At 41.7% G+C, this 137,741-nt stretch overlaps 3 protein-coding genes across 3 annotated transcripts in view; all 3 read right to left on the bottom strand.

Moving 5' to 3' along the window:
- Nucleotides 1-7,622, bottom strand: part of LOC125457990 (transmembrane 4 L6 family member 5-like) — a 13,308-nt gene extending 5,686 nt beyond the window's left edge. Inside the window, exon 1 of the mRNA XM_048542825.2 lies at nt 7,261-7,622. Coding sequence (XP_048398782.1) covers nt 7,261-7,443 — 183 coding nt within the window. The 5' untranslated portion in view covers nt 7,444-7,622. The remainder of the gene's footprint in view (nt 1-7,260) is intronic.
- A 9,448-nt stretch (nt 7,623-17,070) lies between these two features.
- ubxn7 (UBX domain protein 7) lies at nt 17,071-108,033 on the bottom strand. Its single transcript, XM_048542721.2, has 11 exons — nt 107,914-108,033; nt 96,241-96,385; nt 60,780-60,847; nt 60,037-60,102; nt 58,443-58,555; nt 46,339-46,485; nt 40,074-40,164; nt 34,814-34,941; nt 33,014-33,413; nt 22,390-22,469; nt 17,071-19,954 (listed from the first exon to the last, which is right to left on the bottom strand). Exons 1-11 carry the CDS (start codon nt 107,990-107,992, stop codon nt 19,793-19,795), a joined length of 1,479 nt encoding a protein of 492 aa, XP_048398678.1. The 5' UTR covers nt 107,993-108,033; the 3' UTR covers nt 17,071-19,792.
- Nucleotides 108,034-115,580: 7,547 nt separating this feature from the next.
- Nucleotides 115,581-132,880, bottom strand: rnf168 (ring finger protein 168). The gene is made up of 6 exons (XM_048542881.1): nt 132,399-132,880; nt 132,104-132,180; nt 127,799-127,975; nt 123,485-123,621; nt 119,660-119,732; nt 115,581-117,533 (listed from the first exon to the last, which is right to left on the bottom strand). Exons 1-6 carry the CDS (start codon nt 132,727-132,729, stop codon nt 116,412-116,414), a joined length of 1,917 nt encoding a protein of 638 aa, XP_048398838.1. The 5' UTR covers nt 132,730-132,880; the 3' UTR covers nt 115,581-116,411.
- Between the last annotated feature and the right edge of the window lie 4,861 nt (nt 132,881-137,741).

The raw sequence follows: 137,741 nt of genomic DNA, 5'->3' as shown, positions 1-137,741 counted from the left end.
TCAGGTTGGTCAAAGAGATTGACAGACGATGAATGTTTTTTTGTAAAGCTGAGTTAGCTGCTGTTTAACTCTACCACACGGAATCTTCACCTGCACTGCTGACATCAAGAGATCTTGTGGCATAGTGGTCATTCTTGTTCAAACTGGGACTAGGTCAGATTGGCATGTCTCCTCAGTACAGATGAGTTACACTGAAGGGTCTGGTCCTGTGCAGTATGACTCTGTGAATTTAAATCCCATCATTGGATTTGTTGACTGGGAAATGTGTGTTTGTAATACAACCAAACAGCTTGATTACTAGTAAGTAAATCCTTCTAGTACTGTTGGCATACAGTGAGAGTGAGAGAATCACCTTGTCAGCTATCCTCCAGAAGGTATAGCAAACACAGCCATAGTAAACATGGTCCATACCACATCAAATCCCCCACACTTGGAGCTGTCTTTGCTTCACCTATATGATGGTCAGAAGCCAATCAGACCAGTGATCCCAGCTACTTCCATGGCCCAACCTTTGGAAACAAGGATAAATAAAAGGACAGAGACTTCTGATGGTGAAATCCATAATTTTACTTGGAGCTGGAGGAGGACTAATGAGCCTGTATGAATGGTAACCAGGTACATTCCTAACTTCCATTTGTTTCCTTCGATGAGTGTCTCAGATTTCCACACAAGTACATTGGAACCCTTTGGGATAAATCTCAACCAATCCAGGAGATTTATTTGATCAGCCAATTTCAGAATTCCATCTCATCCACATTGAAGTCCGAGATACTACATTGACGGCCTTCATATTTGGGGAAGGCGGGGTGTGGGGGGAGCAGCTTTACACATCTTTGTAACAGTTAAAGGAAATGATCATTCAGATACCTTGAGTATAGTCCACATGGGATTGTGGGCATCACTGGCTTTCCAGAGTTTATTGCTGGTCCCTAGTTGCCCTTCAGAAGGTGGAACTGAGATGCCTTTTGCTGGTGCTTGGTGTGTTTGATCCAGAATTCTTCCCCCGGTTACAATGGGAGCTGGACGTTGCAGGAATAATATTGGAGAAAGCTGGTCCCTTTTCCTGAAATTCTTTGTCTATTGCTACAAGAATTAGCACAGAACTTGCAAACATTTAACCGGAAACGTGTTATTTTTCTCCAGTCCTTCCAGCATAACGTACTCCGACGGTTGCACAATGTTCTTTTTCAGGTGACAACATAGTGCCCCTTTCTCCCACCTCCCTCAGTTGACTGTCCCCACTGCCTTGCCCCAAATGCTGCATTATCTACAATGTGCTACAACCAGGCACCACCAATCTCCTGAATAACTTTGAGTGCACTGTCGAAATGCTGACAGACTGCCTGTTGGACAAAGTGTCACGGTCTCGTGCAGATGTGAACTGGTCTCGAGGCACCAATCCTCCAGAGTTTTCACATCTCATTTGGATCACCTCTTTTCAGCTCTCTGACCCTGAAGCCCCACTGACATACAATTTGTCTGTAAGGCAGGATTATTCTTTCACCAGATTTTCTGGCCCAACCTTGATATGTCCATGTGTGGTTTCGTACAATCAGGCATAACTGGTATACATTAGGATTCAGAACCCACTTTGAAATTCAAGCTGTGTTTAGCATGCAGAGATCTCTAGATCTCTAGCAATCTATACGTGACTCAGTCAGTTACTAAATTTACAGGGAGACGAACTCGGTGATTATAATGGGATACTTCCCCCAAACATGTCCCTGTCTTTGCTCCACCCATACAATTGTCAGAATCCAATCACAACAATGGATCCAGCCACTTCCCTTTTCCCACACCCTTCAGAAGTATCTAAATAATTGGACAAACTCGGAGCAAAAGGTCAAAGAGAACAAATTTTAATTTGGAAGTAATTATCATTTTATCGAGCATTCATGAGGGTTCAGAAATTTTTTTTAAAATGACCCAAATAGTTCAAGGGAGGAAGAAGTTCAGTTCAGGAGTTCACCAGCACCTTCTCTGGGCAATCAGGAATGGACAATGAATGCCGGACGAGCCAGCAACACCCACGTCTCCTATTGTTGGACAGGAGAAAGTTGACAAGAGATTTTAATCAAGGTGTTCTCAGTTACAAGGAATCTGGGCAGAGTAGATCGGGAGAACCTGTCCCCATTGGTGGAAAGATTAAGAACAGGTGGGCACAGGTTGAAGGTGAGCAACTACAGAAGCAACAGAGGCATAGGGAAAACTTTGTTTTTCACACCATGAGTGTTTAGGATCTGGAATGCACTGCCCGGAGGTTCAACTGAGATATTTGAAAGAGAATTAAACTGTTGTTTTAAAAGGAAGAATGTGCAGAGCTACAGGAAGGTGGCAGGAGAATAGCATGAGGCAAATTGCTTCATCACAGAGCCAGCACCGATGTGATGGGCCAAAAGGCATCTTTCTGCGCCATAATAATTCTGTAATCACATGATGGTATACCTAGCGACACAGTACATTTATGAAAAATATGAGAGGCCCCAAGCCCCTCCTGGAGGAAATCACAGAGAGCAGGGCCCCTGTCTTCTGGAGGGATTCAAATTGTGCAGCTACCCCCTTCCTGGGGCAAATCACACTGTGAGTTCCCCACGCCCCCATTGATTCATTTGTGTTAATGATGCTTTGCCAATTTCTAAACAACTGGAAATGAAATGGAAGGAGCCATTCCTCGCCTGTTCAAAACATTTCCCACATCAGCTTCCAGTCCATCCCAGGTGCCAACGGTGGCAGTGAGAGACCCGGGGTAGTGGCTTCATTTCGTCTCTATCCTAGGAATGGTTCTGCCCAAGGGAGAGATGTCCATGCTTTGTCCTGTACATTGTTTTCAGCATTTGGGAAATTCAGATTAACCAGAGCCCCTTTCATTGCTCGAATTATTCTGCCATAATTCCTTTCCTAACCCCAGTGGGAAGCCCTGTTGTAAATTAGTTACAAGGCAAATGTTCAAGAGGCTGAGGTTTGATCTAACACCAGACCGCGAGAAATCAAGTAGCATGGGGGAGGGGTACAGGCACTTGCAAAAAACTCACATGATTGTGATGCATATGTGTCACGTATTTGTGGAAATATACAAATGTGAATACAACAAATAACTGCAGATGCTGGAGATCTGAAACACACATGAACACAAGTTGCTGGAGAAACTCAGCAGGCCTTTGGAGAAAAACAGTCCTGTGACCCTTCTTCCGAACTGAAATAAATAAATATGTGACCCCGCTCAGGAAAAGGTGAGAGAACAGGGAAAATAAACCAGTCAACTTGACATCAGTCCAAAGGAATAATATTACAAACTGACGTGGGAAAACTTGTTAACAGGACACTTGGGGAAATCACATGATAGGGCAGAATCAACATGGCTTTGTAAAAGGAAAACAGTGTTTGACTAATCTGCTTGAGTTTTGTGACTATTGATGGGGTTGAAGTGTGGACTGTGACCTAATCAAGCAGAGTCAGCATGACTTTGCGCAAGGGAAATTGGGTCTGACTAATTTATTAGAGTTTTTTGAGTACATCTCAACCCAAGTACATATAAGGGAACCAGTACTTGTGTTTATGTGGACTTCCTGAAGGCATTTGACAAGGTATCTCACAAAGGGTTAAGTCATATGATAACAGCCCACAGTGTTGGAGGCATGAACAGAGAATTGGCTCATGGGCAGGAAACAGTGAGTAGGGATAAAAGGCTCTTTTACAGACTGGTGACTTGTAGGTTCCATAGGGATTGATGCTGGGACTGCAATTGTTTACAATATATATTAGTAACTTGGAGGAAGGAAATACTGAACCCAAATTTGCAGATGACACAAAAATGGTGGAAAAGCGAGTTGCGAGAGGGATACAAATCATTTTTGAGAGATAGATAGGTTAAGTAAGTGGGCAGAAGCTTGACAAAAAGAGTATAAAGTTGGAAAATGCACAGTTATTCATTTTGGAAAGGAGAACAAAAGAACAGAATATTATTTAAATGGAGAAAAACCGCAGAAAGCTGTAACACATTGGGACTTGGAGGAACTAGAGCACAAAACACAAAAAACTGGCCAACAGGCACAGCATGTGATCAGGAAGACTAATGGAATGTTGGCCCTTATTTCAAGGGAGTTGGAGTGCAACAGTAGGGAAGTCTTACTGTAAATGTACAAGGTGCTGGTGAGATGCATCTGGAATACTGTACACAATTTTGGCCCCTTATTTAAGATACCATTTCATTGGAGGCAGTTCAGAGAAGGTTCACTAGGATGATCCCTAGTATACAAATATTATCTTATGAGAAAAGGCTAAATAGGTTGGGACTCTACTCACTGGAGTTTAGAAAAATGATGGGTGACCTCACTGAAACATATATCATTCTTAAGGGGCTTGACAGGGTCAATGCTGAGAGGACGTTTCCCCTCATGGGAGAATCTAGCCTCAGAATAAAGGGGAGCCAATTTAAGATGAAGAGGAATTTCTTCTCTCAAAGGGTTGAGATTGTTGGAACCCCTTGACAGAGAGCAGTGGGGTCAGATGAGATTGATAGATTCTTGATCAGTCAGGGTCTTAAGGGTACAGGGGAAAAGGCAGGAAAGTTGGATCAGTCATGATACTATTGAATGGCAGAACAAGCCTCGCGGGGCCAAGTGGCCTATTCCTGTTAATATCTCTTATGGATTTAAGGTCTAACTCTTCATGCTGTCATGAGGTTCTTCAGTTTACTGTCATATCAGAAGCAGCAACTCTTCTTCTCTGTTGGTGGCCACTGAATCTGGTTTCGATCGCTACCTCAGATTATGCAAAACCCTGTTGTCCAATCTCTCTCTTCTCTCCCCTACCCCTTACTACATCCCTCCTTCCCCAAGTCCCTTCTTTGGTTTCCAGCACTCCTGCCCTGAGATTCCACCGTCCTTTCCGCAAGATCTATTTCTCTGTCCCCATCCATCCTTCCCCAAAACCCATATTTCTCTCTCATTCATGCCAAAGCTCCAGCCCTGAAATCCTCTCTCCATCTTTCTCTCTCCTGTATCTAGCCATCTAAGCTCCATTATCTCTTCTGACGTTAGTTCAAGCACTGAGAACAATATAAAACACATTACACATAAAATGACTTGACATACAAAATGCACAGACAACATATAAATTATACCGTCCACCAATACAGACTACATGTTAAAAATCATAAGGAATGCTGCACACAAATATTTAACATTCAATTACATTTATTCATTTATTTTGCCATGTATCCTTCATCCCCATCGCTCTAAAATTGGATCGAAAGCTCTATGTATTATGTATAATATTTTTTTCAATTACTTACGATCAATTGCAAGTTCTTTTGAAGATATAATTGATTTTACTTTTGCTTATTTATTGTTAAACATTATTGTAATCCGGTCCATATCACCGTGCCCCGTCCAGGGATTAACTTTCTTCACCTTCGTTCGCTGCCCACTGTTCATCCCCCTGATATGAATCAAATGGAACTTGGGCACAGGAAGAGGCACCCAAGTACAATTGACCCCTGTGCTTCCTGGACCAGCCAGCACCCATATCAGTAGCTAGTCCAAGTAACCGATAACGCATTGGCCAAAAGGGACACCCAGGAAATAAGCTCCCCCTTGACTGGCCCTTTCTTTGGCTACTGAACAGATGGGGTAAATAAAAATGAGGAAATTATATTCTACCAGGCATATTGTAATGTCCTACAAGAGGTCAGGATGGAAAGCCAAATTAACTGCAGGGAGGATGGGAAGAGGATCACAGGGCAGGCAAGATGCAGGGGAAATTGAACCATTGTTTGGTGATGGAGGGTTGCCTGGAAAAAAGGAGGAAGTGCAGCAGATCCTCGCTTCCAATGTTACAGAACAACATTTTGCGAAGAAGTAGCCACGAGATCTGGCACAGATAGGGAGAGAAATGCCAGTACACGTTGAAGTGGATTGCAGGTTGACCAGTGCAAAAGTTAGAAATTTGAACCAAAAGCAGAAACGCTGGGAATACTCAGCAGTGTCGGTTGGGAGGGAAACAGAGTTAATGATTCCAAAAGGGAAGGGGGTACAAAAAGGGAGGATCCATGATAGGGCAGCGACTGGAAGAGATTAAATGAGAAATAGTTTTGTGGTACAAAGCAGGGTGAGGGGCTAGATGAGGGGCGGTCTCCAGGACAATTGAAGATGAAAAATAAACGTTTTGTTGGAGACAACATTTAATCCGGGTGTTGGGATCCTGCAGTCTGGGCAGTTTGAATGTTCTGGGATGCCCTGAAAGATTTGTAGAGCACTGCCCACAGCAAGACTTTCACCAGAGACCCTATTAGTTTTATACAACCTCTTCATTCAGTTACCATTCCAAGGCATTTCTCTCCCTATCTGTTCCCGATCTCACGGCTACTTCTTCCCAAAATGTTGTTCTGTAACATTGGAAGCGAGGATCTCCCGCACTTCCTCCTTTTTTCCAGGCAACCCTCCATCACCAAACAATATTCCTCCCTGTAGTTAATTTGGCTTTCCATTCTGACCTCTTGTAGGACATTATTGTACAATATGCCTGGTAGAATACAATTTCCTCATTTTTATTATTTTTCCAAAAAAAAATGTGTAGATTGGCAACTGGTTAGTCCGTGTGTGTGATCAAAATCTACACCTTGCCCATCTTACTTAACAAAACATTTGTTGGGGGGAGAAAAGAAAATCTTTTCTGGCTGAGAACTGCAAGAAATGTGGTCGAATTAAATTTAACTGAAGCATTGAAGGGATATGGGGTGAAGGCAGTGCATTGGCAGTAGGCAACATAACAGCCCAGGACTCTTCCAAGCTGTAACAATTCTGTGATTATATCAAAAGGACAGGCAGGCTTTCAGAAGCGAAGAAATGAGAGCAGGTAAGCACTGAAGACAAGTTGGAAAATAATACAGCTCGGTTAATGAGTTATGTTCATTTTGTAGAATCGGTCTATTTGCACAAAAAGTGTCCACTCAACTCACTGTCAAAAGGAACTGACAGCCATCGAGAGGGGGCACTAGCTCAGTCAGGCTGCCGGCTGAACATTTTCTCCCTAGGCAGATAGACCAGTTCAGTTCCTGTAACTGACTCCTGGGCACAGTCAATAACTGAAGGAGCTGTCAATATCACCTCAACGTGGACACAGTTGGTTTCTGCTCCAAGTCTTGGGCTACAACATTCTAGTGAAAATCTCAATGTTTCCTTCTAAAATTGTTCTTCAAATCCACAACCACCCCCCAGTCCCCTAGATACACTTTGAGTTACCGTGAGGAGGTTATCTTACCATGAATCCACTGCCCCACAATCCAGGCAGTAATAGGGCTTGGCAGGTGATGTGTGCCTCTTTCAGATACTCCGTTTCTCCATTGGGGAAGAGGAGCAAGATGCTGGCAGCGATGGAGATGACAGCTAGACAGAACAGCAGTGAACTAACGCAGTGAGCACAGCGCCTGGGACACATCTTCATAGGCAGGCTCCCTTCAGACTGCTGAGCCTCTTTCCAAACTCGCCCTGTTATATACCCAGCAAACTTCTCCTAAATTCACTCGTGATGGGCGCAGGATTTAGCAGCAACTACACCCCGACAAATCCAAAGTATTGCATACACTGTGCCATTCTGTGCTACAGACATGACACATCTACTACGTATGTCAATCACCAAGTACTCTCGAAACTGTGCTGTTTGTGATTATAAATACTCCGCAGGGCTATGATGAGGCTAAATTTAGCACTTCCCATATCACTCACCACCATCAGGGATGAATAACGGATTGGTTAGCAGTCAGCTTTCACACAAAAGGTTCACAAACAGCAAGCCATGCACCAGAAAATGTGGTGACCTTGTACTGAATTTGGATGTACTTTCTTTGCACGTTATTGAAAATGACTGTTTTGGCCGATATTTTGTTTGTGTATTTTCTATTACCAATTCATGAAACTGTTGTTGAAGAATGGATTTTCTCACCTTCAAGATCTCCGCAACTCATCTAAATCAAAGCATTTCCACTTTCAACCAACCCTAATTTCAGTTGCCTAGGTCCCTAGCACTAGCATCTTCTTCCCAAACCTCTCTGGCTTCCTCATATCTCACCACTTTAACCAATCCACTTTCAACCATCCTGCGTTCACTCTCCCAGGATTAAGGTTAAGGGGCAACCTTATTCAAACATGGGATATTCTGAGGAAATTTGACAGAATAGAAACTGAGAAGATGTTTCCTTTCCTGCCAGCCAGGTGGATAGTGTTGTTAAGAAGGTGTATGCTGTGTTAACTTTCATTAATGGAGGGATTGAGTTCAAGAGCTGTGAAGTTATGCTCCATGTATACAAAAGCCTGGTTTGGCCACATCTGGAGTATTGTGTTCAGTTCTGGTCGCCTCATTACAGGAAAGATCTGGATGTAAGTTTGCTCACTGAGCTGGAAGGTTCATTTTCAGACATTTCATCACCATTCTAGGTAACATCATCAGTGAGCTTGTCCCACTTTCTATTTATGTGTTTAGGTTTCCATGGGTTGGTGATGTCATTTCCTGCGTTGGTGATGTCATATCCTGTTCTTTTTCTCAGGGGATGGTAGATTGGCTCCAAATCAATGTGTGTGTTGATGGAATTCCGGTTGGAATGCCATGCTTCTAGGAATTCTCGTGCGTGTCTCTGTTTGGCTTGTCCTAGGATGGATGTGTTGTCCCAATCAAAGTGGTGTCCTTCTTCATCTGTATGTAAGGATACGAGTGATAGTGGGTCATGTCTTTTTGTGGCTAGTTGATGTTCATGTATCCTGGTGGCTAGCTTTCTGCCTGTTTTCCACAGATGAGGAAGGACACCACATCCATCCTAGGACAAGCCAGAGACACACACGAGAATTCCTAGAAGCATGGCATTCCAACCGGAATTCCATCAACAAACACATTGGCTCCAAATCAATCTACCATCCCCTGAGAAAAAGAACAGGAAATAACATCACCAACACAGGAAATGACATCACCAACCCAAGGAAACCTAAATACATAAATAGAAAGCGGGACATAACACCAGCGCTTCATCGGAGGCTCACTGATGATGTTACCTAGAATGGTGACAAAACGTCTGAAAACGAACCTTCCAGCTCAGCGAGCAAACTTACATCCAGAACCTCAACCTGAGCTACAAATCTTCTCAAAACTCGCTACAGGAAAGATGTGGAAGCATTGGAAAAGGTGTAGAGGAGATTTACCAGGATGTTGCCTGGAATGGAGGGAAGGTCTTATGAGGAAAGGCTGAGAGAGCTAAGGCTTTTCTACTTAGAACGGCGAAGGATGAGAGGTGATTTGATAGAGGTGAATAAAATGATCAGAGGTATAGATCGAGTATACAGCCAGAGAATTTTTCCTAGGGTGGAGGTAGCTATTACGAGGGGCATAGTTTTAAAGTGAATGGAGGTAGATTCAAGGGAGACATCAGAGGTAGGTTCTTTACTCAGAGTGGTAGGGGAGTGGAATGCATTGAGAGAGAGGGTAGTGGAGTCGGCCTCATTCGGGGCATTTAAGCCGCTATTAGATAGGCTTGTGGGTGATAGTATAAGGTAGGGTTGGGGGTTAGATAGACCTTAGGTTTAGGGTAAAAGGGCCTGCACTGTGCTGCACTGTTCTATGTTCTATGTTTAATGGGGGAGACTAGAAGTAGAGGACAGCATTAAAGAGTAATACGTCTCCTTCATACAGCAGAGATCAAGAGGTTGCCCGAACCGAGACAGGGTTGTTAGCCTGTGGAATTCCCTGCCCTTCAGAAAACAGTGCAGGGAATTAACATGACAGAGTTCAGACAGGAAAGTACAGTTGAGACCACATGGAGGTCAGTCATGAACTTAATGAATAGCAGAACAGGCTTGAAGGTCCACACGGTTCGATCCTGCTCTTAAATCCAACATTTTTCATGTGGTTCAGTATCATATAGCGTTTTAAGTTGCTTCTGTGAAACACCTTGGGAAAATTTGATGTGGAAGGAACTGTTGAAATATGACTTGTTTTAATACATGGTCACTTTTCTGTGTTAGCACTTACGTAGCAGAACATCTCAGTCAATTAATACACCCAGTCCTCATTTATCTAGTGGTATTTGAAGGCTCCAAGTCACCTCATCATAGAATCCCTAAATATGGTAGTGGGCCATTTGGCCCATCGAGTCCACATCGACCCTCCTAAGAGCATCCACTCAGATCCATCCCCTATCCCATCCCCACATTCCCACATTTCCCATGCCTAACTCACCTGGCTTGCACATCCCTGGACACCATGGGCAATTTAGCACGGCCAATCCACCCTAACCTGCACATCTTTGGACTGTGGCAGGAAACCGGAGCACTCGGAGGAAACACATGCAGACAGGAGAAGGATATGAAAACTCCACACAGACAGTCTCCTGAGGCTGGGATTGAACCCGGGTCCCTGGCGCTGTGAATCAGCAGCGCTAACCACTGAGCCACCGTGATTTGTTAGCTGCGCCATTCAATAGTGTCCATAGAAGGGGGAGTGTCTCTATTCTGCTCCTCCAGTGGTGCTAGTAGTCTCAAAATACCAGAGAATGTCCTTGAAACAGCATCAGACTTTTCTCACATCGACCTATCAAGAGAATGGGATATTACCTAAAAGATGACACTTTTCAATACCTCAGCCTTCATGTAACACTCACAGTGTAGAGGAGCAACACATACCTACAGGAGGTGACTGCTTCTTAACAGCTACACGAAGATAAAATGTGAACTCCAGTAGTTCCCTAAACAACTTTCACCTTCTGAAGCAGAACCTCAGTAACATCACAATGTACAGGTAATCACAGGTGCATTTACACTACACCATCTTACAGGCCGAAAAGAAATGTAGTCTTAAGTTTTGTGTGGCCAATTTATAGATAAGATTTCACACAATCATATGAGAGATGATTGCAGAGGTATACAAGACCACTATTTTCCACCATTCTGTAAAGACTGACATGCTGTCTGAACTTTTCATCTTGCAATCGTCAGCACAGAATTGCAAGAATACAAAATCTCACAGGGAAAAATTTATTTTGCATGTAAAGAAAATGTTGACCGATTGGCAAGTGGACTCTGATTGCTAGATGCATTGCCAATGAGAACCCACCAGGAAACATGTAACTTCCAAACTTTTGTCTAAATACAGACCTGACAAATTGACTCCAATTGGTCAGTGCATTTCCATGGGAAACATTCCAGGGAATGGCTGTATCTTTTGGTTGAAAAAAAACACAAAGATTGGATGTGTCCTTTCTGTTTGGTAGGTCACAATGTGTGCAAATGTATCTTTTTTTTTAGAACAGTAATACTCAAGTTCTATACCACTTAACAATTATTAGTCTTGAATGTTGACAAAACACAAATAGAATTCAAGGTTCTGATGGACATTTCAGTGGGCTCTTATGATCTCTTTTAGCCCAAATAATCCAAGAAATTCCTTTTCACTCATCTCTCTCAGTTGCTTAGTTATATTCATTCAGAAACTATGAGGATCACTGCACAATATCATGACTGTCAGTATGTCAGGACAAGAGTTATAAAATGTAGATGTTGATGTGCTTGCCGAGCTGGGAGGTTATTTGATAGCAGATGTTTCATCCCCTTACTAGGTGATATCCTCAGTGCTGTGGAGCCTCCTGTGAAGCGCAGTTATCTTGCGCCAGTTCAAATTTCTATGGGAGGGATAATGGGAACTGCAGATGCTGGAGAATCCAAGATAACAAAGTGTGAGGCTGGATGAACACAGCAGGCCAAGCAGCATCTCAGGAGCACAAAAGCTGATGTTTCGGGCCTCGACCCTTCATCAGAGAGAGGGATGGGGAGAGGGTTCTGGAATAAATAGGGAGAGAGGAGGAGGCAGACCGAAGATGGAGAGAAAAGAAGATAGGTGGAGAGAAGAGTATAGGTGGGGAGGTAGGGAGGGGATAGGTCAGTCCAGGGAAGATGGACAGGTCAAGGAGGCGGGATGAAGTGGTAGGTAGGAAACGGATGTGCGGCTTGGGGTGGGAGGAAGGGATGGGTGAGAGGAAGAACAGGTTAGGGAGGCAGAGACAGGCTGGGCTGGTTTTGGGATGCAGTGGTGGGAGGGGATGAGCTGGGCTGGTTTTGGGATGCGGTGGGGGAAGGGGACATTTTGAAGCTGGTGAAGTCCACATTGATACCATTGGGCTGCAGGGTTCCCAAGCGAAATATGAGTTGCTGTTCCTGCAACCTTCGGGTGGCATCGTAGTGGCATTGCAGGAGGCCCATGATGGACATGTCATCTAAAGAATGGGAGGGGGAGTTGAAATGGTTCATGACTGGGAGGTGCAGTTGTTTATTGTGAACCGAGCAGAGGTCTTCTGCAAAGCGGTTCCCAAGCCTCCGCTTGGTTTCCCCAATGTAGAGGAAGCCACACGGGGTACTATGGATACAGTATATCACATTGGCAGATGTGCAGGTGAACATCTGCTTAATACGGAAAGTCATCTTGGGGCCTGGGATGGGGGTGAGGGAGGTGGTGTGGGGGCAAGTGTAGCACTTCCTGCGGTTGCAAGGGAAGGTGCCGGTTGTGGTGGGGTTGGAGGGCAGTGTGGAGTGAACAAGGGAGTCACGGAGAGAGTGGTCTCTCCAGAAGGCAGACAAGGGTGGGGATGGAAAAATGTCTTGGGTTGTGGGGTCGGATTGTAGATGGCGGAAGTGTCGGAGGATGATGCGTTGTATCCGGACGTTGGTGGGGTGGTGTGTGAGAATGAGGGGGATCCTCTTTGGGCGGTTGTGGCGGGGATGGGGTGTGAAGGATGTGTTGCGGGAAATGCGGGAGACGCGGTCAAGGGCATTCTTGACCACTGTGGGGGGGAAAGTTGCAGTCCTTGAAGAACTTGGTCATCTGGGATGTGCGGGAGTGGATTGCCTCATCCTGGGAGCAGATGCGGCGGAGGTGGAGGAACTGGGAATAGGGGATGGAATTTTTGCAGGAGGGTGGGTGGGAGGAGGTGTATTCTAGGTTGCTGTGAGAGTCGGTGGACTTGAAATGGACATCAGTTACTAGCTGGTTGCCTGAGATGGAGACTGAGATGGACAGGAAGGTGAGGGATATGTTGGAGATGGCCCAGGTGAACTTGAGGTTGGGGTGGAACGTGTTGGTGAAGTGGATGAACTGTTCGAACTCCTCTGGGGAGCAAGAGGCGGTGGTGAGGCGGATGAGGGTGTCGGTGGAGGGGAACTGGTTGGGCCTGCAGGACAGGAAGAAGCGGAGGGCCTTGAGGCCATCTGCATGAGGAATACAGGTGTATAGGGACTGGACGTCCATGGTGAAAATGAGGTGTTGGGGGCCAGGGAGTTGGAAGTTCCGGACGAGGTGGAGGGCATGGGTGGTGTCATGGACGTAGGTAGGGAGTTCCTGGACCAAAGGGGAGAAAATGGAGTCCAGATAGGTGGAGATGAGTTCGGTGGGGCAGGAACAGGCTGAGACGATGGGTCGACTAGGGCAGGCAGGTTTGTGGATTTTGGGAAGGAGATAGAAACGGGCCGTGCAGGGTTGGGGAATAATAAGGTTGGAGGCTGTGGGTGGGAGGTCCCCTGAGGTGTTGAGGTCATGAATGGTGTTGGAGATGATGGTTTGGTGCTCGGGGGTGGGGTCATGATCGAGGGGGCGGTAGGAGGATTTCTGTGGTCTGGTTTTTGTGGTTTCCAGTGAGTGCTGGTTCCGGCTGTGCTTTGTAATGGTCGGTATATCGGGCCTAATTCAATGTGTTTGTTGGTGGAGTCCACGGATGAATGCCAAGCCTCCAAGAATTCCCTGGCTGTCTTCTGTGTGGCTTGTTGTGTTGTCCCAGTTGAAAAAGTGTGGGTTTTCTCGTTTGTGTGTATCGAAACCAAGGACACCCGGTCGTGTTCTGCTAGCTGATGTTCATGGATGCGGGTTGCTAGTTGTCTGCCTGTTTGTCCAGCATAGTGTTCTGTGTAGTAGTATCCGCATGGTACCCTATGAACTGCATTCGTACTGTCCATGGTATTTATTGGGTCTTTAACCTTGGTTAGTTGCTGTCTTAGTGTGGCTGCCAGTTTGTGTGCTGTCATGATTCCTAGTGTTGAGTAATCTGGCTGTCAGTTCTGAGGTTTTTTTTAATATATGGGACGGTGGTTATAGTTTCAGGTTTTGGTATATCCTGGTTGTGTTGTCTGTTGGCTAGGCATCTGTGGATGTAGACGCAGGGGTATCCCTTCCTGGTCAAGACCTCGATGAGGTGTTGTTCTTCCTTCTGCAGATCGGGTGTGCTGCAGCGTGTAGGGTCCTAACGCAGTTCCTCCTGTGTGAGTTGGGCTGGCTGCTGTGATGGTTTAAAGACCTGGTCAGTTTAAAGACTTGGTCAGTTTGTGTGGATTTCCTGTACACTTTTGTAGTGAAGTCACCATTCTCTTTTCTTTTCACCATCACGTCCAGGAATGGGAGTTTGTTGTTTTAACTCCTCTCTTGTAAATTTGATCCCAGTGAGTACGGTTTTGATGAGTCGGTGGGCACTCTCAATTACGGTTCTTTGCATAATTACTAACGTGTCGTCCACGTATCTGATCCAGAGCTTGGGTTGGATCTGTGGGACGGCTGCCTGTCCCAGTCGTTGCATGGCTGCCTCAGCTATCAGTCCAGAGATGGGTGAGCCCATGGGTGCCCCTTTGATCTGCTCGTATATCTTGCTGTTGAATGTAAAGCGTGTTGTTAAGCATAAGTCCAGTAGTTTGAGCATGCAGTGTTTGTTGATCTGTTCCTCATTTTGTCCTGTGTGATATTTGTCTAGTAGGTTGGATATGTCTTTTTCGGCTAGATATCTGTCAATTGATGCAAACAATGCTGTTAACATCAAATGAGATCATTTATTTGTCTATTTGTGTTCTCGATGTTGTCCAGGAATTCTTGTGTTGATTGTATGGAGTGTCATGAACTACTGATACATGTCTAAGCTTTTGTTGTAGTTGCTTTGCTAATTTGGGTGACGGGGTTCCTGGTAGAGCCACACATTGGTCTGAGAGGTATGTCAGGCTTGTGGATCTTACGGCAGTCCATTGAATCTTGGAGTGTTGTTGCCTTCCGGTTTCATCCTTTGTGATTTTGTTATGTGCCCTGTTTTGTGTGCGTTCTGTAGTGTATTAGTTATTCTACTTGTTAGCAGTGGTGAGGGGTCCTACTCCCTCTGTTGTTAGGTTTGAGGACCGGCAAGCAGTCCGTTTTGTTCATTACCAGTCATCCTGTATTTATCAGCAGCAACAACGATGATGTTTCGTCCTTTTGAGGTTCTTCAGGGCATTCCTTTCCTCTTTGTTAAGTGTGTTTGACTGTGTTCTCTTTGTCAGTACGGGTACAATGGTCCGTCTGATCATTTATTGCGTTTCCTCGTTTAGTCTGTTGTTTCTGAGCGTGGACTCTAGTGCTGCCAGAAAGTCTTGTCTTCTCAGCATCTCTGTGATTGTAGTTCAGTCCTCTGATTAGTAATTTTTTTCCTGCATCTGTGAGCTGTCTGTTGGAGAGGTTTCTTATCCATTTGTCAGTCATGTTGCCCTCTTTGTCGTTGATCAATTTGGTCATTTTTTTTCTTAGTGCTGTTCTTACTTAGTGTGTGGTCCAGTTCTATGTTATTTTGATTGCCCGTTCGATTCTCAATTCGGTTGTTTGTTTTTGAAATTAACGACTTTTGGCGCTGATTTGCTGTTGGTACTTGTGGAGTCTGATACGCACGGCTGTGATCATGACTTGTATCATCCTGTCTGTTCCGTCTGGTTGTTCTTCTGGCTTGTGGGTTAGTAACTGGCGGGCTGTGCCTAAGCATGGTGGTAGTATATTTTTGGGGTACTCGAGCAGGAATCTGAGTTGTTTATAGATGGTGCTTAGTTGGTTGGACATGATTCCAACTTCCCTTGTTTGCTTTACCATCTCACGCCCGTAGGTGTTCAGGGTTTCAGTGAAGATTTGTAGCTTCGGCGCTGGTTGTAGATGTTGGTGTGTTTGCCGAGCTGGGAGGCTCGGTAGCGGGCATTTCGTCCCCTCACTCGGTGATATTCTCAGTGCTGTGCAGCGCTGGTGTCTTGTGCCGGTTCGAATTTATATGATAGTAGGATCTGCAGATGCTGGAGAATCTCAGATAACAAGGCGTAAAGCTGGATGATCTGGCCTGCTGTGTTCATCCAGCTCCACACCTTGTTATCTCGAATTCGTATGGCCTGGTTTTTGATGCTCTTTGGCTGCGCATTGGTACATCGGGTCTGATACAATGTGCTTGTTAATAGAGTCCGCGGATGAATGCCAAGCCTCCAAGAATTCCCGGGCTGTCCACTGTTTGGCACCTACCGGAAGCAGCAAAAACCAGACCATGTAAATTCCAACCGGCACAAGATAACTGCGCTTCACAGGAGGCTCCACAGCACTGAGAATGTCTCCTCGTAAGGGGACAAAACGTCTGCTATCAAATCTCCCAGCTCGATGAACACACCAACATCCACAACCAGCGCCCGAGGTACAGATCTTCACTCAAACCCTGAATTACAAAATGTTTTATGTTGACAGGAAACAAGAACAAAAATGCTGACAATACTCAGTTCATGAAGCATCTGGGCAGAGAGAGAGAGAGCGCGCGTCAGGACCGAATTCTCCGATTTTCTCTCTCTAGGTGCTGCCAGCCTGCTGAGTGTTTCCAGCATTTCATTTATGCGAAATCTCAAAAATCAGCAATATTGCTTCCTAATTGAAAAACAATCAGAAGTTATTTCATGCTTCAGAGCTTCCAGTTCGTAGGAGATCTGGAATAACGAAACTTAGCCATACAATTTACAGCCAGACAGACATTGTTCAATTAGATTTCGTGTACTAAATAGATTTGATATTTTTTCTTGCACCTGATTTTTATGTTCTTAAACTGATTGGCTCCTTAAAATGTAACATCCCATTTGAAAACTAGTCGATGGTAAGTGAAGCTCGACTTTATCGCAAATCCATCCAATCTTCAACACAGTGCTCTCTCTCAAAAAAAAACTGCTTAAAAAGTACACCGTAACAATTCCTGTTAAAAAGCAAACTATAAATTTTATTGATTGAAGTTTACAAAATGTGACACTGGTTGATGCAATCCTGCAATCTTCTCTTCAAATTACTCAGCAGTTTGCCAATTCATTTGGTCAGATGTGTGGGGACTGTTTGATCACAAGATCATAGCCAGCCAGCCTGTAGATTCTATCCAGGGGTACTATTTCACACTCCAAAAAACTGAACAATCAACTGAAACAGTATAAAATTAATAAGTAATGACATTACAAGACATGATTTAATATTTTGTAGAGATTCCACTGAAGAACTGAGTCCAGGATTTCACTGGTGCAGTATTTTCACAGCTCTGATTTGCATTCTTTCAACATAACTTGTTTCATAGGGCAGGATCAAACTTATTAATTTGATGCAGTTTTAGCTGAAAATGCCAGGTTGCAGTGGGTCTGAAAAATTAGTGGCCAGAATGCAAAGTAGCGTACTTTTAGATCAGCTTGCAATCCAATGAAGAGCAGATCTCAAATCTCTTCTGTGCAATCACAATATCACCAGCTCATCTTTTATATATTTTAAATATTTTCAAATATTGTCTGTGAACTTGAATACGGCTATTTTTCCTCAACCTAATTTAATTAATTTGGGCCTTCCACAATGTTGACCACTGTCAGCACAACTCCGTTTATCCAGTCGAGAATTTATACTCAGTGCCACACTCTCCTGGCTGATAACCACATGAAGGTTTTAAAAATTCTGACTGGGACAAAAACAAAATACTGCCAATGAAACACTCAACTATACATAGCAGCACGCAAAATGGCTCTCGTTGCCCACAAAAGACAGAAGAATGCCATTCCTGTTCATATGCTTCCTCTTCTCATGCACAGAGCTCAGTTGTAGTTACCTGACCCAATATTATCATCATTAGCTGCCTTCTCTTAAACATCCCCCTCACAACGTTACCTGTCTTCCCAATACTCTTCAAAGTGTTTCGTCACTTTTCCTCTCCGGTGTGCATTGATATAAACACCACCCTGACTTGTGATTAAAATACTGTTCTAAAATCCTGGAGCTCCCTCCCTAACAGCAGGTGGTTCAAGAAAGCAGGTCACCACCATCTTCTCAAGGACAACTATGATGTACATTAATGGGTTAGCCAGTGATGCCCACAACTTGTGAATTAATAAACAAAACAGAAATCCTCTCTTCCTCTCACCCCAAAAGAAGGATAAACAATCTTCCACATGTAATTCATACGCTGAACAGACAAGCCCTCATACTAGCACCCAGGGCCCCCCGGCTATGGGAATATAAATTTGTCAGAGAAGATACATGAACTGAAAGTCAAACCTCTCCCTCCTCCATCAAGTGCTCTCAGGCTGGTTGAGAAGACTGAATTGAGCTGTGAAACATTGATCATTTCCCTTTGGGATGCACTGGTATTATTCAATCCCAATGTAGTACACTCTACTCCATACCCCTCCCTCATTGTGGTGGAAAATTCCTCCATGTTTTGTACTGCTGGGGAACTCTCAAGCCAGGAACTGTACTTCAACCTCCTGTTACTCCAACCCTACCATCACCCAGCCCCACAACCTCCACCTCCCTCATTTGCTACAATCAGCGGCTCAAACAGATCTCAAACCATGCCCTGTTCCCATGTACGATCTACCCCAGCTTACTGTCAAGGATAGCTCATTTAATCTCTTAAACCGTTACCATCATATATACTAGAATGATGAGCAGGATCGTAAAGAAATTCAGAAACTGCGCAGAATTCCTCAAAATGGCTTTAAATCTAGTGTCATTCACTTAGTTCTCAACACTGCATCAAATGATAAGCAGTGCAGAATTCTGTAGATCCAATCCTATTATGAAAGAACTTAAATATATCACTTCTTTAGTTTGACGGCAGGGGTTTCAATGGAGTGTGGATATGACTCATTTCTTCTGCTAAGTGGCCCAATTTGTCTTGGGGTTCCCTAAAGAGTTTGTTCAGTTCAGGAACTACCTTGACCTTCTTGGAATGGTGTGCTTAACTTATTGAAACAATTACTTCACAGTAGCCCTTGTGTCTTCCAGACTGAAGGAAAATCAAGGGCTTTTCACTTCTATTATCAGATCCACCAAGCTAACACCCGACAATGTTGTAAATTTTCCCACCCATCTCATGGCTCAGGAATTTCAAACGCAGGCCTGTAATTTGGGTTGTCTGATGGCATTAGGGCAATTGAAGATACATCATACTGACAACAGCAAATTCCTACCACATACTTACAGCCTAAATAAGTAACACTACCAAGAGACAAAGTCAAATCTTTTCAGACGACAGTTGGTCTTATTCCATTTCCGGTTTCCCCAGTGTTTGGTGTTGTTGTCTGGCCTTGGTGGGGGAATGCTTCCTCTTGGTGTTAACCAAGAGCAGTGCTCTTGGGAATTTTGGTTACAGCAACACACGAGCGTTGCCAAGGCCAGATATTGTATAAAACAAACAGTACTATTGCTTGACACAGTCAAAGGTAACAGCTCAAGCTTAGAATGATGGGCATTTATTAACAAAAAAAAAATCACATTCAGTGTTCTCTGGTCCAGTAAAAAGGGTTCTTCTTTTGGGAATCAAAAAGCATTAAGAAATGAGTGTGGATCTCAAAATATCTTCATGGGTCAGTGGCCTCAAAAGGTCCCAGTAAAATGTGAAAATACATACTTTCCTTTGTTCAGGCTGAAATCAGGTTATCACCGTTTCCAACAGGCCCAGGTCTTCCAATATTTGTATAAAATTTTTTGCACTCCCAAGTTAATTTCTCTCCTGAACAAAGACAGTTTCCTGTGGGCACAGCCCAGCTTCCTGCAGTGTGGTTTCATAGTCCAAATGGGAAAGCTTTCTGCGTGGGAAGTTGGTAACCAGCTCAAACCGCTCATTTGGATATCCCTTCGACTGGATATGTTTTACCAGTGCCTGGGAGAAAAACAAGGAAAGACATTGATTAGTGTTACAGATAACAACCTTACACAGGAGCTATATAGCTATCTCCACAATACAGTTTGACAATGAACCTCAATCTCATAAATGGCAATGTTGTGCTGCAGTTAATCTTGAATTCTACCTCACAATGAACCTGGTGTCAACCTTAAAGGACATCTAGCAGGCCTCCTTCCCCAGCATGTGTTAGCAGGCAATACAGTGTAGAAGATAGTTACTGCATCAGTGTCTGCTGTCTAGTAACTTAATGGTCAAACATATGTTGATGTCCAAGCCACAGTAATCAACAACATAGCAACTGCGCAACTTTCATAGTCATGGTCCAAAGGAGTCATATTGGTTTGAAACATTAACTCTGTTTCTCTCTCCATAGATGCTGCTTGACCCGCTGACTTTGTGTTTATTCTGCATTTATTTCAGATCTTCAGCACCTGTAGTATTTTGCTTTCACTCTAAAGCAACTCATATTGTTGATCACATATATGGCACAGACAAAAATAAAAGGTACATCCACAGGAGATGTGAATAGTAAGAATGAAGAACTGCTGTCCAACAACAAAAACTTCAGAAAAACCAGTTAAAGCAAAAATCTGCAAAGAAAAGGGAAACTAAACGGGGGAGGCAAGTTGGGTCTAAAACTGTTGAACTGGTACCCTAATATCATTCAAATGGATACAGAACTGGCTCGAATGTAGGAGACAGAGGGTGCTGGAGGAGAGTCACTTTTCAGACTGGAGGCCTGTCACCAGTGGTGCAACGCAAAGATCGCTGCTGGGTCCACTGCTTTTTGTCATTTATATAAATGATTTGGAATGTGAACATAGGAGGTATGGTTAGTAAATTTGCGGATGACACCAAAATTGGTAGTGCAATGGACAGCCAAGCAGGTTACCTCAGACTATAACAGGATCTTGATCAGATGGGTCAATGGGCCGAGAAGTGACAGGTGGAGTTTAATTAGACAAATGAGAGATGCTACATTTTGGAAAGGCAAATCAAGGCATGACCTATACACTTAATGGTAAGGTCCTGGGAAGAGTTGCCGAATGAGACGACCTTGGAGCGCACGTTCATAGTTCCTTAAAATTGGAGTTGCAAGTAGACAGGGTAATGTAGGTGGCATTTGGTACATTCCCTTTATTGGTCAGTGCACCAAATAGGAGTTGGAAGGTCATGCTGTGGCTCTACAGGACATAGGTTAGGCCACTTTTGGAATACTGCATGCAATTCTGGTCTCCCTGCTATATAAAAAGATGCTGTGAAGCTCGAAAGGGTTCAGAAAAGATTTACAAGGATGTTAGCAGGATTGGAGGGTTTGAATCAATACAGTGTACAGCAGGTGAAACGCCCATCAGGAGTCCTAATGAAAGGCATAAACCTGAAATGGCGACTTTCCTGCTCCTCTGATGCTGCTTGACCTGCGGTTTTCCTCCAACTCCACAATGCATTGCCTGGGACTCCAACATCTGCTGTATTGGAGGGTTTGAGTTATAGGGAGAATAGGTTGGGGCTATTTTCCCTGGAGTGTCAGATGCTGACGGGTGACCTTATAAAATGAAGAGGGGCAGGATAGGTGAATGGTGAAAGTCTTTTCCCCAGGGTAGGGGAATCCAAACTATTGGGTACAAGTTTAAGCTGAGAGAGAAAAGATTTAAAAGGGACCAGAGGGGCACTTTATTACACAGGGGCCAGTAGAATGAGCTACCACAGGAAGTGGTGGAGGCTGGTACAATTACAACATTTAAAAGGCATATGGATGGGTATATGAATAGGAAGGGTTTAGAGGGATAATTTAGGATATCTGGTCAGCATGAATGAGTTGGACCGAAGGGCTTGTTTCCATGCTGTACATCTCTATGGCTCTATGAGCTGGTAAAAGGTCTCCAGAGGCACAGCTAAGTTTGTCAATAACTGTCCAGTTGGGTGTTGGTTTGCATTTCAAGAGCTCATAGAATGGACAGTTTGTTCATCCAACATTCTGGCTTGATGAGAATCCTGGGTAATGCTGCAGGGACTCCCCTGGTTTCAATACTGAATGTTTTACTTACATATGCAGAATGGATACATAGGGAAATGCTCTCTTCTGATTCAACATTACAGTACAACTGAGGAAACTTGCAATTTTAGACCCAGTGTAATTTCAAATAAGCAGACAGAAATAGATGTAGTAGCTGGTCTCCACAAGATGCTTCAATACATTCATGATAAGATGGGCTTATGACTAGGTCATCACATTTCCTCCAAATTATCTGAGGTTAGAGCCCTTCAGCTCCCCACAGTTAAGATCTACAGCTGCAGTAGATCAGAATGGTTGATCGAGTCATTATGATGTTGCTGGTCCAGTTACGAGTACTGAATGACATTCTCCTACATTGCCACAAGCCCAGGAAATAGGCAAAGTTATTACTGACCAGTAGTTTTGCTTGAGCTGGGAGTGCAATCTGTTCCCTTTGTCCATTTGGATATCGCAGCATCAGACTTGCCTTTGGTCCTGTTTTAAGACAATAACATAAAATGGCATTATATTCCTGCCACACGCCAGTCAGTACAGTGCTAGCTCAGTTGTTATGTGATTCCTGTTAGCCAACAGGAAGGTTTACCAACCAATTCCTTCCAGGAGTCCTAAGTGTATTTGGGAACAGGGACAGGAGGAGACCTAAACGTCAACAGAGAACCTTTAATCCACTCCTTCCAAATCTGGATTGTTTTGTAAACCACTGCAAACTTCAAGAAAAAGGAAAATTACAAAAATGTTTAGCAAGTGAAACTGCACAGAGATCTGCTGCCAAAAAGGCAAGTTAATTTAAGACATCTTCAGAGGCCAACAGCGGTATAGTTAATGCAGTTAAAGTGGGGCATTAATTTGGGGGTATCAAATATCTTTGCAATTATTTTCATCCACATAGTATTAAGGAATGAATGATGATGTTTTTGCTTGGGGTGTCATTTGTTTACTAGGGATTATTCATTGTGAACCGCTTGGAGTCCAGCTCAGCAGTTCGGGAGAATCCTATAACTGTTTTACAGACACAGATGAGGTCCTTTTCTCCTCAGTTGCAGTACACTTTTTCCAGAAGCAAAGCAGTGATAATGTCACTGGACTAGCAATCCAGACACGCAGGCTAATATTCTGAGGACTTGCACTTAAATCCCACCAGGGCAGACAGCAAAATCCGAATTTAATAAGGATCTGAAATTAGAAACTAGTCTACTGGAAATTATAACCATTGATGTTTGCTGCGAAAAAAGATCAAGTTAACTAATGCCTTTCAGGGAAAGAAATCTGTCATTCTCACCTGGTCTGGTCTGCATGTGACTCAAAACCCACTGCTTTGTAATCTGCTCTTAACTGCCCATTGGCTAATTAGAGATGAGCAATAAATGCTGAGCTAGCCAGTGATGCCCACATTCTATGAATATTGAAAAAAAATACTGCATATGCGAGTCACATAAAGAGAGAGATTCCTTTTCCAGGGAGACCTCTTAATGACCCAGCGCCATCATGGGGCGGTGGGGCTCTCAACAATTTCTTTTGGTGCTATATCATTTTATTATTCTATAATCTACCCAAAAAAACTAAAGCAGGATCAACACCGTAGAGTTTTTATCTGTCAAGATTTTACTTCTGTTAGCTGCTGACCACAAGTATGTTTCTCTTTTCTTCCATTTCAACAATTACACTGAACATTGTAATTTACCTACAGCCAGCGATATTACTGAAGTTACGCAAAACCAAAATTGGCTATTCAGCTGAATCTGTTCATACTTGCATTCATGTCATACTCAAGCTTCTATTTTCCTCATGTAACTTAGTCTGCATACCACTCTATTCTCCCTCATCTGCTTAGCTCCTAAATTCATCTACACCATTCCCAGTAGCAGCAAATTTCACATTCTCAGCCCCAACACAATGAAGTTTTTCTTGAATTCCCCATTTGATTTCTTGCTATCTGATATCAACAACCTTTAACTTTGCCTTTTCTTCCCACTTGTGGAAACACCCTCTGTGGCTATAGATGTCCCTCAAAAATTGGTATGGAACAGTTGCTTTTTAATACTTTTATTTAGCATCTGGAAGTAGCATTGCAGGCAATCAGAAATTTGCAGATGATCTGAAAATCTGAATGCTTTAGGACTGTAAATGATGCTCAGCAGATTCAGGCAACTCAAAGCGTTGGACAATGGCTCATGATTGGAAAATGATGTACAACTTGGAATAGTGTTGGATCATGTACGTGGAGAGCCTCCATATGTGCACATCCTTCAGGAAAAATCATTACTGAAAATGGAAAAATGTATGTCAGCACTCTAGTGCATACATCTATAAAAGCTAAATGAACAATACTGTGAAACATTAATGAGAGGTTTGGAGCAGAGAAAGTGTTGGGTGGATTTGGAGTTCTCAAGTGGTGGTGATACTGAAAAGGTATAGGTAAGGACTACCAGACTTATTCCCATTATAAAGCATCATGGTTATCAAAATAAATTTAAAATATTGGAACTCTACACCTTAAAATGGTGCTGAATTCAGGGGTGGTCTAATCAAAACTGATAAATTGTCAACTCAAACAGAATCTATTACAATTAAAATATTAGAAAGACCAAATGTTCCATCTTCAGCTTGTGCACAATCCAGATTCGATATTAAATAGCTGTTCTTTAACCAGAAAATACTTCTATAACTGCCACCTTATATAATGGACATTAGTCCACTGAGCTCCTACAGTGCTGTAACTCTTTACGGCTGGGTCAAAGATAATCTCTTACAAAATATAGATACTTCACAGAATTCAAAACCAGTGTTATCTACTAGACTGAGGATAAATGAGATTATACTCCAAAATGGCCTGAGTTATTTTCTACTTCTGTCGCTGCCCAGAGACCATCTGATGCTAGGAATGATAGTGAATAATATAATAATACACAAGGTACTGCAATATGTGGGTCAGGCAGGATGGGTTAAAAAGGTGTTACTTGTCATTATTCATATATTCATTTTCTCAAGTCTTTTTTTCCACTCTTTCCAGTGCCTCAATATCCTTTAGCTAAACTGATCACCAGTACTATATACAATATCTCAAGTGTGGTCCAACCAAGATTCAACATAAATTTAGCAATTATTCAGATCTTTTAATAGATTTGTTTTGCATATATAACCCTTTCGTGAATCACAAATATTAAATTAGATCTGATATATGCTGGACTCACAAGCAATGGTGTGGTTGTGACTGATTCCAAGTTTTTGATAAGACTTTAAAACTGGGGTTTGCCTGCCAGGTGTGTAAAGATCCCAAATACTGCCCAAAAAAGAGAGAGGAGGAGGGGGTCTTCCAATGACAAAGTTAACAAAATTAAAATGGATTCATTCATCAAAATCTCATTGGTAGACGTGGTATCCTGTAGCTATTGATTGCCATGAAGCAACATCTATACTTGAATACTAATTCATTGGTTATGAATTGCTTTGGAGCTTTTCCTAAGGATGTGCAAGAGGATATAGGCAAGCTCTTTGCGTAATAATTTTGCAATGCAGTGCAGTGCATACAAATTGTGGATTGAAGACTCTAGATTCATCATCTATCTGTAATCAGGTCTGGTGGCACAATGTGGAGGGACCGGAACCACATAGTTTAAAGTGACACCAGCTTATGAGTCATGCAGCCAGAAATTAATGATTGCAAGAGGGCCACCAAAAAGCATTCAGAGTTAAGACCATAAGACATAGGGGTGGAAGTAAGGCCATTCGCCCCACCGAGTCCACTCCACCATTTAATCATGGCTGATGGGCATTTCAACTCCACTTACCCGCACTCTCCCCGTAGCCCTTTAGAGTTGTTCAATCTTTGATCAGTACAATTAGTTCCAACATTCACAAACACTCAATCTATTTAATCTCTAGTATTCATAATAGTTGTCTAATTAAAAAGTGTTTTGAGGAAGGAAGCAAACATACTACAGCCAAATTTGCAACAATACAAATTAGCAGAAAAGCAAGTTGTGAGTGATATACAGTTTCGAGAGAGACATTGATAGGTTAAGTGGCAAACGGAGTATAATGAGGGAAAAATACAACGTTGCTCATTTTATTTAAAATGGAGAAAAACTGTAGAAAGCAGAAACACAAAGGGACTCAGGGATACTTGAACATAAAACACAGAAAAGCTAGCACACAGGTGCAGCAGGTAATCAGGAAGGCTAATGGAATATTGGCCCTTATTTCAAGGAGGTTGAAGTATAAAAGTGTAGGGAAGTCTTGTGCAAGTGTACGAGGTGATGGTGAGACACATCTGGAGTATTGTGGGCGGTTTTGGTGCCCTTATTTAAGGAAAGATATTGGAGGTAGTTAAGAGAAGGTTCAGTAGGATGACCCCTGGTATGGAGGGTCCGTCTCTTGAGCAAAGGCTAAGCAGGTTTGGACTCAACTCACTGTGGAATTTAGAAGAATGAGAGGCTATCTTGTTGAAATGTAAAGAATTCTTAAGGGGCTTAACCAGGTAAGTGCTGAGAGGTTGCTTCCCCTCATGACAGAGTCTAGGATCAGAGGGCACATCTCAGAATAAAGGGGCACCAATTTAAGACTGAGATGAAGAGGAATTGCTCTCTGAGAACTGTGCATTCTTTGGGACTCCATTCCACACAGAGCAGTAGGGGCAGAATCCTTCTGTAAAGTTAAAGTTGAAATGGATTGATTCTTGATCGGGGTGGTGGTGGGGGTGGTGGGGAAAGAGTACTCGGGGAAAACACAGTAAAGTTGACACGACAAAATCTCAGATCAGACACAATCATATTGAATTGCTACTCCTGTTCCTATTTCATATGGTCTTATAAAGAAGGTGGTGAGAAAGCCAAGAAATGGAAAACAGGCTCAGAAGCTTACAACAGTCTAGACAGCCGGACTGATCTACACCATTCTGTAGAACACAGAGGAAAGATCCATTGTCCTTATTTTGACTCAAGCGCTCAGCAGATTTTGTCCCAATGCTTAACGCAAGCTCATTTTCATAAACAAGCTCATCAACCAATTCACCAACCCATACTATATGGACTATTGTATTTCATGATTTGGAGCGATACGTAAACAGATGGACAGACATGTAATATTGACAGGATCACAGATTAAGATCACAAAAAATCTGGGGAAAATTAAGATTAAACAGCATTTTCCTCGGCCACAATATATTGTAATTCAATTTGTTTTTCAAATTAAAGATCAAGAATTCTTTCACAGTGCTATCTGGTTTGGGCCAGGCATTGCTTAATGAGATGTAATTTTCCTATAAAGCTTTTGAAAAGTTTTTGCGTATTTGCCAAACTACAAAGAGTATGTCATGTTGCAAACAATGTGTCATAGTCTACAGAATGATAAAGGTTCAAAAGGGCAGACCTTTTTGAAGCCTGGTTCAAACAATCTACCATTCTCAAGCATAACTAGTTAAACAAGGCCCCCTAACGGAGAGAGAACTGAAGCATCAGCCATTTCAGTAGCTGTTTCATCTGGAATAAAGTTTACTGTAAACATGAAAGTATCAAAGTTTAATTTTAGAAATGTATGACTTATCACCTAGAATGGTGAATTTTAGATCCTACTGGCTGGTCCTGACTAAATAATTTTCTCAGATGCAACTGAAGGACACTGGGGAAAATGTTTCATTCTTTACTAAAATATGAGCGACTGACGCTAAGGTTGTGTTGACAATATTTAGCAAGTTTCAGTCCAACAAGACAGTTTCGTGTTAAAATGTCACAATAACTGGTCTAACTACAATTGTTTTCTGTATTACATAAAAAGGACATTCTTATGATATTAAACCCAACCTCCAATCATCTCATTTCTGTGTGTCACAAACCATAAAGGGAATCTATGACAATAGGAGCAATTACCAATGAAACTTGATGCTTGGCTCATGTTTCAGCTAGCTTTATTATGGTAGATGTAATTGCAAGGGCATCAAATGCCTTTTTCCAGACATCTCTATTTTGAAACACTAACATGGAGACCACAGCAAAAAAAGAGAGTCTGGAAATGCCTCTACTGCAACAACTTTCATTTGATATAGCATATGAACAAAAACCCTAATAATGTTAATGACACCTAATTCACTGTTTGAGAGACACTGGGAACTTGTTCAAATATTCTTTTCAGTTCCATATTAAAATCAATTAACTGAATAATGTGCACTGCTTTTAGATGCGATCAATTCACTATCGAAAAGATCAGTGTCTCAAAGCTGCATCATTTGCAGAAAGACAAGTCATGGCTCTTGCAAAGATGATTATAACGAATAAAGGCAGGGACTCTCCAGTGTTGTTTTTGTACCACCCTTATTTTATGGAATGTCAATGTTCCCATTTTGGCTATTATTTTGTCCAGCTCTAGATTGTGCACTAGGAAGATCTGGCAGGCAGGGTGGCCAATCTGCAGTCAATCACAAAGGAGCAAGTTCATTCAGCTCATCCACAGAACCATTTGGCCTTCTTTTCAATATCTGCATAATCCTGGTTTCTTTTATCACCCAGGAGATTTCGTTTGTAGAGACGGTTTTTTGACAGCAAGTCTGTACCTGACTTGTAAAATTAAGACCACAAATAAACAGTTGAGGAAAATTAAGAGAATGAAACAAACAGATTTTATCAAAGTTATAAAATATTATAATTCAATTTGTTTTTCCAAAATAAAAGTCAACAATTCTTTCACTGTGCTATCTGATGCATCCAGGCATCTATAAATTCCAATAAAGTTATGTTCTATAATTTAGAAATTACACTGAAATTGTGCTCTGGACAAAACTTTGATACCAAATGGCAGCACATACATTGATATCATCTCCTGTTTAACTTCAAATAGTATTTGAACTTTTCCTGATATTTTCTGACATTGATTGACACCTTCTGTCCATTATGCCACTTCCTGTTGTCTTTTATATAAAATTACTGTGCCACTGCTCATTTAAAAATCACAAATTCCAAAAATCACTCAAAATACTGAGAAGTTTTCATGTATTTCTTTCCCTTCAGTAATTGTCCAAAATAAAAGGTTTAAACAAGAAGAATTTTGAAGCATTACAGGTTTCACAATAGCAATTTATCCATTATGATATATTGTATACTTTATACCTTCATTACTACATCTAATTCCATGTCAGTCTATCTTAAGCTTCAATTGAACAATTCTACCTCAACAGTTTTGACAAGTTTTCAACCACATGCTACAAGCATTTGCAGTTTGCAGAATTTTCTAACAGTTGTGAACAGGATTTCAAAAAGAGAGTGTATTTGTACATTGAGAGGACTTGAGATTTTCTTGCCTCTAAGGCTTTAAAGTTTGAATTCTTAAAAACTGGGACCTGTTTTGGGATGAATTTGTATTGCTTTATTGCTAAGGTGATGGAGTGTAAAAGCACCAAAGTCTTGGTACAAATGTACAGGACACTGGTGAAACCACACCCAGAATACTGCATATACAGTTTAGACATCCTTATTTAAGGCATATACTTGCTTTGGAGGTAGTTCAAAGAAAAATAACTAGGTTGATGCCTGGGATAAAAGGGTTTGTCTTATGGGGAATGATTTATACTTATTGGAGTTTAGAAGAATAAGAGGTAATTTTATTGAAACATTGAAAATTCTGAAACGGGCTGACATGGTAGATGCTGAGAGGAAGTTTCACCTTATGGCGTAATCCAGAACTAGACACCAGAGTTTCAAAATACAGAATCTCCCATTTAAGATGGAGAGAAGGATTTTCTCCCTGATGCTCAGTAATTTTTGCAATTCTTAATCTCAAAGGGCAACAAAAACTGTGTCAGTGAGCATATTCAAGGCTGAATTAGGCAGATTGTTTTGATCTACAAAGGAATTCAAGGTTAAGGGTAACGGGTAAGAACATGAAGTGAAAGCCACATTCAGTTCGGACCTGATCTTTGTGAATGGCAAAGCAGACTAAAACAGCCTAAATGACTATCTGTTCTTGTTGCTTGTTATGAACTCCACAAAGATAACAGCCTAACAGAGGCATGAATAGTAGCAGCTATTATTGTGAATTTGTTGTTGATATGCAGAAGAGACAGTAACTATTTTTAAATCCAAGTTTTTTTTAAAATTCATCCATGGGATGTGGGCATCACATTGGCAAATATACACCCTGTTTAAAAACTGCTTCAGAGACATTGCTTATGGAGTTTTAGTAAGAATTCTTAGACAATGAACTTAAGGAGATGGTAGTGCAGTGGTAATGTCACCAGATTTATAACCCAGAACCCCAGGCAAATGTTCTGGGGACACAGGTTCAAAGCATACCCTGGCAGGTAGTGGAATCTGAATTTGGTGAAAAGAAATCTGGAATTAAAAGCTAGCCTGATGTCAATTTTGGATCCAGTGTCCATTGTAATTTAAAAATGCATGTGGTTCACAAATGCCCTTTAAGAAAGCAAATGACTTTCCTTACCTGGTCTGGCCTACATGTGATTCCAGATTCACGGCAATATGGTTGATTCATAACTGCCCTCTGGGATGGGCAATAAATGTTGGCCTAGCCAGCCACACCCACGTTCCATGAACAAATTAATTAAAAACAAAGTTCTCTTTGAGATAGCAAGAATCACAGAAGCTGGAGTCAAACATAACACAGTGTGGAGCTGGAGAAACACAGCAGACCAGGCAGCATCAGAGGAGCAGGAAAGTTGACGTTTCAGATCGGGACCTCAGTGGATCTCACGCCCACTGCAACCCCTTTGTAATCTTCTCTGCCCTGAAACTCTTCGATCTCATACTTAAGCAAACAAGGTTCTCTTTGCTTGCTTATGGAAATTTTTGAATATGCCTGAACAAAATAGCTGAACTTGTGGTTTTCATCTTTTAACTTTGAGCAGAACATCTGCACTTCCTTGCTTTAGAAGCATTTAAATGTCAGCTGAAGCTGGACAGCAAAGGAAAATGAATTCATCAGTGTGCCTTAGAGAGTAGAAAGGGCCACTTTTGACAGTGTGATATCAAGGAACTCTAGCAAAACTACCATCAATGAGGATCAAGTGAAGACTCTCCACTAGATGAAGTCAGATCTAACGCAAAGGAAGGTGCTGTGGTTGTTGGAGGTCATTTATCTCAGCTCCAGGGCATTGGAGGAGTTACGCATGGTAGATATTTTCTAATCAATTTGTTCAGAGATGTTATTACATACCTCTGGTGCAGGTGAGACTTAAAGCCAGATGTCTTGGCTTGGGTTGGTTGGGGGGTTGGGGGGGGGGGGGTGGAGAGAACGGGGGGGGGGGGGCACACTGCCAATGCACCCTTTAAGCCCTCTTTGCTCCTCAGGGTAGTTTTGTAGGTTCAATGACCTTTCTGTTCAAGATGACAACTCACCATCACCATCTCTAGGGATGGGCACTGAATGCTAGCCAAAACAGTAAAGCCTTAATCCTCTGAATGAATATGACAAAGTTCCTCTTAAAGCTCACAAACCTAGCATCACATTGTCACTTGTCCTTGATCCCAACACTGCCAATAATATTTCCATACTATGAGAACTCTCTCCCCAATGCCCTTAGACCACAAATGGCTAGATCCCAGAATCTGTCCCTCTATTCTACAATTTCAGCCTCCAGTGTTCGTACAAACTTGGGGACTTGCTAACATACCCCTTGGAGTCCACCTCATGATCTCACTCCAAAGATCTAATTGTCAGAATGAGACAGGTCCCCAGTGCTGTATGCCTGGGTAGTAATGCAATGATTAACAATGCTGATCTCTTGAAAGCCTCTAACTCATTTCACACAGGTATTGTCCTTGTGCTGTAAAGCACAATACTGAAAAGTTTAATATATTAGAGTTTTCAAACTTTTATCAAAGTTACCTTGACCTATATGTGATTTTGACAGCATATAAAATTAGGTATCCAATTTTACAAGGTACAGATCACTTTACTTCAATATAAGAACTAAATTATTTGTGGGAATCTTCAAAGGTTGCTCTGATCCCCAATGCGCGCATATGACGTTTATTAACTTGGGCATGTGCATGTTTATAAGGAATGTGTGTTGAATGTCACCCCTTCTAGGGTTATTTCGCTTTACTAATGCTACCTTATTTGGCCAAGAAATCTCTTGGAACATTGCAAGATTTGTATGAAAATTGTTTGTGGGACTGCATTATAGGACCTTACTTGACCACAGTGGTTCCATTTTGGAGCAGTTTCTTCCTCGTGCATCTGGGGCTGCTCCTCACAGCAAACCCTATCCCTCACTTTCTCTCAACCCACTCAAGCCTGGATAAAACCCAGCAGCTCCTCTGCGCTTCCCCAGCAGCCAGAATCTGAACCCAGAAACTTGTGACACTGGTCAGCATGACAGAGACTGCTAGGAGCACACAATGGCCCTAGAAAGCAGCCCACAGCACAGTATGTAAAGGCCCCGGTGCTGATCTCTAGCAACAGTACCAAAGATCCACTCCCAGAGGGTCCATTGCAGAAGGCACAGTTAGTAGGACTTTAAATTTTGAAAGTACAAAAGAAAAATATCTCATTTTAACAATGATTTCATTTACCAACGCAGGAGTTAGGCATTTAAGATATTTAAGGTATTTCAATTCAATTCAGAAGGTACAGGTATAATGTTTCTTTTTTTCTAAGGAAGATCCATCAGAACCCAACTCCCTTTTTTAAGGATCAATTTCCATAGAAATCAACACTTCACTTAAAATTTTTTCATATAAAGTGAGTTTTGAGAAGATTTGTAGCTCAGGTTGAGTTTCTGGATGTGAGTTTGCTCGCTGAACTGGAAGGTTAGTTTTCAGATGTTTCATCACCATTCTAGGTAACATCATCAGCGAGCCTCCAGTGAAGCGCTGGTGTTATGTCCTACTTTGTATTTATCTGTTTAGGTTTCCTTGGGATGGTGGTGTCATTTCCTGTAAGAAACGTCTGAAAACGAACCTTCCAGCTCAGCGAGCAAACTCACATTCATATAAAGTATTCAGGAACACAGCTCTAACACACACACGCGCATGCAAATATTTTATGGAAGAGCGGTAAAATGTCCTTACCACTGGTATCAAAATACTCTGCTGTGTTTATCTCCTGCTGCTTTGTTGAAGTTTCTGCATCTTCCCCTGATTGAATTTTGTCAGACATGTCCTTGTAGGAAAATTCCAAACCAGTGCTCTTCCCTGTCTCAGTCCTTTCAGTTAGTTCTATGCGTGATTGTTTACAGCTCACATCCTTGCGAGGTGACAATTTCTTTTTCGTATTACTTTCTTCTTCCCTTTCTTCATCCGATCCATTGATTGAGATGAACCCTTCACTGTCTGAGAATGCTTCTGCTTCTGACTCCTCATCTGACTGATCTTCGTTTTCTGGACTAGAGGACTCATAGTGTGTCTCTTGTAGAGATGCCTTGATTGCTGCTTCTAGTTGGCTATCCTCACTGGCATCAATTAAACTCTCCTAAATGATCAGGTGAAACAGATGAGCAATAAAATTGTCTTGTCAGCAGCTGAGTAAGAGGTTTTTAAGAGCAAACGTCATACAATGGATTAAATCATTGAAACTGCTGAAAAGAAAAATTACTCCCCCCACACCCCCCAATATTCTGAAACACAGGTGCTCCTGTTCCCATCAGCCCTCAAGTTACTGGGCTAAAGGATAGAAGTATTGGTCTTTCGAACTTGCTCCATCATTCGATATGAACATGACTAATCTCGTCGCCTTCTCAACACCACTTTCCTATCTGGTCCCCATGATCCTCAACTCCCTTGTCTATGAAAAACCTAACATTGCCTTAAATAAATCCAATAACCTATCGCTGTGCGCTTTCTTGGAAAGAGAATTCCACAGACAGGAGGTAAGAATCTCGCCTCACTTCTGTCTTAAAACTGAAAGCCCTTTATTCTCAAAACTGTGACCCTCGATTTTAGATTCCCCAACAAGAGGAAACATCCTCATGGCACTGTCCTATCAAGTTTATTCAGGATCTTATGCGTTTCAACAAGATCACCTCATATTCTTCTAAACTCCAATAAGTAAAGCCCAATCTTTCTTCATAAGATAAACATCTGAACCCAGAAATGAGTCAAATGAACTTTTTCTTAACTACTTCCAATGCACTTATATCCCTTTCACAAATAAGGAGACCAGAACTGCACCTAATACTCTGCAGTTAAACTTCCCTACTCTTCCATTCCCCCTGCAATACACTACATTCCATTTGCCTTCCCAAACAATTGCACAACGTGCATGCTAACACGTTATGGTTCATGTATCAGGACACCTAGACCTGATAGTGTCTCCAAGTCTGCAATCTCTTCATTTAATTAGTATATTGCTTTTCCATTCTTCCTCCCAAAGTGGACACATTTCACATTTTTCCACGTTATATTCAATTTAACTTTTCTAAATTCCTTTGCAGACTTTTGTCCACCTCATGACAACTTACTTTCATACCAATCTTGGTGTCAGCAAATTTCAATGAGATTAGATTCCCTAGTGTGGAAACAGGCCCTTTGGCCCAACAAGTCCACACTGCCCTTTGAAGCATCCCAGCCAGACCCATTCCCCTATAACCCACACATCCCTGAACACTACGGGCAATTTAGCGTGGCCGATCCACCTAACCTGGACATCTTTGGACTGTGGGAGGAAACTGGAGCACCCGGAGGAAACCCACGCAGACATGGGGTGAATATGCAAACTTGACACAGACAGTTGCCCAAGGCTGGAATTGAATCTGGGTCCCGGGTGCTGCGAGCCTACAGTGCTAACCACTGAGCCACTGTGCCGCCCCAAATTTAAGTACCTTACATACAGTATTGACAATCCACGCACCATTTGTGCATCTCTATACTTACCGAACGCAGACGTTTCTTTGGTGGGCTACAGGAAAGTCCATCCAACAGACCGTGCTCTGTCAAAAAGCCCGTCACCTGTTCTAAGAACGAATTCACATCCAAGTTGCGCCACTCAACTAGCTTTTGACCTGGAAAATAAATTGGAGTTGTCGGGGAAAATGGTGAGAAGAGAGGTGAAAAGGAAAAAAAATACTTAATACTGTGTGTTAGACTTGAATTCACTGACAATATTAAATGATAGTGCATTGCACTGAAATAGAAGTATTCTAAGTATTTTCAGCTTTCTGATTATACATCCTGACAGTATTTTGAAATATTTTCTTTAAGTCCTGCACTATGATCATTTATAATTTACTTACTCATTACTCTTTAGATTCCTTTGACAGACAAAAATAACGATGCCATTCACGCTACTGGACTGGTATCTGCATGCTTTGAGAACTTGGAATTGCTCAAGGTATTTTATCGATTCGTTTTTAATGCAGCTCACATTTGTAGAAAAAGTAAAAACTCCCATTCTTTCATGAACTATTGCCTTAGAAAACAAAGTACAGGCAACAAATGAATGATGTTCTACGATGCAGACAATTTCTTGATGTGAATTTCATATTTTGTGTCTCAAAACACCTTGACTGCTCCTCTAACATCAGGATGCTCTTTGTACCCATCAGCAGCTTCCTGTTTGGTCAATATGTTCTTGCCCACTGAAATTCTTCACTCACCTTGACCCCTGCCTCCCTTTCATAGCCTTTCACTAAGACTGTTCCTTCAGTACTCCATCTCGGCCTCTGCTCTTTCTCCCAATATCTAGTACGCATTGCTTCCTCAATTTTGCAAAGTACTCACTCTCCTGCACATGAGGCACTAAATAAATTAAGTGGCATGGAAACTATTAACCAACAGTTTGCTTCATGATCGATCTGGGTTCCGCCAGAATGACTTAGCTCCATACCTCATTACAGCCCTGATCCAGCTATGGACAAAAGGAATCCAGGTAAAACCGAAATCAATGGCAATTGGAGGAAACATTTTCCTGGCTGGGACAATCATCTCAGCCCTAGTACGCTGCAACACAAGTTCTCCAGGGTAAATATTTTCAAATCAACTGGTTTAGAGATCTTGTCACACGTCTCTGGAGCAGGTGGGGCTTGGATCTGGAAATCCTGGTTCATAGGTGGCGGCACTATGACTGCACCATAACAGTCTCACGTTCTTCAGGGTAATTTGCTTTATTCCATTTTATACCTCTTCTAGTCAAACTGTTCAGAGGGGTTACGACTTGCCTCTGGAACAGGTGGGTCTTGAGCCCAGGCCTCCCGGCTTAGAGGGAGGTATACTACTGTGCCACAAGAACCCCAATATGTCCTTCAGGGTAATGTCCTCAGTGCAACTACATTCAGCTGCTTCAACGATCTTCCTTCCCTCCATTAAAAAGTCAGAAGTGGGATGTTGGTTAATAAATGCAGTATTGAGTCTTATTTGTAATGCCAAAGGTAGGGAAACGGCCAAACGGCTTTGCAGCACATTGGCTCAGTGGTTAGCACTGCTGTCTCACCATGCCAGGGACCTGGGTTTGCTTCCACCCTCAGGTGACTGTCTGTGTGGAGTTTGCACATTCTCCCCTTGTCTGCGTGGGTTTCGTCCCACAGTCCAAAGATATGCTGGTTAGGTGGATTGGCCATGCTAAATTGTCCATAATTTCAGGAACACAGATTTGGTGGGTTATTGGGGGACGGGTCTGGGTGGGATGCTCTGAGGGTCGGTGTTGACTTGATGGGCTAAAGGGCCTGTTTCCATACTGTAGGGATTTTATGGTGCAGCAAGATCTGAACAATATGCAGTCTTGGGCTAAATGGAAAGTAACATATGTACCTCAAATGCTAGGGAATGACCATCTCCAACGAGAGAAAATTTTACCACCGGATTCTTGATTATTAAACAGCATTTTCATCACTAAACCCCACCATCAACAGCCTAGAGTTTACCAGTGGCCCACAATTTTCGTGAAACCGCAGAATTTGTATGACAGCAGGGGGAGCATTCTGAGATGGGTAACTTGCCACTGCCATCTCACCTTCTATCAGGCACAAATTCAGTCACCTGGATGAGTGCTACTTCAACAATATTCAGAAAGCTCAATACTAACCATGATAAAGAAACTCACTTTATTATCGCCCCATAATTCAATGTCAAACATTCTTCCTCTTTCTGTACTATAAAAACGTACCAAGTGCTTCTTGGTACCACTCACTTCTCTAATAACAGTGTGAGTGAATCAAGACCAAACAAACTGTAGCAATTCAAGACAGCTCACCAGTATCTCTTCAAGGCAATGAGTGTCAAATGCTGGTCTAGCCAATGATGTCCACAACCCATGAAAGAATAAAAAGCAGTTACTCCATGTTTCAAGATCTTGAATTAAATATCTGAAATTATTTTAGTGGCTTCGATATATCATACCTATGATCTTACAGCACAGGAAGAGGCCATTCAGCCAACAAGTCTTTAACCACTCTTAAAAAAGTTATCCATTCAAACTCACTCTTTTCTTTCTCAGCAGTTGAGTTCTGATTCTCCCCGAAAAATTTATCCAATATCCATGTGAAAGTTATCAATAATTTTGCTTAGAACTCCTTTCAGAAAATTTAACTTGTTCTGCTTACATGGTCTGTTGTCTTTGAAGTTCCATCATTGACTCTCCAACACACTGGAAGAACTATCCCCATAAGCAAAAGCCTCCATACCAAGCAACTGGGAGTTTTTGTTTGTCTGATTATGAAGAAATATGGTTTTTCAGAGCGAGAAACCATACTAAATCACCCTAGCCTGCAATGACGCACAAAAAAACCATGCTGGTGTCTTGAAAAATATAGCTTCCCTCTGTTGTCTAGTCAAGATGAACCTAATTTAGAGGGCTTTTGCTTGGCAAAGTCATCTGAAATTGATAGAAAAGTTTCCAACTTTTATAAATCAGTCCAACCTCCCCAGATCCTATTAATAAACCAGGTTGATTGGTCTATTAGCAAAGGCTACCACAGCCAATTACAGACCTGCCTGACCCAGGCATCAGATGGGACATTTTGTAAGTTGCTAATAACTTTTCTCTTTATTTTCTCTATTTTTTGTATCTAAGATTTGTACCTAGGTACTTTGTACCCAAGATGGTGCCATGTGTTGGAGACATTGCACACTTTTCATTGTATTTATGTTCTTCTGTAACTTGAATACGCAGGACAATAAATCTAATTCAAATGACGGATTCAAAAATGAATGCTATTAAATCTCAAGAGGAGACAGGTAGATTATCTCTTGCTTGAAATGGTCAATCCTTGGCTTTGTGTGGCATGAACTTTACTTGACACTTATTGACGTGAGCCTAAATATTGTCTGGGTGTTACTGCATATGGTTATGGACTCCTTTAGTACCTAAGTCATGAATGGTGTTTAACATGGGTGGTAGGGTGGCTCAGAGGTTAGCACTGCTGCCTCACAGTGCCAAGGACCAGGGTTCAATCCCACCCTCGGGCAACTATGTGTGGAGTCTGCACATTCTCCCTGTGTCTGCATATGTTTCCTTCAGGTGATGTGGTTTCCTCCCACAGTCCAAAGATGTGCAGGGCAGGTGGACTGGCCATGTTAAATTCCCCGGAGTGTTCAGGAATGTGTAAGCTAGGTGCGTTTAACATGCAAATACAGGGTTACAAGGATAGGGTAGTGTGGTGGGTCTGGGTGGGACGCTATTCAGAGGGCAGGTGTGGATTTGATGGACTAAATGGCCTACTTCGACTCTGAACAGGTTCTATGATCATCTATGAAGGCTCCTAGTTCTGACCTTATGATGGAGGGAAGATCATTGAAGAAGCTGAAGATGGCTGGACCTAGAACACTGAAGAACTCCTACAGTAATATCCTGAGGCTGACCTCCAACATGCACAAACATCCTTTTTTATGGTAGGTTGTGGAACAACCAGTGACAAGTTTTCTCCGATTCCCATCAATTTCAGTCTTGCTATGGCTTCTTAATGCCACACTGAATAAAACGTTACTTTCATGCTAACGGCAGTTACTCTCACCTCAACTTTGGCTCTTCTGTACGTGCTTGAACTAAGGCTGTAATGAGGTCAGGTGTCGTGATCTGTGGCAGAGCTTAATTTGAGGCGCATCAGTGAGTGGGTTATTGTTGTGCAAATAATTTTTGCTAGCACTGTCAACAATACCCTCCATCACTTTGTTGATAAAGTGTAGATTGATAGGGCAATGATTGGCCCGAATAGATTTGTCCTGCTTTATGTATACAGGACATACCTGTGCAAATTTCGATATTGTCCAGTAGATGCCAATGTTGTGGCGCAGCTAGTTCTGGAGCACATCAGCATTACTGCCAGAATGTTGTCATGTTCCATAGTCTTTGCAGTATCCAGTGCCTTCATCCATTTCCTGATACCACATAGATGAATAAATTGGCTTAAGACTGTTACCAGCTATTAATTACAGAATTTATCAATTAAAGCTAAATTCCACCAGTTGCCATGACTGGAATTGAATCCCTTTCAGATCATTAGTCTGGGATGTTGGATTACTAGTCTAGTGACATTAACACTATACTAGCACCTTTCCCAACCACTGACATTGAGTAGTTAATAACTTTGCTGGATTGCTAATTTTAGTTTATACAGCAATGTTGATCAACGCAAGTGACATGAAGCAAACAATGTCCCGAGCTCAAGAAAGGATCAGAGTCAAATTTATGACTGTCAAGCTACTCTCCCTCTCTCTTTTTTTCTAAATGGACCTCTGAAATTCATGCACAGCAAGGCTCCTGAAACCAGAAGTCAATGCTAGGAATGGCATGGGCATGACAATTGACATGCATAGGCCCTCGCAGTGGCTGTGCAGCCATGCAGCTTAGAGGAAACATTACTGCAAAGTTCTGCTAAAATCCAATGAACCTAGGTTAAAATAAGAAACTGTTAGCCTATCTTAATCATATCAGAAAATGCGATGGGATCAATTTTATTTTTAATGGGGGTTCTTTTGATGATATACTCTTCCAAAATGGTTGTATCATAAAATCACCATATTCCAAGCAGTGTAATGCAATCATTGAAATATTAAAAATGGCAAAAAAAACAATTGTTTTTCCAATGCCAACGTGATTCTACACAAAGCCAGGCAAACTGTATATTGTTATCCAGGCAATATAAAAACACCATTATCTTGTTTTACAGGCAGTTGAGCTCCTAAATGAAAGGATACCTACCAGTGCGGGGATCTAATATAGACACATAAGGGAAGTCCGAGAGTTGGTAGAATTGAACATATCGTTGTCCTTCTTCACTGTCATGGTAGACCTAGACAAGAGATTGTCAGTCACACACTGGGTACACACAGGGATGGTTTTCTTGAAATAATTGTGAAAGCACTTATGAAGAAAGGGGAAATAGGTCTATCAGGCTGATGAGAATGGCAAGCACATTGTGCTAAACTATTCATTCTGCTGAAATCAAAAAAGGAAAACACTGCCAAGTGACATTTCCATTTCATCTCTGAATGATATACTAGCAGCATCCCACAAATCAATGAATATCACCTGCAGCAATTACGATAAACCAAACATGAGGATACTCAGACATTCACTGTATGAAAGACAGCATCTGAGGCATGAGAAAGTCTTTGAACACCAAGAAAGGTGATCAATTTTCAACTTGTCACCCATTTGCCAATGATGGAGTGCGGATTTTAAATAGGACTAAATGGGGGAAGTGACAGGCATTGTCACTGGACTGTTAATCCAGAGACTAAGACAATGTTCTGAGAACCTGGGCTCTAATCCAGCCACAGCAGACAACTGAATTTTCATTCAAAAGTAATCTGTAATTACGAGTCCAGTAATCATGAATCATGAATCCATTGTCAATTGTTGGAAATACCCATCTGGTTCACTAATGTCCTTTCGGGAAGGAAATGGTCATCCTTATCTGGTCTGGCCTACATGTGACTCCAGACCCAAAGTAATGTGGCTGACTCTCAGCTGCCCGCTGGGCAATTAGAAAGGGGTAATAAATGCTGGCATAGCCAGAAACATCCTCATCCTGTGAATGATTTTAAAAAATTAACCCTGTTTCAAAAATAAGTTTGTTGAAACATCAATCCTCTTTCACTAGGGTATACAAACAGATAATGTCTAACAGCTGCTTTAATTGGAAAAGTGAATCTTCATGGAGCACTTGAAATATATTCTTTTAAAAACAGTTACATGATTTGTGCAGCATACATTCTTGAAATGACTTCAAATTTAAATATCAGTATTGTTTTAGGTTCCCTTTGTACCCAGGCAACAGGTTGTGCACTCCAGTTCAGAACCAGAGATGGCTATAATGGATTATAACATCACAAGCCCAAAGTTCCAGTTTAAAAAACACAATAGAAACCTAGGTTTTTCAGATAAGGCGTAGAACAGAATTCAGATGGTTTCAGCCTATTAAGTGGATGGGCTAAAGTAAAAATATTAGATTACAATGTCAGGAAGATTCTGCCTATTTGACATGGAATGATAAAATATGAAGAAGTTATGAGAACAACGCAGTGTGGAGCTGGAGGAACACAGGTAGCATCAGAGGAGCAGGAGAGGACCCTTCTTCAGAAATGGGGAGGGGGAAGCGAGCTGGGAAATAAATACAAAGGGGATGGATAAGGCTGGGGAAGGTAGGTAGGATGGTAGTAGATGCATGCAGGAAGGGAGTTGTGGGGATTGGTCAGTGGGATGGGTGGAGTGGATAGGTAGAATAGAAAGTGAGATAGCAAGGTGTAGAGCTGGATGAACACAGCAGGCCAAGCAGCATCATAAGAGCAACAAAGCTGATGTTTCAGGCCGAGAACCTTCTTGCGTTGGGTCAAGGAGGTGGAAGGGAGGGAGGATGGGTGGGGCTGGGGAAAGATAGTTGGGGTGATGATAGATTGGATGCAGGTTGGGGGTAGTGGGGATTGTTTGGCAGGAAGGGTACGGCAGATAGGTGGGGAAGGAGGACAACAGGTCAGGTCGACGAGGCAGGGATGACAGAGAAGGTTGGGCATGGGATGAGCCCAGAGGGTGAGAAATTTTAAAACTGGTGAATTCTATGTTTAGGCAACTGAGCTGTAGGCTCCCAAGGCAGAATATAAGGTATTGCTCCTCCAGTTTGTGTATGGTGTCACTGTGGCACTGGAGGAGGCCCAGAATGGACAGGTCACCCAGGGAGTGGGAGGGAGAGTTAAAATGGTTGGTGACAGGATGGTGTTGTGGTTTGTCGCATAGAGAGCACAGATGCTCTACAAAACAATGCACTAGTCTACGTTGGTCTCACCTATATAGTGAAGGCCACACTGGGATCAATTGATACAGTAGACCAAGTTGAAAGGTTTGCTTTGGGCCGTGGATGGAGGTGAGGGTGGAAGTGTAGGGTCAGGTGTAGCACTTCCCTGTAGTTGCAGGGAAAGGTGCGATTAGAACAATTAGTTGACAAAGGTGAAATAAAAGCAGTTTGAGGTGGTTACTGGCCACACAGTGGAAACAAATTTAATTTGTAGCTTAGTATGGTCAGTCAAGTACATAATACTTCTCATGGACATTTCATCAATAGCAAACATTAATTGTGTCATTTCACATGAGTCAACATCAACAGCAAATTTTGAACACTATGTTGTTTCCGGAATTCTACTTTTAAAACAATATCTTGTAATTGCATTCAGAGAGAAACTACAACAATGACACCAAAACTTAAAATTTCAAATTATAAAGAGAGATCGGCAGAGCTTAAAATAAACAAAAATCAGGAGGAGGCAGATTCCCTAGGCTATTAAAAATGCCAAAAGGAATAAATAAATGTAGGTGACAGTAATATTGCATGGGCTGTAAAATTAACACAATCTAAAACATGATGAGATTAAGGTGGTTTCCCACCCCCTGAATATTAAACACCCAAGCAAAAATATTTTTTACACATTCTAAACAAAAACAATGGCTGGATGAGTCTGGTTAGGAGCGGATTCAGAATTCCGAATATAATTTCTTAGGCATGGGATTACTGGTTAAGGGAAGCAAATAGCCTGCAACATGGACCAGAGCAAGATTAAATAGGCGAATGTTTGGAATGAAACTTGATTTAGATTTGAGAGTTGGAAGAGACTTTGTCAAACATTCCTTCAGGAAAATAACTGGCTGTGTAGGGGACACCATGACCAAAATATCCAGGGTGTAACAAGAAACTTTCACCTGTTGTGTGTTTTATCGCCTTAGGCCTCAAGAAATGATTCATATTCAATAAATCCAGGAACCAAGCAGATTCTCCGACTTAAACAGGGCTGTAGAACATTCTACACAGGAAGTTTAAGTCACTATATATGCATGATCTCAAAGCAGTAGGACAAACGAAATTCTGCAACATTTAATTCTTTCCAGATTCAAAGAGAAAAGATTGGAGATCAGTTGCCCTCCAAACAAGGGGTGGAAATCCTCGGTTAAGAGAGAAGGAAGGCGTATCAAAAACATCCCCGCGGAATGTGGCATCATCACAACAGTTACAACAGAAACTGGGAGAATGAATGGAGGCCTTAAGTATGCAAGGAAGTGTAGTCAAGGCAGTTATGGAAGCTGGTGTTTTTATAATGGATATTGTTGAACCGTCTCTACCCAGAAATATAAACAGAGAGATCACAGAAGGGAAGATTAGGAGACAGAACAAGTGAAGATGGGAGAAGGATGGAACGTAAAAGCAAAATTGCTGAATTTTGAAATTTCAAGTGGGAGCAGGAAGCAAATAGCTTCAGGGGAGATGGTAGAAACAGATGCGATAGCAGCATTTAAGAGGCATTTAGACATCATATTACAGGGAGGGCATAGAAGGATATGGGCTATATGTGTTTAGTTTAGAATAGCAATATAGTCAGCACAGACATGGAGGGCCTAAGGGCCCGTACGTGTGCTGTTACGTTCTACATACAATTGCATGACAGGCAAAAGGAGAAAGCAAGGAAGGAGACTTCACAATCATTATGGTGCAGGAGGCCACCATTTGGTTCTATTACCTGCAGCAGCTCTTCAAATGAATCATTACTGAGTGTCAATCTGCTGCCTTTCCTTCATATACTTGTGAAGTAATTTTGCCCAATTAATCACTCAGTGTCCCCACGAATGCCTCAAATGAACCTGGCTCCACATTTCCAGGCACTCCATACTTTAACTATTTACTCTGCGAGAAAGTTTTCTCCCCACTCCAAATCACCCTTGCTTCTTTTGCACATCACTCTGAACCCATGTCCTCTTGTTCTTGTTCCTTTCTATAAGCAGGAACAACTTCTTTCTATCTACACTATCTAGTCTGGTTATGATTTTGAAAACTAGCTTCAATCAGCCTTTTTCTCAAGGAGAACTTTGCCTTCAATTTATCCTCACATCAAAAAAGTTTCTCATTCCTGGTATCATTCTTGTAAATCACTGCTATGCCCCCCTCCAATGCATTAACTCTGTGCAAATTATAGGAAAGATGTGAAAATCTTAACACCAAAAAACTTTAAACAATACTCCAGCTGAGTGTCTTATACAGTTTCAACACTGCTCCTTGATCTGATACCCCATGCCCCCATTAATGCACACATACCCAAATCAAACTTGATTACACAGAGGAAGTGGCCAACAAGCAACAAGTACCATTTGGGTCCCTCCTATCTGTTAAAGGATGCATTCTTGAAGCCAAATAGAAACTCTGAGCAGAAGGCCATATGGTCCTGGAGCCTGTTCCACCATTCAATATGATCATTACTGATACTCTATCTCAATGCCACATTCCTGCTTTCTCCTCATACTCCTTTGATGTCTTCAATATCAAAATGACTATCAATCTCTTTCTTGAATACATTCAGTGATCTGGCATCCTCTACCGAAGCGAATTTCACTAGTTCAGCACCCCTCTGAGTGAAGAATGCTTCCGCAACTCGTGCCTAAATGGTCTACACTTATTCTGAGACTGTGAACCCTGGTTCTAGACTCCACTTCTACGGCAAGTGTATCCTTTTGTAGATAGGGTGGTCATATCTGCACACAATATAGCAGTTATGGTCTTACCAAGGCCCCATATAACTGCAGTAAGTCATCCATACCCTGATCTCAAATCCTCTTGCAACGTAGGTCAAAATACCATTTGTTTTCCAAACTGATTGTTGCATCTGCATGTCTACTTTCGTTGATTGGTGTACAAGAACACTCAGGTCCATTTGAACACTGATATTTTGCAATTGCCATTTAAATAACTGTGCCTTTCTATTTTTCACACAAGTCTATATATTCACATTTAGACACAGACACACACACACACACACACACCCCTACATCACTCTGAAGCCTCCTGACTATTCTCAGCTCCATCCAATTTTGTGTCATCAGCAAGTTTCCCTTTCATAAACCAAGTCTTCTGGTATCATAACTTTAGCATCATATCTTTATAGTCACAGACTCGAGCATTTTCCCACTATTGATTACTAATTGGTCTGTAATGCTCTGTTGTTTTCATTTTTCTCTAAATACCTGGGTTGCACTTACCACCCTCTAATCTGTAGGAACCGCTCCAGAACTGACAGCATTTTGGAAGATGAACATCAATGCATCCAATATCTCTAGGGCCACCTCCTTTAACATGCAGAGGCAGATTCTCAGGCCCTAGGGATTTGTCAGCCTTTAACATCTAATATCTCTGGCACTTTCTTATTTACCAATACTGATTTTCCTCAATTCTTCCCTCTAGCTAGACTCTTCGTTCCTTAACATAAGACAAAGATGGCAGATGATGGAGATCTGAAACAAAAACAAATTTCTGGAGAAACTCAACAGGTCTGGGGGATAATCTGGAGAAAAAGCAGAATTAACATTTCAAGTTTGGTGACTCTTCATCAGCACTTGATTTCCCAACAATTCAGGGAAATTATTTGTTTAAAAAGCAGAACTCCCAAAGTTTTGACCACTGAAATGACTCAAATGCCATGCAATGAAATATCCCCTGAGAACTAAATACAAAAGCAATAATGAGAGGAAAAAAAAGGGACAAATGTCAGAGCGAAAAGAAGGGGCAAAAGCACACAGGATCAATGTGTTAAAAATGAAGAGGCAGAATGAATGATTGCTGCAGACCTTTCCCTTATTGCATTTGGTCACAAAGAAGTGTGATCCATACAGGAAAGCTGGACAAGTAAAATCTCACACACAAAACACAACCTGCTCTATTTTCCACGTAACAGATGGAATATTGGACACGTTGTTACAACCTTGTGATTTTCTACTGGACCCGTAGCCAGTAATACAAGTAACATCTGCTACAGCAAATATAAACGGACTAGATGAAGGAAAACATTAATTTAGACATGCATTCATTTCATTGGGTTAAAATTTCACAGGAATGTCAATTACTATGACTAACATGCAGTTAAGCGGTTTCTTGCCAGCAACGATGTGCTGAACCTTTATGCTAAAGCTGACACCAACACCCGCTTCTTGGTACCTGCCAAAAGATGAAGTGCTCTCGAATTATGGTTTTCACTGCCTCATTGCTCCAAACATCACGGTTCAAACACTGGCAAGCAAAGTCTTGCACATTTTGAATGTTCACCATTAACCACTTGTTCTGCAGCTGTCCTGATTCCTTCGCCTGCTCAAGAAAGAAGAAATTAACATGAGAAAATTATAACTTCACGGTTTGTATTAAGTGTTAAGCTGTATCTTGCAATAAAAATGAAATGCTCTAAAAAGGACAATACATTCCATGGAAATCCCACATAAAATACTGAAAGTGAGACATCCAAGATATCTTAGTAATAGTTTGTTCTAGTTTTTCTTTTAAGTATTGATAGCTTGAGATAGTTAAGAAATAGACCTCATCCACATTGGATTTTCATGTAATGCTACAGTTTATTAGTATAGGGGGGTGCAGTTTGGTGAAGAAAGCACCTGAAGTTTATTTGCTAACGGAACGTTGTCTTTTCTAATCTTGCACATTATTCATATAACATCCAACTGTTGATGGCTATTTTTGCCAGCTGGAGGTACAGAAATTGAGCTCCACATTGAAGAGGTTTCAAATCAAGCAACTGAAAAATAAGCATTCACGAGTAGGAATCCTTTTGTGCTAAATGCAGTGCCTTCTCTCAGGCCACAAATATCAAAGTCTAAGTCCTTTAAGAACAGCTCCAAGTGCTAAAACCATATGGCTTATTACTAAACAGAAATGATGATAATCCCGCTGCTTGCTAGCTAAGACTAGGGTCTCCTGTGCAGTGGTAGATTTCAAAAAATCATTTTATCAATTCAAATGATCTATGTTACTCTGTGTAAGTCTCTTTTGTGGCACAGTGTCATATGTCTTATTAAAATACAAGAGGATAGCATTCAATCTCATCAATGTTCATAAAATCACCATCAGTAAACTTTCAGTGGAAAATTTAGAAACCAGTTGGAACCAACCAACCACTCAGCTGGGATCAAAATAATTACTTTTCTTTCCAGTACTATTCTTGAGATTTTCTTGAGACTACTTTTTAAAACTTTCAAGGGTTACTTTTTGGTTTTTCATTCTCACCAACTCCTTTATGAAATGATATTGTCATAAAGTTAATAATACCTTTTATATGAGAGATAATGGGAACTGCAGATGCTGGAGATTCCAAGATAATAAAATGTGAGGCTGGATGAACACAGCAGGCCAAGCAGCATCTCAGGAGCACAAAAGCTGACGTTTCGGGCCTAGACCCTTCATCAGAGAGGGGGATGGGGGGAGGGAACTGGAATAAATAGGGAGAGAGGGGGAGGCGGACCGAAGATGGAGAGTAAAGAAGATAGGTGGAGAGAGTGTAGGTGGGGAGGTAGGGAGGGGATAGGTCAGTCCAGGGAAGACGGACAGTTCAAGGAGGTGGGATGAGGTTAGTAGGTAGCTGGGGGTGCGGCTTGGGGTGGGAGGAAGGGATAGGTGAGAGGAAGAACCGGTTAGGGAGGCAGAGACAGGTTGGACTGGTTTTGGGATGCAGTGGGTGGGGGGGGGGGGGAAGAGCTGGGCTGGTTGTGTGGTGCAGTGGGGGGAGGGGATGAACTGGGCTGGTTTAGGGATGCAGTAGGGGAAGGGGAGATTTTGAAACTGGTGAAGTCCACATTGATACCATATGGCTGCAGGGTTCCCAGGCGGAATATGAGTTGCTGTTCCTGCAACCTTCGGGTGGCATCATTGTGGCAGTGCAGGAGGCCCATGATGGACATGTCATCAAGAGAATGGGAGGGGGAGTGGAAATGGTTTGCGACTGGGAGGTGCAGTTGTTTGTTGCGAACTGAGCGGAGGTGTTCTGCAAAGCGGTCCCCAAGCCTCCGCTTGGTTTCCCCAATGTAGGGGAAACCAAGCGGAGGCTTGGGGACCGCTTTGCAGAACACCTCCGCTCAGTTCGCAACAAACAACTGCACCTCCCAGTCGCAAACCATTTCCACTCCCCCTCCCATTCTCTTGATGACATGTCCATCATGGGCCTCCTGCACTGCCACAATGATGCCACCCGAAGGTTGCAGGAACAGCAACTCATATTCCGCCTGGGAACCCTGCAGCCATATGGTATCAATGTGGACTTCACCAGTTTCAAAATCTCCCCTTCCCCTACTGCATCCCTAAACCAGCCCAGTTCATCCCCTCCCCCCACTGCACCACACAACCAGCCCAGCTCTTCCCCCCCCACCCACTGCATCCCAAAACCAGTCCAACCTGTCTCTGCCTCCCTAACCGGTTCTTCCTCTCACCCATCCCTTCCTCCCACCCCAAGCTGCATCCCCAGCTACCTACTAACCTCATCCCACCTCCTTGACCTGTCCGTCTTCCCTGGACTGACCTATCCCCTCCCTACCTCCCCACCTACACTCTCTCCACCTATCTTCTTTACTCTCCATCTTCGGTCCGCCTCCCCCTCTCTCCCTATTTATTCCAGTTCCCTCCCCCCATCCCCCTCTCTGATGAAGGGTCTAGGCCCGAAACGTCAGCTTTTGTGCTCCTGAGATGCTGCTTGGCCTGCTGTGTTCATCCAGCCTCACATTTTAATACCTTTTATATATCTGTCGCCATATGGAGTATTTGAATTCTCACAGAATGGGACAGGAATTCATCAACATCTTCAAAAATAATTAAAGCTAATGCCACACCACAGAAACAGGGCAAACCACATTCATAGATCAAAAGATCACACAAATGTCATGCAGCGTATGCCAGTGTTTTTCCAAACCATCGGTTAGAAAATGATAGATTCGCAGCTTGATTAATTTACATTTCATTGAAGCTTGTTTTAAAAACTTCTATTTGTTCACTTTCAACCAGAGTTTAAAACTCCCACACTTCAAGTTTGTAGTCTGTGACTGGGACAGATTTATAACTGATAACCTCTAACCACATAAACTGATTCCAGAGTGTAAACTCTCAGATGAGACTCATGACACCTAAATTTGCCCAAACTGAAATGTCACTTACTGAAGATGCCACTTCTTACCTAAATTTCAAAACAGCCTCCATCTCTGCAGCCTGACTTGCCAGGATTACTTCACATTCATCGGATTGCTCTCTACCATCCTTTTTTTAAAATTCATTCACGGGATAAGAGTGTCACTGGCTTGACCAGCATTTATTGCCCATGTCTAAATTATCCAGAGATAGTAGGAACTGCCGATGCTGGAGAATCTGAGATAACACAGTATAGAACTGGATGAACACAACAGGCCAAACAGCATCACAGGAGCAGGAAAGCTGACGTTTCGGGTCGAGACCCTTCTTCTGAAGAAGGACCTTGACCCGAAACGTCAGCTTTCCTGCTCCTCTGATGCTGTCTGGCCTGCTGTGTTCATCCAGCTCTATACCGTGTTATCTCTAATTATCCAGAGCACAGTTAAGTGTCAACCACGTTGCTGTGGGTCTGGAATCACATGTGGGCCAGACCAGGTAAGGATGCTACTTACTGTCCCTATAGGGGAGCAAACAATTGACAATGGATTCATGATCATCATTAGACCCTTAATTACAACGTTGTTTTCCCTTGCTGCTTTTCGAATTGCAGATTTGGCTCAAGGAGGCAGAAGAGGGGAGAGGAAATCGATGTTTGGAGGACCTGGAGTAGTGAGAATAGGAGGGATCTTTCTGATTTACTGTTGCGGTTCAGTTTTCCAGAGCAGTCTGGGGACAACTTTGCTTGCCTTCCTTAAGTATTTTGTGTGTTGTCACTCACCCACACAAAAGTATTAAACCAACATATTCTACAGGAATTCCACACATCTGAGAAGACAGCTAAAATAATCTGAATTTGTGCCAGTCTCTCAGACCTGTGGATCTTCAGAAATGGGTTCCAGAGTGTGCAACATTTTCCTAGTTCCAATTTTAGTTCATAAATCACTTTTCCAACAAGCAGATCTCGCAGATATTTCACTCATTTACACTCGTAGCCTTGACTCTAACCAAAAAAAAAGGTTCCGTGAGCCAGATTGGTGAGGTAACTAGTTTTTTTTATTCTTTATTTTTCAAAAGTCTCTTTGGGAATTTAGAATAATGGGAATGGAGGTCAGGGCAGTTGAATGTTCCTCCTGCAGGATGTGGGAGGTAAGGGTCACCATTAGTGTCCCTGCTGACTACATCTGCAGGAAGTGCACCCAACTCCAGCTCTTCGAAGACCGCGTTAGCGAACTGGAGCTGGAGCTGGATGAACTTTGGATCATTCAGGAGGCAGAGGGGGTTATTGAGAGGAGTTACAGGGAGGTAGTCACTCCTCAGGTACAAGAAAAAGGCAGATGGGTTACAGTCAAGGGACGGAAAGGGAACCGGCAGGCAGTGCAGGGATCCCGTGGCCATTCCCCTCAACAATAAGTACACCGTTTTGGATACTGTTTGGGGGGGGGGGGGGGGGGGGGGGGAGGAGGAGGAGGAACTTACCAGGGAAAAGCAGTGGGGCACAGTTCTCTGGCACAGAGTCTGTCCCTGCTGCTCAGAAGGGAAGGGGGAAGAGGAGCAGAGCAGTAGTCACTGGGGACTCCATAGTTAGGGGGACAGATAGGAGGTTCTGTGGGGACGAGAGACACTCACGATTGGTGTGTTGCCTCCCAGGTGCCAGGATTCGTGATGTCTCTGATCGTGTTTTTGGGATCCTTAAGGGGGAGGGACAGCAGCCCCAAGTCGTGGTCCACGTAGGTATCAACGACATAGGTAGGAAGAGAGATGGGGACTTAAGGCAGAAATTCAGGGTGCTAGGATGGAAGCTTAGAGCTAGGACGGAAGTTTAGAGCTAGGACGAACACAGAGTTGTCGTCTCTGGTTTGTTGCCATGCCATGTGCTAGTGAGGCGAGGAATAGGGACAGAGAGGAATTGAACATGTGGCTACAGGGATGGTGCAGGAGGGAGGGTTTTGGATTCTTAGATAATTGGAGCTCTTTCTGGTGCAGGCGGGACTTCTACAAGCAGGATGGTCTTCACCTGAACCAGAGGGGTACCAATATCCTGGGGGGGGGGGAAATTCGCTAAGGCTATTCAGGTGGGTTTAAACTAATTCAGCAGAGGGTTGGGAACCAAAATTGTAGTTCGAGTATAGAAAAGGTTGAGAGTAGGGAGGTCCAAAATAAAGTTTCAGGGACGCAAGATGGCACCGGCAAGCAAGAAGTTGGTTTGAAGTGTGTCTACTTCAATGCCAGGAGCATCCGAAATAAGGTGGGCGAACTAGCAGCATGGGTTGGTACCTGGGACTTCGATGTTGTGGCCTCCTCTGGGAAGCCAGGGAGGAGATTGCAGAGCCTTTGTCATTGATCTTTAACTCGTCATTGTCTACAGGAATAGTGCCAGAAGACTGGAGGATAGCAAATGTGGTTCCCCTGTTCAAGAAGGGGAGTAGAGATAACCCTGGTAATTATAAACCAGTGAGCCTTACTTCAGTTGTTGGTAAAGAGTTGGAAACGGTTATATTGATAGAGCAGGGACAGGAATGGTTGTTGCAGGTTCTGGGATTTAGATGTTTCAGTAAGAACACAGATGATGGTAAAAGAGGGGGAGGTGTGGTACTGTCAAGTACAGTATTACAGTTGCAGAAACGATGTTTGGGGACTCGTCAACTGAGGTAGTATGGGCTGAGGTTAGAAACAGGAAAGGAGAGGTCACCCTGTTGGGAGTTTTCTATAGGCCTCCGAATAGTTCCAGATATGTAGAGGAAAGGATAGCAATGATGATTCTCGATAGGAGAGAGAGAGACAGGGTAGTTGTCATGGGGGACTTCAACTTTCCAAATATTGACTGGGAGCAGTATAGTTCAAGTACTACAGATGGGTCGGTTTTTGTCCAGTGTGCGCAGGAGGGCTTCCTGACAGAGTATGTTGACAGGCCAACAAGGGGAGATGCCACATTAGATTTGGTACTGGATAATGAGCCCGGCCAGGTGTTAGATTTGGAAGCAGGTGAGCACTTTGGTGATAGCGATCACAATTCTGCTATGATAATAAAATGTGAGGCTGGATGAACACAGCAGGCCCAGCAGCACCTCAGGAGCACAAAAGCTGACGTTTCGGGCCTAGACCCTTCATCAGAGAGGGGGATGGGGTGAGGGTTCTGGAATAAATAGGGAGAGAGGGGGAAGCGGACCGAAGATGGAGAGTAAAGAAGATAGGTGGAGAGGAGAGTATAGGCGGGGAGGTAAGGAGGGGATAGGTCAGTCCAGGGAAGACGGACAGGTCAAGGAGGTGGGACGAGGTTAGTAGGTAGGAGATGGAGGTGCGGCTTGGGGTGGGAGGAAGGGATGGGTGAGAGGAAGAACAGGTTAGGGAGGCAGAGACAGGTTGGACTAGTTTTGGGATGCAGTGGGTGGAGGGGAAGAGCTGGGCTGGTTGTGTGGTGCAGTGGGGGGAGGGGACGAACTGGGCTGGTTTTGGGATGCGGTGGGGGACAGGGAGATTTTGAAGCTGGTGAAGTCCACATCGATACCATTGGGCTGCAGGGTTCCCAAGCGGAATATGAGTTGCTGTTCCTGCAACCTTTCTGCTATGTTTACTTTAGTGATGGAAAGGAATAGGTGTATACCACTGGGCAAGAGTTATAGCTGGAGGAAAGGCAATTATGATGAGATTAGGCAAGATTTAGGGAGCATAGGATGGGGAAGGAAACTGCAGGGGGTGGGCACATTAGAAATGTGGAGCTTATTCGAGGAAAAGCTCCTGTGTGTCCGAGGTAAGTATGTACCTATCAGGCAGGGAGGAAGCTGAGAGCGCGGGAGCCGTGGTTTATGAAGGAAGTGGAATCTCTGGTCAAGAGGAAGAAGGCGGCTTATGTTAGGATTAGATGTGAAGGCTCAGTTAGGGCGCTTGAGGGTTACAAGGTAGCCAGGAAAGACCTAAAGAGAGAGCTCAGAAGAGCCAGGAGGAGACATGAGAAGTTGTTGGCGGATAGGATCAGGGTAAACCCTAAGGCTTTCTATAGGTATTTAAGGAATAAAAGAATGACGGGAGTAAGATTAGGGCCAATCAAGGATAGTAGTGGGAAGTTGTGTGTGGAGTCAGAAGAGATAGAGGAAGCACTAAATGAATATTTTTCGACAGTATTCACTCTAGAAAACGACAATGTTGTCGAGGAGAATACTGAAGTACAGGCTACTAGACTCTGTGGGATTGAGGTTCACAAGGAAGAGGTATTAGAAATCCTACAGAGTGTGAAAATAGATAAGTCCCCTGGGCCAGATGGGATTTATCCTAGGATCCTCTGGGAAGCCAGGGAGGAGATTGCCGAGCCTTTGGCATTGATCTTTAACTCGTCATTGTCTACAGGAAAAGTGCCAGAAGACTGGAGGACAGCAAATGTGGTTCCCCTGTTCAAAAAGGGGAGCAGAGATAACCCTGGTAATTATAAACCAGTAAGCCTTACTTCAGTTGTTGGTAAAGAGTTGGAAAAGGTTATAAGGGATAGGAATTATAATCATCTAGAAAAGAATAATTTGATTAGGGACAGTCAGCACAGTTTTGTGAAGGGTAGGTCGTGCCTCACAAACCTTATGAGTTCTTTGAGAAGGTGACCAAACAGGTAGATGACAGTAAACCGGTTGATGTGGTGTACATGGATTTCAGCAGTCGGTGGAGTTGTGGACAGTGACGAAGGATGTTGTAGTTTACAGAGAGACATAGATAAGCTGCAGAGCTAGGCTGACAGGTGGCAAATGGAGTTTAATGCGGACAAGTGTGAGGTGATGCACTTTGGTAGGACTAACCGGAACACAAAGTACTGGGCTAATGGTAAGATTCTTGGTAGTGTAGATGAGCAGAGAGATCTCGGTGTCCATGTACACAGATCCTTGAAAGTTGCCACCCAGGTTGACAGGGCTGTTAAGAAGGCATACAGCGTTTTAGCTTTTATTAATAGAGGGCTCAAGTTCCGGAACCAAGAGGTTATGCTGCAGCTGTACAAAACTGGTGCGGCCGCACTTGGAGTATTGTGTACAGTTCTGGTCACCACATGATAAGAAGGATGTCGAAGCTTTGGAAAGGGTGCAGAGGAGATTTACTAGGATGTTGCCTGGTATGGAGGGAAGGTCTTACGAGGAAAGGCTGAGGGACTTGAGGCTGTTTTCGTTAGAGAGAAGGTGGTTGAGAGGTGACTTAATTGAGACATATAAGATAATCAGAGGATTAGATAGGGTGGATTGGAAGAGACTTTTTCCTAGGATGGTGACGGCGAGCACGAGGGGGCATAGCTTTAAATTGAGGGGTGAAAGATAATAGGGCAGATGTCAGAGGTAGTTTCTTTACTCAGAGAGTAGTAAGGGTATGGAACGCTTTGCCTGCGACGGTAGTAGATTTGCCAACTTTAAGTACATTTAAGTCGTCATTGGACAAGCATATGGACGTACATGGAATAATAGATGGCTTCAGATTGGTATGGCAGGTTGGCACAACATCGAGGGCCGAAGGGCCTGTGCTGTGCTGTAATGTTCTACGATTGTTGTGATACTTCAAGTACTCATTCAAGCACTTTTTTAAAAAGGTCATAAGGTTTCCCACCTCAACAACCCTCATTAGTGCATTCCAGTCCCAACTACTGCACTTTTGTAATGACTTATAATTATGAATCTTTTCTTCAATCCAAGTCCTTCCATTCAGGAACGATAGCTCAGTTTGTGCCGGTATTGACACTGGTTCAAGAAACAGTTTATTAATATTTCTTAGTCCGTAAAATATTTTAGATGCTTTTAAAAACAAAGACATTTTGCTAAGTCTAAATTTTGTGGGCGTCTTGCAGTATCTGAAACAGTAAATACCAGACTAAGCATTATTTACTTCAGCTCTTCTCTGCAGAAGGGCTGACCTTTGGTACTGTGCCCATGCTGAAGCTATAATGTAGTGGCATTGTTCAAATATTAAGACAGATTTGGATCTAGATATTTAGGCTTCTGTTCTCTAGAAGTCATTGCTACTGTAATAGCACTCACACGGGTCAAAGACAGATCAGTGAATTTGTAGGAAGGTGGAATCTTGACAAGCTGCTGGTCTTCTGTTAAAAAAGTGCTGGTATTGATGTAACCTGTGATTCTTTTCACATTTGACTAGATGTAAAGGTTATTTTAACCAACTACAAATCAAAGGGCTGTTAAGAAGGCATACAGTGTTTTAGCTTTTATTAATAGAGGGATCGAGTTCCGGAACCAAGAGGTTATGGTGAAGCTGTACAAAACTCTGGTGTACTTGGAGTATTGTGTACAGTTCTGGTCACCGCATTATAAGAAGGGTGTGGAAGCTTTGGAAAGGGTGCAGAGGAGATTTACTAGGATGTTGCCTGGTCTGGAGGGAAGGTCTTACGAAGAAAGGCTGAGGGACTTGAGGCTGTTTTCATTAAAGAGAAGGTTGAGAGGTGACTTAATTGAAACATATAAAATAATCAGAGGGTTAGATAGGGAGGATAGGGAGAGCCTTTTTCCTAGGATGGTGATGGCGAGCACGAGGGGGCATAGCTTTAAATTGAGGGGTGAAAGATATAGGACAGATGTCAGAGGTAGTTTCTTGACTCAGAGAGTAGTAAGGGAATGGAACGCTTTGCCTGCAACGGTAGTAGATTCGCCAACTTTGGGTACATTTAAGGCGTCATTGGATAAGCATATGGACGTACATGGAATAGTGTAGGTTAGATGGGCTTGAGATCGGTATGACAGGTCGGCACAACATCGAGGGCCGAAGGGCCTGTACTGTGCTGTAATGTTCTATGTTCTAACTACCCTCGGTGAAAAATCTTTCTGTAAATCCCCTCTAATCCTTCTGCCTTTCCTTTTAAAAATATGCCCCCTTGTTACCAATCCTTCAGCTAAGGGGAACTGCTGATTTCTATTCAACCTCTCCATGCCCTTCAATCTTATACACCTTTAATAGGTAACCCCTAAAACTTTCCTGCTTCAAACAGAACTACCCAGAATGCTCCATCCCAGATAACATCCTCGTGAATCTCCTTTGCACCCCCTCAGTGCAATCATGTTTCCTATAGTCTGGTGTCCAGAACTGCACACACTACTCCAGTTAGACAAACAGATAAAGTGGGGCCCAGTGGATTTGGCGCATTCAAATTTAAAGGTGACTGTTGGTAAGGTCCCACATAAAAAGGCTACTGGGAAAAATTAAAGCTCACTCGATTGGGGATAATTGACATGGATTGGTTGCCAGATCAGAAACACAGTGTGGAATAAAGATTTTTTTTCTGGGTGACAGGCGGGATCAGTGCTTGAGCCCAGCTAGCTGTTAAATAACTTGGAAATATTGCATTTGATTCCCTCATCCAAATTTGCTGATGACATAAAACTAGGTGGGATAAAGAACTGTGAAGAGAATGCAAGGAGGTTTCAGGGCAAACTAGACAAGTTGAATGTGTGGGAAAACACATGGTGCATGCAGTGATAAGTGGCTGAATGTGAAGCTATACACTTCGCGGTGAGAAACAGAAAGGCAGACTATTATTTCAATGCTGATATTTTGGAAAATGTGGATGCACAAACGGATATAGGAGTCCTCGTACACCAATGAAAGTAAGCAGGTAGACATTAGTAAGGCAAATGGTATATTCATTTGCATTGTAAGAGGATGTGAATTCAGAAGTAGGGATTTCTTACCGCATTTACACAGAGCCTCAGTATGACTACACTAGAGGATGGGGTGCAGTTTATTTCCCTTCATGAAGGGACAGTACTTGCCACAGCGAAAGTGTGGCAATAGTTAACTCAGCTGATTCTGAGAATGGCAGGCTTGGCGCTTGAAGAGAGAGGCTGATCTAATCCTGCTGTTAGTTTCTGCGTTTCTAAATATTGGATTACATTCCAGAAAGTCACGCAGGACGATTTGAGATCTTTACAACAAGAATCGATCCTTCTGCTGTTGAAGATCTTTCCATGGCAGCTGTAAATGACACTGCTTTCATTCCGATGATCAGTGCTTTACTGAACAATCCTTGCTGCCATCCTTTCTTGGAAATCTGAAGCCAGGATCACGTACATTACAAGCAAGATTTGCCACCAGTTATGAAACTCCATGTGGTGTGGAAAAAATTGTGAAGGTGGGAATAGCCTCAGGATGAGAAGGATGGGTGGAACAGTGAGTATAGTGGCTAAGAAAGAAACCCTATGCTCTGTGAGGTAGAAACAAATGTCAATCATCCATCAAGTGACACCTTTAGCAAGTACATCTATCAACATATATATCAGTGATCAATAATAATCACATTGCCACAAACCAGGCACACATTATTGAAATCGTGGGGAGTCAAGTAAAATGTGTGTTACAGCAAAACTGCATTATTCAAAACTATGCCAACTGAAGACTGTCTTTACTATATTGTACCCTTTATGATTTCAAAAATCTTCAAGATTTTTGGTTACCACCTCTGTTCTAACGGAAATAGCTTCACAACATTGTGGCAAGTATAAAAGGAAATTCATTCTGCACTTAAACTGTAGCTAAATTGGGACTACTTGATGGGATGGAAGTGAATATTTTTACTTGGTGCAAAACAAAATGTACTTTTAAAACTATTAAGTATATAACAATTAAAGCCATTAGCCCAAGATAGTGAGTGTGAACTTGCAATAAGTAGTGATCCGGCATTATGTACATTTCTAAGTCACTGTACTACAATGGCCTTGAAAGCGACCAACGAAAAGAGCAGCAGCTTTGGAAATCGAACATTTTCACGAGAGATTGAAGGCCATCATATACACACAACATTTGTGTGCAGTGTTTACTTATGTGCAACAGCTTGACTACAGAGAATAGAAGCTATGAGGGTTCATATACTTTACTGCTGATGCCATGCAAATCTCCCCTAACCATTGCTGAGCATCGCCTCAGAAAAAATATGAACATGTTAGCAGCTCAGTCTAGGGTACTGAAAACCTGCATAATGGAGTGCTCTCAAGAAATCTTAAAGCTGAACAAAATAAAATTGAACCTAAGCCGGCAAGTGTTCAGTAATCAAGTGATTAGTTCCATGATTACAATGGGAAGGAAAACTACCAAAGGAAACAATCCTATTCCATATCTTCATAATAACATCACTTAATTCCTGTAATAGCTACTTAGGATTTAGCTTCATTGCTAATGCTCACCGTTTCAAAGCTGCCTTTATGCATTAGATCTATGGGTGGTCTGAAGAGGTCTGCTAAAGTGGTCAGTTTCTTGTCCACTGGACCACCATTCCGCAACTCCTGTTCCTGTCTGACTGCAAACACAAACACAGAATTTTAATGCACATACTTATGGTCTGCTGTTTTTAGGTACAGAACAGTTAATGCAATGCTTTATAGCTGTAATATAGAGGAATTTTATGATACCGTTAAAAGTACGAAGCAGAAGGAGTTATAATATCCAGTTCAACATCTCAGACCACATTCTCACACTTTCCCCTTAATGTTTTGTTAACCCATGACACACAGTTTTCCAATTTTTTTGATCAGTAAGCTTTGTTGTTTGGATTTTTAAAGTATTTTCACTTTTGTCTTGTACTTCATTGCAACTGTTTTCTGGACAAGTGTGCAGGATAGGTGCACAAAGACCAATGAATTTAAATTGAGTGGATAGTCAATTGCATCAGGAAGGTGAGAACACTCATGTTTGTATCATATATCAGCTATCCTTCTTTATCATACTAAACCAAGTCATCACTCTACATGCTGCAATGTCCACCAATGTGGAGAACTACTGGTTGGGAAGATGGGAGTGAAATCTTGTGTTCTTATAAAATCATACTTTACAACTTTGTTAGGGCTATATTTCATAATATAGTTGTGCATTCAGAGTCCCACAACCAATGTTCGATATTGGAATCAGGTGTCAGAGAGAACAAATCCGTTATTATGCTTTCTCCTGACATTGTTTAGAAAGTACATTAAAACCACGTTTTTAGAACATTGCTATTCCCTTAGTCTTCTTTATTATGAATATTGATAGGAATTGTACATTAGACTCACTTGCTCTTGGAATGTCAAACTGGAATGTCAATTGGGTCTAAGTCAAAATCATATTAAACACCATGTCATTTTAAAACCAAGTTTCTGTCCAAAATAGAATCCAGCACTGTTTCCCAGCATCAGGAAAGACGTTCAGCCACCTTTCAAGCAGTTAAGTCTAAACAAAAGTATTAGATTGGGAGCCAGTATGAATGAGACCACAAATCACAAAACGGATATGAAGCTATTCGTGAATTTGCTGCTCAATGTGAAAAACATCTAATCCTCCGGAGACAGAATCTAATGGTACTACTTGGGCCTGAATTCTATTTCCAACAAGGACCAGTCATGTTAAACTAATTGGTTGCCAAAATCTAACACCTGGGCCAATTCTGAAAAATGTGCAACAACTGAAGTGCAGATTGGCAATTTACTCATTTTACATTTAACATATTTAATTGCACACAATTGATAGGCATTAACTGGTATGTTACTTCAGTCAGTAGTAAATGGGCAGAAATTAAAATTGTGGCTGATGATTTGGAGGTCCATACTTGTAATGTGTAACTACATAAATAATTATCAAAGTATAAAGGATTGGATCCAGCTTTTCACTTTCTGCAATCAGCTTTCTAGAGCAGAACATCGTGGACAGATAATAAAATCATCTCTCTCTAATGTATAGAAAATATAAATTTCCTTCTCCTTTTCATCATTCACGCTTAAATGAAATACACTGAAAAGGAATACTCACTCGTTTCAGTTTGGAAGTCTCTGAATCCATCAAATATGGAGCGTGCAGGTCTCCGTCGTTTAGGAGCTGTAGAACGCACAAACATGTTTAAAATGGTTCAAAAATCTACAGATTCTTACGCAGCGCTTCAATCTTGATAAGAAAATTAATCCAACAGTTCGGTGTTTACTGTGATCCAACTGAGGAAAATTACACCAATTTTTTTCCCCAACACCAGTGTGGAACACTTGTATTGAGTGGCCCTGTGAAAACGGTACTTGTTTGAATTGACAAACTCATTCATTTGACTCTCCTGCCTCTGTCATTAACCCACAGAAAATCTCTGTGCCTTTGCACATCCATACAAATGCCAATATTGAGATCAAGTAAGGTTAACAAGAAGGATGATAAAGGAAGCAGGACTGGCAAGACAGGGGAAGGGAGTGACGAATAAGCAGATGGATTGGTGGGTGGGTCAAGTTAGTCAGACAGGAAGCAAAAGTGGGAGAGGGAACCGCTGGTCAACAGCTTGTCTCAGTAGCAAGATAGTTTGGGGTGTCCTCGGGTGGTGATACGGCACAAAGTAAATATAAACTCTTCCTTCCGTCATGATACAATGGAAACCATCCAAGATATTAATTACTACCTACAGAAGTACAGGCAACCTATAGAGACAGGTACATTAGCTGTGCACCTGCTCCCAAGGGATAAAAACAATTAAATAGCGTGTATGTTTGGAGGAATATTTGTTTGAAACACCTTACCACCAAATAATGGTTCGGGTTCTACCAGTATTTCTTGCTTTTGTGGAATCGGAGCTCGGACCTCATCCCTAAAATGACGGAAAATGACAAACATCAGGCTTAGGTAGAAACTATTTGCTCATCTATTCAGGCTCAAATTTAATGCTTCTCAGTGAGGCCAAAATCAGGAATACTTGCATAAGACTACTATTGCAGAAACACATTGAACAGTGAACATTTCCCACATACCAAAACATTCTTGTTACTGGCTTGCAACTGCTTTCAGACCATAGCTATAAAACCATACACAATATCTATAGCTGAATGAGTGGTGAAATGAACATTGCGTTCTAGTATGCTGGTAGTTTAGCTACTTCATTTAACTTTTAGGAAATCTGTAAAGTTATTTTAACACTTGTCATGACTTTAGTGCAAAAAAGGCAGCCAAAAGTACAATTAAATACTTTCCCACAATACTATCTCGAGCTGTGTATTTCCAGTCCAACAAGGAATAAAGCAGAAATATAGAGCAAAATACCGAAATGTTGGAAATCTGAAATAAAAGCAGAAAATGCTCAGCAAGTCTAACAGTATCTCAGGAAGAGAAAGAGTTAACATTTTAGACCTGTGATCTTTCATCAGAACTGAATGAAGAACTGTCTCTATCTCCATAGATGTTGCCAGACCTGCCATGTTTCCAACAATGTTCTGTTTACATGCAGGAACAACTTCTGGAAAATTAAGTAAGGTATTTGAACGCTTTTGAATGTGCCATTTTGACAAAAAGAGATCTTTATAGTAGTAATGGAAAAGTCAAGGTACAATCAGTGTCAAAATACTTAGCAGACTTGAGGATAATGGTAAAATGTGACAGACACAGACAAGTGAAATTTAACACAGAGAAAAGAGCTACTTTTGGTGAAGAGACTGAAAAAAAAAGTACAACAGAAAAGCATACAATTTTATCGAGGAATCAGGAACAAAGACATTGGTGGTGGTGGCAATAGTGGAGGAAAGATACACCTCCACAAATCATGCTGATATTTTCTAGCCAACCTGTTCAGCGATGTTATTACACACCTCAGAATAAGTGGGACTTGAACTTGGGTCTCCTGATCCAGAGGCAGGGACACTTCCTCAAATTCGGGAAGGTGGCAGGACAAATTGAGGATACTTAAAAAGTATGTGAGATGTTTGCTTTAATTAATTAGTGCAGATTGTGCAAAATCTAGGACGTTAATCAGCAAGCGCTGGTTAGGTGTTCGCTGGAGTGTTAGGTTCATCTATTAGCAGGGAGGATGTCAACAGCTTCATGGAGGGTGCAAGAGATATTTACCAAGGTTTAGGGCATCCCGTTTTGTGAAGAGGGATAAGAACCCCAAGGCACTTTTTCTGCTATCAAGAAAAAATTTGATAGTGTTTTTCAAAATCACAAACATTTCTGCAAGAGTAACTAAGGGGAAAGGTTTCTGGTGAAAACAGGCAGGTAAGCAGAATTGAATCGATTGGCAGAACAGTCAGAGGTCTACAGCACAGAAAAAAGGCCCCTTGATGCATCAAGTCTGCACCAGTCATAAAAAGCAGCTAACAGTTCTAATCCCATTTTCCAACGCTTATCCGAATACTTCTACGTCAAGGGTAAGATAAGTGTGTATCTCATTATTTCTGAAATGTTATGAGGGCTTCTAGCCTCTACCACCCCTACAGACAGCGAGTTCCAGATTTCCAATCACGTTCTGCGTGATACAATTTTTCCTCATACCCCCGCTAAGCGTTCTGTGCCTTCTTTTAAGTCTTTGCCCCTCTCCTGATCACTGATCCCTCCAATAAGGAGGAAAGTACCTTCTTGTCTACCCTAGATAACACAGTGTGGAATTGGAGGGACACAGCAGGCCAGGCAGCATCAGAGAATTTCAGAAAATTTTATGAAGAAGGATCCTGACCTGACATGTCAGCTTTCTTGCTTCTCTGACACTGCCTGGCCTGCTGTGTTCCTTCAGCTCCACACTGTGTTATATCTGACTCCAGCATCAGCAGTTCTTACAACCTCTTCTCGTCTACCATATGTCCATCATAATTTTATACATCGGAATCAAGTACCCCCCTCAGTCTCCTCTGTTCCAAGGAAAATACCACCAGTCTATTTAATCTTGTTTCATAACTAAAACCAGTGGCAAAATGATTTCTGTTTTAAAAACAGAGCTAGTTTTGATTAATTGGCATGGTCTGCAAGGAAGAATGGTGGAAATGGATTCAACAGTTACACTCGAGTGGTTTGAATGAACACATGAAGGAAATGCTATGATTGGGTTGCTCGCCAAGCTGGTTTGTTAGTTCACAAACGTTTCATTATCCTGCTGGGTAACATCAACAGTGTAGCCTCCAACGAGGTGTTGTGTTCTCCTGCCTGGTACTTAAACTCTGGGGTTATAGATAGGTTCTAATTCTCAGTGTACAACAGCCTTTCTATGAGGCTCCAAACCGGAGCTACCAATCTACTCAAGAACCTTGGACTTGATGGTAAAAATATAGAGAGCTATGGGGTGATAGCAAGGAACTGGGATTAATTAGACAGCTCCAACGAACAGCCAGCAGAGGCCAGGATGGGCACAAGGAGTCTTCCTGTACTGAATCACTCTATGATTCTATAGCGCTCTCAAACTAATTCTATACACAGGCTGTGAGAAATTATATCAAAATAAGCAATAACGTCCATTTGTACACTGTTTTAATCACTAGTTCTCATTGGATCTAAAGGATCACCTGTTCATGCTTTTTCAATCTTCACAGGTTCTCCACTTGGAGTCAAATTATTCATAATCTAGAAAACTTCCATTTGGCCAATCAATATAAAATTCAAAATTTCTCTCTCTTTCCCAAGCCCCTCCCTCAAAGACAAAAAGTTCCCTGGAATGGATGCCACCATTTAACTCATTTACACACATATTTTGCTTCTTTGTTTATCCAATTACCTTTGACTTGCACCATGAATCTGTTTGACATTTGACCTCCAGTGCCCTCCATCCTATCACAGATGTTCCTTTTCACTCCTACCCTATCTGAAACACTAATTCGGCTTTCTTCTCCACATCTGCTGCGAGATCTGCTGAGTACTTAGAGCATTTTGTTTTTATATTAGGTAAACTTCATTGTTAGCCCTCCACAAACTGACATATATCCTCCATCGTGTTGACTTAGGTCTCACTATAAACTGACAATTTAAATTTACTGTGTTCATTGAAAACACTCTTAAATAAATCCAGATGTTTGCTGTATTTTGTAATCCAAGAACTGAAAGCAATAGAAGCCATGCAAAGGAAATTCAAACTAGGCATTGTTTCTGTAATGAAAAGCAGCTTTTCCACTCTATCCATACCATAGGGGATATATCGCACCTTCAGATAGGGGAAGGGGATTATCAACCCAGAACACAAAAGTCTCCTGATCAAAGTAATGATCGGAGAAACAGAACTTTTCTTAGTCTTGTTCGTGGTATGACTGACTTCAAGGTAGCGGTTCAGGGATAAATGAGATTAAAGTACACAGCCATCCGTAAAATAAAAGATCATGTTGATTCCTAGCAGCTACTAAATTGTAACGTTCAAATTTTGTGTCATTGGCAAGGACAATACAGAACATACTACATGTGCACTGAGCAAAACTGAAAGAGGTCAAGACAGAAGATGATCTCAGTGTCACTGTGTGCAGATTTCTGAAATTTCATACCTCTGCTGCAAAGCTAGATCTAAAGCTAATGGTTTATATCAATAGGACCATTCAATATAATCACATTGTACAGGGAACTGGCTCGAGTATGTTTAGAATGTTAGAATCAAGTGTGGTTTTTCAACCACAGGGGTCTTGGAAAAGGTCCAGAAGAGAACTAAAAGGAATAGTGAATGGAGTTCTCTAAAGTAATTAAAAGGGCTGGGCATCATTTCCATTGATAAATTAATTCAGTTCAGCAAATTAGAAGAGGTCATGGGTCATAATTTTAAACTAATCAATAGCAGAAACAAAAACAGAAAAATTGTTGGTGGAGCTCAAAGTCTGGCATCCTCTGTGGGGAGAAAGCAGAGTTAATAATGAATCTGATGAAGAGTCACCAGACTCTACTGATCAGATCTGCTGAACTTCACTAGCAACTTCTGTTTTTGTTTCAGATCTTTTTTCCATCCTTCCCCTGTCTGCTTTCCGGAGAGACCACTCTCTCCGTGACTCCCTTGTTCACTCCACACTGCCCTCCAACCCCACCACACCCGGCACCTTCCCCTGCAACCGCAGGAAATGCTACACTTGTCCCCACACCTCCTCCCTCACCCCCATCCCAGGCCCCAAGATGACATTCCACATTAAGCAGAGGTTCACCTGCACATCTGCCAATGTGGTATACTGCATCCACTGTACCCGGTGCGGCTTCCTCTACATTGGGGAAACCAAGCGGAGGCTTGGGGACCGCTTTGCAGAACACCTCCGCTCAGTTCGCAAAAAACAACTGCACCTCCCAGTCGCAAACCATTTCCACTCCCCCTCCCATTCTCTTGATGACATGTCCATCATGGGCCTCCTGCACTGCCACAATGATGCCACCCGAAGGTTGCAGGAACAGCAACTCATATTCCGCCTGGGAACCCTGCAGCCATATGGTATCAATGTGGACTTCACCAGTTTCAAAATCTCCCCTTCCCCTACTGCATCCCTCAACCAGCCCAGTTCGTCCCCTCCCCCCACTGCACCACACAACCAGCCCAGCTCTTCCCCCCCACCCACTGCATCCCAAAACCAGTCCAACCTGTCTTTGCCTCCCTAACCGGTTCTTCTTCTCACCCATCCCTTCCTCCCACCCCAAGCCGCACCCCCCGCTACCTACTAACCTCATCCCACCTCCTTGACCTGTCCGTCTTCCCTGGACTGACCTATCCCCTCCCTACCTCCCCACCTACACTCTCTCCACCTATCTTCTTTACTCTCCATCTTCGGTCCGCCTCCCCCTCTCTCCCTATTTATTCCAGTTCCCTCCCCCCATCCCCCTCTCTGATGAAGGGTCTAGGCCCGAAACGTCAGCTTTTGTGCTCCTGAGATGCTGCTTGGCCTGCCGTGTTCATCCAGCCTCACATTTTATTATCTTGGAATCTCCAGCATCTGCAGTTCCCATTATCTCTCATCTACAGTTCTTTGTTTTGTTTAAGAGCAGGGGGAGAGAAGGAGTAAAAGAAACTATCCAAACTCAAACGTTGTGAGACTCTTGAAAGTCTTTTTGCATGCATCTAATGAGAATCAGTAGAATAAAAATTGTATTTCTTTACAGACTTTTGTCGCTCTGAAAAGACCATACTACTCAAAAACCTTTTCTGACATTTATAATTTACACCCAAACCTCTTGTTGCATTATTTCACAACAGATCTTTCCATTCTTTACTCTCTCATCTAATTGCTTAAATTGCCTGGCATTTATCAAGGTTCTTCAATTTAAACACTCCAATTCGTCTTGGAGAAAACTAACACAGGCATAACCTTTTGTGTCGTAACCACTCCATGATTCTAAGTTCCACATCCTTACCATCTCTAAGCACAAACGTTTCTCCTGAATCTCCAATGCATTTGTTGGTGATTTGGTGTTTATGGACTCTGTTTTCACCTCCATGAAAAAAAACTTCCCTATCTAACCCCCTTCAAAATTTTAAAACAACTCTGGAGGTTACCTCCCAACTTGCCACACAGTGATAACACAGAACTTCTCAAGCGAAACCCTTTCTTCCTCTGTCACAGCTCGCTGGGGTAGCACACGAGTTTTTTTTTCTAGAATCATCACAAATGTAGCAGTTTTATAAAAGTTCCCTCCTGAAATGGCATTGTGGGTGTGCCTATACCAAATGGACGACTGCAGTTCAACAGGCTGCTCATCGCAACCTCTCAATGGCAACTAGCGAAGGCAATAAACACTGGCTTAGCCAGTGATGTCCACATCTCATGAGTGAATTTAGAAAGTATACAAAATTCCCCAATTTACTTGGAGACCCAGGTTGACAAAAGCACAGACTGCACAGACCACCCACTGCATCCCAAAACCAGTCCAACCTGTCTCTGCCTCCCTAACTGGTTCTTCCTCCCACCCATCCCTTCCTCCCACCCCGAGCCGCACCCCCATCTACCTACTAACCTCATCCCACCTCCTTGACCTGTCCGTCTTCCCTGGACTGACCTATCCCCTCCCTACCTCCCCACCTATACTCTCTCCACCTATCTTCTTTTCTCTCCATCTTCGGTCCGCCTCCCCCTCTCTCCCTATTTATTCCAGTTCCCTCCCCATCCCCCTCTCTGATGAAGGGTCTAGGCCCGAAACGTCAGCTTTTGTACTCCTGAGATGCTGCTTGGCCTGCTGTGTTCATCCAGCCTCACATTTTATCATCTTGGAATTCTCCAGCATCTGCAGTTCCCATTATCTCTGACAAAAGCACAGGCCAGGTTTATGGGCTTATCAAGAATTACTATTTCTTACAAATTAACAGATTCTAGCTACAAGGGGGGGGGGGGGTTGGGGGGGAACAAAAACATGACCCAGCAACATAATTCTATCTGTTAAAACTCCACCTACACACACATACAGACACGAGAGAAACATGGGAATTCAATGGTCCCTGTTGACAAGCTTTGCTTAGATGACCCTTCTGGCTTGTCAGGGTATGTTGCTCATTGATGTTCCTTCTCCAGATAGTTTCACTTGTTTGTAGGAGGCACAGAGTGACTGGTTCACAACTTAAAGTCTCTGACTACTGATTAAAAGCCACAGCTTACAGCAACTGATGAGGGAAAGTAAACTGACTTGAAGTGTTTTTTTTTACTGAAGGAAAAAGGGCAGCTCCTTCCTTTTTGGCTTCTGACACAACATTCATATTTACAAACTGTTAAGCTACTTGGAAGCCAATTATATAGTTGTTGGTAGACTGAAGGTCTTTGTCATCAAGCATTCTGTCATCATTCTGTAAACCAGTTACTTGTTGCCAGCTGAATCTCCCTTCAAGCATCCCCAAGACCATAAGACATAGGAGCAGAGATTAGGCCGTTCAGTCCATCGAGTCTGCTCCGCCATTCAATCATGGCTGATAAATTTCTCAACCCCACTATCCCACTTTCTCCTCATAACCCTTGATCCCCTTGACAATCAAGAACTTATCTATCTCTATCTTAAATATCCTGGATGACCTGGCCTCCACAACCTTCAGTGGTAGTGAATTCCGTAGATTCACCACTCTCTGGCTAAAGAAGATTCTCCTCATCTCCGATCTAAAGGGTCTTTTACTTTAAGGCTATGCCCTCGGGTCCTAATCTGTCCTACCAATGGAAGCATCTTCCCAACATCCACTCTGTCCAGGCCATTCAGTGTTCTGTAAGTTTCAATTAGATGCCCGCCTAATCCTTCTAAACTCCATCGAGTAAAGACCCAGAGTCCTCAAACGTTCCTCATATGTTAAGCTTTTCAATCCTGGGATCATTCTCGTGAACCTCCTCTGAACCTGCTCCACGGCCAGTACAGCTTTCCTGAGATATGGAGTCCAAAACCACACACAATATTCCAAATGTGGCCTGACCAGAGCCTTATAGTGCCTCAGAAGTACATCCCAGCTTTTATATTCAATTCCTCTCAAAATAAATCCCAAAGTTGCATGGGTCTTCCTAACTACTGACTCAACCTGGATGCTTACCTTCAGAGAATCCTGGACTAGAACTCCCAAGTCTCCCTGCACTTCACATTTCTGAATTTTCTCCCCATTCAGAAAATGGTCCATGCTTCTATTCTTCTTACCAAAGTGCATGACCTCTCACTTTCCCACACTGTACTCGATCTGCCACTTCTTGGCCTACTCTCCTAACCCGTTCAAGTCCTTCAACAGTCTTCCCACCTCCTCAATACTACCTGTCTCTCTACCTATCTTTGTATCACCTGCAAACTTAGCCAGAATGCCCATTTCCTCATCTAGATCATGAATGTATAAAGTGAAAAGTTGTGGTCCCAACACCGATTCTTGTGGAGCATCACTTGTTACTAGCTGCCATCCTGAGAAAGATCCTTTTAACCCCACTCACTACTTTCTTCCAGATAATCAATCCTCTATCAATGCTAGTACCTTGCCTCTAACACCGTGGGCCCCATTTCGACCCACTTCAAAAAATGGGTTTGCATGACAAACGGTGAAATACTCAAGGGAAAGAAAAGTTTACATTCATTCATCCTCCTTCCTACTTTGTACAATCTCAGCATTTCTTAAACCTCTAACTTATTCCAACATTTCAAACTCAAGACAACAATCTACAACTGTATTCTCTTTTTCAGCAACACAAATACTCTTTACATTAAACGGTCGAAACAAGATTCCATGTTAATAATCTTACATGGAGTTTTAAACTTTTCAATGAAGACCAGAGAATTGTTCTGTGTAAATTAGTGTTTCCTTATTACTATGTCAGACAGAGGATTTCCAAGAGTGAAAGAGCCAACAACAATCCCAAAGACTTTTTCTGTGAGAGTATTTCTTCTGATATTGGTTTAGTTTCTTGGAGAAATACCACACTGGTTTCTCTATCCTAGACTCCTCATCCTGCAACAAGACTGCACCTGCCCCAAGTCATAAGTACCAACCTGCCATTTTGACAGGTCTGGAAAACAAGGGGCAGCTAACACTGGTTCATTTATTAAGATTGCCTTCAGCTTTTCAAAAACTGCTTGGCATTCTGCTGAACATAGTACTTTAACAAATGTGTTAAAGATACAGCAATGTGATGAAATATACACAAATTTCACAAAGTCTACAGATTACTAAAAATTTCATGTTTTTAAGTTTTAAGAATAGGAAATTTTATTACAGCCTTGAATGTGCTGTCCTTAGCAAAAGTTGTCTTTGTCCAGCGTGCTGTTCTGGGTAAGTTATTCTTGTTTTGCCAAATTCACTTTTGGTTAATGTTATTACTAAGCCAGCCGATTGCAATTGTTTAAACAGGTCTTCTACTTGCCTCACACACTCTTCAATTTTTGACTTTTTAAAAAATATAGCATCCCTAGTTTGAAAACAGCCCATTTAGCCACACCAACTCTCTGAAAAGCATCCCAGCCAGATCCATCCCTGTAACCCTCCACTTCCCACAGCTAATGCACCTGACCTAGACATCCCTGAACACTATGGGTCATCTAGCATAGCCAATCCACCTAGCTTGCACATCTTTGGGCTGTGGGAGAAAACTGGAGCATCTGGCGGAACCCACACAGACATGGGGAAAACATGATGTAAATTCCACATAGACAGACAGTCACCGAGGGTGGAATCAAACTGTCAATGTCCCTGGCACAATGAGGCAGCAATGCTAGCCAATGAGCTACTGAGCTGCCCCAAATGTTAATGGCACTTGCCTATACCCTTCATTAGATCAAACTTAGAAAAGGAATGAGGCAAGGCCAACTCTGTTAACGCAGTTGTCTAATCACAGAAATGGGTACAAATTGGTCATTGTGACCATATTTAGTTTACTATTATACAAAGTTCAGTTGATCTACCTGGTTTGGGAAATAACAATACCAGTGAACTCCAATTGCTCTAACTAGGATAAATCAAGAGGCTTTCCAGCAGAAATTGAATCTCTATTCCACCTTGATTTTGTAAGCTAAACTGATATCGGTGCAGAATTATCAGTCCTGATTCATCTGCGCTCACATCATTCCTAGCTAATGAAGTACACATCGAGATTTATCTCTACAGACTACCTTCCATCTTGAAGATGGTGGCAGCAGGATAGGAAGTGTTCTGGCTCCTGGCCTATCTGCTTTTGATTGCCAGGCTTGCTGTATTCTTTATTTTATTTTTTTAAATATCAAAATTCAATGTACCTTCTTTTTGGTGGAATAAGGTGCTTTCGAGAAGCTGCTGCAGTGGAGAATGTGATGTAAATCCAGCCATTCCTCATGACCACTGCAGCCATGACCTCATGGTCCCTACAACATGGTGGGCTGCTTCAATGGCAGCTTTGGTGATGAGGTAGACCCGTGTCTGAGATCCTACAGCCCCGGGATTCCTCACGGCAGTATCTGCGGCTTCTTCGGTGCTGTGGTGGGTCTGGCCCAGGATTCCTTGCGGAGACTTCAGCATCAGCTTCGGTGGTGGCCTGGGAATTCCTGCGGCAGCTTTGGTGTTAGGTTTCCTTGATCTCAGGTGACCTGGAGCCATGAACTAAACTAAGATGGTCTTCGCCTTAAATTTTTGTTTTAAATACACATATAATTCTTATTATTAAAATGGCGCTGGAGTATGGCCACAAATACTTTTCACTGCACTTTTCTTTTGTAAAAATGCAAGTGACAATAAAATCACTAATTCACATTTCCTCAGTCACATTAAAAGATCCCATTGTCTTTTCTCTAAGTAAGAACACAGTCTCACTGTCTCAAGATTTCTGTTATTTACTTGAATTGCAGAAGGCTCACTTTGAGAACTACTTTACCCCTCCTTCGACTTCTTTCTTAATTTCTGTCATCTTCCACTACTTTCACCACCTCACACAGCTGGCAAAGTCACTGGTACCAGTACTTCATCTCCTGCTTAAAATGTCCTGGCTCCTCAATGTTCATCTGCCTATATATTCATTCTTACTTGTGAAACTTTCAAAAGCTCTTGTATTACTGTACATGATTCCATAAATTTTTCCAGAAGGTTGGAGATGTAATGCAACAATGAAGATGTGTCTTTTTGGTTCCAGGACTTCTTCCCATTCTAGGTAATGGACATCTTAATCTCATGACCATAACCCGATTCAAATGGATTAAAATGGATTAAATCAGTTAATGCATCTGGGGACTCTCTGGTACATATCTGGAAACTTTAGACACAAAGTTTTGATCCATTACCAGACTGTATCTCAATTGGTACAGTTGGAAAAACTGAGTAACCTCTTCCAATATTATTCTCGCTATAATGATGTTCTCCTTTGGTTTTCAGTGATGGTTCTATGCAAACCACAACAAATTTTTTATTAATGGGTGTAATAGACAAGACCAAACCCCCTCAAAATATTCAGAAGATAGTCTAGACCCTAACACTTTCTTATTTTAAAGGTAAAACTAAGATGTTGCGTTCCCGATGTAATTTTATTGGCCAAACTACCAGATATAAAGCAAAACACACTTAATTCATCCACTACAGTTAAAACATGACAGAAGGAGGGAAGGAATTGAAATAACTTAACACTATTGGAATACCTACAATAATACAGTAACTTTTACGAATTAACTGTTCCAATATAGTAACATCTTATAAACGCACTCTTGGCAAAAGGCAAATTCAGAACACATATGGTCTCACATGCAACGCCTACAGCAGGCAGAGAACCTCCAGCTTTTGGCTGTAACCAAGAGGGGGGAAAATAGCTTTCACTTCTGCAAGACCCCAACAGCAACTGTTGAAAGCTAAAGATCCTGGTTCTGTGGCAGTTTGACCATACCCATACAGGCTGCTTCTATTGATCCGACTTTTAAAAAAATACTCCAAGGCCTCACAAGCTGTTTATTCTCTTACAGACACAAATGGGGATGAGGAATCTCACTTTCTTAGAAAAAAAAAGGACAAAATAATCTCTTAAAGCCACAGCATCGTCACACCAGCACCTATGTTTTCAGGCTGATCAAAAGGTCCACATAATCAATGTAAAAACAAGTATTAGATAATAGAGATGCAATGCAAGGAGTATATACCATACTTACAGCATAAATCACTTACATAATAATGCAGCTTTGCCTTAAATAAAACTTACCAGCAGAGAGCCTTCTCACTCACACTCCTAACTGACTACTTCGAAATGTAAGATAAATATAAAATATAAGACGACCTAGATCATTATAATACAACAGAGTAAACTTCCAGTATTTTAGGGATATAATTTTTGCTGGTTTATTTTGAATGCTGGATCATTAGGTGCCTATTCAAACAAAATTTGCTGTACAACAATTGACTGAATAGTGCTTCAAAAGCTGGTATGGGTACCAAAGATGCTGGTTTGATTATATGTTGACGATTTCCTTCCTGCTGACCAATATGACTCGTTTTACAGGGCTGCACTAGGTGTTTATGAAGTCTTAAACATGTAAAATACCTGTTTATTGATGCTTGTATTTTCCATATTCCTATATATCCTGCCATAGGAATTTCATGTACTACTCAATATTTCCTTACACTGTCTGGGCAATATCAGTGTTTGTCAAACAACTGGCTATTTTTCGTCCACAGGTCTGAGGGGATATCTTTACCTCCTCATTTGTTTACAACAAAAAAAAGCCCAACTCCTCCAGCTTCAGTTTCAGAGGGAGTTATCTATGTTAATTTACTCTCAATCTGCTTCTTCAGCCTCAACTGACGAAGACATTGCAGACACCTCTTAAGAGTTATCCTCATTTTTATGATCGAATTTAGCTAACATAACATCTGATTGAGATTTCACTGTGATCTCTGGTGATGGACTTTGTTTAGTTATTGCTCTGGTTTCTACACACGATAGAAAAATATTCAAAACATATTCTTGTTCCATCTTTTTAGCCTAAATTTTCACGGTCACAGGCAAAGCTATAACTTTTAATTCTGCCAAATCAGTCCCCAGCAGTAAATTAACTCTAACAGACTACCACTAGTACGGACAACAAACCACACTTAGCTGGGATTTACTCTCCAATCATCCCATTTACCAACACTTCGGCTTTCACTGAATTCTCGGCAGTGAAAACTAAATCCTTCTCCAGCAACAGAGTTTGAGTAGGCCTTATATCCCTGAATATAGTTACGATCTTGGATACTTCCCTTGAGGAAAACAGGGTCATCTTCCCTTGAGACAAAAAGTCCCCTTATCTCTCAGCTACTCTAGAGACTACTTCTGCACTCACAGCTGTGTCTACCTTCAATCTTTTGGTTATAAATAAGGGGACAATCTGAATCATGGCATTTACTTTTTCAGTTTCCTTTTCAGAGCAATTCTGATGAGCTTCACATCATGGGTGGAAATTAGGAACAGCAAGGGAGTTGTCACCTCATTAGGGGTTTACTACAGGCCCCCCAATAGCAGCAGGGAGACTGAAGAAAGCATAGGTCGACAGATTTTGGAAAAGTGCGGACGTAGTAGGGTTGTTGTAATGGGTGACTAACTTTCCCAATATTGATTGGAACCTCCTTCAAGCAGAAGATTTGAATGGAGCTGTTTTTGTAAGGTGTGTTCAGGAGGGTTTCCTAACTCAGTACGTTGACAGGCCGACCAGGGGAGAGGCCATTCTAGACTTGGTGCTCGGGAACAAGCTGGGGCAGGTATCAGATCTTGTGGTGGGAGAGCATTTTGGTGATAGTGACCATAACAGCCTCCATTCTACATAGCTATGGAGAAGGACAGGATTAGGCAAAATGGGAGGATATTTAATTAGGGAAGAGGAAACTATGATGCGATTAGACATGAGTTAGGAAGCATGGACTGGGAGCAATTGTTCCATGGTAAAGGCACAATAGACATGTGGAGACTGTTTAAGGAACAGTTGTTGCGAGTGATGAATAAATATGTTCCTCTGAGACAGGCAAGAAGGGGTAAGATAAAGGAACGTTGGATGACGAGAGCGGTGGAGCTTCTCGTCAAAAGGAAGAAGGTAGCTTACATAAGGTGGAGGAAGCTAGGGTCAAGCTCAGCTCTACAGGATTACAGGCAGGCGAGGAAAGAGCTCAAAAATGGTCTGAGGAGAGCCAGGAGGGGGCACGAGAAAGGCTTGGCAGAACGGATTAGGGAGAACACAAAGGCATTTTACACTTACGTGAGGAATAAAAGAATGGTCAAAGAAAGAGTAGGGCCGATCAGGGATAGCATAGGGAACTTGTGTGTGGAGTCTGAGGTGGTAGGGGAAGCCCTAAATGAGTTTTATGCTTCTGTCTTTACGAAAGAAACAAACTTTGTAGTGAATGAAACCTTTGAAGAGCAGGTGTGCATGCTGGAATGGATAGAGATAGAGGAAGCTGATGTGCTGAAAATTTTGTCAAACATTAAGATTGACAAGTCACCAGGCCCGGACCAGATTTGTCCTCGGCTGCTTTGGGAAACGAGATATGCAATTGCTTCGCCACTCGCGAAGATCTTTGCATCCTCACTCTCCACTGGAGTCGTACCTGAGGACTGGAGAGAGGCAAATGTAATTCCTCTCTTCAAGAAAGGAAATAGGGAAATCCCCGGCAATTACAGACCAGTAAGTCTCACATCTGTCGTCTGCAAGGTGTTAGAAAGGATTCTGAGGGATAGGATTTATGACCATTTGGAAGAGCATGGCTTGATTGAGGATGTGACTAGAAAAGTTGATGAGGGTCGAGCTGTGGATGTGGTGTATATGGACTTCAGCAAGGCATTTGATAAGGTTCCCCTTGGTAGGCTCATTCAGAAGGTCAGGAGGAATGGGATACAGGGGAACTTAGCTGTCTGGATACAGAATTGGCTGGCCAACAGAAGACAGCGAGTGGTAGCAGAAGGAAAATATTCTGTCTGGAAGTCAGTGGTGAGTGGTGTTCCACAGGACTCTGTCCTTGGGCCTCGACTGTTTGTAATTTTCATTAATGACTTGGATGAGGGGATTGAATGATGGGTCAGCAAGTTTGCAGACGACACAAAGGTTGGAGGTGTTGTTGACAGTATAGAGGGCTGTTGTAGGCTGCAGCGGGACAGTGACAAGGTGCAGAGATGGGCTGAGAGGTCGCAGATGAAGTTCAACCTGGATAAATGCAAGGTGATGCATTTTGGAAGGTCGAATTTGAAAGCTGAGTACAGGATTAAGGATAGGATTCTTGGCAGTGTGGAGGAACAGAGGGATCTTGGTGTGCAGATACATAGATCCCTTAAAATGGCCACCCAAGTGGACAGGGTTGTTAAGAAAGCATATGGCGTTTTGGCTTTCATTAGCAGGGGGATTGAGTTTAAGAGTCGTGAGATCTTGTTGCAGCTCTATAAAACTTTGGTTAGACCGCACTTGGAATACTGTGTCCAGTTCTGGTCGCCCTATTATAGGAAAGATGTGGATGCTTTGGAGAGGGTTCAGAGGAGGTTTACCAGGATGCTGCCTGGACTGAAGGGCTTATCTTATGAAGAGAGGCTGACTGAGTTCGGACTTTTCTCATTGGAGAAGAGGGGACCTAATTGAGGTATACAAGATAATGAGAGGCATAGATAAAGTGGATAGCCAGAGACTATTTCCCAGGGCAGAAATGGCTAACACGAGGGGTCATAGTTTTAAGCTGGTTGGAGGTAAGTATAGAGGGGATGTCAGAGGCGGGTTCTTTACACAGAGTTGAGAGAGCATGGAATGCGTTGCCAGCAGCAGTTGTGGAAGCAAGGTCATTGGGGACATTTAAGAGACTGCTGGACATGCATATGGTCACAGAAATTTGAGGGTGCATACATGAGGATCAATGGTCGGCACAACATCGTGGGCTGAAGGGCCTGTTCTGTGCTGTATTGTTCTATGTTCTAAGTAATATAGGTTCCCCTTGCACCTTCCAGCATTTTGAATGAACGTGTCCCACCTTGTTACAATGGAAATACCCCAACTTCTGGTTTTCGGTCCACTCTCGGTATTTTCACTCTTCACTGGAGGTGGTGACCTTACAGCATACTCAGCCACCCATTCTTCATCGTGGCCACATGCCTTCCTTTCATTCTCCCATCTTTTTTAACCCTTTTAAATTTAAGTGTGACAAAGGTTTCATTTTATGGATTAACTCTCAGCCACTATGGCCGCCTGTAGCCCTTTTCAGTCATCCAAGTAGGTTTATTTTACGCAGCTATTGAGTTTTTAAAATTCCTCCAGGAGTTTCATACGTGGTTTTGGATTCTAATGCTCATGTCAAAATGACTTTGCTAATCCTTATTTATTCAATATAGGTTCTCTCAAGCTGTTTTCTTAAATTTCAGAATCTATGCCTATGTGCCTCAGGCACTTAAGCAGCCAAGTATAAATCACCTGTGCTTTACCTGACAACTTTCTCTGCATGAGCTGTGCACAGTCTTCTTTTGCCCCAATTAATTTGCCTAGCCATTTTTTTCAAATGACAAGAAGAATCCTTCAATATCTTTTTCCCCAATGTTGTGTGGTTCTGTGCAAATTTAAAACATTTCCTTAATACAAATTACAGGCCAGATTCTCCAGCACCTGCATCATAATCTGATGTATCCTGTTTCTTCTGCACCCTTTTAGCTGAAATTTATATTGTCTCGCTTCCTCACTCTCGCAATTCCAATTCTAGTTTTCCCGTTCCCATTATTTTCAATTTCACTTCCTTTTCTTTCTCTTCTTTTCATTGGTCTTTTCCTTCCCAATGGAATTTTATTTTTGAATTCTTTAATTTCTCATGCTCAAGCTGTTTTTGCCATAATCAAATATCACAAGATCCAACCTTTCACTACCATGAGTACCAGAGCTCTTGCTTGAATTTCACCTAAACCCAAGGATTTTGCTAGTACCATAAATACATCTATCCTTTCAGATTTATCAGGCAATCCTTACCAGTTTACCCATCAGTTCAATTAATTTAGGTCTTGCAAGTTACCACTAAACTCGTGACAAAACAGTCTGGGAAGAATGCCCTGCAATCAGCTTCGCAGTGAAGCTATCTGAGAAGGGCATCCTGCAGCCAGTTCTTAGAGTAACACAAGAAAAGTTAGTTTAAGGTAAGGTTAGAGTTCATTCCTGTATGTTGCACGACTTGCAGTTTGTGGAAACTTTTAGGCCCCTCTGGCAATCTAAATGACCACTTTTTCAGGAAATGTTACCAGTCTGATCAGCTTCAGTACCAGACTTTAAAGCCTGTGCATCAGCTGGAGGCACAGGAGTGGCTCCACGATGGCATGCTGCGTCCTCAGGACCAGGGTCAAGGATATCACTGAACAGTTACAGCGCATTTTGGAGGTGGAGGACAAACAATCAGCAATTGTGGCTCATATTCTGACTGATGGCATAGGTTGGAAGAGGGATGAGAATCTGCAACAAGAATTTAGGGAGCAAATTAAAAAGCAGGACCTCAAAAGTTACACGACTATCAAGTGTGAGTGGAAAGTGCGGGTAGAACAGATGATGAATGAGTGGCCAAAGACTTGGAGCAGAAGGAATGGCATGGGATTCGTAAGACCATAAGACACAGAAGTGGAAGTAAGGCCATTTGGCCCATCAAGTCCACTCTGCCATTTAAATCATGGCTGATGGGCATTTCAACACCACTTCCCTTCACTCTCCCCGTCGCCCCTGATTCCTTCTGAGATCAAGAATTTGTCGATCTCTGCCTTGAAGGCATCCAACGTCCCACCCTCCACTGCGCTCTGCGCCAATGAATTCCACAAGCCCACCACTCTCTGGCTGAAGAAATGTCGTCTCATTTCAGTTTTAAAGTTTACCCCCTCTAATTTTAAGGCTGTGCCCATGGGTCCTAGTCTCCCTGCCTAATGGAAACAACTTCCTAGCATCCACCCCTTCTAAACCATACATTATCTTGTAAGTTTCTTTGAGATCTCCCCTCAACCTTCTAAACTCTAATGAGTACAATCTCAGGATCCTTAGCCGTTCATCATACATTAAACCTACCATTCCAGGGATCATCGGTGTGAATCTCCACTAGACACGCTCCAGGGCTAGTATGTCCTTCCTGAGGTGTGGGGCCCAAAATTGGACACAGTATTCTAAATGGGGCCTAACTAGAGTTTTATAAAGCCTCAGAAGCACATCGCTGCCTTTATATTCCAACCCTCTTGAGATAAACGACAACAGTACATTTGCTTTCTTAATTACGGACTCTACCTGCAAGTTAACCTTGAGAGAATCCTGGACCAACACTCCCAGATCCCTTTGCACTTCTGATTTGCGAATTTTCTCACCGTTTAGAAAATAGTCCATGCCTGTATTCTTTTTTCCAAAGTGCAAAACCTCACATTTACTCACATTGAATTTCATCAGCCATTTCCTGGACCACTCTCCTAAACTGTCTAAATCTTTCTGCAGCTTCCCCACCTCTTCAGTGCTACCTGCCTGTCCACTTATCTTTGTATCAGCGGCAAACTTTGCCAGAATGCCCCCTTCATCCAAGTCATTAATGTATAAAGTGAACAGTTGTGGCCCCAACACTGAACCCTGCGGGACGCCACTCGTCACTCCAAAAAAAAATTTATAAATGGTTCAATTAGTTTGTTTCTGGGGAACGTGGGACCTGTACAAGTCCATAAGGCTGCACCTGAACCAGAATAAGACCAACATCCTCATGAAGAGGTTTGCTCGTGTAATTGGTGGGAATTTAAACTAATTTGGCAGGAGCACGGGATACAGATGAGATACACAGTCGGGTATGATGTACAGACAAGTACTGAAGCACCACCAAGGCGCTTGAGGGGTCAGTACAAATATAGTTAAGGCAAGGCATGAGGGAGCATGGCAAGGCTAGGTGGTATTTAGATTAGATTAGATTCCCTACAGTGTGGAAAGAGGCCCTTCGGCCCAACAAGTCTACACTGCCCCTTGAAGCATCCCACCCAGACCCATCCCCCTATAACCCACACACCCCTGGGCACTATGAGCAATTTAGCATGGCCAATCCACCTAACCTGCACAACTTTGGACTGTGGGAGGAAACTAGAGCACCCGGAAGAAACCCACGCAGACACGGGGAATGTGCAAACTCCACACAGACAGTCGCCCGAGGCGGGAATCGAACCCGGGTCCCTGGCGCTGTGAGGCTGCAGTGCTAACCACTGAGCCACCGTGCCGCTCCATATTGCACTGTAAAGGGTTATGCAAGCAAGGCAGATGAATTGAAGGTCTTGACTAATGCACTGGGATGTCATTGTCATTGCTATCACAAAAGCATGGCTGAGGAAGGGACAGGAATGGCAGCTCAAATATTCTGGGCTATAGAGGTGGTGGTGTTGCAATATTGATTAAATAATCAACTAAATCTGAACAGTAAGGAAGGATGATATCTCAGAAGATTTCTCAAATGAGGCCACGTCAGTAGAACTTAAAAACAGTTCTGGTTTTGCTGGGGGTGTCCTATAGATTCCCAGTCATGACAAACAGATAGACAGATATGCAGGCAAATCTCAAAGAGGTGTAAAATAATGACATAATGGCCTACTTCTGCACCTATTGTCTCTTTTCTATAATGATAGCAGAAAATTTCAACTTGCCCAATGCTGAATAGACAGTGTGAAAAGGCTAAAAGGGGACATAATTGTCAAAACGTATCCAGGAGAGCTTTAAGTCTGCTGGCTTAAAAGAGAAGGGCAGCACTGAAATTAATTTTTGAGAATGAAGTGGCCACGTTGTACACATGAAAGGTGAGCATTCGGGGATAGTGATCATAATTCAGTAAGATTTAAGGCAATTACGGATAAACGAGAAAGATGGACTACAAATAAAGTACTGAATAGGGAGTAGGCTGGTATTAATAAGTTCTGACCAGAGTGGACTGGGAACAGCTAAGTGCAAGAAAATGCACATCAGAGCAGTAGGAAACATTCAAAAAGGCAAAAGTGAGAGTGTGCAGACCAACACATTTCCACAAATGTGAAAGGAAGGACCAACATGAGCAGAGAATGCTGGATATAAAAGGATGTACAAGATGGGAGAAGGGGAAAAAAGAAGGAAGCTTATGGCATAGCCTAAGCCTCCAAACAACAAATGCCCTACAGCAGTACAGAAAGTATAGGGATAGTAGGAACTGCCGATGCTACAGAATCTGATATAACAAGGTGTAGAGTTGGATGAACACAGCAGGCCAAGCAGCATCAGAGGTTCAGAAAAGCTGATGTTTCAGTCTAGACCCTTCTTCAGAAAGCATAGGTGCTGCTTTGAAAAGAAATTAAGAGACAAAGAGGTAATGTGAAAAAAAAGTCTATTAACACTGAAGAAAATCCAAAGTCTCTAACTATATTACAGGTAAAAAAATAACATGGGAAGGAGCAGGGGCCTTTAGGGGCCATAGTGGCAATCTGTGTGGAAGTGGAAGATATAACCAAAGTTTTTAATGAATACCTCGTATTTGTATTCACATAGAAGAATGATGCAGGTCTGGAAATCAGGAAGACTGATAAAAATGCTCATTTAAACAGAAGAGGTATTGGTGGTTTTTGCAGACTTGTATGTGGATAAACTCCCAGGATCAGATGAAAGGTATCCAATACCCAGGGAATTAAGGGAGGAGGTTGCAGCAGCTCTGACATTAATTCTCAAACCTTCAATGAAACACAGGAGTGGTGTCAGAGGATTGGAAGACAGCTGATGTGGCATCATTATTCAGTTGAATAGAAAAAAAAAACTTATCAACCAGTCAGTATCTCAGCAGCAGTAAAAGAAATTTCCAAGGGATAGAACTTAGCTCCATTTGGAGAGACAAGGATTAATTTGGCATGACTTGGTTGGGGATTATTATCTCCAACAAATTTGATTCAAATTTTTGAGGTAGTGGTTAGGTGTGTGGATGAAAGTAACACAGTTGGAATAGACTACATAGACTTTAGCAAGGTAATTAATGAGGTGTCACATGGAGACTGATCAAGTAGTAAGAGCCTTTTGGATCCAGGACAATTGGTCAAATTGGATCCAAAATTAACAGTGGCAGAAAACAATAGTGACGCTAGAACTGTATGTGCATGACAGGAAGCTATATCCAGTAGTATACTACAGGGAGGTGGATCCATTGCTGCTTGTTATGTATATTAGTGATGTAAACGTGAATGTATGAGATATGATCAGCAAGTTTGAAGATGACACGAAAATCGGTACAGTATATGGTGAAGAAGAAAGCCTTAGATTTCTGGAAATATACAGTCTAGTCAGATAGGCTGACAGACTTTAACCCTAAAAGTAAGCAGTGATACATTCTGGGAGGACTGACAAGGCACAGGGGCACACGTTGAACGGTAGGATCCTAGCAAGTTGAGGATCAGAGGGTCCTGGAGTGCATGCCCATAGATCCTTGAAGACAGCAGGATAGATACAGATGGTGGTTAAGAAAACATGAGGTGGTTGGTATTATTAATTAAGGCATAGATAACTCTGTTTAGCTACACGGAGTATTCGGACAGTTCTGATTACCACACTACAGGAAGGATGCAAACACAATAGTGATACCCCAGAAGAGATTCATCAGGATGGTACCTGGAGCAATTCAGCTATGAAAAGAGATTAGATAGACTGAGGCCATTTTTCTTACAGCAAAGAGAGCTGAGAAGTGAAGTGAATGAGGTGTACAAATTTCTAAGGAGTTTAGACAGGGTAGTTAGGGAGAAAAGTTTCCCTTTAGTGGAGGGGTCAATATCCAGGAGGCACAGCTTTACCAGGAGGTTTAAGGAAAGTGTTTTCACCCAGAAAGTTGTGGGTATCTGTAACCTGCTGCCTGAAAGGCAGGAATCCTTAAGACATTTAACAGCTATTTAGCTGAGTGCTTGAAACGCCATAGCATACAAGGCTACAGGCCAAGTGCAGCAAAATGGGATCAGAACAGGTAGACATTTGATGGCTGGTACAGATGCAATGGGCCAAAAGGCCTCTTCCCAAGCTATAAAAACGCTGACTCCATGACTGCCAGGGACAACTCTCCCAACTGCAAGAAACCTTTTGCTGCTTCCAGTACTATGACTTAAAAGCAGCACAGAACCTGGTGTTCTACTTCACCTGCATTATTTCCTAATATCACAGGCAAACTCTCAGTCACGGTTTCAAAATAATCCCAGACAAGCCCCTAAAACACTGTTACATCTCATTGGGGTAACATGCTGGAAACCAAGGCCTGCTATTCCCAAAGTGTTCACAAAAGTTAATGGTTTTAAAAAGCACAGAATTCTCCTCTTTACCTCTTTTAGACCCAGCCAATCACTGTAGCTAAAACTGTCTGTGAGCAGATCCACATACGAATGGGATTTCTGCACCATCTAGTAGTAAGCGCAGCATCAATGAGAGTGGAGAGTTTCAGAGTGAGACAAAGGCTGGGTGAGCGTAGCTGGGTCAAAGTGGGAATTCAAGGTAGAGGTGCTACAACTAAAGTTTACGACAAGACGTGAACTATCCAGACCAAGAGGTGAGCAGGAGCACTTAAAGGGTGCAAAAAGGAAGGCCCACCTGTAGTGAGACCAATAGCAGAGTTACATCATAAGCCTGTACTTTGTCCAGTCTTTTCTGCTGAAAAATAGTTTATTAACTAAAAGATTGATACTGATGTATTTTATCTCAAAAACTACAATAAAGTGTAAAATGAAGGAATCTGGAGTAATTATTTTAAGAAAAGTCAATAATATGAGAGAGTGATGAGAGGACGTGTGACGTGTTACTACTGCGGGTGTTGGAGCTGCTGGACACCAAGGTAGTATACAGTAAAACCACTTGTATTAATTGTTTGCAGCTCAAGAAATTTCAGATGTAGGTTGACAAGTCCGGGCTGTTGACATTGCACCATGTCAGGGATACTTTACTCTAGGACACGTTAACACCTTTCAGACTACGAAATTTAAATTTGGTCTATGATCAAGGTCAAGAAGGTGTAACTGCAGGTGAGACAGGTATGGGGGCCCACCTGGGGGTTACACTTGAAGATTTAAAGAGCCTTGGCCCTTCCAATGGGCCAGTTATGAAGTTCTTGCAGCCTGTGTCATGACCCATCAGAGTAGTATACCATAAATTGAGCCCCACTATCCCCAAAGTTGTACCAAACGAAATTTTTCCCCTCTAAAGCACATACAATAGCGCAATCTACCTGACTTTCAGATCAAGGTTGATTGAAAACACGGACAAGGTTTCTGTACTGAATCAGAATTAACTTATTATAAGTACAAGACTATAGCTACAGTTACAGATATAGAGCACTGGCAGATAACACTATTTGCAAAAAAGCCTAATCTGTGTATAAACTCCTCTTACACAAATACACATACAAACTGTGAAAATAGATTATCGGCAAAGGGAAAATAAAAGTGACTAGAAAATCCGTTCAGTGGTCTTTGCTTCCAAATCTGATGCTGAGATGATCTTTCTTTGCCTAGAAAAAGCCCTTTGTGTTCAGTTGTCTTTCTCTGAAAGCATCCACTTGTTTGTAAAAACTACAGCCACTGATTCACTTGGAAAATGTCTCCAATTTACCAACTCAAAAGTCACAGCTCACAGCAACTGCTGCTGGAAAGATAACAGGTTGTCTCCAAGTATAAACTGAGTTTTGTACCGCAGAGAAGAGGTAGCTTCAAGTGGGAACAGCAATTCGCAGCACTTCTGATAGTATCTCTGGAACTTGTTTCTGGTTCCAAGCTTCTCTATTAACTGCGAAGCTTGGAACCAAATCAGCTTCACTTCTAAATAACTCCTCACCTCCTGATCATCGGCACATAGCAGGAACCAACAGCCCCAAAGCAGAGTTCACAAATAGGTATCAAATTCCTTGCTGTAAAATTATGCAGCTATCGAGCAAATTGCTGTTTTTAAAAACATTTCTCATTGTTATCTCATTTTTAAAAAGAGGCAAGAATAACAAGACACGATCCTTGCAATGTGGACAAGAGTCGGGATTGCAAGAAGAATGAGCAAAATGACCATGGCAAAATGATTCAAGTGGAGGAAGAAAATAGGAATGTTGTCCTGGTAGGAACAGTTTAATTAGGGGGATAGACTGTTCTCTGCAGCTACGAGCACAAGTCCCAAAGGTTGTTTCAGGTGCCGAAGTTAAGAACATTGCCTCTGAGCTGAAAAGGAATTTGGAGTGGGAAGGGAGGAATCGAGTTATTGTATCCACATCAATACGGTTGGAAAGGAGGTTTGGCTGAAAGAATTTGAGCAGTTAGAAGCTAAATTAAAAAGCAGAACCTCCAAGACAATAATAATTAGATTATTACTCCAGTTGTAAGCAAACTGGCATAAAGTAAATTAAGTCAGAGTTAAACGGATGACTCAAAGACTCATGCAGGTGGAATGGGTTTAAGTTACAATCTGTTATTGCAGCAATGACACTAGCACAGAGGTAGAAGGAAGCTGCTCTAGACGGATAGATGGGCATCACTAGAATCGTGCTGGGACTAGTGTCCTAGAAAATCAAATCATTTGGGCTGCAGAGAAGGTTTTAATCTAACTGTAGCAGGGTGGATTGAATCTTCTTCCCTGGCTCACTACCACCCTTTGCCTAACACTTTTTCTCTCTCTGGGCATCTCCACCAATCTGCTTACTCCCACACTATGTCAGCAACACAAATATCACCCGAGCTATTATCAATCCTGAAGAGTCACTGGGCTTGAAATGTTAACTCTACTTTCTCTTCAAATGCTGTCAGACCTGCTCAGTTTTTTGTTTCAGATCTTCCGCAGTTTTTTTTTAAACTATTTATGTTTTGTGAGGGAAACTGAATGCTAGAGTAGAACAGTTATCCTTTAATTATAGAGGGCATTGGTGATAATGCATCTGCATTATTTTGTACAGTGCTGGTCAGCATACACAGAGGGATACATTGGAATCAGTTCACAGAAGGTTTACTAAAAGGATTACCATGATGGGGAAAAGGCAGGAAAATGGAGTTGAGATAAGCCATGATCTCATCGAAGGGCAGAACTGTCTACTTCTGTTTCTGTATCTTGAGTATAATTTGCAACTGCAACCCATGTATCTGAGTCCAGGATTTTTTATATGTATCTCACAGATGGTATATATAACCATAAATACAAAAACTACAGGACCCAAAGCAAAATATTTCTTCTTTTAACAAAATGGGTGCACAGTTATGGAATGAAATTAGTGAGTGAAGTTTAGATCATGCTGCATTTTAAGCACAGCTATAGGTGATCAACAGAAACAACAATAAAGGCTCAAGTGAATAGAGAAGGTACATGAACTAGGACTACAGCTTGTTCAGAAAATAAATAATGACACTGACTTATTGGGTCAAAAGGCCTTTCTCTACTTGTATTTGTCTAATTCTCAAGAGGGGACAAGGAACATCGATAGCATCAACAGGCAGTTATAAATAGATATAAACACAGGTTACCTTGTTGGCATGAGCTAACAAGTTTCAGTGTAATAAACATTGCAATGCATAAACATTGTTTATCTTCAAAGTTCCAAAAGCATGTTTCCTAACATGCTGCCAATGATTTTTCAACATTTTTTTCTAACGTTTCATGGCATAGTGCTTCGAGTTTCTAAATAGGCACAAATGCCTGTTGCAGCTCTAGTCTGCGACTCTGTTGGCTCACCTCAGCTGGCTTGTATTGTCTCAAGTAAAAGGGTATGCTAAGTGTTAAGGCACAAAACAAATGAGATTCAGCAAAAGTGCAGGTACTCTGTCTTTCTCGATGTGCTCAACCTTTTTTTAAATAAAAACTGTTTATAGGTTTTATACCTCATCCACTTACCAACAAATCTAATAAGCTAAATGTCTCTTTTCTGTATTAGGTAGCCTGAGGGAGATCATGGTGGTACAGGATGGGAAGTTGAAAGTGGGAGCAAGGCTAGGCAACTTGCTAGGATGATAATATAAGGCCTGAAAACAGACTCCAATAAGGGCACATGAGAGTTTGCACACTTGGGACCTAGAAAATACTCAAATCTATCTTCTGGTCGGAAAATGCTGGAAACAGTCATGGTTCAAACAGACCGAGTGATCCATGTACATAGATCATCTAGATTTCCTGAGCAGGTACAGAAATTATATCAATGGAACAGTAAATCTATTTTTTTTAATTCATCCAGATGATATGAGCATCACTGTCCGACCAGCATTTATTGCCCTTGAAGAGGTGGTGTTCAGCTGTCTTCTTGAATCGCTGTAGTCCACCTACTCAAAGTTTCGCCACATGCCATTAGGGATGGAATTCTAGGATTTAGACCCAGTAACAGAAATGTATTGCTGTTCCATTACTATGTCAGGATGGTGGGTGGTTTGCAGGGGAACTTGAAGGTAGTGGTATTCCCATGTATCTGCTGCCCTTGTCCTTCTAGAAAGAAGAGGTTGAGAGTTTGGAAGGTGCTGTCGGAGGATCTTCGGTGAATTTCTGAAGTGCATCTTGAAAACAGTACACCCTGCCGCTACTAAACATCAGTAGTGAAATGCGTAGATGCTTATGGATGCGGTGCCAATCAAGTGGGCTGCTTTGTACTGGATGGTGTCAAGCTTCATGAGTGTTGTTGGAATTGCACCATCCAGGAAAGTGGAGAGTATTCCCATCACACTTCTGACTTATGCCTTGTACATGGTGAACAGACTTTGGGAAGTCAGTAGGTGAGTTATCTGTCGCAGCATTCCTAGCCTCTGACTTGCTCTTGTAGCCACTGTATTTATGTGGCGAATCCAGTTGAGTTTCTGGTCACCACAAGGATGTTGACAGTGCACGGTTCAGTGATGGTGACACCACTGAATGTCAAGTGGCAGTGGTTAGTTTATCTTTTGTTGGTGATGGTCTTAGTCTAGTGTTTATGTGGCATGAATGTTACTTGCTATTTGTCATCTCAGGCCTGGATACTGTCCAGATGATTTTATACTGTCATGGAGTCATACAGCACGGAAACAGACCCTTTGGTCAAACTTGTCCATGCTGACTAAGTGTCTCAAAGTAAATTAGTCCAACATGTCTGCGACTGGCCCATATCCATCTAAACCTTCCTATTCATGCACCTATCCAAACGTCTTTTAAATACCATAACTGTGTCTGCATCTACCACTTCCTCTGGCAGTTCATTCCACAAACAACCCACCCTGTGTGTGAAAGTGTTGCCCCCTCAGGTGCCTTTTAAGTCTTTTTCTCCTCACCTTAAAAATATTACCCAAACCCCTAGTTTTGAACTCACCCACACTAGGGAAAAGACCTATATACACTCCTCAGGATTTTACAAACCTCTAAGATCAACCCTAAACCTTCTACACTCCAGTGAAGATAAGTCCTAGCCTATCATTATAAATCAAACCCTCGAGTCCCGGCAGCATCCTGGTAAATCTTTTCTGAACACTCTCCAATTTAGTAATGTGCTCCCTACAGTAGGGATGGACTGCTTCACTAATCAGAGGAATCATGAATGGTGCTGAACATCTCCATTTTTGACTTCATGATGGAGGGAAAGTCATTGGCGAAGCAGCTGAAGATGGTTGGGCTGAGGACAATACCCTGAGGAACTCCTGCAGAGATGGCCCGGAGCTGAGATGACTAACTTCCAATGACAATGACCACCTTCCAATGTGTCACATATGACTTCAACCAACAGAGTTTGCCCCCTAATACCCAATGATTCCAGTTCTGCAAGGGTTCTATGATGCCACTCTTGGTTGAAATCAGCCTTCTTGTCAAGGGCTGGCATCCTCGCCTCTGGAAACAGTATAAAGTGATACGGAGACTGTTATCTTTGGCCATCTGGTGAAGAACGGGATAAGGCTATCAAAGGGCAGCTTGCCAGCCTGCTCCTGGATACGGCCAAAATGGCTCTAAATAGGTCCAGGTAGCAGACAATCGAAGGCGTCATTTTTCCGCACTGCCTATCCCTCTTCTGGGGTCAGGTTTGTGCCTGCGTGTGTTTGGAATGGAAACATGCAGTGCCGACAGGTACGGGTAAAGTCTGCAACGACCACTGTCCACCCAGGGAGCTGGAGGGCATCATCTCCCTCCAAAATAATAATAACTTGGTAAATTTCCTTATACGTTTTGTCTTTCGTTACACTGCATATTTAAGGAAGGGTTCATTAATTTTTTATTTGTTAATCAAAAACAATACTTCTAAAAAATGTATAAAAAGACACTCCCGTTGGTTAATTGTTTAATCAAGGATAAACATTTATTCATACTGGTGGTGGCTTGAAGAGGTAGGAACAATAAATGTTACCTCCACTTCAAAAAGTGGACAGATGTTTTCAACGCTTAAGCTAATTTGTTTGTAAATATAAAGATTCAAAAACAAGTGGACAGAAATTAATGAAACTTGGTACATTGATAGGGCATGGCCCATGGAAAAAAATATTAGTTTGTGGCAAAGATATAAATACAGACTCAAGGTTTTTTAAAAAAAAAACCATCAGTTGACATTGGGAGGTAAGGCAAATTGACTTTTGGTTTCAGAATGTTTTGTAGAATGGTAAGTTTTCATGGCATGAAAAAGATATATATGCAACTGAGCTCCTTCTTCACTTTTCTGAAATGTCTAAATTTATAAATAAATCTAAAACTGAGGAAAGATTGACTTCTGGTCTCCTCCTCCACCAATTGACTGTAAGAGGTTATGGAACACTGGTCTGTATATCGAGAGGACTAGAATACAAGAAGATAGAAGTCATATTTTAGTTCTACAAGGTTAAACCAATATATGTAAACAATTCTCCCATTTGGTACGTTAGTACTTCTGGTAGGTCTTTATTTTATGTCAGAGAACCCTATTCTAACTTGGTTGACAGAAACTTCACCGATGGCCACCCTGTTTTCCACATCTTTACTCTCACCTTTATCTTCCTGGAAAGAAAGATGATAAAGTTATTCTTGTTCTCACCTTTCATCCCAACAGCCTGCAGATCATGGTCGTCCACCATCATTTTTATCAAATATGGTGTCATAGAACATAAGAACTGGGAGCAGGAGTAGGCTGTCCGGCCCTTCGGGCCTGCTCCACTATTGAATAAGATCATGGCTGATCTTTTCATGGACTCAGATCCACTTACCCGCACTCTCACCGTATCCCTTAATTTCTTTGCTGTTCGAAAAAACATACCTTAGCTTTAAAAATGTTTACTGAAATAGCGTCAACTACTTCACTGGGCAAGGAATTCCACATGTTAACAACCCTCTGGGTGAAGAAGTTCCTTCTCAATTCAGTTCTAAATCTGCTCCCTCTAATCTTGGAGGCCATGCCCTCTTGTCCTAGCTTCACCTGCCAGTGGAAACATCCTCTCTACTTCTATCTTATAGAAACATAAAATTATGAAGGGAATAGACAAGATCCTGCCTCAATCTTCTGAATTCCAATGAATATAATCAGTCTCTACTCAGTCTCTCCTCATAAACCAACCCGCTCAACTCTGGAATCAACCTAGTGAACCACCTCTGCACCCCCTCCAGTGCCAGTAATTCCTTTCTCAAGTAAGAGGACCAAAACTGCACACAGTACTCCAGGTATAGCCTCACCAGCACCTTGTACAGCTGCAACTTAACCTCTCTGCTTTTAAAATCAATCCCTTTAGCAACGAAGGACAAAATTCCATTTGCCTTCCTAATTACTCATTGTACCTGCAGACCAACCGTCTGTAACTCATGCACAAGGGCTCCCAGGTCCCACAGCATACTGCAACTTTTTACCCTTCAAGTAATAATCCTTTTTACTATTACTCCTACCAAAATGTATGAATTCACATTTATCTACATTGTATTCCATCTGCCAGACCTTTGCCTGCTCATTCAATGTATCTATGTTCCTCTGCAAAGTTTCACAGTCCTCTGCACACATTGCTCTGCCACTCACCTTAGTGTCATCTGCAAACTTTGACACCCTACACGTGGTCCCCAACTCCACATCATCGATATAAATTGTAAATAATTGAGCTCCCAACACCGATCCCTGAAGCACAGCACTAGTCACTGATTGCCAGCCAGAATAGCACTCATTTATCACCAATCTTTGCTTCCTGTTAGTCAACCAACCCTCTACCCATGCTAACACCTTACCCCTAATGCCATGCATCCATTTGCAGCAGCCTCTTGTGCGGCACCTTGTCGAAGGCATTTTGGAAATCTAGGTACACCACATCCACTGGGTCCCCACTGTCCACCTTGCTCATAATGTCTTCGTAGAATTCCAAAAGGTTTGTCAAGCACGACCTGCCCTTCATGAACCCATCCTGCATCTGCTCAATGGGACAATTTCCATCGAGATGCCTTGCTATTACTTCCTTGATAATAGACTCGAGCATCTTCCGCACTACAGAGGTTAAGCTAACCAGTCTATAATTCCCCATCTTTTATCTACCTCGCTTTTTAAACGGTGGCAGCACATTTGCTGACTTCCCAATCTGCTGGGACTGCCCCAGCGTCCAGTAAATTTTGGAAAATTACCACCAGTGCAACTGCTTTTTCTCCCGTCATCCCTTTTAGTACCTTGGGATGCATTCCATCAGGGTCAGGAGACTCATCAATCCTTAGTTCCATTAGCTTGCCAACACAACCATGACCAAGCATAACTTCCCTTTTACTTTCAGCATTCTAAATTGACAAGTTCTATTGACTCCCATGTTATGTCTTCCCATCAACTTATTCCAGTTCTCTGGGACATTCCAAAGTTAGTACTTTCTAGTGATATTCCACAACCTAGAGTCAAATACACTTTTAAAATGAAAGAATGATTTACTTTTGTTATTTTAAATTATTTATTTGCTCCAAGATGGAGCCTCACCTAGATTGGACAAGTGCTTTGTCAAACAAGGTTAGTTCAGTCTACAAGGGTATTCTGCACCTTCTGTTGTCTGTCATTTTGATTCTGCACTATACCCTAACCCCTAATTTCCTTTACCTCCTGTACTGAAGCTCATTGGAAACTGGAAGAGCAATTCTTCTTTCCAAGATTTCACAGCCTTTGAATTCAATATCAGTTCACTACAGGTAGTTCTGGTATAACTCACGTTTCGTTAACATGAATTGACTATTACATAATTGACCAATAGTGGCCACCGTTTGGATTACATGAATATTCTGCTGTACAGGTCTATCAATTTTCCTATAACGCGATTTTCTATAGCATGAGCCTCCACAAGAACACAACCATCACATTATAGGAAAACTATACGTATTTTCATGTCACAACCTCTGTTCGCATTCTTTTGAATATCAGGTGCCCTAGTAATGCTTCTGTTCATTGCACCAGTATTGTCTTCCAGGCCATCACAGAGATTCTCTTTCATTTCCTCTCCTTTCCCTTGTCCCTGCATGTGCTGAAAACCTGTCACAGCCTGTTATGCAAATCTGTTAAAAGGGTCAGATATTTCTCTACAAACATTGCTCAACTTAAACTAGGTATGTATTCAACACTAAAGATGGTTAAAGGGTGATCTGATTGTAAGTTTTCAAAGAATTACGGTTAACTCATACTACAGCTGAAGAAACTAGGGGTCACACACAAATATTTGGGTGATAACTTTCAGGCGTAAAATTACAAAGTGTGTTCAGAGTGTGGTACTCTTCAGCAAATAGTAATTGATGCTGAGCTGCTGGTTTAAAACTAGAGACTGGCAGATTATATTCTGAAAAGCATTAAATGATATATCGCAAAAGGTGGCTATATGCGGTCAGGTCACTAATCGACTCCTGGATGGCAAAAGAGTCCAGGAGCTAAGTGATTTCTTTCCATTCCTATTTTTTGCTTTTTAATCCCAAAGTGCGCTGACTGCCCGATACACGTAACACATAACTGTTATCCATCTCATACTTCAATAAACTTTATTTTCCAGTGGTCTTTTATAGTCTACCTCAATGTCTGCCAAACTCCCTCCTTTTGGGTTATCAGCAAGTTTTGAGATTGCATTCCCTATACCCAGTCCAAATCTTCAATACTGAAAACAGAAATATTTTTTAAAAAGTTTAAATCCCAGAGTTAATTTACTTCAAACCTTTTCCATTCCAAGCAACACTCATTTATCCTTTTCTATATCATAAACCCCCATGCCTATTAATGTGCCTAACTTTCCAATTTTTTTTACATATTTTGTGGATTGACATCAATCTCACCAAATTGCAATTTTTTGGACAATTGGGATCCTTTGTCTTGATTTTTTTTAGCTGAATGCTTTCATAATTATTTCCACTTTTCATTGTTTAATCTCCTATCTTATTTCTCTTTCTTACCTCCTAACATTTCACAATTTCTCTCAGAAAATTCTCCTGTCTCTTCTTAGTAACAGTTAACCCAGGTCCCCCTTCCAGTCACAAGCTAAAACTTGCCCCACCACATCCAAGCCTTTCTCCACAACTGTACCACATTGCATTATTATTTACTAGGTTCTGGTAGGGATGCTCGAGACCAAATAGGACTGGGAAACAAGTGATGATTATGTGTTAATTAAAGGATAATTGGTTGAGAACTAGACATACCTATGAAGAATAGGGTTGAGTTTTGTGACCTGTAAATAGAAATAAAACTGACTAGAAAAGTGTATGCCTGGACTCTGTCTAACCAACCTCTTCCAAACCATTCCTCAAGCACACAAAACCACGGCTTCCATTTTCTGCCAGTAAAATGCATTCAGTATATTGAGATTCTGAGATGGTCCACTCTCTATGATGACAGTGATGGCCTGAACTTCTACTAGCACCAGGCTTATAAGATTAACTCCTCTAAGTTAGATGCTGATGCTGCTGGGGTGGCCGGGGGAAGAACAGAGGTGGTTACCACCATGTTTCTCTGGTCTTTTATCAGCTCCATTCATATACTGCAGGCACACATATAAACAAAGATGTCAATTGGCAGCTAATGAAACCTCTTTCACAAATCAGTAAACTGCTGGGTGTCCCAAACAAGTCGCGTATTGGGCAGCTAAATAAATTAAAACACATTTAACAGCACACTAAAACGCATAAGTGAATATTTCAAAAAACTTGGTGCTAATCATCACCCTGCAGGATCCAAGTGCTGCACTCCATTATTGGAAGTTCAATCTTTGAAGTTAATCTGAACTGGAGGCCACCATCTGCCTGTTCAAGTGGACATACCCTCCAATGACAACACAGAACTCTGGAATACTGCACTAACAGCCCAAGCAATAATAGAACTGTAATGTTGTACAGCATGGAAACACAGCCCCTTTCATCCAACTCACCCATGCTAATCAGATATCCTAAATTAATCTGTCATTTGCCAGCATTTGGCCCGTATCCTTCTAAATCCTTCTTATTCCTGTACCAATCCAGATGCCTTTTAAATATTTTAATTATACCAGCCTCCAACACTTCCTCTGGCAGCTCATTTTATACACACACCACCCTCTGCACAAAAAAGTTGCCCCTCGGTCTCTTAAATCTTTTCCCTCTCACCTTAAACCTATGCCCAATAGTTTTGAACTCCCCTGCCCTGGGAAAAAGACCTGACTATTCATCCTGTCCATGCCCCTAATGATTTTATAAATGTCAATACGGTTCTCTCTTCAGCCTTTCATGCTCCACGAAAAACAGGCCCAGCCTACTCAGCCTCCCACAATATCTCAAATCCTCCAACACCAGCAGCATCCTTATCAATCTTTTCTGAACCTTTTCCAGTTTAACAACTTCTTTCATATAGCAGGGAGACCAGAATTGAACACAGTATTCCAAAAGTGGCCTGACCATTGTCCTCTAGAGCATGACCTCCCAATTCCTATACTCAATGTGCTGACCAATAAAAGCAAGCATACCAAATGCCTTCTACGCCATCTTGTCTATCTGCAACTCCACCTTCAAGAAACTAAGAATCGGTCCCCAAGACCTCTTTGTTTGGCAACACTCCCCCCGGCTCTATCATTACGTGTTTAAGTCCCATCCTTATTTGCCTTACCAAATGCAGCATCTCACATTTATCTAAATTAAACTCCATCTGCCGCTCTTCGGCCCATCAGCCCATCTGATCAACATCCCGCTGCACTAAAGTAATATTCTTTGCTTTGTACTACACCTACAATTTTGGTGTCATCTGCAAACTTATCAACCATGCCTCCTATATTCACATCCAAATCATTTATATAAATAACAAAAAGCAGTGGACTCAGCACCAATTCTTGCAGCACACCACCGGTCACAGGCCTCCAGTCTGAAAAACAACCCTCCAGCACCACCCTCGATCACCTACCTTCAAGCCAAATGGCTAGGTCTCCTACATTCCATGTGATCTAACCTTGCAGGGTGCTGCAAGGATCGGGGCTGGGTCTGCTGCTTTTTATCATTTATATAAATGATTTGGATGTTAACACAGGAGGGTAACATTAGTGAGTTTGCAGATAACACCAAAATTCATGGTCTGGTGGACAGTGAAGAAGGTTACCTCAGAGTGCAACATTTCTTGATCAGATGGGCCAAGGAGTAGCAGATAGAGCTTAGTCTAGATAAATGCGAGATGCTACATTTTGGTTTGGCAAATCAGGGCAGGACTTATACACTTAATGGTGAGACCCTGGGGAGTGTTGCCAAAGAGACCGTGGAGTGCAGATTCACATTTCCTTGAAAGTGGAGTTGCAGGTAGACACGGCAGTGAAGGCGTCATTTGGTTTGCTTGCCTTTATAGGTCAGCGCATTAAATATAGGAGTTGGGAGGTCATGTTGCGGCCGTACAGCACATTGGTCAGGCCACTTTTGGAATACTGTGCTCAATTCTGGTCTCCGTGCATAGAAAAGATGCTGTTAAACATGAAAGGGTTCAGAAAAGATTTACAAGAATGTTGGAGGGTTTGAGCTATGGGCAGAAGTTGAATAGGTTGGAGTGCTGGAGGCTGAGGGGTGACTTACAGACGTTTATAAAATTATAAGGAGCATGGATAGTGTGAACTTTCAAGGTCTTTTCCCCAGAGTAGGGGAATCCAAAACCTGACAAGTAATAGGTTTAAGGCAAGAGAGGAAAGATTTAAAACGGACCTAAGGGGCAACGTTTTTACACAGAGAATGGCACATGTCTGGAACAAGCTACCAGAGGAAGTGGTTAAGACGGGTACAATTACAGCATTTAAAAAGGCATCTAGATGGGTATATGATTAGAAAGGATTTAGAGGGAAATGGGCCAAGTTCTTTTAGGATATCTAGTCCACACGGAACAGCTGGACTAAAACGTCTGTTTCTGTGCCGGACATCCCTATGACTCCATAACCAGTCTATCACGTGGAACCTTGTCGAACACTTTGCTGAAGCCCATATAGACAACGTCCACCACACTACCTTTATGAATCTTCTTTGTCACTTCTTCAAAAAACTCAAACAAATTAGTAAGAGACAATTTCCCATGCACAAAGCCATACTGACTATCCTTAATCACAGCCTTTCCAAACACACGTAAATCCTATCTTTCAATCCCTTCCAGCAACAGTTCCCTAGCTTTTCCTTACCATCTTCCCAAAATAACGGCACCACATTAGTCACCTTTCTGCCTTCCATTACCTCACCTATGGCTAAATTTTTTTTAATCCAACGTTGCAATAAAGAGCTCAACCAGCAGCTGTCCTCTATCATAGGGTCTTTCTATACATAAGATAGCTGCTACATTTGCCTACATCACAGGAACTATACTACTAAAAACAAAACTTCAATGCATGTAAAGCATTTTGGGATGTCGTAACAATGGAACAAAGCATCACATAATCGTAAGTTCCCTCTTCCATCCAGCCTCAGATTTGGATATTCAGCATGTTTGGGGGTGCCATGTACAAAATTTATAGTAGCATGTAAGCCAGGCCCAAAAAAATCAAGACAATTCAGCTAAACAGAAAATACCATATTAAATAAACCAGAACATACTGTGGAGGCGGTCTACTTGATGTCCCTGCTGTACTGGTACTGGGCTCTTCTGCTATTCCACCACCATCCAAGTACATTGTGACAGCCATCTCCAGATTGTTGCCGCATGCTTCTAACATGTGCTTCCCAACACTTTCACTGGCACCTAAATCACATAAAAACTTATTAGAGAGCTCAAGGTATCCACCACAAAACCTAATGTTTAATGGTATATGAGTTGTTTAACTGCTTATAGGTGTACAGATAGACCATTATCCTAAATAAACGTAAGCCACTTCATTAATGTTGCTACTATTTCAACAGTGTCATTGTTACCAGTATACTATGGTTTTTAAAAAAAAAACAAACCAGTAACAATCTTAATGAATTGAAGTCTCACATCTCAAATTGCTAGCAGGACACCTGTGAGTACCAGTACTCAACTCAGCATTACATTCAGGTACATAGAATATGCACTGCAAAAACAAGCCAAACAAAAACCTAACTAGTCCACACTGGTGCTTATACGCTACAAAAATTTGCAATTCTGCCCACTTTATCATAGCCTTTCAGTATATTTTTCTATGGTATTCTCTTTTGTCTCCTGTCCAGTTTCTTTTTCAAAGTGTCTTAAGTGATTTATCTCAATCGCTTCCTGTGGTAACAAGTTCACATGCTAACCACTAAGTGAAGATATTGCTCCTCACTTCCCAGTTGGATTTATAAGTAATTACCTTACATTTTTGTTGCTACCTTTTGATTCTCCCACAAGTTGAAAATATAGGAGGTATCTGATTGCACTGGAGTGTGTGCAGGACCAGGATGTTAGGTGGGTTGAAGTTTTAATTATGAAGACAGATTGGATAGACTCAGCTTGTTTTCCTTGGAACAGAGGAGGCCGAGGTGGGACATAGGTAGAGTAGACTTGAAGGAACTGTTCTACTTGGAGGAGGGATCAATGACGGGGGGAATGATTTAAGGTCCGGGTAGGAGGTTTAGAGAGGGTGTGAGGAACTTTTCTTCCCCCCACCCCAGAGGCTGGTGGGAAACTCGAACTCATTGCCTGCAAGGACGGTGGACGCCGAAATAAATGTTATGAGGCCTCTAAGTGCATCTGTGATGGATCAGTGCCAGAAAATGGATTTGGAAGAGATCAGTGCTTTTTCTTTTGACATGTGCAGACTCAATGGGCCAAAGTCAATTTTCTGTGCAGTAGACCCTTATGGTTCTATTCCTTTCTTATCTATTATATCTAATCCATTCATTATGTTACAAATCTATATCTGGTTATCTGGACGTTTTCTCTCATACTTAACAGAATCCCAATCAATCTTTCCCAATCACTATGGTGGCTCCATTCCGGTAGTCTCCTTCCAAACTTGTTTCTGCACTTTCTCCCATATTTGTACTTTTTTGTACAGCACAGAACGTAGAGCTGTGCCGTGCTCTAAATGCACCAAGCAAGGTCCAAGACAAGTTTAACCTAACTGCATGACTTTGAAATCTATGCTACTGAAAGCAAATCCTCTGCTTTGTTAACATTTTAATTGCTTTACAGACCTGCAATGATGCTTTTGATAATGTATGCACTGATGTACTTTTTTCTTCTTGTACTTAGTTTATTTTCTTTTTCAGGGGTACGTGATGCTTCTTGCCAAAGTGTAGCACTACACCTTGGGCTTTTGTCCCTCCCTCTGAGCTAAGGGGTCCTGAGTTCAAGTCCTACCTACCCTGGATTTGTGTCACAACACATCTGAACAGACTAATCAAAATAAACGCATCACCACGTTTACCTGTCAATGTTTATTAGTCATTTAACTATTCACACTGCAAGTTTCCTACTGTCCTCCTGTTGTTATTCCTACAAAAATGGATGACATCAGTTTTGACTAACCCACATACCCTTCCTGCAAACCCTGAGCAAATGATGACCACCACTGCACACCCGCACCCCCAACAGTTCTTGCTTCCCCCCTCAAAGTTTCACTGTTCCATTGCACAAATTCTGGGACACTAAAATGGGGTCATGCTATGTCAATTATGTTAATTCTTTAAAAATAGCTAGAAACACATACAAATCTTGGCATCATCTTGGCAAGGACCCTGTCCTTAAATCATCAAATCACATACATGGCATCATTAGGGCTCATCAGGCATTCTCTTTGGTACACCTTTCCAATTAGTCCTGCCCCCACCTGTTGCTAAAACCAGACCGGGCAATTCTTTTTCTCCTTGTAGTCTTATCTAATCCCGTTGAAAAAGTTATGACTCAATTTGCTTCCTTTTCAAGCAGCATATTCCAGGTTATTGTAGCAGGTTGCGTAAAAGTAATTTTTCATCTGCTTTCTTGTTGTTTTGCCAATTACTTTTAAACTTCCTTTGGTTATGAACCCTCAGTGTAGAAAATGGTCAAGGGACTGAGTCCTGTTTGTTTATTTGTGAGATGTTTCTCATTTATTTCATCAAAATGCTTTCTAATTTTGAACACCTTTCTTAAATCTCTCCTGAACTTTCATGGCTGAGAACACTTCCAGTTTCTCTAACTGCTCCACAAGGCTGCTTTGCTCATCCATACCATTCGCGTAATTCTCCTCAGCAGTGGATTCAAGGACTTGGTCTTCTTTTTATAGAACTTCTGCATTTTCCCTTGCATGACTCCTTTTTAGTGGCCCAGATATCGTGCAACAGAACAGTGAAACTGTGGGGGGGAAAGCAAGAGCTGTTGGGGGTGCAGGTGTGCAGTGGTGGTCATCATTTGTTCAGGAGGATTTGCGACGGCGGGGTTGGGTTAGTCAAAAGTGTGAGGTCATCCATGTTGGTAGAGGTAACAGCAAAATGGACTAGGTTTTAAATAGTAAAAAAATTGCAGCACACTGCTGTGCAAAGGGACTTGGGTGTCCTTGTGCATAAATCGTTGAGGGTGGGATAGCAGGTGCTGCAGGTAATTTAAAAAGGCAAACAGAATTTTGTCCGCCATTGCTTGAGGGATGGAGTTTAAGAACAGGGAGGCCACACCTGGAGTACTGTGTGCAGTTTTGGTTTCCTCACTGGAGAAGAGATATACTAGCACTGGAGGGGGCGCAGAGGAGATTCACTAGGTTGATCGTATCTCTCTGATGAAGGGTCTACGCCTGAAACGTCAGCTTTTGTGCTCCTGAGATGCTGCTGGGCCTGCTGTGTTCATCCAGCCTCACATTTTATTATCTTCACTAGGTTGATTCCAGTTTTGAGGGGTTTGGGTTATGAGGGGAGACTGAGTAGGCTGGGATGATACTCATTGGAATTCAGAAGAATGAGGGGAGATCTTATAGAAACATATAGGATGATGAAGAGAATAGATAAGGTGGAGGCAGGGAGGTTGTTTCCGCTAGCAGGTGAAACTAGGACTAGAGGCCACTGCCTCAAAATAAAGGGAAGCAGATGTAGGACTGAGGTCAGGAGGAACTTCTTCACCCAAAGGGTTGTGAATCTGTGGAATTCCCTGCCCAGTGAAGTGGTTGAAGCTAGCTCGCTGGATGTTTTTAAGGCAAGGCTAGATAAACTTTTGAACAGTAAAGGAATTAAGGGTTATGGTGAGTGGGCGGGTAAGTGGAGCTGAGTCCCAAAGATCAGTTATGATCTTGTTAAATGGCAGGGCAAGCTTGAGGGGTCAGATGGCCTACTCCTGCTCCTAGTTCTTATGTTCTTAGTCATCACTTCAGAGAGTGCAGAATGTATAATTGCTTGGCAGTACTGAGCTTGAGTATTGCCAATAAAAGACATCTTGTCCAAGATTTCCATCTTGCACTCAGCAAAATAGTTTGCAGGAACACCAATAAAGGAAAAACCGATATTTCTATTGTCTGAGCGTGAGATTGATTGATTGGCAAGTGAACTCTGAGGAGTTCCCACAGAGAATACACAGTTAAAGATGACTGACAGTTAACGCCTGGCTTTGTTTAGGTTTCAACAGGATATTGACCTGAGAAATGAACCAGCAAATGGCCATCACCTGTTTTGTTGAGTTGAAACAGGTGCAGTGTACCCACATGTTCTTTGTCAATGGAAGGAACAGAATTCTGTGAAAATAATCATAGCTTCCAGTACTATATTGCAAGCTTGAATGGCAATCCTAAATTGGTTGGAAATGTAATTCTTTGTCTGCTGATGACTGCCCACCAAGCGTTGCCTGACTGCAGAACACTGAGTGCTGCAAGTTTTTTTAAGTTTGTGCTGGCTGAGTATGGTTTGTACCTTGATTGTGCATACCCAACATCACACTAGCACTGAAATCTATACTTGTGTGTGAGATTACTGCATAGTAGATGCAAAATTGTTAGCTTCATCTGTTGCTAAAACTTTTAAGACACCTTCCAAAGTGATGAGATAGTCTGGGCACTTTTCCGGACCAATAGTAACAAGTGATTTGATTGGGATAGTCACCAGCCTGTAGGAAGACTTTGGCACACTCTATTTTAGCATCAAACTTGGAGTATATAGGTGACTTGGTAGCCACTAACCTTCAAGCACATGGAGCTGTAAGAGACAATGTGTACGTCGACGGCTGAGATCTATACATCCGGGAATTTGAGAAATCTCCCAGGATTCTCTAATATCATATGAGGCAAACCAATCTTCATTAATCAATATACATGTTGAGATTTCTACAGTTGCACACACTAAGATTGCCAATAAAGTCAATGATGTAAAAAGGACCCGGACCATACGATCATTGTGAAATCCTGACACTGAAATGGGGCACACAGCCAGGCAGCACAATGGCAGCAGTAAACACTGAGCCATCGTACAGCACGAGGGACACGGATTTGTTTTCAGCCTTGGGTGATCGTCTGTGTGGAGTATGCACGTTCCCCATGTGACGGTGTGGGTTTTCACTCGGTGCTTCAGTTTCCTCCCACAATCCAAAGATATGCAGGTTAGGTGAACTGGCCATTGCAAATGTGGGGTTATGGGGATTAGGTAGGATTAGTATAGACTCAATGGCTGCTTTCCACACTTTTAGGATTCCATGATTCATTCTGCAGCATGAAAACTACTTGAAATCAGATTATTTCTCACTGGACATCTTGCAAACTCAAAAGGTCCAAGGCAGTCACTCTTGGTTCTGAAAAGTACCCAGTCTACCTCTGATTAAAAACGGAAGAACTGCAGATGCTGTAAATCAGGAACAAAAACAAAGTTACTGGAAAAGCTCAGCAGGTTTGGCAGCATCTGTGAAGGAAAAAACAGAGTTAAATGTTTCAGGTCCAGTGTTGAGGAAGGGTCACCGCACCCGAAACGTTAACTCTGTTTTCTCCTTCGCAGATGCTGCCTGACCTGCTGAGCTTTTCCAGTAACTTTGTTTTCATTTCTACCTCTGATTACCCTGGAAGGTGCCTAAAACGTCTGAACAATGGGTGAAACTAGCTGTTGCACATTGTTACTACGCAGGAGCAACACAAGTGGTGTTCACCATTAACAGGATGCAGCTGTCAGGCCAAGACAACAATCTGCCTATTACTGGCATAACGCAGGTGTATAGGCTGCACAACCAAAAGACTGGCAGAACATATCAAACATCTTATCCCTTCCGAAGTTCACAAAGTACAACAGCGCCCAACTAGCCCATGCTTTCACAACTCTCACAGTACCAACATTAGATCTGATTCCACACAGTTTGTCAACATTTGTTGGATAACAAACAAAACCAGAAATTGCTGGAAAAGTTCATCAGGGCTTGCAGCATCTGTGGTTAGAAATCAGTGTTAGCATTTCCAATCGAGTGACCCTTCCTCAAAATTGTTGTGAGGAAGGGTCACTCAATCGGAAATGTTAACTCTGATATCTCTCCACAAATGGTGCCAGACCTGCTGAGCTCTTCCAGAAATTTCTAGTTTAGTTTCTGATTTACAGGATCTGCAGTTCTTTTGATTTTTGTTGGGTAATCCTGAGTATGCAATGAATTATAGTGCCAGCAATTTAGGACTATTACTCAGGCTCAATGTGCCACACTTGCATGTACTGGAAGCTACATATATTAATGCATGGAATTCTGGCTGGAAAGAACAGGAGAATATGTGCACACTGCACGTATTTCAATTCAACTAAATTGACAACTGCCATTCACTAGTCTTCTTTTTATGTCAATGCCCTGACCACTTACTGTCAACCTGCCTTGTTCAAAACCCTTGCAATTAGCTGTAGGTAATTATTAATTGCTGCATTTTCCAACATCTCTACTGGTCCACTTTCCAAACAATCATCACCTTCCTACCATACAATAAGAATAATAGTATTCTCCTTAATTGGTATTCTTGCAAATTGTCTTGATAGTGCAAAATGAAAAGCTTTGACAGTCTTTTTACAGCAGTATATTGGTGTTACTTTTGTTCCAGTAGTGCAGGAATAAGCTTTACATACAACAGAATGTTTTAATATTAAGAAGCAGCAAACCTATCCTTCTTGCAGAATGCAGTACACTTTTCTTTGTAACACTTGAATGCAATTAGGAGGTCCGATCTAGTACACTTGATGCAATCACAAGAATCATATAAACTGCGTATCTGAAACCTGCTCCCGGGCTGTCTAATTTTGTCACAGGTGGAGTATAATTATCTATAATCAGAAATCTGGTCCAACATTAGGATAATCACTTCCTATGGTGTGAACTATATGCCAGCAGTTAGGTCTTCGCTAACTACCATGATACAAAAGTAGGAGTTTGATCTGTCAACACCCTTCTGATGAACTGTTTAACAATTTGAATTTGTGTAATTATTTAAATTAGCTCAACATAGTAAATCTTTCAACAGGGCAGTAGAATTGCAAACAGTACTTCCGTTAGAGCCAGGAGTGCCAAATTCAGACAAATTAATCCAGCAGCACTGAAGAAGCAATTGTTTCCACTCAGTCACTGGAAATCAAAAGATAACAGACCAACACTGGAGTTATTTGTCCAGCAGGAGCTATCACATTTTGGATGCCATATTTAGCAATATAGGGATGATATTCCAAATGCAGCGAATATAACTAGCGTGAATAAAGCATGGTGCTTTGTCATGCAGAAGAAATGTCTTAAATTGTTGTGCTAATGTAAAGAATTTTTCAAACTTTATTTTGAAAAGATTTCACTAATGAGACCATTGTACTTTATATCTAAAAACTCATTAAGTCCTTACCTTAAACTCCCCCCCCCCCCCCCAGGTATTCTGGCAGAATTCCCTTTTGAGTAAGAAAACTGATCTACTCCTTTCACATCTGAACGCACGTTCATTCAGTCACACATGTGCCCTGCACTGTAAGGAAGCATTCAGTACCTTCAACATGTGTCACTAAAAGTGCACAAAAAGAATGATCTTAAACCCAGCCTCCATACACCAAAATCACATGCAGCATTGATATGGCACTGACACTAAAGTTAGGTTATGCTGCAGTAGAGTTGATAGTACAATATGCTGCATTCCATACAGCTAGCACAAACACTGTACAGAATTATGTATATCTTAGTGCATGGTAGCTGTTTTCATGTATTGTACAAACATGAAAGTTTACATATGCAAACTAAAACATACAGTTCTACCATCTGAGAATGTTGCTCTAGATAAACACACAACCTTAGTGGGCACGTTTAACAATCACAAGATACACAAAAACCAGAAGGTGGGCACACTTGTGCATTGTACAAGGCAACAGATACAATAACAATTAAAGTGTAGTATACATCAGTGATTAGAAATGGTCCTGTCCAATGGGTGTCTGAAACAGTCACTTTTGTGACGTGTTTTTGGGCGGGGGGGGGGTGAAGTGAAGAAATAGACACAAAGAAAATACACTTCTCTAGCTAGCAGGCGATTACTACTTCAAAAGGGTGTTCCCTGACCTCTATACGTGTTGCTTAGTAACCAACCATTCCCGATGAGAAGCATTATCTGTACTGGATGTTTTACCCAGGGTGGAGAGATTCCATGTATCGCAGCAAGGTCACTTTGGTCGACAAAAAGTTAATGAAGAAAAACGTGGGAGCTTTGGATTCATGAATCAACAGTTCTGACTAATTGTGGATCATCCTGATCTGGTTTGCATCTGTTGAGTATACTGAAGGACTCAGTTTGACATTAAACTTGTTACGGGAGACAACCGAGAGCTGCTATAAATTGCAGGTACTGTGACATCGTACAAGTGTTCTGACCCCAGCAGACGTCACTTTTTATTTCACCTAGCATATAAATGAATACAACTGCAGTTTTTAATCTAAACTGCAAAGTCAGAGAGTATATTTTATCTGATTCCAAGAGATCAAGGAGGAAATTTTGGCATCACATGCCCCGCCCAGAACAACTGATTTATTATTCAACCCAAATGCGTTACTCTCAGATTAGCCTGTGCAAAAATTATAAGTCTTCTGGGAAGTGAGAGATTGCCAATCAGAAAGGGAGTAAGGAAGATAGTGAATACAGAACTGTTTCGTCTCCATCAGCCACCCACCTTCCAATGTTGACTAGATAATTGTCAGAGTCAGAAATCCAAAGGTCCATCTGCTTGACATCCATCATTGGATTGTAAGAGATGCCACTGCAGAAGAGCAACAGGACCTCATCTTGCATTGTTAACAAGGAGAAGCACTGCAAAGCTGACTTAGGCTCATGCTACAGCCTTACATCTAGAGAACTTGGAGGAGGAGGAAGAGGAGGAGGAGAAAGTAGCCCATATTTAAGTCAATGATATAGGTAGGAGAAGGAATGAGATTTTTAGGATGTCTGAGTAGCTTGGATAAAATTAAAATGCGAACCTCAATAGGATGAATTGCTACGTGAACAGCTTGCACATTGGAGAAGATTCAAGCAAGATTTGAGGTTTAAATGAATTGCTAAAACAGTGCTGTGGAAAATGAGTGTTTCAATTCAGGGGAACTGACACCAGTACCTGAATAGAAAGAGTTATAGCATTGGAGTGGACTTCACATATAGCAGCCCATAAGCCTGTGTCCTGGCAAATCATGTAATGAGAAGATCAAATAGGGTGGTAAGCTCAAGCCCTAGTTCAGGTAGTTATATAAAAACTTATCAGTGCAGACATGTTATTTAGGTTAAAAAAAAACACACTGGCAAGAGTATTTTAATAAGACATTACTGATTAAAGTCACCTCAGGGAAAAATATTAAACAGTTAAAACTAAAAGGTACTATGTCAAAATACATGACGTATTTCCAGGGAGAAGTAAGGGATATGAAGACAGAGTGGGAAAGTAGAAAAGCTGCAGAAGTTTTGACGAGATCATATTGAACAGTGCAACAAGTTTGACGGTCAACCCTCATCTCTTACGTTCTGACAGTACATAAAGGTAAAAACACAACAATGTCTACATATGTTGTTTTAAAAACTCGCGTTTGAATTTTTGTAAATGTTATAAGGTTAATAGACCAGGGTTATCTCAAGGTTATTCTCTACAAGGATTTTACAAAAGGTACAATTTATGCCAGATCAGTTTACAAGACAAATTCATACCACAATATTGTTCCACATTAACTATGGCTCAGTTGATAGTACTGTCAGCTGAGTTAAAATCCCACTCCAAGGCTAAAGGGTAACAGTCTCCAGTGATGATTTAGAGCAGTACACTGTCCGAGATACCAACTTTCAGAAGAGACACAAAACCGAGGTCCCATTTGTCTCAGATAACAAGGAGTGGAGCTGGATGAACACAACAGGCCTAGCAGCATCAGCGGTGCAGGAAGGCTGACGTTTCACGCCTAGACCCTTCCTCTTTTTCTGAAGAGGGGTCTAAGTGCGAAACATCAGCCTAGCTACTCGGCCTGCTGTGTTCTTCCAGCTCCACACCTTGTTATCCCAGATTCTCCAGCATCTGCAGTTTGTACTAGCTCTGAAACAATTTTAACCCCATTTGTCTCCTTGTGTGAACGTTAAAAAAACCCATGATACTATTTTGAAGAATACCAGGGGACTTACTACTAATATCATAACCAAAATGTGGCCTTCAATCAACATCACAAAAACAGGTCTGATCGCTATTAGTTTATTGCTTGTGGGAGTCTGCCGTAAATACCTGCCACATTTCCACACTTCAAAAACAAGTTCATTGACTCAAAGTACTTTGATACACCTGGTTTCATGAAAAATGCTAAACACATACAAGTGCTTTTTTCCCCTGTGCATGATTTGCTAGATCAGGAACTGAATTCCAAGCAATGGCTGTTGATCAGTTTTGAGACAGGTTATCACTAGTACTACCCTGGGGTCAGTGCTAACTTCCTGACTGTTTGGCGTACATATTAACAAGATAGTGAGATTGAGAGAACACTCAATAGTTTGGCAGGTGTAACGGTAAAGACTGTAGCGGAGGCCAATATTCTACAAAAAAAGTATGCAGTCAGAAAATTAGTAAAGCAATAACAAATAGCATTTAAGCTATTTACAACTGCATATTACATAAAAGGTAGGACGAACACATGAATACATATCATATACACTAAACAATACTGCAAGTAATTTAACTAAAAAGATTGAAGTATTATCGTACACATAACTGAAGATTCAAAATCAATGCTGAACAGCTTGACTGACAGCAGGCAGGATATTGGGAAGTATGAACAGAATTATTCGGCACTCAACTATAGGAAATAATCATCAGTCAGACAATAAATAGATGACTGTGTCCCATTTTGGTGAATAACACAATTGCCTTGGAAGACAATTAGAAGAGTGCTCTGTCAATTGTTGCTAGCTTAAAGAACCCAAAGTTACTCAGGCAATCATAGAGTTCTGTTTATTCATTTTGTCACAGCACAAACTTAGGAGGCCTGACAGCGTGAAGAAAACAACAAAGTTTAAAATGATGTGCTTGTTGATTACTTAAGTTTGTAAAACCAGGGGAATTAACATTTAAATTCCTGTACTTACATTTTCTGAATAGACCAAATATAATGCAATTGTTCTTTCCTCTAAGACGTAGCAAGCTTTCAGAATGGGTACCAGGAAGTGCAAAATATACTGACTCTCTGAATGGTGTTGAGGAGCTAGGTAGATGGCCTGGGCAGAGATCACAGGGTAAAGGGGCATTAACACCATCTCATGGGGCTGGTAGCAGCATTAAATCCTTCTCAGGCAACAGGCAACAGCATTAATACCCTCTCAGGAATCTTGCAGGATCATCACCTCACCCCCACCCCAGAACACTGGCAGGACCACTGACTCCCCCCTCAGGGGGTCAGTAGGGAAATTAACATCCCCCCTTCTCCTCAGGGACAACAGCAACCTCAGGGGACTAGGAGAGGCAATAACAATCACTCAAGGTACTGGCAGGGACATGAACAGCTCTCAAGATTTTGGCAGGGGCATAATACCCTTCAGGGGCAATAACCACCCTCAAGAACTGGCAGAAGCACTAATATACAAATCAGGGGACTAGCAAGGCAACTAGCAAACCCCCCTTCCCTTCAAGGGGCAGTCGGGGACGGTCCCAGACCTTTTCACCCCGGGACTCCCCCTTGGCTCTGGCGACTCCATCGGGTGGAGTATGGGGGCGGGGATGGTGTGATGGGGCAGTGCCCTGGGCCCGGCCTGCTGAGTGGCCCAGGACTCCCAGTCCTCGGGGAGGATGGCTGGTGGTGAGGGATGGTCACAACGAAGGCAGATGGGAGTCCTGAGGGCGGTGACGGCCTCCAGCTCCACTCTCTCTCCCGCCCTCTCGCCTGTTTACCTGTAATGGCTGTGAACTGCCGGATTAACCCCTGCAACGCCGACCCGGCCGACCCCGCTCCATCACCAACCGCCGCCATCTTACCGCGCAGCGCCCACGCAGGCGCACTCGGCCCAACCTTCTCTCCCCTCAGTCCCTCTCTTCTCCCACACGGGGACGTGACGTCATCCCTCCAACCACATTGGCCGGCTGCCCCATCTCCACGCCTGCGCACTCGGCACGCGTGCCAAATTGGAGGGACATCTTTGATCAAGGCAACACGATGCTTTCTGTGTCTCTTTCCATTGACTGGAGAGCTCGCTCATTGTTTGCAAATCAGCAGCGACTGCCGCAATCGTGATGGCAATCTTTCCGCGTCACCCCAACACCAATACGAGAAATTCCCATTGGACTTCGGACAGTTCAGGGCGCTTTATTTGTAATTTGTTACCTTCGAAGTTTTGGAACTCGACCTAGAGGTCAGAATATTCTGGCCCAACCGCTTGTATTGAACCCTATATACCCATTGTAAACACAGCCTAGATATTTTGAAGCAATGATGTTTGGATTTTTTTTAAAAATGCTAACTGCTAACGAGTTTGCGAAGGATTCTGACGGCAGGGCATCGTCATACAAAAGTTGAACGCTGGGGACATTGACAATAAGTAACAAAACTAACTGAATCAAAAACAAAAAGTGCTGAAAACACTCAGCAGGTCTGGTAGCATCTATGAAGAGAGAAACAAAAATTAACACTTCGAGTCGATTACGATTTTTTCGGAACTAGAACACAACTCTATTTTGTCTGTTATATACATTTCTGTTACTGTTGCCAACATCCTCATTCTGCTTTTGAAGCATATTTATTTTAATCCGCTCTCACTAGACAGCCTTTTAAGTAGCCTTTTCTAGGCGATTATCAGGAAAGTACTGGAAGCACTTATGTCACATAATATTATACGATTTTAAGATGCAGACATAACGATTGTATAGAAATGTACAATTACATTTGTTTGCAGCTGTGAATTTGGATGTTACTGAAGTCCACAGCAACACTTAAAAATAGGAACTTGCTTTCTTTGCAAAGCTGATTTAATGCACCTTAAGACAGTGCATGATTACAATATGAATAAGTGCAATTTGCACAAGATTTAAGATACGCTGTTTTGTTTATCCTTGATTTATTTCTTTTCAACCAAGTTATCCATAGTAGTACAATTTGTCATCTTAAACAATTAAAAATATATTGCTGTCATGAAGTTGTGTAGAAAATTCATGAATTGAAAGGCAGGAAGTTAGAATGTGTAAAAATAAGAGTGGGGAAAAGCAGTGCACGTTCCCTTTAAAATATTGTGCTTTGTCTGTACTTGGAAGGTTGCAAGTACTGTGCAGAGAGCCCCAAACTGAAACAAGTATATGAAAAACACCTTACAAATCAGGCGAAACAGGAGTCTTATTTTGGCAACAGGTTGAACTCAGCCATCGAAAGCCAATTAAATTTAAAATGATCATTTTGACAACTGTAAACCGATCACATTGTAAGAAATTGATGTGTCAGTCAGGGTATATAAGAAGGGGATTTTTGAAAATCAGTAAGAGCCAACTACTATCTAAGAAATAAACCGAGCTCTCACACAAAATCATTAAGTTCTCTTAAAAAAGAAGCATCAAAAGTACCACAGCACTCTCAGAAGTTACAAAGAAAACATCCCTGACAGGAAGATCAGCAGAAGGAAGGCTGTAGAGAGGATGGAGAAGACAGAGCATTTCAAAAGACAATGTGAACTTTGAGAGACTAAGTTTCAATTTATTGTTTTCTTATTATTTGGATTTACGTAAGAGCTGCTTGTGTTTATTGGAACAGCATAAGATTAGAATCTTGTATTAGGAAATAGTCATCACAGGGGAATTGTTCAGTTAGGGTTAAATAATTAAACTGTTTCTTGTTGCTGATAAAGTGAGCATTAGTGATTCCTTTCATTTACCTACTCGTTTAACAGATTGAGGGGCAAGATGAACTTCTCTGGTTGTTTAATTAGTAGATGGGAACCTCTATTCCCATTGTAACAGTTTGGGGCTGGTGTTTCAAATTATTTAGCTGAGGAGTTTGACCTTCCCCTTCTCCATAACACTGCATGCTAAGTGTACTAGCTGTTACACACACATCATTTTTGAGTGATAAGAGTCCTCCCTGCTCTGAGACAAATTCCTCATTAGACACAGGACTTTGGATGTGTGTTAATCAAATCCATCCTATTTAAGACTCAAAGATTCTGCATCATGTTTAAAACAATCCAAATTTAAAATAATTAATCTGAATTGAGACTTCACTACCATTGAAGAGAAGTGAAGACCAATGTTGCTGCCTTCTCAGTTGGTCCCAAGGTACAACTACCACTATTGAACCAGAGATCTTTCCACCTTCTAATCAACATTTTTGAGATCGCCTGAAAGTAAGCTTGTGATAAGTGTCAAGTAGCCTAACTCACTGTTCCAGAGAACATGAAAAAGACTGGGCAATTCTTTCAGTAACCCACAGGACAATCCAAACTATACATTCATTCAACTGTTGAAGACACATAAAAGGGATACAGGTGGGAAAATTTATTCTATTTTTCTTTAAAATTGTAATATTTGAGGATCATTTTAATTATAAGACCCAAGTCAATTATGATTACAGACCAAGTTGAGAGAACTAACCTAAAAGTTGACTCGTCCCATTTACGTTCAAGATCCATTCCATGTACGTTTTTCCATATTTGATAGAATTTAAATTTAATTAAACAGGTACAGAAGAAATAATATTCAATAAAAAGTGGTTTTCATTGATGCACGGAGATACTGGCTCATGGTTGACTGAAGTTGTTCTTCCATTTCTTTGTTGTGCACCAAGTTATTTAGAATCATTCAGCTTCCCAACAGACAGCGACCGTGCATTTAATCTCAGGTTGGTTAAACATGGTGCGCCCAATTTCTAGTTGGTCACCTTACTGATCTCACTTCCTGCTGTCTTCCAATTTGTTCCTTTGAATGTTAACCACATTCCTTGCCCCTCATATCTTAGCAACTTCATAGATCGCCACCAAAACAATGTGGCACCAGTAGAGCAATTTGTATATCCCTTTAAAGTGTCCTCTTTGACATACAATATTCCAATGTCCCAACTGCTACATACTATGCATTCTGGAACATTCCAAAGCCTAACAACTTCCAAAAACCTACACGCTAAAGGAATCATATGAATATACAATAATACAATAACTGAAACTACTTTCAAAAGATCATACTTTTTTTAGTTCTCCAAGAGGTGCTGCATACTTCAAGTTATAAAACTAAACCATCAACACATAGCTGTGTTCTTGACCAAAAGCTTTTTACTTCGTAACATTTTCACATTGATTAGCCTAAGTTTATGATTTGACCCATAAGAATAACCTTAAATCCATGATTTGGTTTAAATTTGCATCCCACAGCTACTTTCCCTTAAAAGAAATACCTTCATAACTATAATTAAATTGTATTCTGTTTATTTCCTCAGTTGCTTGATCAGGTCAAATTTAGTTATTGAAAAATAATTAAATCCTACAAGGTGCAGCATTTCAGTAACCACAGATTGCCTGCTTTGTAATCCAATGATAACAGACACCAAGGCTCATATGTGAACCTGGAATTCCTAAGAGAGGTTATATTGAACTCGGAGCATCAACTGTTTTTCTTTTCACAGATGCCGCCAAGCCTGTTGGGTTTCTCTCAAAACTTCACTTTTGTTCAGTGTCTTCAATTTCTAGGAGTACACAAAAGTTTTAATGCTCTTATCAGCAATACAATGGATATCTGCTTTTAATATATAGTGCTGAGCCTTTGCAGAGTAACTCGTATAACTCGAGCACTTTTTCAACTTCAACTGTTACACTTTCTACTGGAAGTTGTTTCACATTGCAATTAACTTCTTTCATCTACTAACTATACTAAAAGTTTATTCATGGTTAAGATGCAAAATGTGTCAATGCCTCTGCTCTAAGTTTGATCCACAAGACAAAGCTGACCCCCCAAAATAATACATCATCTCATATCAGACAAAATAAAATCTCAGTTTGCAGGCAATGTTTCATTCAAAAGTCCTAAGGAAATCAAAGATGGAATTTCTAAGTATCGAAAAAGAATTAACTAGGCTTGTTTATGTGTTTTAAAATGGTTGTGATCCAGTTAAAACAATCAGGTAGGCATTTTGTACTTTAACTGGAACAATTTGCTGCATTGAAAGATGACATTCAAATAGAAATTTTCACGTTAACCTTATTGCATACCTCTAATGGTTCTTTCCATGCTCATTACAGAACTTGCTAAGGCCAGAGGATTCACTGACTCATTTATTAAACTTAGCTCCAAGTTCATTAATTTAATGCATTTTTGTCATTAAGAACACTAGCCATTGTTTAATTATAACTGAAATAGGCCACAAGTCTCCATTGCATCCTAGCCAATTAACTTCTACCGTTGATCTGGTTCTGCTTCATTGATGTTACAGAGACTGTTCAAGTTATAAAGGAGATGCTGGATAGGCTGGGAGTTTTATTCCCCATGAAGCATAGGAAGCAGAGGTGTGACCATATGAAGGTTATAAAACCATGAGGGGCACAGATAGGGTGAATAGACAAGGTCTTTTCTCTAGTTTAGCTAAGTCCAAAACTTGAGGAATAGGTTTAAACAGCGACAGGGGTAGGATTTAAAAGGAAGCGGACGGGGAACATTTTCCAGAGTTTAGTGCACATATAGAACGAGCTGCCAAATTAAGTGATAGAGAGTACAATTACAATTTAAAAACATTTGTACAGGTATATGGATAGGAAAGATTTGAGGGATGTGGACGCCACAGACACAGACACACACACACGAGACAAGTTCAGATTAGGGAACCTGCTTGGCATGGACACGTGGGCCAAAGGGTCCTTTTCCACATTGTCTGACTATGACCATTTTACCACTCAACGGTCAAACTGCTGCTGTGTAATCCATTTACTCAACTCATTGTTTCATAGCCTAAGGACAGCGATGAGTGAAGCAGAAAAACACTGAGTCTCAGTGAATTCAATGTCTATTATTTCCAAGACCATACAAAATAAAGTTAACAGCCATAAACAGAAATTGCCAAAACTGTTTTCTCACCACTGACACAGCCAGACCTACTAAGTTTCTCCATCAATTTCTGCGTTTCATTCAGATCTCCAGTTATTTGTTCTATTTTAAACCTAAATGGCAAACATTTAGGGGTCCCAAAAAATCAAGAGAGCAACAGATTCCTACATTTCAGCTCAGAAAGAAGTAACCTGTAAAAGGTGATCACAGAGCTATACGAAACAGCAAATTAAAAAGGCAAAGGTATACCTAGAATGTTTAAACTGTGGAAGACAGACAAAAGTAACATGTTCAACCTAGGAAAAGGTAGCTTTTTCAAACACCTGGGAGGTTCTTCCTTATGCAGGGTGATTAATTTATGGAATGGACTCAGTGGAGTTGAAACATCTTAGATACTCTGAAAACAATTGGATATCAACAGGCTGCTGTTGGACTTTTGCTACATACATAAACAAATAAGCAAAATTAATTTCCTCTAGCGGTCCCCAGCCAATTTCCATGTGATATCAGGCAACTGTTGCAGATACTAGACACTAAAAAAGATTAAGGGCTCTGACAATATTTCAACAATAGTACTTAAGATAGCATTCCAAAACTTGCCACTTGCCAAGCCAAATTGTTCCAATCACAACGCTGGCATCTACCAACAATGTGAACAATTGCCCAAGAAGGTCCTGTACATAAAAAGTGCGGCAAATCCAACCTGGCCTATTACTTCCCCATCAGACTTCTTTCAATCATCAAAGCAATGGAAGGTGTCATCAACAATCCTATCAAGCAGCAACTGCTCAGTGACACCCAGTTTGGGTTCCACAGGGCCACTCCGCTTCTGACCTCATTACAGCCTTGGTTCAAACATGGACAAAAGAGCTGTGGTCCAAAGGTGTGGTAAAAGTGACTGCCCCGACATCAAAGCTGCATTCAACCGAGTGTGGCAAAGAGCCCTGCTAACACTGAAATCAATGGGAATCTGGGGGTAAGCTGCCCAGTGGTTAGAGTCATACCTGGCACATAGGAAAATGATTGCGGTTGTTGAGGGTCAGTCATCTCTGCAAGAGTTCCTCAGGGTGGCATCCTGGGTCTAACCATTTTTAGCTGCTTCAATCTCATTCCCTCCATTAAAGTCAGAAGTGGGGATGCTGGCCGATGGTTGCACAACGGTCAGTACCATTCACAACTCTTTGGATACTGAAGCAGTCCATGTCCAAATGCAACAAGATTGAGATAATATCCGGGCTTGGGTTGAAAAGTGGCAAGTAGCATTCATGCCACAAAAATGCCAGGCAATGACCATCTCCAACAACTGACCAATCTAGCCAGTGGCCCTTAACATTCAAAGGGGTTACCATCTGAAACCTCCACTGTCACCAGCATATGGGTTATCATTGAACAGAATCTCAACTGGACTCGCCATATAAACACAGTAGCTATAACAGCAGGTCAGGGGCCAGGAATACTGCAACAAGTAACACCTCCTGATTCCCCAGAGCCTGTCTGCCAGGTACAAGGCTCAAGTCAAGAGTGTAACAGAATATTTCTCACTTGCCCGCAACAACACAAGAAGCTTCACACCATCCACGTCAAAGCAGCCCACTTGATTGGCACTACATCCACAAGCATCCATTCCCTCCACCACTGACACTCGTAGCTGCAGTGCAAAACGCACTGCAGAAATTCAAAGATCCTCAGACAGTACCTTCCAAATCCACAACCACTTCCATCCTTAAGGATAAGGCCAGCAGATATACGTGAACACCATTTTCAAGTTTCCCTCCAAGCCACTCACCATCCTGACTTGGAAGTACATTATTTATTCACTGTCGCTGGGTCAAAATTCCAGAATTTCCTTCCTAATGGCATTGCGGGTCAACCGACAGCAGGTGAACTGCAGCAGTTTAAGAAGGCCACTCACCACCACCTTCTCAAGGGAAACAAATCCTGGCCAGCCGGCCAGCCAGCGATGCCCACATCCCACAAATGAATTTTTGAAAATTGACAATTATGATCATGAGCTTGTGAAAAGTCATTTGACAACAACTTCCAGGCCTTCACTGAAAGCCAAGTTATGAAAGCCAGCAGATAGTCACCTGATAGACATTATCCACCAGAACCACCCACCCCTCTAGGACAGAGGAAATTTATTAACATAACACCAGTTTCAAGAATAGAGATTCTGCACATGGAAAACAAGTCCTTGCTGAAGGCTTATAACCAGCTTTTGGATTAAGAGCATAACTGCTTTTTGATTGAAAGGCAAATGATCTGTTCTTCTTTATAAAGGCAATTAATGTTGCCCAAAAAGCCCAATCCTCACCAATTCACTACAAACATCTGCACCTCATGCATCATTTACTTCAGTACATAGACACAAGTGTGCGCTAGTATTTCAGCTGAAAGAGTTATTCAGAATTCCTCACTTGCTCAGTCCTGAACCAATATTAGATTCAATTACGTGCAAGTCTCTAGATTTGTACTTACATGTGTTAGTTTTTGACTCCACCTCAACTTGTACCATGTGCTACTTTTCAAAAAAATATGTCTGAGAATTATCATTCATCGTCCTTGTTTATTCAGTTCCAGGAATCTTTCGGTCAAACCCAAGAACAATGCGAGAAATGTTAATCTATCTTCCTCACTGAAGCTACTGTGTAATGCCAGCAGCTCTGATCTTATTTAAGACTTACAAAATGTTTGGCTTTTCTTTATTATTCAAACTACTTGAAACCAATCAATAATCGAATATCGCAAGTTTTTAGCAACATTCCACCCATCCATATAAACAATGGTATAGATAAAGTCTAATTAGAGATATTAGCTTCTTTTAAACACTAAAGGATAATGCAAACATATTGAATAACAGAATACTGAGCTATGGCATTCAGGATTAGTGATGAAATGGACGATAAGATTCTTGAGTTTTCTTATAAACAGATCTAGTACATTGACAAATCACAAGTGTCAAACTGCAAGGAGGCCAGGCACTAGAACGTGACGTTTTCCTCTTATTAATGCAGTGCTTGAGGATACATTACTTGGTTTACAAAGAATTCAGGATCCCAAACTGAAAGATAATACGTTTCAATGTTGAGAGAGAGATAAGCTGCAATATCACTTGAGCTTTCACAAACAGTTCATTTATACAACCAATATTCTTAGCAAAAAGGGCTGCTTCAATACATTTAACGGCAAATTAAAGCTCAGAGCATAGTTTACAGCAAAGCTTCTGAATGTTGAAAAAAGGAATTGATACAAATGGGAAAGTTGGCAAACAAGAATTGAATTATGTGAATAAACACTAGTTTGGCAGTAGCATGAAAGCTACATTCATCCAACCAACATACTGCTGGCAATTAAAATAGTGAGTGAATTTTGAAACAAGCCTGTTAATTAGTTGCATGCTTCTGGAACATTTCAACGATAGTCTGTTGTTTTTTACTGTTTCTCAGTTCCTCGACAGGAATCAGTGCTGCAGAGTTGGCATCCATACAACAAAGTGGCCCTTGACGGAGGGGTTTTTGATTTTTAACTTGGTGTACTGTCCAGCTTTTACTTTTCTGCCTGCTTATAGTGAAAGATCCCGAGCGCTCTCTTTGCTTGTTACCTTGTGCCGAGTAGCTAGACTGCAGCGTCTGCAACTTTCCAGAAGGTTGTTCCTTCTTTCGTATCCTTTTCTCACAATTTAAAGATGATTTGTTGGTCCGAAGCAGATACTCATCAGGTGATCCTCTCTTTCTGTTAACAATGAGCATCTCCCGGTCAAGTTTCCTCTGTATGCGGATTGCCAGCAATCTGTCCTGCTCTTCCATTCTAAGTTTTTCAGCTTGACTTTTCTCCCAGTCTGAGAGTAGGTCTTCATGCATGATTCCTTGGGAGGGTTCAATGCTTTCACTGGTTTCAGCAGCACAGATCTTTCTTTTTTTAACAGTGGAGCAAGTTTCTCCTTCTACTTCAGAGGAATTCCATGTTTTTCTTTTCACCAATGCTTTTAATTTAATGGGAGCTTGACTCCCAACCTGGTACTTTGTCCCTTGATTTGGATTCAAATTTGGTTTTAATTCAAGATTGTCATCATAGCATACTGTTTCACAGTCTGTATTACCTAAATCATAACAGCTTGCACTAGTGCATGCATGATCAAGTTTGTAACCTAAATTTTGCAGCTCTGTCAAATTTAACTGATCACCTTCGCTATTGCTATTGATAGAATTGATCTTCAATTCTGCAAGTAGTACATCTTCCTTGTAGCTTTCTCTGCCCTTCCATTCACCATTGCAAACTCCCACCAACTCGCTTTCATCAGCCTCTGGACTGTGCTCACCATTACACTCATCTTCCTGCCGATAATCTCCAACGGCTGCAGTGGGAACTCTTCCAATACATTCAGCAAATGCTGGTTGGGCTGAACTGCAGATTGGCTCCTGCTCCTCTTCATAACAAGGTAGAGAAATACTTGAAATTGAGTCACTATTTGAAATTCTGTCATCTGTATCTGCAGATTCGCTCTCCTGAATAAAAACATACAAAAGGTTTGCACAGAATGCAGAAGTCTTAGCGTATACAGAGTACATCACTTGAATGCAATCATACAAAAGAGACCTTCTGTTACTTAAATGAATTCACTCAGATTTTGTTTCTATATTTAATCTGAAGATTATCACAAATCATAATTTCGTTAAAGATATCATAGTCAAGTTACCACTGGGATACAGAGTTGAAGGCAACCAAGCACTGGCATATGACTTTGTTCCCTCTAAATTTTTTGTTCTTCTGCATTTACCTGTGTGAGACACTGACATCCAAAACCCAAAGCCAATACCAGGAACAACTAATTGCTGTACGGTCACACAGATTAGAGACAACACTAGTTGCCATTGTTTACACACATCTACATTTCTCTTTCTGGTTTAAATTTGGGAATTCAACCTTCTCTGTTGTGCAAACAACTCTGCAATCCTCTAATGGGCTGTTGCCTAACCATGTGCAAACAAAGTTGCATTATCTTAGAAGTTTTTAATTTTGTTTCAATGTTTCACTTGCATTTCTAGAAATGGGACTCCTCAAATGCACTCCAGACCCATAAATTACTTTTGGCTAAAAACTGAACGGGACAAGCCTGTAAATACTGCCATTTCTAAGAGGTTGGGAATTCAGAGATACATAACTCACCTTCTCAATGCTGGTTCACCATCTATAGTGTACCTGTCAGAAGTATGAAGGAATATTCTCCACTTCACTAGATGAAAATAACTCCAACAATTACCAAATCTCAACACCCTCTAAGAAAGCAGGCCATTTGATTAGTCTCTATCCACTGTCTTCAACATACTTTTAGGGAGATACAAGATTTTGGCCCCACAATTTTGATGAGAGAGAGTGATAGAATCCCAAGCCAGGCTGGTGTACAATTTGGAGGGAAAGCTGTTGGTTATATTCCCATGCATCTGCTGCCCTCATTTTCCTAGCTACAAGAGCAAATCAGAAGCTGGGAATTCTGTACTGAGTTGCAGTAGTCTTAATTGCCCAAAGTTTGTCCTTCATCTTGACACAAGTCAGGAAGGAGTGTAATGAAATACTGTATGATAACACTTCTCTGGAACAGTTTCTCTTCAACAACAGTCAAAGAACTTGACAGTGTCCAGGACACAGACTGGTTGATTGGCAACTCATCTATCTTAAATGTTCCATTCCCACTTCTGTCAACACACAGTCACAGTAGAGTCAACCATTTACAAGACTCCAAGTTCATCAAGCCTCTTTCAACAACACTACTGCAACTCAGTACAGAATTCCTAGCTTCTGATTTGCTCTTGTAGCTACAGTATTTACATGGCAAAAAGATGCTAATTTCTGGGTAATGAATGATTAACTCCCAGGATGTTGAGAGAGAGAGATTCAACAACAGTAAAGCCATTGAATGTCACAGGGAGATGGTTAAGATTTTTCCTTGTTGGACGTGGCTCTGCTTGTTCCTTGTGTGGCGCTAACATTTCTTGCCCAAACCAGAATGTTGTCCAAGTCTTGCCACACATGGGAACGGACAGCTCAAGTCTCGGAGGAGTAATGAACAGGGTTGAAAATTGTGTAGCCATCAGCAAACACCCCCAGTTCTGGCCTTATGATTGAGGATATGTCATTAATAAAGCAGCTGAGGGCAGTTGAGCCTAGGACATTACATGAAGTGGCAGCTATGGTGAAGTCCTTGAGCTCAGATGATTGACCTCCACCAGACACTAGTTTACAGTTCTACATTTTAGCCTACCATGGTGAATTTTGAATCCATGCCCACAGAACATTAGTGTGGGCCTCTAGATTACTAATCCAGCTGCATTACCACCTACCCTCCATTGTTAGGTAGGTGCCAGTGTTGTAGTTGTACTGAAACAGCTTACCAGGGGCACTGCTAGTTCTGGAGCACTAGCCTTCCAGGCTACTGCTGGGATGTTATCAGGGTATGCAGGCTTTGTTTTATCCATTCTCAGAAACCAAAAAAGGCATTAGCGTCAGACTTGAATTTTTGATAGAAAACTACTGCAATTTTAAATTCAGCATTCACCATGGGAGTTTGTTCTTTTAAATTGCTATGTAAGTTTGGCATGCAAGGTAAATGTTGAATTTCTGCAGAAACACTTACTATAACAGAGGCATCACTTCTCAATCTAGTGCTTTCAGCTTTTCGATACTTCTTAGAAGTGGGAGATAAGTACCTAAAAGAAAAATAAATGAAAATGTTTCTACTAACACAAGCTGACACTGCAAAACTACTAGCTATTAAAATGGCAGCTACGTATATGTAGAGCTGCTCTTATATAGAGCAGAATCAAAATCAATGTAAACATTCTGTTTGACTGCAGAAAGTATTGTTATCAGAACAAGATCCCTTGCAACAAAATAAAAGGCCTTGGAGAGAGTGCATTCAAGACTTTCTGGAACTGTATTACAGATGACAGGAAAAAACAGAAGATGCTGGAAATTCTCAGCTGGTCAGGCAGTATGTGGAAAGAGAAACAGTTAACATTTCAAGATGATGATCTTGCATCTGATAATAGGTCACCAAGAAATGGTTACTGTGGCTCCCTCCATACAGATGCAGCCTACTCTTTGGTTTTTTCTTTTATTTTTCAAATTTAGATTTACATCATCCAAAATACTTTTCTATTATACTAGGGTTAAGGGCAGAAAGGAAAATTCTGCATTTATACAGAGCCTTCTACAACCACAGTATGCCCCAAATTCAGTCACAGCCAGGGGAGTTGTTGAATTGTCATCGCTGGGATGTACAAATTGGCTATTTTTAATAATAAGATCCCACAAACAGCAAGCAGATTACAACTAGACATTCTGCGTTTTGATGCTGCTTGTGGGGACAATCAACAACCAGGAGGCCATGGATAATTCCTCCTTCTGGTCTCAGAAGGAGTACTTCCCGAACTTTTACATGCACCTGAAGGGGTACTCAGAGCTTTTCCAACCTAACATTATGTTTGAAAGATAGCACCTCTGAATAATCAAGTACACAGAAATGGACTTGAATCCAAACCATCCAACTCACAAGGAAAGGGTGCCACCAAGTGGAGAGACAGGCTGCAGTTGTTCTCTTTTATTACAAATGGTGTAATGAGTCCAATTGAGTGTAAACAAGGATAAACTGTTTCCATGAGGCTAAAAGGATAACTACAGAGTGCAAATTTAAGGTGAATGACAAAGCAACTAGAGGTGACATACAGTCCAGTTTTAAAATCTAAGCAAGTCATGATGATCAGGAATGCACTGTCCATAAGAATGACAGGAAGAGACAAAATAATATCTTTCGAAAGGGAACAAAATAAATATTGCTGTAAAGTTATAGACTTATGGGGAAAAACAGGACTGTGGAACTGAAAGTCCTACCAAGGAGTGGAACAAAGATGCCAGAGAAATAGGCCATTCAGCCCAAAAGTCTGCTTTGCCATTCAATGAGATCACAGGTGATCCTGAACGCTACTTTCCTGCCTTTTTATACTAACCCTGAATTTCATTAATGAATAAGAATCTCAGCCTTTAATATACTAATGACCCAGCTCTGTAATAAAGAATTCTACAGATGTGCTAACCTCAAAAAAATTCTTCCTCACCTCTCTCTTAACTGAGCAGCACTTAATCTCAAGATTATATCCTCTGCGCTAGACTCTCCCACAAGTGGAAACCAACCTCAACTTTCTGTTCTATATCATATGATCTTGCATTTATACAGCACCTTGAAGACAAGTCAACAACCAGGGTATTACAGAGAAGCGAAATCTCAAAACAAAAAGACAAGTCAAAGGAAATATTAGAAGGATCAAATTGGAGGGTCGAGTGAAAGAGATGGAAGTGATGGGGCAAAGGGATTAAGAAAGGATTTCACAGCCGAGCATAAAAAGCACAGCTGTCAATGGTAGATCAAAGTGAGTGGTCCATGTCCAGAAACTTTCATTTTGCAGGACCTTTTAACACAGTAAACCATCCCAAAGTGTGCACAGGGACATCATATGACATTTGACATCAAGTCGTACAAGAAAATATAAAGGCAGATGGCCAAACTCAGTCAAAACAGAAGGTTTTAAAAGACATCTTGTAGGGGGAAGCAGGTTGAGTAGCAAAAAGGTTAAAGAAAGGAATTCCAGAGTTTCGGATTTATTTTTAAGCCACTCAAGTCAAAGCAACCAATAGTGGAAGAATTAAAAATGGCGACCATGCAAGAGACTCAAGTTGCAAGTGCACAAAGATTGGAGGCTTGCGGGACTCTTGGAGATCAGAGATTGGAAGAGATGACACTATGAAGGAATTTGAACGTAGAGTCATGACTTATTGAGATATACAGCACGGCAACAAACCCTTCAGTCCAAATCATCCATGCTGACCAGATATCCTATATAAATCTAGACCAATTTGTTAGCATTTGGCCACATCCCTCTAAACCCTTCCTATTCATATATCCATCCCAGTGTGCTTTAAATATTCTAACAGTACCAGCCTCCACCACTTCCTCTGGCAGATCATTCCACACAGAGGGTGGTGTGTGACTGAAACAGTTACCCCTTAGGTCCAGAGGTACTTGACATCAAATAGCAGAGGCAGGAGCTGTGGAGGTTCACTCCTGAGTCAGATAGCAGTGTAGGTTTCTTTCGCAATTGATTCACAACCCACCATGTGGTCATTGCCTTTATCTCCGTTCCTCCATTTTTCAAGTGCCGTTGTTCTAATTCCCTCCCTGCCCCCAAAAGTTCCAAAACAATGCAACAGTTTATAGAAGAGTTATTACTGCTCTTTCATCTGAACTGGTTCTATTAACCCCATCAAGAACATCTGGTCTTGCTTCTTCCTGTTTCTCTCCCCCAAACCCCTGCCCAACACTTTGTTCACTTCAGTCACTTCCGAGACACCTCTCAACGCAACCAGAACAGGTGTAGAATCTATGTGGGACTTTCCACAGCACTGTCAGGAGCCCATCAAACACAATATCAGACTGAGGCTGCACATCCCCTTCTCCAATCCAAATTGTCACTATTTCAACTATTGATATGTTTATGATTGATACTTTTCCTGTTTCCATTTCATGAGAAACTTAACCTTTTTTTAAAAAATTACAAAAAGTGGAGATCATGAAGAAACAAAGAATCAAACTGAAAAGTCAGCAGGAAAGAACACTTATAGATTCACTCAAGATATCAATAGCTCCTGCAATTCCTGGTATTATTCACAACTGTGTTCTTAATTAGCTTTGCTTAAAAAAGAACAAGAGGTAGCAAGACAAAAAAGATTCTACACCAAAATCATCACAAAGGGGCAGTCATCTTATTAAATACAAGTGCTTACCAAACCTTTGAAGGCACTAAACGAGTAACTTTGGATTTACAAATAACAGAATCAAACTGTAAGTAAATTATGGAAGCACAAATCAAAGTTTTAGAACAATACAGATCAAATTTCTAGCCTACATCTTTTCTAATGCAAACTAAAAGAGCTGCAGGTGCTGTAAATCAGGAACAAAAACAAAATTGCTAGAAAAGCCCAGCAGCATCTGCGAAGGAAAAAAAGAAAAGAGAGACAACGCCCCATGTGGATAAGCATTTTAAAGTGGATATCCAGGCGATGACTGCAGTGTAGGTAAGCATCAGATTTATTGGGGACTTGATTGAAATCTCAGTTCTGGGTCCTACAGAACACTATTATGAAAGGCCTACTTCAATAACTGTCAGACGCTGATGCTATCAGTGATGGAGGTGTGAAGTTTGTGCTGGGTATTGGCCTTGCCACAGTTGAACTGGAAGTTGACATTATCTAGGATCAACTATTCGACAAGTAGTCTGTCAATCCAGATTTTTCTCATTTGCAATCAAGCCTACTCTTGCTTGAAGGCACAGGAATGAACAAACAATGATCACTTTAATGATCAAAATGTAGCTGGGTTAGTAATGCCCTTTGTAATTGCACTTACTGCTGTATATTTCCCATAGGGCTGGAACTGCGTGGAATCAATTTGTTTCCCCTGGTGACAGATGAAGAATTAATTTTTAAGGAAGTGCGTCTTGTATGACTAGTCAAGCTTTCTGGATGAGTCTTGTATGTTGAATTCTGCAGAGAAAACAGACGTTTATAAAATGAAGTACATTACAAAAATACTTGCATACTACATTTCATTGTCCAAGTGTGGGAATAAATACCCTAAAGTCCACTGTACTTGCATCCATTTAAAGTCATTAACCTATTGCAGAGTTAGGCTTTCAGCTGGCCACATTTTTAGAATATGAAACACATGTCTGTTTCCATTAGTATATTAAAGGCTGAGATTCTTATTCATGGGTTTATGTATTCAGAACCAAGGCAAACACTTCTGCAGTTCGCTAAATGAAATTTACAACTAGTTCTTATTTTATCATTTGAGACAATTATATACTGATAAAATAAGACCATCTCAAAGTCAACCCTGCAAGATATAGCTACACCTCTCTGAAGGAACTTTGAATCCAAAACTGTGAATACAAAAATTGAGACTAGAATTCAAGAATCGTCTATCTTCACCACTATGAGTGAGCATTTACTGGGAGTTAAATAATAAGACAGACGGGTGCCTGGAATCAAACAACTAAATGCATACTTTGCAATAACTAAATGTTAAGACAATGTGGCCTGACTAAAGCACATCAGCAACCTGGGGCAATTACTTTGATTGAAAACTGCTACCAATCTTTTGAAAAGCGAGAGTCATTGGCCAGAGTCCAAGATATGACAATTTGATGTCACAGACACCATCTTGGAATGTGATACTGGCAGGCTAGAACCAGCACCAGTTTTCAGCGAGAAATCAGGAAGAGATCTTCACAGCTGATAGTCAGCTGTCAACATTGCGTCAAGTCAGATTAACTTAGGGATTCCTTTTTGCTTGTTGTTACAGCAAATAAACCAGTTCAGATGTCGTAACTTATAGAGAAAGCATGTTGCGCCTTTACTACGTGTCAAAGGACAATGAAAAGACCATATTTTTCATGGTTTTCATTTTTATTAAAATATCTTATGTAATTAAAACCAGTTATTCATAACTTGCATTAATTTGTGGCAAATGACACTTTCCAGGTGGAGGAGGAGGAGAAGGAGGATTTCACCCACAAGATCTCAAATTATAAGTGAGGATACAGCATGCTGTGCGAGGAAATTAGTCATCTTCAGTTGTGTCAGCAGTGGCTTAACCAAGTTACGGGGCTGAGTTCAAGGTCCACTCCAGAAATTCAAGTACAAGAAGAACGATACTAAAAAAAACTTTCGTAAATGAAAACTGGCAGCTTGATCTGCTTTCCTGGTGGGACAGAAAATCTTATTGCATTCCGTCAATGGCACGGAAGTTAGATCCAGCTTCCGAGTCAATATTTATTCCTCAACCTAACTGACCAAATCATAACATGTCCATTAGCACATTTCTATTTCCAAATACTGTACACAAATTGGTCACCGTATCAGCTATTTGCACAGAATATCTTCATTAGCTCTTAGAGTCTTTGTGAAATTCCGTGGACGCGAATTACACACAATGTAAACTTGGCATTCTTCCTCTACTTTCAACTGCCTTCTGAAAATTCTTGTGAAACCTACTCCCACTATCTCAAGTCACATGTTTGAGAGCAAAGACTTCTGAGAGTCAAGAATAAAATACCATCTCATTGTTTTGTCAATTATTTTAAATCTATGACTTCTGGTTACCACACAGTTGCCAGAGGAAACCAATTTTACCCTATTTACTCTTAAAGGGATAGGAAAGTAATCAATATATCGTGAGGAATACAAAGGGATAGAAGTAATGCAACCATACAGAGCCCGGATTAGACCGCACCTGGAGTTAGTATTAGCAGTTCTGGGCATCAAACATTAGGAATTATACATTGATCTTGGGATAAGTGCAGCTTATACTTAGGATGGTTATACCCGGACTCCAAGAATTAAACATAAGAACCTAAGAACCAGGAGGAACAGTAGGCAATTCACTCTTTTGAGCGTGTTCTGCTATCATAGTTGATCTCATCTTGGCCTTGTCTTCCAAAACTGTCTTTCAAGACATTTTTAAATTAAAAAAGCTCATTCATGGTACATGGGCATGATTGGCAAGGCAAGCATTTATTTAATAGTGAGATACTGACAGTAATAATGTTACTAGACTAGCAAAACAATAGTCCAGGGAAAAACTCTGGGGACATGAGTTCAAATCCCACAACAGAAGCTGGTGAATTTAAATTCAATTACTAACTCTGGAACAGAAAGCTAGACTGATTGATGGCAACCATGAAACAGTGATTGTCACAAAAATTTATTCAATTCACTAATATCCATTAGTGAAGGAAATTTGCAACCCTTCTTCAGTGTGGAATACATGTGATGCCAGACCCACAGTCACATGAACAATCTTATACCGAGGCAGCGATGGTGAGTGGTATTATGGCTAGACTGTTATTTCAGAGATCCCAGGTAATGCTCTGGACACCTGGATTCAGATCCCACCATGGCAGATGGTGGAATGTGAATTCAATAGAAATCTGGAATTAAAAGTCTAATGATGACCATGAATGCATTGTCGATTGTCACAAATAAAAAACCCATCTAGTTCACTAATGTCCTTAGGGAAAGAAACTGCCATCTTTTCCTGGTCTGGCTTACAAGTGACTCCAGACCCACAGCAATTTGGTTGATGCTTAACTGCCCTCTGGGATATTACGCATGGGCAATAAATGCTGACCCAGCCCGTAATGCCCTCATCCCATGAATGATTAAGGAAAAATCAACCCTCCGCAATGGCCTCATAAGCTACTGTTACAGGCTTTGCCAGTAATGCCCACATCCTATGAAAGAACAAAATCTATTGCCCATTCCAAGTTGTCCTGAAAAGGTTTTTGCTGGCTGCTTCTTTGATTGACTGGTGTTGTAGCAATTTAGTACATTTGAGTTATTTGCTGGGAAACTTCACAGTCACGTTGCAGTGTACGGATTGGAATCTCAGACTTTTTCAGGTTAACGGTTTCCTCTGCTAAAGATATAGTGAACTAGTTATGTCTTTAAAAATGTCAGCTTCTTGGTTTTTATTACTGCTACCCAGCCTTTTAGTTTTTTTTAATAAACTGAATTCAAATTGTCGTGCCCAGAGTTACTACTCTAGGCCTCCAGAGGCCAGGAAATAACCACTATATCACCAAATCCAAACACACTGATAGTAGAGACCACTGGGATCAGAGAAAGTGAAATGTCAGCGTGCATGGAAGCTGACCTTACATTTGTGGTTACCAATGCTAACCTAAAGTATGAAAAGAACAGGGAAGGTCCAAGAATGAATGTTGGGGAAACCCCAAAGGTGGTAGCAGAGGGACAAGGGGCAACATAGGAAGAGATCTGCCATTCCACATTGAACGATCGTGGAATTTACTACATTCAGCAACACATTACACAGTTAATCACAGAGCAGGTTTTATACTTTTCATTACAGCTTTCTTCAGTGCTATGGGAGGTGGGGAAAATATTGAATAATTTGGGATAACAAATAAGGAGTTATGAGATATTTACTTGTCAAATACTTTAAAGCAGAGTGGATTAGGCGGTAAAATATTCAGATATTCAAAAACAAATTGACATGGAAAAGTGAAAAATGTTAGCAACTGAAGCGATGCTGATAACAGGAATTCAAATCATAGAAACCATAATTTTATGGCCCTAAAAGTTGAAACTGGAATTCTGCGAAAAGTCAAATTTTTAATCAAAATCAATGTGGCAGGACTGGCGCCACATTCAGGTTTTCCATTTTTAACAAATGTACTTATTTCCTACAAGGGCAGTATGCTAGAAAATGGCCCATGCATTCACAGTGCAACTAAGCATCATGAATCATAGCATGCCCTAGTAATCAACAGTCACAGCTTTTCCTGGGACACGCAAAAATTTTCATTTTTTAAAAAATTAATCCAATTTCAAAAGGGAAAATGCGTGTTCTGGAAAACCCCATTCCTGAAAGCAATCACTCTTATCTTTTCAATGTCACAATACTAACCACAAATACAAGCCTGCACAACTTTCTTTTGAATGTCTGATGGAAACCTTTCCGAGTTGAAATTTATTACAAAGGTTGATGGCAAAAGCTCTGAAGAGAAACCCATAAAACACATACAAGGTACTTATGAATCAATCCCGTTTCTTAAGCAACTTAATGGTCCAAAAACCATTAAAAAATTTAGAAGACCCAATTCAAAAGAACTCAGGGTTAACTTTGGTAATTACTTACCACTTCCTTACTCAGCATTTGAGCTAGCTCTTCATCTCTTTTTAATTGTTCATCCATTTCCTTCCTCTGCTTTTCCTCATGCATTAGCCACTCCTTCTCTTCTGCCAATATTTTCTGAATTAAGTCTTCACTGGCTCGCTGTTCCTCCTCATCACGAGCATGACGTTCTGCCCTTAGCTGTGAAGTAATTTAGTCTCATTATCTATGGCTGAAAAGTTCTAGATTCTACAATCTAATCCAGTTTCCAGCAATCAATTTTGAATCTGTTTTAAGAAGAGGTCATTTCAAACGCTCTCCCAATATAGTGCTGTTAACCAAGCAAGTCAATAATCTTACAAGTGTGCACCTTTAATTTTCCCTCATATTATTCACCTGCTTAATTCTAAACAGACCTAGTGGTACACATAACCAGAGAAGGTCCAATATAAGCGCTTCGAGCACTTCTACTTTAACTCACAAAACACTATTCCACAGGTAAGGAGGAGCTCAACATTGTCCCACAGGCAAAGTGAATGATCAAACTATACTGAAGAAATCAGATGCTTAATATCACAGCAATTAGAAGATCATCCGGCTTAGTGATGTGAATCAGTTCATTTTCAACATTTAAATACTGCATCAAATCATGAAGGGTCAAAGAATTTTAGAAATTGGACTTCCATAATCTGGCAGCCTCAGGACAGGGCTGCTGCCAATGCACAACAAATCACGAGTCAAAGTCAGCATAGGAGTTCTTAAATTGGCTAAGGCATTCATTCATGAGAGACTGAAGCGTTTAATTTTTTATGTTTCTCAAAAACAGGTGCAAGTAACAAAAATAAACTGCTTTACTGGACAGTCCAACAAGTACAATCTTAATTGCCCCAGATTTAAAATAAAACTTCATGAAAATAAATGCAAGAGCAGGCAGGATATATGGACAACTTGATCACATGGCTTAAACTTTATATGGACCAAAACCAGAACTATATTGAGTGTAGGCTACTGAGGTCACCGGATGAGAGCCAGCAAGTTACGCAGGCACTGTATTCACTTTCGATTTACCAATACGTTGCTACAATGAAACAATTAGCTATTGAAATAATTTTTTTTTTAGAAACAATGCACTTTGACACAATTTGGTTGGTAAAGTATAGCTGTATGAAGCTTTATTGTGGCCTAAATATTACAGGTGAATCATAAAAATTATAAGTGCTGTATTGCACTTGCAATATTTCTCAGGAAGGATCTCACATACAGCTGAGGCAGATTCAACAATGCAGCAGAAGCAAAGGTTGGAATAATTCAGTGTAACTTATGCAATATGGTTGACTTAGCTGCTGTCAAGGACATTTAAGAGATGGACAAGTGAAGGCCTTGCCATTAATACCCACATCCCACGAATGAATAAAACAATTCTTCCAGTAGTCTTTAAATTAACTTGTTATCCACACAATAAAGAATTTTGGACTGTCAATAAGCTGTGCAACAGCTCGAATTCTTGATGCGCTGCTCAAACTGCAGCTGACATCTTCACATGTAATGAGCTCTTGCAGTCTGTCCAAATTCCAGCATATCTTTCCAGTGGAATACTGTACCCATGTTATTCTGTTCTCATATAAAGTTGAAAGCCACGCCGAAGGGTGGCCTTTTCTCTCTCCTACTGATGATATTGACTCCTTACTGAGATACGAATTTCAGATAAGTGGCCACTCATCTAAAACCATTTTCTGTGAGACCCTCAAAAAAAAAACCTGAATACAACCCTACCCTTTATCAGGGGAAAATGATTCATTACCTGAATTTGGTCATTGGTTACACCGAAAAATTTATTTAATATAAATCAACCGCTAATGAAAAATGAACTCAAGCATGCTAGCACAGATAACAAAATGATTTTATATCAAAAATTTGCTTCATTCATTTAAAAAAGCAACATTAAGAGGTGCTACAGCAGTTCTTACAATCTCTGGGTATCAAGAAAAACAAACATTGGACGTTGATCTTCCCGACAGTTGCAAACACCAAAAGGCATTTCTTCCTCATGCAGGACACTATTTACATACATCAGGCAGCAAGAGGGTCTGATAACCTGATACCATCATTATACTTCAGCTGAAAAACCTTAGTCAGTGGTCTTTCCCCACCGTACCCTGGCAACAGCTGTCCCAAGCTTAGCGCGTCCTAGTATATAGTCCTGCACCTTGGAACATGCCAATTTGCAAAAACTGGTTGAGGTCAGCTCTTTACACTGAAGAACCAACAGGTTTCAGGCTGATCGGAGCATCTTTCACAGAGATAATGGTCCTCCAGGCACAGTCAATGTTTCTCTCAGTGCGTGCCCAGGAGTGCAGCCCATACTGAATAGGGTCCTGCATCAGGAAGTGTTAGGGACAAACCTTGACAAAAAAATTACTGCGCCTCGCTCCAGACTTTTTTTTAGCAAAAGCACATTCCAGAAAGAGATGCACAACAGCCTCTTCACCAGCATAAGTGGGAAGTATTGCCATTGCTACACGTGGCACCAGTCTGGTCCATTTCCAAAACCAACACTGTGCAGTCACCAAGTCATCTTCCATTTGTCTCGAGGTCAAAGATGGATAGCAAAATGTTCCTACCCGCACATGGCTGCTCCTCCCAAGCAATGCCGAATAATGATCAAGAGCAGCAGTTGTTTTTCTGAAACTCCCTTACTAAGAGCATGGCAGATTAGGAAACAAAGCAGATTGGGAGAGAAATCAAGAGCTATGAAATCTCAATGACAAACTGCTGGAATCCAGCTCAATAGAGATTGATTTTGCTGATGTGAACTGTTTTGGCAGTTATTTGTTAGAAATACCATTCAGAAAGTGTAATATCCATGCCTTCTGAATGCAGAAAAGTCAGTAGAAATACGATATTTATCAATCATGTTATCAGCCAATTTGGTGAACTGACAAGGCTCAGGCAATACAAATAATGCAGAAATTTCACCTGTTATGGTTCTTTGAGATCTGACAACTTGCAACAGTTTGCCTGATTTACTCTGTAAGGAAGTAAATACATGCCACAAAATATGCCAAACCAGAAATGATACCATTAAAAGGAGCTTGCTCATTTCTCAGATAGGGCTTTGAGAATGAAACCCACCAGCATTTTCCAAGATCAAGCTTTAAAGGAAAGGCAAACTCTACTGATTTTTTTTTAAACTGTTGATTATTTAACGTTTGGCAACAGAGTTTCAATAGATTAGGAAGTGGTTTCTTCAAACATATACACACAAGAAAGACAGATTGGCAAGTAGACAGATTTGTATATCAGCCTACTGAGGACTCACTGGATAGGGAAATCAAAAGGACAGTTCTTCATTTTCAACAAACAACACAAATCGCTATCATGCACAGCCAACAATACAGTTGTGGGGAAGTCTGGCCTAGTAATGGGTGCCTTGCTCATCTCAAGCCTACAGAGCTATCCCACTACCAGATTTTTTAAAATGAAAAGCACTGTACACTTCCACCTGAAGGAGGTAGAAAACAATTATGAAGCATGAAAACTATTTGTGAAATTGAAAAGCATTCCTCAATTTTATAGGATATCACGGATGGTTTGTTCATCTGGCAACAGTGGACTTGGGCTTTTAAATTTGTGAAGGTAGGTTTTTTGTAAGGGTCAAAAACTTATTTTGTTACAAGCAGGGGTCAAATCAGCTTTGGTCCCTGGTGAGATAATTGCTGAAGTGATTACTAGAGTTAAGTTTTACGCTCCTGATAGAGAACACAGAAACAGATGCAGAGCAGAGGAAAATGCTGCTTGGCCTGCTGTGTTCATCCAGCTCCACACTTTGTTATCTCGGATTCTCCAGCACCTGCAGTTCCCATTATCTCAGAGGAAAAGATCCATATCAGATGTGTTGTTTAACAACCTCAAAAGTAGTCAAAGTGAGTTATCCTGCCTGTGTATCTTGGGGAAGAAATGGTGAAAATCCTGGTGAATGTGCAGTCACCATAAGGAAATGCTTGTGACACCAGTTAAGTAAGACAATAGTGTAAAAATAGGAGTGATACTTCACAGAGATCAGCAAATCTGTAAAAAGGTATTGCTGGGGATAAAAGGGATGAATCCGGTTATTTATAATGTCTTTTCAACTTCATTTTGTTTCCTTTGTGTTCTTTACTCAAAGTACATGAAAAGCCTTATACCCATATGCAGAAGTGACTGGCTAGTAATTGGCAAAAATAAAACTTTGGTTTATCATGCCAGGTTTCACTTAGGAATCCAACTTATCCAGTATGAGTGCCAGTTGGGATCCTTGTGCACAGAACAGAAACCTAGGGTCTCTCTCACCTTACTAATCTGCTCTTCGTACTCCTTTCGAACCTCACCAGGTTTGCACAGTTGAGGCCGTGAACACAACCTGTCAACTTATAAAAGAAGGAGTAGGTCAATTTCTAGTACGTTACACACTCTCAAACATTTTCACCAATTTAATGGAGCTGGGAGGGGGGTGGGGCGCGGGGAAAGGGGGCAAAGGGAGACTGGGAGGGGGGTTCGATAGGGAGGTCTTGGCCTCAGCAGCCAACAGGAGTTGCCAAGGTGCGAAACACACTTTCTCCAGCACTTGCCGTTTCGTCTCCCTCACCTTCTTCGTGACTGGTTTCCTCGGCCTGGAGTTGCGGGTATTGCTGCTGGATCCGCTCCTGCAGTTCCGTGTTCACCAGGCTGCCTTCTCGGGCCTTACCCCGGGCCCAGTTGGACAGGCGGCGGCGGCAGAGCGGGCAGTTGAGGTTACTGATTTCTACCGTCTGCTGGAAGCAGCCTAGGCACAGTGAGTGTCCACACGGCGGTGTCACCGGCTCGGCCAGCAGCTCCTGACAAACCGGGCACAAACACTCGGCCAGGGTGAGGGCCGGACTGGGGACCGGGGCCGGAGACGCGGCCTCAGAGCAGCCACTCCTTCTCTTACGGCCCATTGTGGCCGTTCGGGCCAAGTGAGGAGTGCTCGCCCGCTTCCCTTCCTCTCAGAGTGGGGAAAGGGCTAAATCCGAGGGACCGCCAATGGCGGTTCTTCTTCAAAACACCGCCATCTCCCGCTCTCTACGGTAAAACCCGCAGTGCGGCTGCGCCAAGTCCTCCGAGCAACCGCTCCCTCCGCACTGCGGCTGCGCCAAGTCCTCCCAGCAACCGCTCCGTCCTCACTGCGGCTGCGCCGGGTCCACCAAGCGACGGCCTCCTCTGCGGCTGCGCGCGATCTCCCAGTTAGCCGTCTTGCCGACGGTGGCTGTGCTTGTTTTACGTGTTGCGTGTCGTGCTCGGTATCAGTTCTGCTTATGGGATGTTCGCGTTGAAAGGTAGTGGGTGTTGGTGAAATAGAAACGTTAAATGCTGCAGGCTAGTTGATCATGTCTGGCAGCATCGTGGAAAGGGCGGAGTTGGTGTGTTCCGTCGGTGACCTTTCGCCGAAGACCGACTGGAACATTCCATCTGCCTAAAGTAGTCGCAGTTGCCAGCTGTTCAGCTTTTCGCTGGATTGTCAGATTAGCTGTTTGTGCTGTCGTCCCTCAAATCATCTCCCTTGAATGAACTTGGCCCATAAAATACTGGGAGTGACTTCTCTTCCCTGGGAAGTTGATCATCCCAGCGTGGACCTCATTAGAGGGTGTGGTGAACCTGCTGCAGCCCTAGTCGTGAAGATGCATCCACGTTGCTGTTAAGGACAACGTTTCAGACCCAGCAACAGTTAGCAGATATTTCCAAATCAGGACAATGCGAGGTCTTTCCAGGTGCAATTATTGTATTTCTTCTGTGTGATGGAAGGTCACGCATTTGGAGCATGCTGCCAGCGAAACCCTAGTGATTGCTAACAGGGCACTCTGCAGCCAGCTTATGCTGCAGGCACTATGCTCTGGTGGTGGAGGAAGTGAATGTCTAAGCTACTTCATTTGCACGTAAGCAGGCAGTGAGTAATAAAACCTTCGAGCTGTACAGCATGGAAACAGACTTTTTGGTCCAACTTGTCCAGGCCAACCAGATATCCTAAACAAATATAGTCCTATTTGCCAACACTTGGCCCGTATCCCTCTAAATCCTTCCTATTCATGTACCCAACCAGATGCCTGCTAAATGTTGTAATTGTACCCACCACCACCACCTCTGGCAGCTCATTCCATACATGCACCATCGTCTGCATGAAAAAGTTGCCCTTTAGGTCCCTTTTAAATCTTTCTCCTTTCATCTTAAACCTATGTCCTCTAGTTTTGGACTCCCTCACCCCTTGGGGAAAAGTCCTAGTCTATTCTCCCTATCTGTGCCCCTAATGATTTCATAAACCTCTATAAGGTCACCCCTCAGCCTCTGATGCTCCTTGAAAAATAACCCCAGCTATTCAGCCTGTCCCTATAGCTCAAACCCTCCAAACCTGGCAACATCCTCGTAAATCTTTTCTGAACCCTTTCAAGTTTCACAATATCCTTCCTATCGCAGGGAGACCAGAATTGAATACAGTATTCCAAAAGTGGTCTAACCAACATCCTTTACGCAGTTTTGTAGGAGGATTTAGCTAGAAGCCAGATATACTGTTTTAGCAGTTGATTGAGAAGAAGGTATGACAGGCAAGTGAGTTGCTAGCACAATGTGCATTTGAAACAAACTGGCGTTGTAGTCTAATTTCTGCTGCATAGTGTAATGAGGGCATATGTGAGGCTGCAGACAGACCCTTGCACTGAAGCAAAATTAGGAGTTTTCTTGTTTCAAGTAATTGGCATGATGTTCACAGGAGCAATTTATTATGTATTGAATCTGCCTTCAAAAATCTTAGGATATTACAAGAATTTTAAAAATAAGTGAGTTTGACAGCAAGCTATTCATGACATGTTAGGCAAACGAGGTAAGATGAATGTAGAAAAGGATTGTAGCAAAGCTTATTCTTTCCACCATTGCTGTCAGCGCCTTCATGAGCACTGGACTTTTAAGTTTCTTTGCAGAATGTGAATGTCACTAGTAATGCCAGCATTTATTGCCCATCCCTAATTATCTCCAAGAAGATGGTGGTGAGCTGCAGTAATCCATGCTGTGTAGGTACACTTACAATGTAGTTGGAAGTAAGTTCCAGGATATTGACAGTCAAAAATTAGTTGATTATACTTCCAATGTGTAGCTTGGTTGAGAACCAGCAAGTAATACTGTGCATCTGCTACCCTTGTCCTCTCAGACAAAGACTATGTCACTTCTAAGTTATATTGGTCCTAAATTCTGGACGAACACTTGACTACTTTCTTCTTTATGAGGAAGTTTCAGATGAGTTCAACTGACTGTAATAATTCAATATAGTGGCTTGGGTGCCTACCATTGCATGACTGCCCACAACTTACCCCTTCCTCTTCCTAACTTAGACTGCTGGGTAATTAAAGTTGCATGACAAAACACAAGAAATGAATGTATGTCTCTGGGTCATTGCTTCCAAATACATCAGATGGGACATCTTTGGTAGTTTGACCTGACTGCTAGTAAGCATCATGCTAATTGGATATTCCAATCTATTTACATGTGGTTGAACTGGACAGGGAAGAGGTGAGACATTGATCTTAGTGTACTTCTTAGAGGCATACTAATTCTCTGAAATACCATTCTGAAAGCATTTCAATGTGCCTCTTTACTGGTTTCAACAGTGGATTAATGGTAATACTCTCGTGTCTGAATCAGAAAGTTGCTGGCTCGAGTCCAGGATGGACATTTCAGTATAAAATACAGCCTGTGCTGCACAAGCCAGTGGTGCAGTCTTTTAGATTAGACATGAAACTGGTATATTGATGCAAAAGATAGCATGTACTATTACAACCCTATTAACCAGCACCTATTGTCATGTGCTGAGCATTTATTTTGTTGCGGTGTGATATTATCTGCTGTTGAAGCTTGTTATTTTTTGAAGTAGACCCAAATTGAAAAGTGAAATTGAAAGTGAAACCGACAAAGGAAAGTACCACTTCCAGTTTCTCAGAGACCTAAGACTGAAACTGCGATTGGAAGCCAAAACATTTGGAGAGACTGGACCTATATAAAAGCTGTAAAAGTATGCAGAGCCAGCAGGCTTCTAGAGAAGTTGATTAGTCTAGTGGTATAATATAGGCTGGCTGAGGAAGTCACTGGCTAAATCCAGAAGCTAAGAATAAAGCTATGCCTCCATAACTCTGCACTAACAAAAAAATTATTTAACCCTGTCCTCAATATGTTCAGTAACATACTGTCTACTCGTATGGGGTGGAATGCTTAAAATTAACAATCCACTAAGAGAAGAAATTTCTCCTGTTCTTGAAAGGAGGACCCCTTAATTTGAAACTGTGCTTTTTAGTTAGAAGTAGCCCCATGAGGGGAAAGATCCCCACCATCAATGACACCCAGATCTCCCTGTACTGCAGCATTCTTCAGTCCCTCTCCATTTGAATAACATTCTGCCTTTATAGACTCATAGTCATACAGCACGGAAACAGACCTTCGGTCCAACCAGTCCATGCCGAACATAATCCAAAACTAAACGAATCCCACCTACCTTCTCTTGGCCCATATCCCTCCAAACCTTTTCTACTCACATATCCATCTAAATATCTTTTAAATGTTGTAATTGTACCTGCATCCACCACTTCATCAGGAAGATAATTCCACACGCAAACCACCTTCTGTGTAAAAAATTTACCTCTTGTGCCTTTTTTGAATCTGTCCACTCACCTTAAAAATGTGCTCCTTAGTCTTGACATTCCCCATCTTAGGGAAAAGAGAACTACTGTCAACTCTGTCTATACCTGTTTTTTTTTATAAACTTCTATCAGGTCATCTCTCAGCCTCCTATGCTCTACTGAAAGAATTCCCTGCCTTTCCTAATAACTCAAACCTTCCACACCTGGCAACATCCTGGTAAATCTCTTCTGAGCCCTCTCCAGCTTAATGATATCCTTTGTATAACGGGGCAAGCAGAACTGAACACAGTACTCCAGTCCTGTACAACCTCAACATGACTTCCCAACAAGCAGAACTGATTAGGAAGCAAGTGGAGTAGGGTGAGGAGAGAGAAACAATCTGGAGGATCCCACTGCAGTGCTGAACTGGCAGCTTACAAAATTGCATTTAGTACTTAAGGTAACAACTCTTAGGTGATCCATCGGTAAAACTAATGCAAAGTAAGCAGTGAAACATTGCAGTAATTGAGGATTTCATTGTCATGGGATTTAATGTTATTGAAACAAAATAGTGCTGAAGCCAGAAGTCTGAAATGAAGAAAAGGTGCTAGAAATACTCGACAGACTAGGCAACAATTTGGAGAAAGAAACAGATTAACATCAGTCAATGATCTTCTGTCAGAACAGCTTGTTATTTTGTTTGCTTTGTATTATAGAGTAACTTAAAATGACGCGAAGGAGCCAATGCCACGGACTAATGAATCCCAATTTGAATTCAAATGAAGCATTAAAACTCCTACTCCTCTGGTGCCGCTGCGCCTGCTGTGTTCATCCAGCCTCACACCATGTTATCTCAGATTCTCCAGCATCGGCAGTTCCTATGATCTGTTTAAAACTCTAGAATTTATTCTGTCTCTCGGGTGGGCTGAGGAGTGGCAGATGGAGTTTAATTTAGATAAAAGTGAGGTGCTGCATTTGGTAAGGCAAACTAGGACAAGATATATACACTTAATGGTAAGGTGCAGGGGAGTTTTGCCAAACAAAGAGGCTTTGCAGGTGCATAGTTCCTTGAAAGTGGAATTGCAGGTAGACAGGGTGGTGAAGAAGGCATTTGGCATGCTTGGCTTCAGTGGTGAGTGCATTGAGTAAAGGAGTTGGGTTGTCATGTTGTGGCCGTACAGAATATTGGTGAGGCCACTTTTAGAGTACTGTGTACAGTTCTGAGTTGCCCTGCTACAGGAAAGATGTTGTTAAAGTTGAGAGGTTGCAAAAAGACTTGCAAGGATGATGCTGCAACTGGAGAGTTTGAGCTACAG

This window comes from Stegostoma tigrinum, chromosome 14 (assembly GCF_030684315.1).
Source record: "Stegostoma tigrinum isolate sSteTig4 chromosome 14, sSteTig4.hap1, whole genome shotgun sequence".
Classification (NCBI taxonomy): Eukaryota; Metazoa; Chordata; class Chondrichthyes; order Orectolobiformes; family Stegostomatidae; genus Stegostoma; species Stegostoma tigrinum.
This window is presented reverse-complemented; position numbering and strand designations above follow the sequence as displayed.

Excerpts from the sequence above, each read along its gene's own strand:
- rnf168 (XM_048542881.1), bottom strand. The coding sequence starts at position 132,729 with ATGGGCCGTAAGAGAAGGAGTGGCTGCTCTGAGGCCGCGTCTCCGGCC. Across the intron at positions 127,976-132,103 it reads ACGAAGAGCAGATTAGTAAG|CTAAGGGCAGAACGTCATGC; the intron begins GTGAGAGAGACC and ends ATTACTTCACAG. Across the intron at positions 119,733-123,484 it reads CCTATGGGAAATATACAGCA|GTACTTATCTCCCACTTCTA; the intron begins GTAAGTGCAATT and ends TTTTTCTTTTAG.
- ubxn7 (XM_048542721.2), bottom strand. The coding sequence starts at position 107,992 with ATGGCGGCGGTTGGTGATGGAGCGGGGTCGGCCGGGTCGGCGTTGCAG. Across the intron at positions 46,486-58,442 it reads ATAAAGGCAGCTTTGAAACG|GCGAAGGAATCAGGACAGCT; the intron begins GTGAGCATTAGC and ends TTTCTTGAGCAG. Across the intron at positions 40,165-46,338 it reads AGCACTTCATCTTTTGGCAG|GTCTACCATGACAGTGAAGA; the intron begins GTACCAAGAAGC and ends TCTCTTGTCTAG.